At 42.7% G+C, this 144,179-nt stretch overlaps 2 protein-coding genes and 1 pseudogene across 6 annotated transcripts; all 3 read left to right on the forward strand.

The window, feature by feature from the left end:
- The first annotated feature begins 720 nt into the window (after positions 1–720).
- Positions 721–27,744, forward strand: LOC147899863 (uncharacterized). 3 transcript variants are annotated; one of them, XM_087377227.1, is made up of 8 exons: positions 721–1,707; positions 6,702–6,836; positions 7,137–7,248; positions 7,481–7,542; positions 24,244–24,474; positions 24,693–24,738; positions 25,024–26,504; positions 26,805–27,744. In XM_087377227.1, exons 1-8 carry the CDS (start codon positions 1,675–1,677, stop codon positions 27,282–27,284), a joined length of 2,580 nt encoding a protein of 859 aa, XP_087233353.1. In that variant the 5' UTR covers positions 721–1,674; the 3' UTR covers positions 27,285–27,744. The 3 variants fall into 3 exon arrangements, with proteins under 3 accessions (XP_087233353.1, XP_087233352.1, XP_087233354.1); XM_087377226.1 differs by having other exon boundaries at positions 24,693–26,504; XM_087377228.1 differs by lacking the exons at positions 721–1,707; positions 7,481–7,542 and having other exon boundaries at positions 6,716–6,836; positions 24,693–26,504.
- A 20,453-nt stretch (positions 27,745–48,197) lies between these two features.
- Positions 48,198–108,119, forward strand: LOC147899864 (delta-1-pyrroline-5-carboxylate synthase 1-like). 2 transcript variants are annotated; one of them, XM_087377487.1, is made up of 21 exons: positions 48,198–48,275; positions 48,394–48,456; positions 48,535–48,609; positions 48,711–48,814; positions 48,954–49,056; positions 81,082–81,243; positions 81,343–81,620; positions 82,878–83,028; positions 83,156–83,320; positions 83,455–83,532; positions 87,350–87,439; positions 88,148–88,234; positions 88,312–88,398; positions 88,476–88,572; positions 88,813–88,916; positions 89,166–89,241; positions 89,336–89,486; positions 89,589–89,657; positions 106,009–106,075; positions 107,425–107,495; positions 107,786–108,119. In XM_087377487.1, exons 2-21 carry the CDS (start codon positions 48,406–48,408, stop codon positions 107,955–107,957), a joined length of 2,238 nt encoding a protein of 745 aa, XP_087233613.1. In that variant the 5' UTR covers positions 48,198–48,275; positions 48,394–48,405; the 3' UTR covers positions 107,958–108,119. The 2 variants fall into 2 exon arrangements, with proteins under 2 accessions (XP_087233613.1, XP_087233614.1); XM_087377488.1 differs by having other exon boundaries at positions 48,538–48,609.
- Positions 108,120–127,230: 19,111 nt separating this feature from the next.
- On the forward strand, positions 127,231–129,652 carry LOC147899865 (long-chain-alcohol oxidase FAO4A pseudogene; annotated as a pseudogene). The gene is made up of 3 exons (XR_015541318.1): positions 127,231–127,431; positions 127,506–127,954; positions 128,011–129,652. The product of XR_015541318.1 is annotated as a long-chain-alcohol oxidase FAO4A pseudogene (transcript).
- Positions 129,653–144,179: the final 14,527 nt, after the last annotated feature.

The raw sequence follows: 144,179 nt of genomic DNA on the forward strand, positions 1-144,179 counted from the left end.
CTCCTTTTTTGCACACCATCTCGATTGAATGAAACTCTTTTTGGATTTCCGGAAGGCCTTATGAATGATTGAATATCATCCACCTTGGCACATAAAGGAAGCAATGGCGAGCTGGATGGTTTGAAGACTCCCGTTTGGGGAGGAGATTTGTGAGAGAGAGAGAGAGTCACAACTACAAGAGTTCCCACGAGGGGGTTGGAGCTTGGAAAGTGAGGGGGGGAGCATGTGGCTGAGGTTTGTTGAAACGCAAGGGTCCAAGCGATTCGCAGGGGTCCACTCCAGATAGCGTCCACGCGTCACCACGCACGTGTCAGCGGCCGGCAGCTTATCCGTAAAGGCAAAAAGCGAAAAAGCGAAGCCCATTCAGCCGTCGATCTGAAACGGACGGCCCAGATCTGATGGTTGCAGCTCCTGGCTCCGGTTGCTTCCCAGCGCCCAGATATTTTTTTAAATATTTAATGAAATATCCGTGGCGTTCTATCGAATTGAGGCCTCAGAAAAGCCTGGCTGAAAAAAATTCGCAGAAAATGGGAAAATAGGACTCAGGAGGGGGCGCCACGCGGGAAGCCAGGGGGAAAGAGCAGAGCCACAAAAAAAAAAGCGTTTTTCGGTTATTGAGAAAAGAGGTGATATTCTCTCTCTAGTATCTCTCTAGGACTCGCGCTTTCTCTCTCTTTCTGGATGAGCATCGCTCTGCCTGTTGAAGCTCAATCTCTCTCTTTTTCTCTCTCCATCTCCTCCTATTTCTGCCTTCCTCTCTAAAGTAATTCCCTTCCTCCCCCCCCCTCCTCCCCTGCAGCCCATCTGCCCTCCTCCACTCCTCTCTCCCTGTAGATGAGTTTCTCCCTTGGTTCTCCTCCCCTTCAAAATCAAAGGCTCTCTCTCTCTCTCTCTCTCATACTCCCCTGCCTAGCCCCCCTGGCTTCCTCAACATGTTCTGTCTACCACCCATCTCCTCACAAATGCTTTCAAGCAGGGTCTCTGCTTTCCTCCTAGTCTCTTGCGCCCAACTCAACATCCCTCAACGCGGATCTTCCATCCAGTCTGCTGTTGCTCGCTCCTAGAGAACACTCCGGCGGCAGATCGTGAAATTCAGCTTTTGCTCCTCCGATAGATACCTTTCCGGTGGTGTATGTTTGTGGAGAAATCGCCCGCTTTGAACCATTCCCTCCCTAGGCTGCCCAATCACCGACACGTTTGCATCTTTTTCTATGTCCTCGGACATAGCCACACCTGTGCTACGAGTGCAAAAAGCCTTTTTTTCACCTGGGCCGACAGAAATAACGACTTTTTTCTTAGGCTCATCAGAAGCCTTGATTCCTTTCGGTGCGCCTTATCAGGATCTGTCTCGCAATTTCATTCGCATTTGATGGTTTGATTAAAAGCAGATTCATTGGTATCTCTGCTGCACATTGTTCTTGTCGCTCTTCATTCCTTCGTCAACTGGGACACTTACAACGCAGAAGTGCTTGGCAAGGCACTATTTTCATGAGGAAAAAAGGCAATCAGTGCTCGTAAGCCGGACAAGGTTTCGAGGGAAGGTCGGGGAAGACAATACTGAACATGGATAGCCATTCAGCAAGGCTTTAGACGCTCCGTGAAAGAGCTTGGAAAGTTCATAGCTGAGCAGGGACCGAGTAAATTGAGGGCAACTTTTCATGCGCCCAGAGAAGCATGAGTGCGGCTCCGGAAGTAGTTGGTCCGCAGGTATGATAAAACTCTGTGTTATTAAAAGGTTCAAAGGTTCGTTTCATTTCCTGCTACATACCTTTTTAACCAGTAGTTGCCGAAAAGTATGCGTTGTGGACCAGAATGGTCATCGTAGGCAGGTTCTGAGTAGCGTTTCCTTAGCTTTCCATAGGGCCCCTTGAGTGGTTCCTGAAACTCACCCTACTTTGTCCTGAGCTTTCCATAAGGCTGTATCCTCTAGTATCTAAGAGACCTACAAACGTCTCTTAACGCCCTTTGAGTGGTTCCTGAAACTCACCCTACTTTGTAGCAATCTTTAAGGTCGAGCTGGAGGGGACATAAAAGAGATTCGCAAAAGAGGTCGCAGTGTTATTTGACAAGCATCTCCATACGAATGTGTGATACAGATGTCTATACTCTTGTGTGTTACGCTTTGGGCCAAAGTCACCTATGGGATTAAACGAATACAGCACGCACTTAATTCTTCCATCGCTCTTTCGGTGTTCTAACGTTGTCACGATTGTAGTTACTAGCAGTAAATTCTTAATATCGATTATAGGATATAGCATGAGGAAGAGGAACCTTGAAATGCTTTTCCACTAGGCTGGAAGGACCAGGTTATAGAACCTCACCATATAACATCACGGTGAATAAAACCGGAAGAGAAATAGAAGCAAACTATTCTGGCCTCACCTCACGATCAAGATTCTACACTAGCTTTACCTCCTTTTCTGGTTGCATAGAGGATGGGCTGGGGATGACACAAAGATTTACTCGGACTTTAGAGTTGATCTAGCCAACTTGTGATGGGGCTTCACCTTGGCAATTGCCGCAGTTATTACTATTGATGGTAGTGATTGATCGATGAAGGTGCAAAAAGAACTAGCGGAAGAATGCTGGAGCCACAATGTTGGAATGGAAGAATGAATGAGCGGAGCGCTAAACACTGGAGCTGATGATTTGTCAGACCGTATCACTCTCTGCACTAATTGACAGTAGTCTCCTCAAGGCTCAAGCTGCAATCCACATTACGTTAAGGTAAGCTGAAGGTATCTGAGGGAGTTAGAGATGGCTGAAGACGGAGGTATCTGACGAGTTAGAGATGGCTGAAGACGAAGGTGTGTAGGGAGGAAGTGGTGCAAAGGCCCAATTCAGGCTTTGATACTAACGTAATGTAGGAAATTGGGATAGAATAGCAGAAGGGCGTGAGAAGAGAGACAGAGAGAGAGAGAGAGAGAGAGAGAGAGAGAGAGAGAGAGGGGGGGGGGGGGGGTGGGAGAGGGGGGTGGGGTGGGGTGCAGGGGAGTAGGTTGAGGGAGAGAGATTGGTGTAAGGAGTGGGAGTGCACAGAGTTGAAGGAAGCAGGACTTGCAAATACCTTAGGAGATGTCAACCAACCCCCTCACACGTTAGGGACACTTGGTAACATCCCTGCCCCTAAGGATCTCCAAGAGGACTAGGAGAGAGGCAATGCATCACGGCATGCTCACAACAAGGATTGTCTGCAACAGACCAGGGCAAGCCAAGGGCAATTCCCTGTCACAACCGGAAATAAGGAAACTAAGCCTATCTGCCATCAAGCAAGAAGAAGCTCAAATCAGTTTCAAACATCTGAAATTCTCGTTTACACATGCCCTTGTGTTGGTATGTCCTGACTTTTCATGGTCATTCATCAGGGAGGCAGACGCCAGTGGCAAAGGATTGGGGGATGTTTTAACGCAAGAGCACGTGCTGATAACTTTGGAAAGTAGAAGTTTTAACGACAAAGAGTTCACTTACCATGTTTATGATCTAGAGATATTGGTAATCCTACATGTCTTAAAAAAGTGGCATCACTACGTGTATGGGAGCAAGATCGAAGTCAAGACGAAGCCCCCCAAATAGGGCGCTGGCTTCAATGCAGTCATATTACTGACTTTGAATATAGGAAGGGCAAACGGATGCCTTGTCTAGAGTGTGGGCTTGCACATTGTCTGTTATGTCCACAATCTACCAAGATTGGGTACATGGCATTTGCATATGAAGATGGCAGCCATATTTTCAGACTTGCAAGAGCCACCATGTCAGAATGATCCTAAATTTAAATTGCATAACGGCTTATTGTGGTTCTGGTACAAAATATATTGGTTCCAATTCGCAATATAGGATGTTGGTGTAAGGAGAGATGCATTCTTATACTATGGCACGACATATGGTTGTCACACAGCCCTCTGACAAATAAAGCTGAGTTTCTTTTGGGAGGGTCTTTGGAGTGAGCTGGTGAAATATGTTAATGAATGCTTGCCATGCCAGCAAAATATGCTGACAGCAAACTTCCAGCTGGTTTACTGCGGCTATTGCTCATTCCAACATTAACCCGGTGTACATGTACTAAATTGGTTGGGATGCCAGTGCTCATGTATAGATGAGTCTTGTATGGATGTGTGTGGCTTTGCTAAGGACTAGTACTATCTTGGAATAAATTTTGTATTGAATGTTGTTCTAAGATTGTACAAGTTTGCGTTCTCTCTGAACACACTCGCGTCCTCTCCCTCTCCTCCCCCGCAACAGCTTTTGTTACACTGAGCATGGGAGAGAGGAGAATGCAAATTTTTCGATTGTTCAGTGGAAGATGCTATGCTTGATTATGGAGTTGAGGTCCAGCCCAAAACTCCAATCAACTAGGCTATCTATGTTGAACTGGAGGGCTTAAACTATTAGTAAAGGGCCTAGAACTGAGTCATTACTTGGATGGGCCAGCAGTAATGTGTGTAGAGGACTGAAATGTAAAGAATAGGGGAGCTGAGCGGCCCTCCACCTCTCTTTTAAGTGCAGTACCTTGTTTTTAAGCTCACTTGGGAAAGTCCCATGAGGGACCAAAGTCTAACCCAAAACTCCAATCAACTGGGGATATCTATGTTGAAATAGTGGGGTTTAAACTATTAGTTAAGGGCCTAGAACCGAGCCATTACTTGGATGGACCAGCACTTAGAGAAATGTGTTAAGAGGACTCAAGTGTGAACTATAGGGGAGCCTAGCGGCCCTCCTCTCTCTTTAAATTGCAGTACCTTGTCTTTAAGCTCACTTGGGAAAGTCTCATAAGTTCAAGGTTTGTTAAAGTACTAGGGTTTGTAGTCTCACAAAGAGTGACCATTCAAGGTCACATCAGTCTAGTCCCAGATGGGACTCGCATACTCATTGCTGGCTGCATTAGCTTATGAAACAGGAGGCTTTCTGCCTCAACACCTTAGAAATGTGTACGTGTTTTAGCATTCAGAAATACTTGTGTAACCTTGCCCTTTAGATGTAGCTAGGCTAGGTAGTGGACCAAAGCGCTCTAATATAGGTACATATATGAGGTCACAAATTTCCAAGAAAGAGAGCTGATTCAAAGGCCGAGTAGGATTTTTGGGACCAATGTTTTTCGTTTACGAAGGTTGATGGAGGAGATGGGGACCATATTATCCATAGAAGAAGCATGGGCCCAGAGATCTACTTTGGAGAACTCTAGAGTCTAAATTGATGCTCAACTAAAATTCTCTCCTGCCAAAGAAGGGAAGTGAGGTGGGCTGGCCAAACTTCTGTAAACTGTTTCTCTGGCTCAAGCTTTTGTAGACATCGTCCTTCTTGAGCTAAAAGGGGCCTTGGAAAATGTCGCAAACTCCCTTGCAAGAGTTTTTGTAATCACATGAAAAGTACAGCAGGAAACTAATTTTAGCTTTCAGTCAGGTTCTCAAAATCCTCCATTCAGTTAGCTCATATGTTCCCTCTTACTTTTTGGGTGCACCAGTAACCTGCCCTTCTTTAGCAAACCTTTTCATCATTCAATGTGCTCCTACAATCTCATCGGTGGATTTTTTATTTTCCTCAGAAACTTTACATCCACCATCTAGTACCCTTACATAACATCACTCGTGCCACAAACTGATTAATGTATAGGCATTCACTAACGTAAACAAAATATGACACCCTCCTTCACCTCAATCATGCTCCAAGACTGGGCCGGCCGGCTATTATACGAACTCTTCGTTCCACCTACTCGTATAGAGTCACAATAGCCCAAAACGCAATTATGAGATACACCCATATCCTGTAACTTCTGAAACAAGAGGGATCTAATCATGGACTCGAAAGGATTCTTGAAGTCCACATCACAAGAATATGCTACCGTCTAGACTCCTCATTTGCATGAAGTGTAAAGATTTGATCCAATCATGAGTAGTTCTCTTTTTTGTTACTAATGCGTAGACTCCTCATTCGCACTAAGTGTAAAGATGTGATCCAATCATGAGCAGTTCTTATTTTTGTTACGAATGCCTAGACTTCTCATTTACATGAAATGTAAAGATGTGATCCAACCATGAGTAGTCCTCTTTGAAACGTGCCTCCCCTTTGGCTCATAGGAAAAGTGCTTTGGTGTTGTATTAGAAACGGCCCCACAAATTATTCATAGAGCTTGGCCATAACAGTACCTGTCATGATAGTGAATCCAATGGATCATCTGAGTCATGAATGTGTTGGATGTGGGAAACATATATGTGTGATTTATTTAATTGGATCTAGCATCAGAATTTTGATCAGCTGAGTTTACATGTATTGCATTGATAAATTTGCTGTTTGCAGCTTCACAATTAGTTTCTAAAGATTTACATAAAGTACATGTCATTAGCTTAATGATGTCGAGATACTCCCCAATATTCTTCCAGACATTCTTCAAGAGATTGTTTACATCAGATTTATTTGTTGGTTTTACTGTAGTTGCATGAGTTAATCCGAGAATTAGTAAGGCACAAAAGTTCATGCTGTCTCCTATGGTCGCTATGTAATGGTCGTTTTTTTGGTCCTTTGTTTAACACATATAGTGAGAAGTCTAGATTCCTGCCACAAGTAGAGCTGCAAAGTTTAATGTCTTGTTCTTTAGCATTGATCTGGTTCTGGTGGATTGTTTTAAATTTGCTTAGTACACAGCCTTAAGATTTTGAAAAGTATCACCATGCTTGTTTAAAATTTCGAATCATGCATGATCTGTGCAGACTGGTGCTGAGTATACTGGATGTTGGCAAGGTATTCCACTTGACAGACCAAAATTTGGAAAGGCGTTTGAGTCTCCACCTGCCAGGCTTATGAGTGGGGACGTTTCATCATCTAGTGATGAGTTGAACATGAAAGTGAGTGCCTAATCTGTAAATCCCATACACTTGAAAAGCACACTCTTTGGTTTAGCAAATAGAGTCGTAGAAAATTTGTCAGTTTGCCTTTCGTGGAAGTTGTGTGTGTAACGCCCTGGGTTCTTACTTGCTTGGCTAAATAGAGGTACCGTCCACTGTTTAAAATGATGTTATACACTTTTAAGTAGCAGCTGGTCATGGTTATTGATTTCAAGATGGGACAGGATTTTCTTTCAGAGGATATGTTTCTTTTTCAGTGATAATCAAATTTAATCCTCACATACACTGGCAAATGCACAGGTGAGAAAGCCGTACACAATAACAAAACAGAGAGAAAGATGGACAGAAGATGAGCATCAAAAGTTTCTAGAAGCCTTGAAACTATATGGGCGAGGTTGGCGTCATATTGAAGGTATAGCTTATGGAGCATATCATAGGTGAAGTTGAATATAGATTTTAAAACTGGCATACTATGCTACATTTTGGATTTGAAGGTGAGTGTTTTGAAATGGATCCAAGATCTGACGATCATGGCAGCTTAAATGATTCTGGTTGCTTGATTTTTCCTTGCTTAAAAGCTAAAGAGGTCTTGAAGAAAGATGTGTAGGAGCCTAAAGCTTATTCTTATAGTATGGGGTTTGCAGAACATATTGGCACCAAGACTGCTGTTCAGATTCGAAGCCATGCTCAAAAGTTCTTCTCTAAGGTCCCGATCTTTTCCAAATTCCCCCAGCACTTGAGCTTGTCTCAGTGCAATTGGTCTCCAAGTTGAATTACTAATTAACCCTTAATGATGTGAGCTTACATTTTAGTGAAAGATCACACACGTGATCCTGCATACATGTGATTCTTGGGGAGCACTCGTGACGTCATCTTTCTTCCATTCCCTAGTTCGAACATTCAGATTGGAGGAGGGATTATAAGTATATACCCCTTGGTTGCTATGGAAGGGCTCAAATTTTGGCTCCATGTTTAAGATGCAACTTAGCAGAAGAAGGGCTCGATGTTTGCCACGATTCCGAAGTATAAAGTCTGTTTTCCTCAATTATTTTGCGTGTCACCTTCCTTCAGGCCTGTTATTGCGTCACAGTTTGGGAATGGGAAAGGAAAAACTATGGCAAATAATATTGTGAATGTTACCTTCTTTGGCTGTCTTTTTATCACAATTTGGGCGTGGGCAGAAGAGCAAGACAGGCGGTAGTCGCCTTGATATAATGGTGCCCATTTCCTTTTGTATTTGTTAAATTTGAAAACTAACTTTCTTATAGTTTCATCACTGTTTTTTCTTTTTAAGTGTTTGTAAAGAACTTTCATATATTTATGAAGCTAAGAGGGATATTGTAGGCATTGGATGTAGAATTCTCCAAAGGTACTTCAAGTGTTAAAATGGTGAGCGGAAGATATATTGAAATGCTTCTAATATCAATAAGATGCTTCTGGAAAACAACATATTGAAGAGACTAATAAGCTTTAAAGAGTATCTGCAAAATACAACCTTGAATACAGTAGCTCTAAGACCGTGGAGCAAAGCAGTTTATCACAAGAACTTAAATGTGGTTGCTTGAATTAGAGCTACAACTTGAACAACGCCAGTTCAGCTAGAATTCTAGTGCCAAGGGCGCCGGTCGAACTCGTAGGCACAATATGCTTAGCATCTCCGCAAATTTCTTTTGCTACTCATTCGCATTTTGTTAGCCAGGTTCATTTATTCTTTATTTGATGATCATAACTATGATCTATTGGAGAATTATTTGCATTTTTTTTCCTTTTAGTCTGGCATCACTATCATAATTTTCTATGCTTCTAGCCCGAGAGAAATATATTTTGAATATGATTCCCAAGCATTCCTTCTTCACTTTTGATAGTTCAATGCAGAAGAGATGGCAGAGAGAGACGATGTGAGTGTCAATGCTGTACTGAGGGATTGGGAACAGCCACTTGTTAAAATTTCAAAGAGAATTATTGAAGTGGATTGTTGGTCTCTCCTATGTTAATAAAGTGGGTCCAGTTTTCTTCCAGTCAAGTCAGAAGACTTTGAACACGCTTCATAAAAATGTGTGTGTGTGTGTGTGTGTGTGTGTGTGTGTGAGAGAGAGAGAGAGAGAGAGAGAGATTCTGACCAAAAAATGTTTAAGAGACTAAATAGACACAAATACATCTTTGGGAGGACAGTCTTCAACTCAAGCCTCTTGTTATACAGGAAGCATGTAGAGAGGAGGTTATTAGAGCCTAGGCCCTAGATAGAAGTGGTATTTACTTCACTCGATGTATCCAGAATGGTATTGTCCTTGGAATGAGTGATTACTTTCCTATTGATTCAAACAAGTAAAACTTATGCCTGACCTCTGAGTGTGTGAGAGAGAATTAATTCAAGAATAGAAAGCCAAAGGCATAGCCTACCTTCATAGAAAGGAGCATTGCTGCAAATAGAGAAAAATGTTGTCTGTGCATGAAAAGGACAAACATGAACCATTAAAAATTGTATTGTGGCGGACCTTCAAGTAAATAATATTTGTAACTGGAGCATATGATAGAAAATTGATAGATATACAAAGCCTAGCTTCAAAGCAAGTATTGCATTACAAACGATGAGCAAATGCTTTAAATGTTTGTAACAGCAAGTATAGCTGGTAGAAATTCTGAGCGAATGCTTTAAAATTTGAGTGTGTTTAAAGAGTAACTCAACCTTTGACATGGTCTCTGGGAGCACCTTTACAAACGCTGTAACATATGAAAGCAGTTTTGCATGCACATATGCGAGCGTACACACACGTGTGCCATAGTTACCAGGGAAGGGGAACGTTCCGGAAATTCGGGTGTCGGATAGGGTACGTTCCGGGAAGGGGGAATGGGGGAACGGGAACTGGAACGCCACGCCATACACGACACGTCATCATATGGATTAAAACTATGTTAGAAAATGAAAGAAACTAACATTTTACAGCTTGAAACTTTATATACAAGCTCTAAAACACCCATTTGAAACTTTCAAAGAGCCCAAAAAAAAATTTTGACGTTCTGGGGACGTTCCGGTTCCAACCTGCTACCTGGAACGGCGTTCAGACGTTCCGGATGTCGGAACACCGTTCCCTAGTAACTATGTGCGTGTGCCCAAGAGGTGGGCACACGCACACGTGTGTGCACACACTCGTATACTTTTGGCAAAGAAAATACATACACAAATATATAAATACGAACACACACACACCCACACATGTACGCACACGCACGTGCGAGCTCACACACACACATGTACATATATATACATGTGTGTGTGTGTGTGTGTTGTTCCACTTTGGACAGCTATGAATGCACAATTTTCTGAATGAACTTTCTCTTTTACCCCCCAAAAAAAAAGTGTGTGTGTGTGTGTGTGTGTGTGTGTGAGAGAGAGAGAGAGAGAGAGAGAGAGAGAGAGGAGGAAAGAAACAAAAAGAAAGAAGTATTAATGTCCACGAGAGGCCTCGCGGGCCTATGGGACAAAGTGCACAAAAAGAAGACTCATACAAGCCTCAATGGGCTGGAGCAAAGGGCTCGCTAGGGCCCTTGCTGAGTACTAATCTATTCTGATCTATTGAGCTCAAGAGCTTATATTCTAGTTAAAGTAAAATAATGATCATTATATACATCTAAGTATGCTATTAACAAGGCCGTCTGCTCTATTCCAATTATCCAAAAGATAGAACTCTTAAGAGGGCTTGACATAGAATTGAAAAGATATAAGGGCCATCCAATTCTTGATATAATCTTTATTCAGATAGAAACATGTACAACATACTATTTGAGCTATCCTATGGGGCTATATGTATAACTAATGGAAGCCCAGATGTACCTTAGATGCCTACTGATTCACCTCAGATTTATGCAGAAAATGAGCAGCCCTCTGTTGTACAAAATCAGTTAATGATTCACTGTGGACAATCATCGGTTCATCCGCAACTTATTATGTATCAACGCCGTATTTTACAGAGAGAAAGTGGTGCAGCAAGTATGCCACTGCCAAGGTGGGCTGAGGGCACAATACAGGATGCACAAAACCAGCCTTTTTTGGGCAGGACAAGGGCAAGACACAAGGCTAGCTAGCACTGAGGCCCAATTTTGCTTTGATGGGCACTGTTATGGGTGCACTCATTGAGCCTCAGTCATTTCAGGATGCAAAGTTGAAAGAACAATCCGTTAGGGCAATACGCCATGCAAGTGGAGCTGAGATCCATTCAGAAAAATGCCACATCGCCAATCGGTCCTTGTTAATCCTTAGGCCCTTGGAAAAATATTGTTGGCACAAAATGGGTCTACAAGGTAAAGTATCATTGGCATACTATGGGTGATCAGTTTATGTCTAGACCACCATTTTTAATGGAGATCTCAAGGAAGAAGTCTATGTGCATCAATCTCAGGTTTGTGAATAGGAGCTCGAGGTGTGCAAGCTTTGAAGGTGTAAGCAAACACCTCAGGACTCAGAGAGTTTCAATTTCTCTGATTACTTCAATGATGACAATACATATGACACTGAGGATTCCTATGTCCCTATCTTTTGATTCTGCTGCTACTGTTTTTGTTTTACTTTAGAAATGTTTTGATGAAACTCTCCCCATGGGGGCTGGTTGTTCTTTACCAAAGAACATGTAAATATTTAAGATGATGATGATGATATTCTAATATAACACAAACTTTTTCTGCCCAAAAAAGAAATCCATTTGAGGAAGGCATGGTATCTTCTATCTCATTAGTTTTTGTCGAAGGGTTTAACAATTCCCACACTGAACCAAATCTTATATTTGCATGACAAATTAGTTTTGGTCATCCCAATACTTTATTGTTGATGATATCATATACTTTCTAGGAATGGTGATCAGAAAATTTGGGAATTGAAAGGCATGCTGTCTTCCACATTTGGTATGATGGATTTTAAGCCTTTTGCACTGTTATTTGAGTGTAGAGTTTTGGTAGACAACAAAATATGCTAGGAGGATTATGCAAACTTCAAGATGGAGAATTTTAAGCTAGTAGCTACATCTTTGGAGGAGGGACTGAAACTCAATAAGCATGATCAAGCTGAAAAGTTTGATACAGGCAGTTTGGCTAGGGGATCAGAGATTAAAACAATGTCAAGGGTAGTTATAAATGACATTGTTATTTATTTGTACTCCCATAGGTTGCTATATCCTTATGGATGAATTTATGCGACCGGACTATTCTAGGCTCATAGGTACTATTGAGGCGTCTAGAGTACTTTAGCACATACCATTGAGGGGCGATTTGTAGGAATATTACAATGATATGGTTATGTACGCTAGCTAGGTTAGTCTAGTCATGATCAGTTTGGGTTTCATATATTATCCATTGCTTTGTATTTTTTAGTTATTGTTGAATGAACTAGTTGTGCTCCTCTTATTTGTGTGATCACAGTTCGGTCTCTCTCGTCATTTGGCTTCCAACTTAAGAATCTAGTAGTCGATGTCTTCTAGAGATTTATCCATTATCATCAAAAGGGGCCACTTTGTCGTTTATAAGTCTATACTTGAACTTTTAAAATGTCAATGTTGAGGTCCCTCACACAAAGATGGATCCAAACTGCTTTGCTCACTTAGAGCTCTCTCAAAAAAAGATTTTGATGGCCAAGGATGGATTTATAAGATGAAAGCACCACCATTGCGGCTGACATTATAGGATCAGATTAAGGCTATTGTCGAGAACCCTCATTTATGTCTGTGTTTGGACAATGTGCTTTTGAAGCATCATGATATCCACCTACCTCCAACCAGGCTGCTGTTAGGTATATTGACTTGAATGCTGTACAAAGAATGTTGCTCCTAGCCAACTATTGACTTGAATCGAGAACTTTGTTAAGCATCCTCAATTGAAGGGTGCAGGCGTCCACTCCTCGACCCTAAACATGGTGAAGAGAAAATGATGGTGACAGAGTATATGTGGTCAACCAATTAGCGGCCTCCACTGATCAAAGAATGATAAACGTGGCATCTAGTAGGAGAAGGTAGGTGGAGGCAAGCCTGAGGTAACTCCATGGGCCTATGCACCATTACTTCTCTAAATTTGGATGGATTGTAGAGTGATTAGAGGGGAAGGAGATGGAAATACAGCAAAGTGGATGGATTGTAGAGTAATTAGAGGGGAAGGAGATGGAAATACAGCAAAGGAGGAGAATCTAGCCAAGGAGTCAGAATCAAAAGGGAAGGACAAAAGGAGACGCTTGAAGTAGCTGCTTCAAGGGGTAGGAGGGGGGAGATAGAGAAGAAATCTTGGAGGGAGGGTTACTATAAGGAGAGGGGTCCTAAGGCACTAGCAAAAAGTTCAGCCACCCCCATCATCTTGAATTTGTGCTCTAGCCATGTCTCCAAGATGATTAGTTAAAGGGATGAAGATCTATAACCACTAGTTGACCGTCGGGACTCCATCTTTTATAATAAATTCACATGGAAGTCCTGGAAATTATGAAGGGATGAAGATCTATAACCACTAGTTGACCATCAGGACTTCATATTTCATAATAAGCTCTTATGGAAGTTCTGGAAATTATCAAGTCAAGGCATCATGCTGATATACTTTTTGTTTTGTGGTCATTTGGAATATTTGTGCTTCCCTTTGGAGTCTTCATTTTACATTAGATCTTTGGAACTTGTTCGTACATCTAATTACTCTTCCTATTTTATAGGGTCTCTTCTGCACAAATAGAGGTGTGTTATTTCCCTCCTCTTTCCAATAAAGTTGACCTTTACACATTAATATGCTGTCTATCATAGCTGGATTTTTGTGTTAACAAGCCAAAGATCGAAGGGCGAATGACAGGCCGAAGACCAAAGGGTGAATGACAAGCTAAAGACCAAAGGACGAATTTGAAATGTCAAAGATACAGGGAAGAGCCAAAAAGTGATTTTTGGGTGCAAATGAGTGTAAATGGCTGCACGTGTGGGTGGGAGTTGGTGGGGTGATGCCAAGCATAGTTACGGCAGCATGGGAAGCATGGGAGTCGGTGGTGGAGTGAGTTAATGTGGGAGGTGGTGGCATGGAAAGCATGGGTAGTGGCATGAAAATGTATAAAATGGTGTGGCCGTCATCTTAATTATTTCTCTCTTCTCGCTTGGAATAGATTGGACTGATTCATAGAATGTGATGTCTGCATTCCCCTTTAGCCTGGTTGAGTCTGTCGCTTGTCTCTCCTCTCTTGCCTTTTTGTATAGCAATGCCTATCCATGTTTATAAGATTTTGGCCTTCAACGTTTTGTTTTGAAGGTCTTGTTCTTATTTTCCTACAAGTTTGTTTTTTAAAACCACATCCACATCCTCTTCTACTCCCTATATGCTATTTGAAGGAAACATGGTTAGAGAGAGAGAGAGAGAGAGAGAGAGAGGCTAGGGTGAGAGGAAATGATACTCAAATGAAGACATAATGAAAGGCTTTCATTCATTCATCAAGGATGAAATGACAAGTGAAGTACAAGCCTTTATAGACTAGGCACACACACTCTAGTACCGAGTGCATATGGGATAACTCGCATGGTGACATGTGGCACTCTCACGTGAACCACTACTATATCTCCTAGTACAACATATCACACACACTCTCTGGCTAGGATTTCTCCAACCCCACCCTTCAGAGCAAAGAGTGTGAGACCCAATACGTAAGGAGTAGACAGATCCCCCCTCCACCGCAATACTGCAAAGAGCAAGTCCAACTAGCCAACACCTCCCATGTCATAGTGACATCCCTATCAGCTTGCGACCGACAAGGGTAGACCATTACTACTTGTCACCCCCCTTACTTTGAATTGGGTGGTTAAGAGAGTCAAACCAAAGTAGAAAACCATACAATCATTTTTGGGGGACAACCCAAGGCAGAGTACCCTTATTGACTCCAAATACATTCATTTTAGAGGGACTACTCAAGGCTAAGAACCTTTATTGACTCAACGCAAAAAGACACACAGCATATAGGGCCTAGAAAGCCCAAGGATTCCAATCACAATGCTCCTCAAGAGAGAGGCCATGAACCTCAGTTGTGGCTGCATGTAACCCCTCAGGGGGCTCTTCAAGTTCGGCCTGGTCTTCAGCAATAAGATTGGCATGGTGTTTCTCTTGTTGCTTTTCTCTTACAAAACCTGCAAATAATGTTCTTATTGGTCTTCCATTTGCTTGTGGAAGCAAATGCATGATCACCAGCAAAGGCAAGAATGGCTTCTTTATTATGACAGTCCTTCTTAATGAGTAGAGCCACCATATCATCAAACGTGGTAGTGGCAAGGCGTAGAACTTCAAGATTTGCTCAAAAAGAGGTGTCCCGGCATACTCTTCATAAGGACAGCATTTTCTCCTCATCATCAGGTGCGCTTTTCAAGCTTGAGAGTTGTTGAATGACCACTCAACTCTTTAATCTCTTCCATTTTCAAATCATAGAACTTGAGCTTCAAAAAGACTTGAGAGTTGGAGATTTTGTTACCAAATTAGCTCTCAAGGCGATTCTAAATGTCCTTGGCAGTTGACTTCAAGTCCACATGATGAATGAGAAGTCGGCCAAGCAAAGACCAATGAGAGCAATGGCTCTTGCATTCTGTTGCTTCCATAACTTGCGTTGTTGCTGATCAAGTGTATCAACGTTTGGGAGAGACTAAAATGAAATCGGTTCGACTTCACAAGCAATTGTAGCTTGAATGAAGAGATTTGGGACTACTTTTTTATTAGCCTTCTTCTTTAGTGCTAGCCTTTGTCATGACTGAGTTTGTCCTTCACCTCGAGTGCCAACAGAAACTCAATACAAAGGCTTTGTAGGGATGGATGCTCAAGTATGTGTGGGTGTGTGGTTTTGTATGTGTGAGAGCATATTTTATACCATGGTCTACACCCACCACTGTTGGGCATTGATGACGTCAGTTGGGATGTCATAGTAGCTAGTCCCTGCTATGCGTGATGGAGTTAATGGTTTTCAACTTTATGAGTGACTATCATGAGATTGAAACTACATTATGTTGTGTTTTTAGAGGATGAGTTTGGGAATGTTCCTGGATTCATCTAGGTATATATAAGTGTATCGACGCAACCATCCTCAACAACGTCCCAAACTCCTTCACACATAAGGTGCAGCTGCATCTTGGTTTGCCATGGAAAGCCTAAGCCCTAAATTCAGTGATGAAAGGCTATGCAGGAGCAGCTCATAAACCCTAAATTCGGCAATGAAAGGCTGCACAGAGACCTCGGGTAACCACACCTGCACTCGAGCCTTGAAGACTGTGCCGACCAGCAGGTAATGAGGTTGTCAAGGGCGCCTAGAGCTCCAAAAGATCTCAAATGGAGGTGGCTATGAAGGCAGGCTGTGAAGAGGCACTAAGCTGATGCAAATGGCTGAAAGGAGGCGGCTAGAGGCGAAATGAACAGGCTGAGAAAAGACAGCATAGGAGGCATTTGAGCAGAGTTAGGGTTAGGGCTTGAAGAGGGTGATGACATGGCAGGGAAAATTAGGGCAGGGCTGACCTGCTCTGATACCTTGAAGGAAACATGGTGAGAGAGAGAGAGAGAGAAAGAAAGAAAGAAAGAAAGTGTATTATTGTCCACTAAAGGCCAAAATGGGCCCATGGGACATCAAGAACTCTGCATACAAGATAGCACAAAATCAACGTGCCACAAAGAAGAGGCATCGTCGAATATCATCTAAGTGCTACGCAATACAATGCAAGTGAAAGTACATAATGTCAAATCTGAGCCTAAATACAAAGTAAACTAGATGCAAGAAAACCGCCCCTGGGTGCAAAATGGGGGGATGAGTACAATATGCCAATGCAAAGATACAAGTCCAGGTGTCACGGAGTCTGAGAACCAAAATAATACTGGAAATCCTGTCCATCGACTCTGCCTCCTGCTATGAGAGTACAAATCTGAGCAAAGGTGAGGTGAGCGGCTGGTGGGGCGAGATCCCCATGAGTAAGTCTCCTCCGAAAAGCTGCCATCATCCTGGATCGTCTGGAGATGAAGCGGCGAGTACGTCCCCTATGTAACAAGATCCTGCGGCGTCTACAAACCATCTCATATGTACATCCACACGGTGGAGGCATGTGTCCTGTGTGAGCTCTAACCTCCTCATGCTCCTCCTGGTCTCTGTCTTCTGGTATAGCGTGTGCCTGAGCTCTATCAGGCTGGGCTCTATCACGCTCCGGTCTGTGCTGATGGTCTCTGAGGTAGTCTCGTCGAAGCATAGTGGCCTCCCTGACATAAAGAGCTAGGAAATGCTGATCCTCGTAGTCCATCACTCGTGAGAGAGGTCCAAAGCCATCCGTGAAGAGACAGTGGAATCTACCTCTGAGCTCATAATATAGCGGGCATCTGCAAATGAAGTGCTCCTCTGACTCCACCTCTCCCATGGTGCAACAAGGGCAGATCCTGGTCTCTCGGCCTGGTCGCCGTCCATCCTCCATGCGTCGCATCCTACCAGCCTCTATCTCGAGCTGATGCGAAGAGACTCTAAGCTGGCCAAGGGCAATCCTCAGTGAGTGGGACATGTGGATACCTGTATAGCCTGGTGGAATGACAAACCCATCCTCTGAGATCCGAAGGAAGTGGTCACGATATGTGGCCATCTTCGTCGGAAGCTGCGTGGGATAAATCCAAGTGCGATACGTATGAAGCTGCAGCAAGTCTGCTCTCGTGACCTGGCTAAGCTCGTGGCGAGTCAACTCGAGATGAGGGGCATCCATGCTGTATCGGAAGGGAGGCAGTCTATCCATGTCTAGTCCAAGAGATGTGAGCCACCTAGTGAGTCTGAAGTACCAGCAGTATCGGGCCCCAGATCGTGCCAACTCCATAGAAAATGCAAGTGCTAACCATGGCAACCGAGCTTTGCCTGCTGCTGAGTCTCCAAACTCCCTAACCCTGTGCAAATACATGACCGACTGAAACGCTGCATCCAATGCAAGGGGAGTAGCTCCAAACTCTGCTAGCATGATCTCGTGCGGAACTGTAGCCTTGGCCCTAATGAGCCGAGAGAACATGATGGTCTGTAACCTCTCTACTCGTCTCCAATCTGCAGCGCCGAGGTCTCCTGCCCAGAAAGGACCTGCATACATCGCAGCTGGTCTCACCAATGTATCAAAAAGCAAGGATTTCGTATCAGGATGCTGAAAGTGGGACTGAAAACACTGACGCTCAAGATGAGCCAACGAAGCATACCCTTTACTAATCCTATCTCGTGCTGCATATGTCATGGTGAAGACCGGTCCCCTGAAAACTGCCCCCAAATAAGTGTACTCTCTAACAAGCTCAATGGGCTGTCCGTCATAAGTGAAGCAAAACTCATCCATGCTGTAAATACGATCAGAGGTGTTGAAAACCATAACCTTGGTCTTGCCAAGGTTTACGGTCAACCCTCTGTCCTGGCAAAACCTGTGGAGTGCCTCAATATGTGCCTGGAGGCCCTGAGCAGTAGAGGAAATGAGAACCACATCGTCCGCATACAGGAGGATAGGAATGGAGGATCCTGAGAGAGTAGAGCCCACACCGCCTGTCATCTGTACAAACATCTCTAGCTCATCAATATATAATCCAAAGAGAGTAGGAGAGAGCGGGCAACCTTGCTTCACCCCAATCGTGCTGCATACCTCCTCTGAGAGCCCCTCACGTGTCCGAACCCGACCAGTGACCCTCTCATACAAAGCCATGATAGCCCACTGTATCTCTCCACTGAAGCCCATCTGAAGAATCCTCTGAAACAATCTGAATCGCGAAACTGTGTCAAATGCCTTCCTGAAGTCCACGAAGCAACAATAAAGCTGTTGCCTTCGTGACTTCGCCTCCTCTACCAGTGCCCTGAGTGTGAGGATGTGGCCAAGTGTCGAATGATCCCTGCGAAATCCAGCCTGCCCTCTGGCTCTGAGTCCTGTCGTCTCGGCATGGTCATTTATACGGCTTTCTAGAACTAATGCATAGATCTTGGCCATAACGTGGCCAATCATGATGGTCCTGTAATGCGACGGCTCCATAGGGTCTCCCGACTTGTGGATAGGTACTATGGTATTGCCTAACCAGGACTGTGGTAGGCCTGTACAAACAGACTCATTGAAGAGACAGGAAAGAACAAAATCTAAGGCATCAATCCCATGGATTACATACTCCGCTTGCAATCCATCATGATCCTTAGCTCTCCCGTTCTTCAATCGGTGGACTGCTGCACGGACACTCTCTGGTGTGAAGAGACTAGATGAAGCTGACCTAGGGGTATGGGATAAATCGATGGCTGGCTGATCTGGAACATCGTATAGAGCTGAAGTATATGCAGACCAGACACGTGGATCTGTGAGGGGGCTCTGAGACTTCAAGCGGAGGAATTTTCTCCAGAATTCCTTGGAGTCACAGCTGAAAAGCAAGCTTCTCAACTCCTCCTCATTCCAGGCTAGAAATTGGCGTTTCTTGCGCCTAACCAACCGCTTGTAGTCTCTCTTGGTTTCGGCAAGGAGGGGAGACTTCTCCTTGGTCTCAAGGTGAAGTTTCCTGCGGAGTTCCTTACACTCCTCGTCAGGCTAGGGTGAGAGGAAATGATACTCAAATGAAGACATAATGAAAGGCTTTTGTTCATTCATCAAGTGTGAAGTGACAAGTGAAGTACAAGCCTTTATAGACTAGGCGCACATACTCTAGTACCAAATGAATATGGGATAACTCCCATGGTCACACGTCACACTCACACATGAACCACTACTAGATCTCCTAGTACAACACATCACATACACTCTTTGGCTATGATTTCTCCAACACTATTCCTATGTAGTATCCAACTCTTGTGCAATATTATTGTTCTACAATCTTGTCAATCCATTTCTCACAGTAGTATCGTGGTCTCCTCCTTCAAATAAGGTTTCAACTTTCTAATCCTACCTATCCCCTGGAAAACCATATTGCAAAGGTGAGGCTGAATGCGTGGAAGATCAAATGGAGGACCTTGCCTCTTGTTCATGAGTCCTTGTACTTGTCTAGTTTTATCAGGTTCTACATCTTATTTCAATCTGTATATGGCCCTGAGAATACATGGAATTGGCTCCTTTTTTGTCTAAAGGGACAGTTGGTACTTACTTTTCATTGAGGCTTATTGTCTGTTCTAGCAATGGTGTTAGATCTTGTCTAGAATTGCTTTGAGTCTCATGCTAGCTTCTCTATCCAGTCTTGCTCTTCACCATGACACATTTTTTCTTTAGTAAGCAATGCCATTTTCTCTTGCAGCATTTGTTTTAGCGTGTGGATTAGTAAGCTCTATAACATTTTTATCAATAGCCTTGTATTTGGAGTCAAACCGTCTTTTGTAAGGCGTCGTCATATTTCCTTCATGGCCTAAGCCCATTTTGAAGAATTTGACCCCCGTTTGCTTTTTATGATCCATTTGGTGTGCTTAGTGCATCATAGCTTCCTGAACTTGAGTGTCATCCTTCCATTTTAAGTTGCTTCTAACTTGCTCTTTGATAGGTACATGTTCCCCTTCCTTTCAAAAGAATTGCTTGAGACGAACACATAGCAATTACACTCTTCACTTGTTAGTTTTACACATGTATTAATCCATAGCTTTTTATTTATCTATTTTGTTTGCAATTAGCATTTTAATGTCACCATGTAGCACTCACACACAGAGGGAGGGAGGGACGGAGGGAGGATACCACTATGTGGCCTATGCCCTTCAGATGGAAGTCGCTTTGCGGGTGGTATTGGCTCAAGCAAAGGATGTTTGTGTCCAAAGCCCTGCTCAACCAGGAAACTGGCCTTAGATGATGGGGTGTACATGATCCTTGTAATACAGGCATAATATACGCATTTCTTGCTGTGGGTTATCCCTCCTATGACTCTGTAGACTTAAGATGCAAGCATGTTCTATAGAGTCTCTATCAAAATGTGTCCTCAGAATAGCCTTGGCTTTGTCGGATATCTGATGTCCTCCATCTAGAACCTTGCTATTGAGTGTCCTTTTACTTGTCTTCTTTATATATATATATATATATAGAGAGAGAGAGAGTGAGAGAGAGAGAGAGAGAGAGAGAGAGAGAAGGCTTTAGTGGCACCCTTTTTTTAAAACCTACCACATGTTGAGAAGGAGATCTTTATTATGCTCTAATAAGTCTGTTGCTTGGTCATATTACATGGCTGCATATGGCGTAGAATGATTTGGAATAGGGTTTTGGACTGGTTTGATGTATAGATGTTTTTTCTAAATCTTTAACTCCAACGTATAGACATAATGTAGATCCATCCCCTGAAGACAAATTCAACAGGCAGAAAATGCAGAAATATTCATGCACAAGAGAATAACACAAGGTTCACAGAGGTACACAGAGGATGAATAATGCTTTGTATGCTGTGTCAGTGAGCTATCCTTGAATATTCTAATCTATAAGGCCAAGTGCCAATTCATTGTTATCAGAGAGGATAAGTCTATAGACTCTATGCTCACTTAATGATTTCCTTTTACATAATTCTTAAAGTTGTGACAATATATCTCCTGGCCATTGTGTGGCTGTTCGTAATTGGAATAGTATTTTTAACTCTTCATACTAACAATTTTGGTGGTTTTCAAATGTCTATGTGCATGTAACATCTGGATATATCATACTTTAGTAGCAAACAGAGTCTACAAATTTATTTGTCTTTGCAATAATCGGTTGAGTGGAAGATTTGTTTTTGTGACTTTTCAAAATGTGGAACGATTCTCAATTGTTATGTTTCTCAAAAACTCCGATCATCCAGTTTATGTGATTCAAGGATTATAGTGTTTTCTTCAATAGTTTGGTATCGATAGCGCATCCAGGATGATAATGTATAGAATATCAGTGAAGTGCTTCCTGAAAGGGATGCTGAATTTCTTTTATGCCAATCATCTCAATTCATGTGGTTTACAATTGATGGTAGGATAGTGATCAATTCTGCTATGCTAATTGCTTGTTTTTACACGGTAAAGGATCCCGAGTGTGGAACTTCCCTGAATTTATTTCAAAGGAGAGAGAATTTGAAACGAGAACAGTCAACATGAGGAAAACTAAACATTCAATGTGGAGGATCTATAACCATTTACATATTGTACATCATGTATCCAAGCCTATATTGTACCCCAGACTGTTTTTTCCTACCCTTTCAAGTCTATTTTGTCCATAGTTGGAGAGGATTGGAATATACCATTACCTCTCCTGCCTACTGTGTATATGTACATGAATGAAATACTACTTTCGTAACTCAATGCACATAAAGAAGATTTTGGCTTTGAAATTTTGAAGTGCATGTAACATACAGACTTGATCTACACTATGCACTGCTAAAGACATTGTTTTAGTTGCTATCCAATGAAAAGTATGCTGATTAGCTAAAGCGAGAGTTTTGGTCTTGTAGTTTTATATGTAAGAAACTGTTTCTGGACAGTCAAATTTATAACATCACTTGAATTTTTAAATGCTATGAGATCTGTCTGTTGAAATATAAACCCGAGACATCCACCCTTTTTAATGTTAATTCATGAAAAAGGATATGTTTGAATTCATTATAGGCTGTTCTCATACTTTTCAGAGGACAAAAGGCAAAAAGACACTCTATTTATCTCCTTCTGATCTGTGCATATCTTTTGGAACTTGAATGGGTGTCTTCTGAATATTTCTCTTTGGAGAACATGGCACTGCAATGTTTATCTCTTATTATTTATGAAAATAACCAGTACTCTAGGGCGGGCTGGGGAAGGGGGCGACCCCATCTCTCTCTCTCTCTCTCTCTCTCTCTCTCTCTGTCTCTCTCTCTCTTCTCTGTCTGCAGTTTTCAGTAGTTCCCATGATGTAAGTGAATACCCAAGAGATTCCAGAATCTTTCGAAGCCCAGATGGCAGCTTATGCTTGAGTACTGATCACAATATAAGTATAGCTTTTCTTAGTAAGTTATTTGATTGCTTATTTACTCATAATTTTGTTTAAATTCACTTACAAACACCACGCCCTTCTTTCCTTTGTTCTTTCGCTTATTTCCTTAAAATTCTCTCTCTCTCTCTCTCTCTCTCTCTCTCTCTCTCCCCCTCTCTCTCTCTCTCTCTCTCTCTCTCTATATATATATATATATATAAAATCATTGAGCGTCGAAATTTAGCTTGTTTATATTATGGGCAATGAGATAGATGGTCTGTCTCCTTATATGTCCTCTTCTTGTATTGTATACCCTCAGAACATTTTCTTGTTGAGCAAGTACTGGGACAAGTTGATCAGGCAGAATCATTAGTGTTTCAGTCAAGGTTCAGTTATTATATTTGCTAGTGTCTTCAAAGAGCTATAGATTTCTTTTGGCGTCTATTTTAGACTATAATCAAAGAATTCTAATGTGGCAAAACATAGTGAAGTATTTATGAGAAACTTCTTTCAGAGTACAAAGGTAATGATCTCGCGTTTATGAATTCACATGTTGATCCCTTTATCATGTTTGACGGAGTTATTGAGTATACTATACTGTGGTTTTCCTCCATCGGCTGAATCCGTTTGATGCAAAATGAACGTCGAAGCAACAATGTGCAAGAAAAGAACAAAACATTAAAAGAGGTGGTAATTTCAAAGGAGGATAGGTAATTATTTGCATATGTTTTGTACCGTGGAATGGTTTATGCTATCATTTCAAAGGCTCCAATTTGCGTCCTAATAGTACATGAAAAAAGTATCAGTTATGCTGTATACACACCAAACAACTTTGTTATTTTTCAAGTTTAAGACGTGCTACACACTTCTAAATATGATATGTTACAGGCATTATGGATTGGTAAGCAACACGTTTGTTGTTTTTACAATCATGACAGAGAGAAATAACGAAATCTTTGAGAGGATACTTTGGCTTTTTGAAATTTTTATATTGGACAAATTCTGGATTTTTCCTTTCAAATTTGAAAATACAACATAGGTGGATTATTGGCATTAAGCACAAGCAAGTGAATCTGACTAGTAATAGGAAAAGCTGTGCCTTGCGGAAGGTTCAGTGGATTTGGACATGAGGATGCAGGCCTTTTTCGCAGATTGGTAAATACAATATAATAACATATGATTCATCTTATGGCAACTTGCTTTCCAAGTCTTGATGTCACTCGCAAGTTCATGTACTTCAAGGAAATTCAAATTTTCATCAAGTATAATTGACGAATCCTTATCTTGATGGGCTTGTCTCATGATAAACATATATTTTGGAAGAAAAGACTCATCTTGAACCATGGTGATTACAAGAAAATTCAATTCAGGGACATGTTTTGTAATCTTGAATTTTCTTTGAACTTCATGATTTTTGTGCAAACAATTTCTTGTTCATGGTAGTAGCAATAGTTGATAATTCATCTGCTTCTGCTATTCTCCAGTACAGCTTTATAAGGTAGGTGCTCGCTCTATCAGGTACCATGAGTTATTTTTACTTCTTGTGGTTGCAGCTGGAAAGAGAGGCTTCACATGGATCTCCAGCTGGGAAGGTACAAGATATTGAGATCCCGCCACCACGGCCTAAAAGAAAGCCCAGTCATCCCTATCCACGGAAAGCTGGTGTTAATACCTCAAACAGCCCATCTTCCATGGATGAAGAGAGTTTATCATCACCACCAACATATCCAGGGCACCCTTCTATGGCAGGTCGTTCTGTGCGAGAAAACATACAAAGCTGTCAGGTATTCACTGCTGAATCTGTTTCCAGCTTCTGTAGAGCAATGTAGACTCCTAGGTTTTGAAGCTTAGGAGGACTTGTTGTAGTTTAGAGTATCGTACATGTTGCCTAGGTATCTGAAGATTTGATACCTTTTTATAAAATCAAATAGCACATCTGTTGTTGCGCATAATGATTCTGTTTATAATAATTGATATGCCTACTACCTGTTTTGGTGTAAAGGCAAAAGCATTCACACCTTACGTCAGCAAAGGAAGACGTGCCTCAGGTGAATCCATCTTGCATGACAATTCACTTGGATTGCCTCATCTTTTTGGTCTAGAAGGAGGTTTAAAACTGTTCGGTAAAACAGTTGTAGCTCCTAGGTCTTGCAAAGTAGATGCACAAAATGAATCAAGTGAGATGCTGATCAAGGAGGAGGTTCATGGTGGTTCGTTCTTAAAAAATGGACTGCAAAATAAGAACAGCGATGGGAAACATAAAGAGGGCTTTTCTGCATATGACAACGTTAAAATGAAGCTCGAATTAAATTCAGGTATTACTGTACCTGCAGACAATATTGCCCTCCGTTCGGGGATCAGCACTTTTGAAGGTACAGATGAATCAAACATACAAGTTCGAGCCACAGAAGACGAAACAAGGGTTGAAAGGCAGCTCCAAGGAGAATCTGACCCCACTTCAGAACATTTTTCTAGGAGGCAAAGTTCGCTGGACGAATCTGACGTGCAAAATCTTTCTCTAGGGGAAGGGGATGTTCCTGAGCAAACCACAAATACACTGGGTTCCTCACAGAATCTGTCAAGTGGCAATTGTTTACATCATACTAATCCAGCAGTTACAAACATGGGCATGCAGTTTTCTGCATCTGCAGCATCTGCAGGCCCTCAAATTAATGCAACACCCCTGTGGATGGATAGCCTTTTCCGTTACTATGGCAGTTTACCAGTCCTGCCCCATACAGCAAATGTCCCTACAGATGGGTTCTTGGCCAGTCCTACGATATCCTGGCACTTTTTACATGCAGCCATGGCCCATCCTGCAGCTATGGCAGCGGCAGGATGGACAGGATTAGTAACAGCAGGTGCTCAGTCAACAACTGGACCAGCACAAATTTTTAATGTTAATGATGGCCACAGAGTGCCAACATTTTTGGATGATTTAAGTGCTAGAGCATTCACAGCTGCAGCTGCATCATGGTGGGCTCTGAATGGAATAATACCCCCTGGATTCACTGGTGGTCCATCAACAACAAGGTCTGGCTGTACAGATAAACCAGGCCATGTTGTTAATATGAATGTAGCAGCTTCAGGTCTAACATCAACGACACTTGTACAAAATACTGGGAACATCAAGGATACTGTAAAGCAAGCTCAAGAACAGATCCCATATTCAGAAACGGATGATGAAGAAGTGGCATCTCAGAACTTTTCAGAGCCAGAAAATGTTGATGATGAGGAACACATAGCCAGAAATAAGCCAAGCAAAGGGCATTGCACAGGAGATGGTAGAGATTCTTCTTCATCTTTGGCTCCAGCTCCCATGGAAACCTCCACAGAGGACAAGGCTTCCTCACCAGGTTGCAAGAGTTCAGGTGAGCTAGATATCTCAGTCGGAGTTACAAGGCCAGTTATCTGGTCTGAAGAGATCGAAAAAGAGAGGATCATAATAAATAAGGTGCAGCAAAGTCTTTGCAGCTCAGCGGATGATATTGATGGAGTGAACAGAATATCATGGACAGGCTCCTCTAGTGGTTCCAATACACCAATATTCACACATCACATCTGTGAGTCTGAAACTCCAAATTCTTCAGGCAGTGATGCCAAGGGGAAGGACAATGCCGACAAAAAGAATGAGACCTGTGATGGCATTTGTGAGCTCACTCATCAGGAAAAACTAGTGAAGCTGAGATTCAAGCATGTGGAAAAAGGAAAAAGGCAGCAGTATAAGGATTTTAGGGCTGGAGATGATGATGTGAGGAAGCGGTTCAAACATTGTGCTCATGATATGGATCTGCGGAAAGAGGTTTCCCAAGAGGTACGTTTAAAAGCTTATTTTGTTCAAAATTATAGCTCCCTGAAGTCTCTTTTGATACCCGATGTGGCAAAGTGGGGGTGGCGATGAGTGTAAATGTAAAAAAGCTGGATCATTTTTAGCAATGATTCTGGTGTGCAAATAAGCAATTAAAGGACAAAGAGACCATGGATTTGGGGCAGGGGGAGGGAAGCTCAGAGAGAGAGAGAGAGAGAGAGGTTTTATATTTTTAAAACTAAAGATTTGTTTTATTAGAATAGTTTGTCAAAGCACCTAATTGTTCTTACCACTTAATTGTTCCAGGGTCGAAAGGCTTTTCAAGCTCTATTCAATTTTAAAACGTTGCCTCAAGCATTTCCATCTGTAGACACTTTGGAGGATGTTAAAATACGCCCAAGCAATGTGGAGCAAAATTTATCAATTCCATCGTCTTGTACTGAGGGCACAGCAGTTTATGATGTTGAGCGTGTGAGCTGCCTTCTGATTCACAATGAAAGTGATGGTGGCAGATGTATTGAAGGTTGCAGATCTCCATCCAAAGCAGTCAATGGTGAAGAAAATAAATCGAAAACTGCAAAAGCCTATGTCAGTGAAAAGCTGTTGGTCACTGCAAGCAGCATCGGTCTTGCTGAGACTGAAACAGTTTTCCGATTGTTGTCAACTTCTGAGGAGGTCCCGGTCAACAAATTCAGCATTAGTTCAAGAACTGGCCGATCTGGTTTTGTTCCTTATCAGAAACGGACCAACACCCAAACCGCTATAGGCATCTCTGACAGCAAATAACAAATTTCATTGGACATCAAGGATGCACATTCTGGAAGCTACATTAAAGAAAGAGATCTTGAATGGATACTCTTTCAGGAATATGGATGGAGGCGAGCATGGTGGCATCCATGGAAATCTTTGGGCAGGCGTCTTCCAACTTTTGGAATAATATTAATCCATGGAGTCTATTGACCCAGTTTTCAGAATGCAGGTCCTTGGACTGGCATTCTAACTCGTACAAATGGCATTAAACTCACTCTATCTAACGCTCTATTGGTGCCAAGCAGTGTGTGCTGATTTAAGCACATCCTGGTTCCAGCTGAGGCTCACACTCCACCCATGCTATACCGTTTGTTGTATCGGAATGCCAATTGTGGCTTCCTAATCTTGCGGTCCAATTGACATTTCCAAGGTGAAGATAATTTTCCATATAAGGTAAGGTCTGCAAGATTACTTTGTTCAATTATATTGCTCTGTGTCCATGATATCTCCATTTTACCTGTGTAATAATCAAGGTACCTAAACACCATGATATCACCCATTTTATCTTTGGAAGCAAATACAACTTGTGCACTTGACAGTAATAGCTTTGTGACAGAGAATTTGCAGGTGTCACATAATGAAGCCCCTCATAGACGTTCAATACATCATTTTATATAGGTACACAATAAATGATTCTCATATGAGACATACAGCCATGTCCACAATCAAATGTACAAGCCTCTTAAGGCACTTTAAAAGTATATCTTCTGAAACCTTAGGCTCAACCACTGTGAAAATAAGAGCGCACCACAGCTAACCAAATTGTAATGGCATTAGAGTAAATGAATTAAGCAAGGTGAGTTATGTGGAAGGTCAAGTTTTCATGCTTGTGATGGTGCTTGTCACTTCTTTATGCCCTGCTATCCTTTGATTAGGGCTTGAAATATAACCAAATCAAATCGCTCTCATGCACAGATTTTCTTACATTCTCCATTTGTTTCTCCCAAGGTGGCCTTTTATAGCCCTGCTATGCTGGGTGTTGAGTTGAGCTGGGTTGAAAATACGCATGTCTGACCCAAATGATACGCAATCCACATTAAGCTTTATCTACACAAGGATATTACTCTTATTAAGGACTACACAGTTTTCATACCCATCGGACACAAACACATATGATAGAAGCACACCGATGCCTATTTTTAGCAATCAACTACAATGCATGGTAGGGACTATGGAAATACCCATGCCAAACCATGCAAACAATACTGGATCCACATCAAACTTTGCAAGCACTAGGCTCTTACTCTCATTAAGTCTTGTACATGAATTGTGCAAAAATACATGCCCAACCATCTAAATGACATTTGATACACATAAAATTTGCTAACACAATGGTAATTGTTTCAATAAATCCTACACAAAGTATTATACCCATCAGACAAGACACACACACATCCTAGAAGCACATCAATGCATATTTTCAACACTCATGCATACTACATGGTAATAATTGTGAAAATATGTATGCCCAACCATGCAAATGGTACTTTGACCACATCGAAATTTGCAAGCACAAGGTTCTTACTCTCATTAAAGCCTGTGTAGAATAACATATCCATTGGACATATACAGATGCTAGAATCACACCGATGCATATTTCTACCATGCATGTGCAATGCATGGTTAGAAATGTGTAAATACACATGGCTAAGCATGTAAATGATATCCGATCCACATCAAGTTTTGTAAGAACAAGGCTCTTACTTTCATTAAGTGCAATGCACAGTACCATACCCCTTGGACTTACACACATATGCTAGAATCACATCAATGCATATCTTTAACATATGTAACACTCATGGAAGATGCATGGCAAGAAATGTGAAAATATTCATGTCCAATCATGCAAATAATACTCGATCCACAGAGAAATTTACAAGCACAAGGTTCTTAATCTAGTTAAGGATTGTGTCCATACCCATGAGATAGAAAAGCATATGCTGGAAGATCAGCATTGCATAGTTTGGTCCGAGTAGACACTTGTAGTTATTCCTCCTAAAGGTACCACGTCCCCTCCCTCCCACACACACAAAAAAAAAAGCTATATGCATAATATCAATAATTATGCATAGTGGGGCCATAGTAACTCCACTGTTTAGTAGATATGGCAAACATTTTTTTGGTTGTCAATGAGCCTATTTTGACCAATGAAATTGTGGTGGATTAAGTCTTCGGTATATCAAATGAATAACACAAGATCGCTATTTTCCTTCAACAATAGTATCTAGCTTTCCATTATACATAGACCTCACTATCCTCCAATTTCCTTGGGTATCATACACCATAAATTTATGGTGGATTGAGTCCAAATTTTTAAACAATTTCATTGAGAGTCTTCCCAAAAAACACCTATGATTCAATCTCCTCCTTGAACTCGCATGCGGAATGCATTAGTAACTCCCGTACACTACAAACGCAAAGTCCAACATTTGGCAACAAACCCAAGACTCGTCAATCAAATCAACAAGAGTCTTAAATACTCTTGCCACATACCTCGAGATATAAACTTGTGCCACCATTGTAGTCTGCCCATGCATCCTTTAAGCCAAGTCTTTTCCAAGATGCATTCTATCCATAAGATCAAGCCATGATCGTCTCCCCTTGGTTGACATTCATAACATAAGATGGTCAAGAGTCATCCAAATTCGGACTAGGAATAAACATCCTTGGAAAATATCATGCAAATATGGGCCACAGGACAAACATAATGGGGTGTCCACTCCTTAAACCATAGCCACCCCCATGCATTAAGGAGACACTCCCCTCTAGGAAGAAGGCACGCCCACCACACCGATGTGTTATAAAATGAAATCCCACCAGAGGGTATCCCATAGTGGAAGATTGATAGATGGCCCCACGTAGAAATATCTCACTATGGAATCAAGCCTCATTAACATGTGTGTACTTCACAACCATTCATGTGTGTGCAAGCTAGCACATAGACTGTGCTCAAAGACAATTATAGTATTTTCGTCCGTCCAAAATCCTAGACAAGATACAATACCAAAAGGTTCTCCTACTATATGCCTGGCACCTCTAGATCTATGAGCCTATGTGCTCCACTGACCATGTGTACACTCTCTGTCCAAAGGATGTCTTCCAGCTTAATGTCTGGATACCAGCCTAGGTGGGCAGCACCTTGAGCTAAGTTTTCAGCCCTTTGTAGGTCTCCTTCACCTCATGTTTGCAAGCCCGAGGATGTTCCTCCTATTGCTCCTTCCTACTCTTGGAATACTACACCAAGTGATGAGTGAATGAAGCCCAAAGGCCTCCCTTTTATAAGGTTATTTTCCCCTACCATAAAACTAACAAGAGTAGGCCCTATAGCTGACTTAAATAGTTGACTAAACCTCTCCAGCCTATAAAACCCCCTCTGGGGGCTCATTTGTAGGCCTTTTTCTAGCCCTGCTTGGTCACGTTGTTGGCTACCACCATTGGCCTAAGTAGGCCTACCCATGTATAGCCTCATTTCCAAGCTCCTTAGGATCCCAATAAGCTTGTTGATCTATGCATTTCTGCCCTGTCCATATGTGGATGGCATCTAGATGCTCCTTTGTTAGTTCTGCCGTCCATGATGGATCTTCTCTGCCAGGTACTTTCTCTATGAGGTGTTGCCCATGTGGCAGCCACCTCTCTTTGTTTTTTCCTCTGGGTGTGTTGCCCACATGGCATCCAATCAGATGCCCATGTGGCAACCCTAACCCTAGGTCCACCTCCCCTGCGCTCTCTTCATTTGGGGGCCTACAAATGGGAGGTGACCACTGTATTTCCAAAATGATGACCCCTGCCACAATTAGATCATGCAAGAAATCCATCTCTTTCAAGCATGATTGCAGATGCCATTTTTTGTTGAGAGCTTATATGTATGTCCGGTGGTGTGTATCACATATATGGAGATGTATCTTATAGACTGAAATGATGAGATTTTCCACGGTGCTACTTATGTCAGGGATGACTCTGACAGGAGCACCGCCTTTGCTCCATGGCTATCGGCCACCATAAAAAATGGAATTTTCTACAACTTGCAAAGGGGTGCATATCCCAACAAGTTATGCACTCACATATTGGCTTGGTCCAAAGCAAAACATATGACAATCCTATTGCTCTCGTGGTGGTGATTATTTTCTTACACTAAGACGCATTCTTAACATTGCCACAAAGGTTGCAACGGGATACTTTCCAATACCATAGATAGGTCGGGCATATGTCTGTCAGAGATTGCATTCTGTTAGACCTGTTGCCTATCGGATACTATCAAAGTTATGGGGGCTTTTGCTTTCTTATTTTTCTTTTCTTACCCCTCTAAATATTATCTAATCTCTATTCCTTTATATTCTTTTAATCTCAATTTTCTTTAATCTCCTTGTTTTATCTCCTTTTAATTCTATCTTTTTCTCTTTTTTTTTAAAATGATCTTTGATCTTGTTTTCTTTTTCATGCCGTCTTTTATAAGGGGGGGGGATTTCTTCAAAAAACTAAGAGGGAACTAAGTATTATTAAGACTAAGACTAAGACTAAGTAGTAGTAGTAACATGGCTCTCGAAAGTTGGCCGAACCTTATCAGATTTATGGGCACATGATCTGATAGTATTCCGACAGGTAAGTGCACGTCTGCCAGATCCCATCGAAAATCCTAACGGATTCACAGGCACATGTCGCTCAAGAAATCTGATAAGGTATGACCATAATCTACAAAACCATAATTTACATGAAAGAAAACAAAACCTTGTAGTATATAGTACACACACACTTACAATTTGAATGGCCCCACTTATACAACAAATCTAATGATCTTTGGGGAATTGAACCCCAACACAATGGTGTCTACCATGAGGCCTTGCCTACTTAAGCTACAAACAAGCAAACAAGCAGATATGCAAACCACATGTAAACATGCAAACACTCTGCTTAGGTAGGCCACACACACAACAAAGGACCACACACATGACCATGCAAATTTTTTTTTTTTTTTAAGAAAACATACCACAACTAAATGCAAAAAACATATGCTCAAGCAAACAACACAAGCAATCGACATGTAAAGCAGACAAATACTAACCTCGATCAATCAAAGACGTCATCGTAATTCCAACCTATATGATGATGATACATACATTTTCAAGTCAATAAACTTTAGTCATCATCAGTCATAACATCATCACCCACATCCTCTTCTTCTTGCCCCTCACTATCGACTGCAACATCGACGCCTACTACCACCCTTGAAGCCCTAGAGATGAAATCTCTGAATAGAGCTCCTCGCATTCGAGTTCCTGCATCGATATGCATTCCACGTACCTACTGTTCACCCTCCCTATCATTTGGATATGGGTCTACACAATCTATTGTATCAACCTCCCCACGCTTGGTTACAAAGTTATGTGACATAACACACAACACGCTATTGCAATGCGAGGTGCTAAACACATGTGGGCATTAACCTCCCTATGAATACGCCACCTATTTTTCAACATGTCAAATCCATTCTCTATGACAACTCTACCCTTGCTAACATGTCGATCAAACAATACCTTCTCCTCATGGTATAACCCACCTCTCGCCCTAAAAGCCTATAGCACAAATGCTTCTGCCTCTTATAGGCAGAATCTACTACAATGTAAGGTTGAATAATTTCACCTTGCATTTGGAGCATTGGCTCTTTCAACAACTCTTTTCTAACCAACTTATCATACACAGTTGACCCTTTGAAATGTGTTGAATCATGTACACCACCACTAGGGGCATTGCATACAACACTCCAAAAGGTTTTCTGTGACTCGACTATGCCCTATAGCAACATACTCGAAAAACCATGCCTATTCACATAGTTTTGAAGGATTTGGATATCTAAGAGAATCCCTTAGTATATGAAGGGCTAATTGATTCCTTGCTCTAAATTCTACAAGTTCATGAAAGAGAAAATGTATGATGAAATGGTTAAATTTCAGAATGGAAACATAAACAAAGAGGTCAATCAGTTGAAGAATAGCATGAGAGAGCTGTCGTAGAAGATGCTAGCAATGGAAAAAAAATGGAAGGCAGGTACCCAAGGTTAGCAACATGGACCATAAAATGTTAAATTGCATGATTTGCATGAACCATAAAATGTTGAATTGCATAATTTGCATGATGCATGAATTAGGCTATGCAAACCTTAAGAAAACCCTATGCAAAACCTTATTGAAACATGAAAACCTTATTGCATGGAAACCTTATGAAAATGTATGCATGGAGACCTTATGAAAACCTACGCAAGGTTTCAACATCATGGAAACCTTAAGAAAACCTACACGAAACCTATGCATCACTAAGAATTGCAAACTTACCAGGAGTGTAAGACAAGCAAGCTATAGCAAATGAACAGCAATGGATCTTCATGCACACGATGGAGCAATTGAACAACTGCTGGAGCGATGGACGTAAGATGAGCAAGGTGGAGCGATGGACGTAATACGAGTAATTGGAGCAATGGACGTTACAAAGACGCGTAGTGGAGCAATGGAGGTAATATGAGCAGCTGTTAGCAGTGGAGCGATGGAGGTAATACGAGCAGCTATGGAGAGGAACCTCCTCTAGCCTCCGTTTATAAGGAGGTGGAGGCCTCCTCGTAGTGCGGGATGGGAGTCGAGTGCAGGCATGTGATTGGTTATCGGCTCCTGGAATCCCCTTGCCTGCCTGTGTAGTCAGATAGGCACAGGCAGGCAACATTAGACCTTTTGACTTCCATCCGATGGAAAACGTCAACATAAAACAGTCGGAACGCCCTACAATCGGAGGAAAAAGAGCACATGTGCCCAAAGTGAGAGATGACGCGAGGCATGTTAGATTGTGTGCAAGTCAAAACTCGTCCCTTGTGCTTCTTTACTAAAGAGCAAAAATGATGCGCTCATTGGCCATGCTTTAATTTTGGGCATTCAAACACCATGGCAATTGAGCATGCTCAATAAGGGGGGTAACAATGGCATGTTGGCCATGGATGCAACATTTGAAATGAACAACTACAACGTATGTTTTTTTTTTGGAATCTCTTACTTCATGTAAGCTCTTGCAAGCTAAAATTTGGGAAGTGTGATGGATAATATGCCCTTAATGTCCATCTTTATGTTAGTTCACAAAAAGATGGACTGATATATATGTCCAAAAATGGGAAATTAATGATATGTCTGACATAACAAGTCTACATGTGTCCATGTCCAAAAAGTCTTAAATGTCACATTGTGAACTATCCACATGTATCACAAATAATAGAGGCTTCAAACATATATTGAGAATGTATTTTCTAGGAATTCTCTCTCCTTGAGCCCCAATGCTTCATCTGGCAGTTCGCCATGCATGGTTCTTTTTGAACCAAGTGTGATCACACGAGGGGTGGGTGTTGGAAATGTTGACTCTCCTGCTAGTGCTACACATCCCTAAATCAACCCCTCTTCAGTTTCATATGTTGGAGTGAGACCCATGTGCTTCTCTTTATCCCTGACACTTGCACTTGGCAGTGTGTCCTCCATCTACATAGTCTATTGAGTCCCTCTAATGTGATAGTGGGTGGTCAAGGACCCGATGGGATGGCCCGATCAAGCTCATGTTCTTTGAGGTTGGCTGTCTTTGAACTAGCACCGTATTTGAGGTGTTGATGCTATAACCTAGCCACGAAACTCTTCAGGCAACTCATCCATGAGGGGTGAACCTAGTGGTGGCAATTGAATTTCTCCTATCCCTCTAACATCCTTCTCAAGGGGCTATTGTCTGTCAAGTCAGCTACCATATCCATGGTTGGGGAGGACTAGTCACCTCTTGCATGTGCATAGCATTCGTTCTAATCAAATACATAGTAATTACTCTAATCCTAATTGCACCCTAAACCCAATAGCCAATCTATATCCAAAGTGGACAAAAAATAACACCTTTCCCTAGCCACAGAGGCCTCATCATGGAGGGTTTTCATCTCTTACCAGGCAACTAAGTCTAAAAGTGATGGGTTGTTGGGCTCTTTGCACGATGTCTTGCATATGCAAATAACTTATGAACTCAAGTGCCAAGTATTAGCAAAATCAAATAGACACCTTGCAAGGCACGAGGTGCATCTGATTTTGGAGGAAATCCTACAATAGCCAACTGATATTCATAATGCAAGGAGCACACCTCACCTTTCTCTTTCTAACTTATACCTTTCCTTGTAAATGTTGCAGTGCTATTCATATCATGTCCTGCACATCATAACCAGTTCTAAATTGAGCACATGGTGCATCCATGCCTAGATAGAGGAAATCCAAAATTCAAAATTCAAGATGCAAGAGGCACACCTCACCTTTTCCTTTCTTACTTATATCATTCCTTTCAAGGGTTGTAGTCCTCTTTGTATCATGCGTTGCACATCATAAAAAGTTTTTAAATTGAGGTAGCAAGACACATGGTGCTTCTCCCATGTGCAGATGAAGGAAATCCAAATTTCAAAATACAAGGTATAGGAAGCACACCTCACCTTTCCCTTTCTCACTTATACCTTTCCTTTCAGGTGTTGAATGCTCTTTGTATCATGTGCTACACATCATAACAAGTTTTGAATTGAGGTAGCAAGAGACCTGGTGCCATACCCAAATGGAGGAGGTCGACGACTCAAAATGCAAGATGTAGGAAGCGCACATCACCTTTCCCTTTCTCCTTTATTTTTGCCAAATAAATTTTAGTAAGTGTTTGGTAAGGCCTAATCCTCCACTTTTCTTCACATTTGCCTATCAAATTTTGGGTCCTTTTCTCCCATTGCCTTGCATTGGCCTCTGCATCATGGGGATTCTCCTTTTTAGATACATTTGAATAGTCGAGCAAATTTTACCCTTGATTTAGAGGCAAGAAAAATATATTGGATATTTGCAAAGTTTTCTAGTCGGTCTACTTTCGCTAGATTTTGAGGGGTAAATTTGTGCATTTGGCTTAGTGTTATACAGCCATTTTGGCATCACAAATGTAGGTACTTTGCTGTCATTTTTATCTTCGGTTTGGGCACAATCTCAACAACATTGATGAGTTGCTCTCTAAAGGCCTTGAATTTTGTGAGATATAGGCATCCATGCTACCCCTTATTCTATCTTAATATTGTCCAACTGCTTGTGTATAAAGGCAACCCTAGCCTCATTTCGAATCTGATAAAGATTGGCAAATGTATCCCATGCAGCCTTTGTTGTTTGTGCAAGACTAAATTTGGGGTATAATGAAGCTCTTACATCACACAAGGAAAGCAAGACATGTGCTTATGCATCCCTCTCATCCTAGTAGATTTGATCTTATGTGGGAGGTACTACGACAAAAGTGAAAGAGAACCCATATGTAGCAACAGTAGCATCACCCATGGAGGTAGGTGTAGTGGCAGTAGGTGCCTATGCTTAAGTGGCAGGTCTCCCTCTAATCTGCAACAATACGTTTTTCAAACACCCAAGAAGCACACCTCACCTTTCTCTTTGTTATGAGGCAAATTCCACAAATAAGAGGAAGGGGGTTGTTTGTATCAACAACGGATTTTCCTACAAATTTGAACAAGCAGCACATGTCACCTTTGCCTTTGCCCCAAGACAAATTCCTTGTAGGTGGAGAAATACTAGTAGCAAGTCACAATCGACATTAAGCGGGGTGCATCTTTCATCTTCTACACATGCAAACAATTTTTGAATTGAATTTGCAATCAATTACAAAATAATGACACACTCTAAACAAGATCGATAGCACCTCTTTCCCTCAGCTCCCTCTTATTCATTTGCAAAGGCAACCCATCAGCAACCAAGTGGTGAGTATTCCCGCCTGTCACCAAGTGAGAATGTTCAAATGGTGGAAGATAAGACCTTTCCTTGATCCTCATTCGAAATAGCACCTCACTTTCCCTTTCTCTTTACACCCCATACGAGATGGTATTGTGGTGTTAGACGATGACCCAAATAGGCTTGTTCCATATAGAACTTTGTTCATGCCAAGATATGTAGCAAGGAAACATCTCTGCTGAAAGCTCGCAAGTAGATGAGCGCATCTTGGTTCCATGTGAAACTACTTTGACCTTATGACTCCCTCACCATGTCATTTAGTAGATTTTGTTTATGAGACTCTGCAATTTGCACTTCATGTTTACGGGCTCCAAGAATCCATGCTCTGGCTACAATTATGAGAAAAACACACTTGTCTGCTCCCCAATTCATAGTCCAAAACTTTGATTTTTAGAGTCACATAATGACTCTTAAGGTAGCTCCAGCTTTGATAGATAGGTTGGGATATGCTGCTGCTCCATGTTTGGTTCACGAACGTGCCATAGAAATAGTCAAAAAAACTATTTTGGCTTCTATCAATGTTGCTACATCTTGCTTATGTGGATTGCAGGTGCTTATGAATGTGAGAGCTTGGAAATTTGAGCGAGCATTACTCACTGGTTTCTAAAAGTTCTACGTATGTGGCACCACGTAAAGAGTTCATAGGGGAGGTTTGAGGTCTCAAAAGGGCCTCATAAGGAATAGATTAAGGAAGAGATTAAGTTAAGCAAAAGTGACCTACTATGGTAACCCAAGGGTATAAGGGGCCCCTGGCATTTACTACGTTGACATGAGTCATCTTGGCCCTTGGATGGAGGATGGATCAAAGGCCTAGGATGCTTGGATGGGGCCAAGGTTGACTTTAGTGACCTCCAAATCTGACAAGGGGAAGCCTAATAAAGAGGGATAATGCACTTCATTGTAGGCCATTAGATCTATTCAAGATCTATGGTGGAGATGGAGATGCTTCATGAAGGGCTAGGATTGAGGCGCTCCATGGAGGGTGGGGATCATAAGATCAAGATGGATGGACCGGATTGAAGCACCATATTGGATGGCTTGGATTGAAGCGCCTCTTTCTCTCACCTCCTCCCTTGGATCCATTCTTGATCTATGGCCCATATTGAAGCACCTTTTACATCCATCCCCTCCCTTGGATCCATCTCTTGATCCATGACTTAGTTTGAAGTGCTTTTTTCTCTCATCCCCTCCCTTGGATCCACCGCTTGTTCTATGGCCTAGATTGAAGCACACTTTCCTCTCATCCCCTCCCTTGGATCTACCCCTTGATCTAATGGCTGGGAGTGATCTACCATGAATTTGAATGTGACCTTGGGATTGGAGAGTAAATAAATGTCTAGGAGTGAGGACCATGGGTGAGAGGTCTCCCCACCCATAAATGCACATGTCCTTTTGTACACCTCAATGTACCATTGTCCCACACCAAAGAGCACTCTCATTCGTACACCTCAAATCCCTCTCTAATCCCTTGAAATTAGGAGACACTAATTGGAGGCCCTAAATCTCTGCAAATGATATATTTGTTCTTAGCATTATATTTATGGGGTATTTCCTTTACATGATCATTATAATGAGGCTATTCCCTTTAGCATTTTCAATAATGGTTTCTTGTTGAAGTAGAAGGAAAACACAAGGAAGTCCTATCTAGATTCCATCTCTGAAAATTATTGACACTTAAGGTTATTCTATATGGAGGATTGCCCGGTACATTCTTTTACTATTATATTGCAAGCACTTTGACATTTTATGTGTGTCATATGAAATGGAAGGGATTCTAGAATTTCCTTGGGAATTAGACATTTATTTCTATTACTTTAAAACTTTTTTATGGACTAACTAAGAATCATTGGATTGTAAGAATAAGAGCCCTTATGGCACAGGATTTATCTAATATAGTTTGCTTTTTTATAAGGTCCCCATGATGAGAGATATGGAAGACATGTGTTACATATATAAGGCACCCAAAACATTTTTGGCTGACCCTCCTTACTACTTTTGGATTGTATATCAAGTGCATTTTTGATTGAATGGAAAATCTTATGGGTCTATTCTAGGATCATTGGATTGAATTAGTCCCTAATATATTGAGGGGATTCCTAAGTTTGTCATCTTGAGCTAAGTAATTGGATGAACCCTCAAGGGTTAATGTTATGTTTTTTTATTGATTGGACTCAATGATCAATGACAGAACAGTCAAGTGCTACTCTGACAACTCGCAACACATTCACAACACCCTTGAATACTTGGGAGAACAAATATTCATTAGTTAGATATAGATTATTACACGAGCACTCACTTGCATAGATATGGGTAGGCACGATAGGGTAACCAATTTGATTTGAACATGGGACCCTAGCTATGGGTACTAGCTATTCTATGAACCTTTAATTTAGCATAGAGATAGCCCCTACCTAGGCAATAGGGGGGCTGTGTTTGAAAAAAATCCATTAATTTGTCTACAAGAAAGTGAGAGGGGTGAAAAGGAAACAGTGATAATCTAAGGTACACAAAAAATTAATGCATCTTTTTAGATGGAGGTCCAAAGCTTGTTAAAAAGCATGAGGATTTGATCCCGATGTTGCCCCATTGGTCGACTTGCCCTGCATCTTCTCTCCTCTCCCTTACTGCCCACCATTCTTCTGCGACCCAATTCCTTCCCCACACTCCTGCATCTTTGATGATCTGGATTATGTAGAGTTGCGAATTTTGCCATGTGACATTCATTGATGATGCAACCAACAAAGTGTGGGCTTATGCTATAGCTTGAAAAAGCGATGTGTTCTAGGAATTTAAAAAATGGTTGGCTTTAGCTGAAAATTAGTCAGGTAGAATGCTTAAATGCCTATAGACTGATAATGGTGGAGAGTATATCTCTCATGACTTTCAATATTTCTGTGATACATGTGGGATCAAGAGGGAGCTCATGTCCCCTCATACTCCAGAGCAGAATCTAGTTACAGAAGAATAGATGAACCGCACCATTTAGGAAAGGTTGCAATGTATGCTTTCCAATGCAAGCCTTTCTGGTGGCTTTTGGGCTGAGGCAATGAAGACTGCAGTGCATGTGATCAATACATCACCTAGCAAGAGTTTGGATGGTGGTATTCCTAAAGAGGCATGGAGTGGCAAGAAGCCCTCTTACTCTCATTTACATATATTTGGGTGTGAGGCATATGCACATGTGCCAAAAGAGCTTTAGAAGAAGCTAGATCCTAAGGCTAGGAAATGCATCTTTCTGGGTTATGGTGAAAGTGGAGAGATGGGCTATCGTCTCTGGGATCCAAAAGCAAAGAAAATCATATGAAGCCATGATGTGATCTTCAATGAGAAGAAGATGCATAAGACACCCATGAGGGATGTGGAAATGAGGAGAATCACTTTCCAGAATGTGAATCCACCCGCATATGTTGATAGATAGCAAGCTGTCCATGCACTGAATGTGCAAGAAATGGTGCCACCAGGTACTCCTACATGTACACAATCAAGGGTAGATGATAAATCATCTATTGGTGACAATGATGAGCCAAATGTGGCTAATATGTAGGTAGGATAGCAAGCTAAAATGCCCTTGAGAAGAACATCTAGAGTGTGTAGACCGCCCGAGAGATTCGTTCCAGGGGTAGACTAAAGGGAGGTACTTGAGGACAAGTGCATAGAGCTTGTGAAGGTTCATACAGATGATAACCTTGCAGATATGCTGGACAAAGAGTCTACCTAGTCAGCGGTTTGAGTATTGTTGTGTATTGATGGGCGTTGGATAGTATTATCATTGGTTGTTCTTCCTGAAAGGCACATTGGCCTTTAAGTGGGAGGTTGTGGGAGTTAAAGGCCACTGTACCTTAACCCCGGTTATGTATAATACTCAAACACACACACACACACACACACACACACACACACACACACACACACATATGCATGATAAAGAAGATTAGGGTGTTCTGCACCCACCAAAATTTGTGTGACTCTCTCTTCTGGCTCTCCCTCTCTTTCTTTCACCTTCTTTCATTCCACTTCTGTTGTTGAGATCTCTCTACACTCAGCAGATGGAATGGGTACCCACTCGATGTCAAGAATGCATTTTCAATGGTTACCTAGACGAGGAAGTCTACATGCAACAACCAACAGGTTATGTTGAACTAGGAAAGGAGAATCAGGTTTGCCATCTCAAGAAAAGTCTATATGGCTTAAAGCAAGCACCCAAAAGTTGGTACAGTAGAATCAATAAGTATTTTGCTGATCTAGGATACATGAAATCCAATGTAGATCATACTCTCTACTACAACGTTCAAGGGGAAGACATTTCTATTGCACTTTTGTACGCAAATGATCTGATTGTGACCGGAAGCAAGGATAGCTTATGAAAAAGTTGAAACAAGACTTATTTGTAGAGTTCAACATGAAAGATCTTGGACTTATGCACTATTCTCTTGGAATTGAGTTCTGGAGAGATTTAGACAGCACCTTCATGAGTCAGCTCAAAAATGTTGACAATCTTCTGAAGAAGTTTCATATGGCCGATTGCAAGATTGCAACCACTCCCATGGAACAGACTTTGAAACTTACAAAAGATTTAGAAAAGCCTACATTCAATGACAGGTACTATAGCTAGCTCATCGGATCTCTTATATACCTAAGTATCACATGGCCATATATTTGTTATGTAGTAAGTTCACTAGCTAGCACAGTTTATGGCAAATCTAAAATAGTCTCACTGGAATGCAACTAAAAGAGTCTTGAGATACATCAGAGGTACAAAAAAATTTAGGATAGAATATAGAGGAAGTTATCCAAGGTTTCATGGATACTGTGACAATGACTATGCCGAAGATCATGAGACCCGGAGATCGACACATGGATATGCATTTTTCCTTGGTCAAGGTGCTATATCATGGTTGTCAAACAAACAACCAACTGTTTCTTTGTCTTTGTCTGAAGCAAAATATAGGGCACTCACTATAGGTGCATGTGAGGCTATATGGCTCAAAGGACTGTTGTCAGAAACAGATTACTTTGCCATGAATCAAAGCCAACAACAGTATATTGTGATAATCAATTGGCTCAAGCATTGGCCAAGAATCTAGTAAATTACTCCAGGACAAAGCTCATTGATGTCAGAGAGCACTTCATTAGAGAAAGAGTGTTACTTGGTGGCATCACACTGCATCGTTGTAATAGCAAAGAGAATGTTGTAGACATCTTTATCAAACCACTCGATATGAGAAATATCGACAAGCTCTTGGTTTAATGCAAAGGAAGGACATTCCTCTTGAAGGGGTGTGATGAAATGTAATGATCAGTCCTTCTTTGATTCCCTGGAATCATCAGATTCTTGAGGGAAGGCCTACTTCATGATGTTGATCTTGAGGGAAGCTGTTGAGAGATTGCACTCAACATCATGAGATTACATGTGCATAGCATTTTCACATATAGAGTGCTACAAAGGAAAGGGTTAGATGGGTTGCCCTAATCGTAACCCTAACCCTAAATGGGTTTGTATATATTCTACATTTTCAACTAAATCTATTTTACCTTTTGTCATTTGTGGTGTGCTTTCTAGCTATGCCCCCTCTCCTTATCTCCACTCTTCTCCTCTCCCCTCTTCATATTTTGTAAGAGGGTGTGAAGTTATTCATAGGGCAAAGAAAAATGACTAAGTCTTCATCGCGCTCAGCCAGTATCTTGAAACAAAATTTCCCTCAAATACCAGTGCACTACTGAGACTATTACTGGTATGCAATGAGTCATGCCAAAAATCCCCTCAACACTGATGCAAAACCTCCTTCCTTATGCTGCAAAGGAAATGCATGACCAAATAAAGCAAATGTGTAAAGAGCAGCAATAAACAAAGCTTGTCGACACCCTAAAGCTTGTCAACAAAGGGATAACAAAGCCTGCATAGACAATGATCCTCCAACCCATTGGGTCCTTTCCAGGCTCTCCAGGCCTGCATTATCACCATCGTACTAAGGAACGAGGGAAAATATAAGATGCGCTTCCATTGTAGTTCTCAATCACTGTTTTGCCAAATAGAGCAGCAATGTAGCGAGCAAAGTCTCCCCGTTGAGTAGGGCAATCACGTAGATATAAACAATGGATTTCATGCCAGGTAATTCACCTAGCCATGGAGAGAGATTTCGTGATAGAAGTAGGGAAGGTGTGGGAATGTTAGCCATAGTCATGATGCACTCCTATTAGCCCCAATTCAACCATTCTTCAACAGAGATGGAGAGGAAGAAAGCTAAGTGGACATCTTTGTGGTAGGAAGTACCATCTCTTAGGTGTATATGCAAAGGATGGAGTGTCAAAATCCAAAGAAAGCTCTCACATGTTGGAAGTCTTGTGCCATCAAGGTTCTTGCTTCCTAGCTCTTCCTTTGTGTAAAAGCTGCTCGTCTCGATAGTTATGTCTATAACAAATGTCTATTAGCACCAAACTTAGAAATTTAGTGATGAGTCGAATAGAGGGAAGGGAGGGATAGACCTCCTAATTTTCTTGCCAAGTGGTCCAACCGGTATGTTGCCCACTAGTGAATTAAGGCCCTGTAGCTAAATGTAATGGGAGCCATAATGAGTCTCAACGGTATTTAGAAGCCCACGACGAGCAAAATCGAGACTCTTCGACTACCAAAGATGATTGAGAGCTATTTTAGTATTGAGCCCATGTGAAGGAAGATGTAGAAGGCACTCATATCGTTTCTAGTTCTTGGAGATCATTACAGGGAGTTTTGGCCTCTACAAAGGGCTGGCTATGCAATGCACTCCATATCTTGACAAACATGCAAGCTGCTGGCCTTCATTTCGCTGGTGCCAACAAAACTTCCAATAGAGTGCTTTGAGCTGTGTGAAAACCTCCAAAAGTTTACAAGGATTCCAAAGTGCTTCAAAGAGTGGGATTGAGCTTTTGGCTATCAATCGTATTTCCACCTTGGGGTCAAAAAATCTATCTCATCTCCTAGTTCATCAATGCACCAGTCTCGGTCATGCAAAGTGTTGTACCACTAGTAGTTCATGCTTATAACATGCATACAAACAAGGGCCATGGTGGTTTAGCATTACTATCATTAATATTGGCTAGATATCACCTTCATAATAACACAAAATATAAAGTGATTGTCTGGCAGTTACGGTGGTCTGTAAAGTCCGCTCTCAAGCATGATGGGTATGACACATCTCTAGCCTCATACATCTCATACTTTGCTATTAGCTTTCCCTCAAATGCAAGTCGGTAATGAATGAACTCGCAAATGTATCCTATCTCAAGAACAGGCAAGGAGTTCCCACCGCACACAAAGTTATCTCTACTAGGAATGATGGCTTTAGCGTTTTGGCGGGGTGCATCCATAGCAGTGTGGAAGTTCACACCTCCCTTCAATGAACTAATGGAACATGTGTCATCTCTTAATTCAATCTTTATTATGGACTGCTTACTTGTTGCATTTTCCACAGTGCCAGTAAGACATTGAAAGCCTTGAATGCAACCCCCAATTTCTTTCTCCTCCTTTGCCTACCTATGTATCACTAAGTGCCCTGCTCTTTTCCTCTCAAGTCATCAACAAAAATTATATTATTGCATCGCAAGTGAACACACACAACAAAGAGCAACATGGAAAATAAATGCACACACAATGACATTTTCATCTATTATGTGCGTGAATTGAGATTATATTCCTACCCCTTCATCAATCAAGCTAAGGTGAGTAGATCATCCATAAGACAAGAAACAACTGATGCTACAAGATCAACATTAAGCAATCATAGTTCATCCCTTGCTTTATCTTTATGCAAGAAGCTGCAAGGCACCCTTGGAGTACACAACCAAATAGAATTGGTCTCAACTATGCTTTCCCCATGACCAACGAATTGGCACATCAAATAGTGTATCTATATTTATTGGGAAGAAGCTTACCATGTAAGTCCACTTCATTCAGCACATTTACAACACAATCACTACTATAAGTTGTATGCAATCCAAAGCATTGATGACCAACTTTTGATACTAACTCTGATGGGGCAAGCAACTACTCAAGAAATAAGTGGATGGTCATGCTGCAAGAGCAACCTACGTACTTGTAGCAATATGTGCAAAACCTAGCATTTGAGATGAAAATTCTTGCAAGCATTTTGTCACTAAGCTTCTAAAGCAAGAGATACAACCACAAGAGGAAACAATACTCCAAACTTACCTTCTACATAGGCTTCCTTCTCAGCAAGCTGGAGGGCTTTACCCAAGGATTTTTTTTTGACACCTTGCATATATGTCCCTGTTTTGGTACCTCACCTTCCTTTCACATGCGTTTCAAGGGTCCTACCCCACAGACGGCATGCAACTGCCTACATGTAGCTCTACTTTTGAACTTTCAATGATAACCTCTTCGCCCAGATCCTCACATGGGGCCTTAAGCTTGGGCTCACCCCTACTAAGTGATTGTTCTTTTTTCACAAGAATTGTAGGATCGAGTATTGGTTCTACAAAAAGAATGCCAGCAACAAAGGGAGGTGTGACAATCCATAGATGAACCCAAAACCTATGTAGCAATCTGAAAGTAAGTTAAGAAGAAATCCCTCTTATTGAAGCCTATGGTTCACAACTAAGCATGTTTCAGTTTTGTTTATTCACAACATAGGAAGGTATTGTAGCCTTGTTAGGCATTGATGTATTCACAAATGGAAGAGTACATTCTCTATATTAAGTCAATGTGGGTGGTGGCACCAAACTGATACCAAAAGGTTCTCCAAAGCAAACTGATGTAAAGAGAGAATAGGGCCTCCCAACATAGCAAGGTACTGCAGGCATGCTAGGAATTTGATGTGTTCACAGATTGAAGAGTTCATTATGGAAGGTATTGTTCAAACTTAACCACATCTACTTGTGATACACGGCTACCAGTATTTTTGGAATGTCAAAATGGTGAAACTTCTCATTGCTCTCTTAAAGGGGCATTGGAGTGCTCAGAGTATGATTTTAAAAGATGGATGGTTGCTTGCTTAAATGTTGAAGAAAAACTAGAAAACAGAGACTCAATTGTATAGGATTAAGGGGCGAAGATGGGCTCTAGGCCATCTTTCATTTATGAAGGAGATATAAAACCAAAGAGATAAGGGTTCTCAATTGCTCGTAATCTTCAAACCAAACTATGGTAATTTTTGACCACCAAACTGATTGTAGGATAAAGCTATGTGTCAGTATACAACTCAAACTGTATATTGAAAGACTAGTCTATGTACATAATCCAAAGGACACTATTCTCTACTTGCTAGGGCACCTTAGCGCACTCCGATCTTGAGGGAAGATGCTGCTCATTCAATGTTTCCAGACACTATATACAATGAATCCATGCTCTTTTCAACATGATTTAGTACTTCAACAAAGAGAGATACCTTATCGTCCCATTTCACTTGGAAAACAAGGCTAAGGCAAATCCATATATGCTGATAACAAACATTATGGCTGTAACTAGCTATATCCAATAGCTAGCTCTAGCTACCTATAGGTGAGCGTGACGCTTAACTAAGATCACATACTATAGTTGCCAGAAGGTGGACTTTCTAGGTGTGCAAAGAGGTTGGTAGTTCGCTGACTTTAGCAAGCTAGACGTTGATTGTTTAGTTGAGTGTGAAGTCATGATAGATTGTACAAGCGTAAAGGTGTCACTATGGTACTCCATAATTACATCTATCCTTTGTATAAACACAAAAGAATGAACCAAAAAAGTTTACACAACGTCTCTTCTCTAACTTGAATATACGACACTTTTCAAAGGGGAAGAGTGTCATCACGGTATTGCATGCCTATTAAAGTTTAGACAATAGGGTTGATCGCCTCTACTCAAACTTACATTTTCCAGTCATTTGCAGTCACTGGACCAAAAGCTTTACTCCACTCACCTCCCATAATTTGCTTGCCAGTTCCCCTTCACAAAACCATTGAATGTACAACACTTTCAAAAGGAGAAGACAGTCGTTACGGTATTGCAGGCCCATTTGAATGGACCTTACATGATAGAAATTCATCCGCAGGCCCATTAAATGTACAATACTATCCAAACCTCAAAGTTGGAAGTGGGTGCAACTAAAGGACAGTATGTATTATCAACCTTTGAAATCAAAAGACGCCTCGTTGTTGAAATAATCAAAGTCATCTACACAGGTATCTGCCAGTTCTGTCGATAACAACATGCCAAGGGCACCACCATGAGTATCCAAAATGAAACGAGTGACGCACCACGGTCATTGTCCACAACAAAATCAACGAAAGCTAACAAAAAGTGGAAAGAAGGAAGTTAAATCACATAGGCAAGCACAGAGTGCCACGTCTTTCGGTCTCCATCGTATCATCTGAAACCCCCATTGCCAACAACCTATAACAGACCTCAATGCAGAAGCTAGCAATGTCACCTCTCCTACCATCGCCTGATGAGTCCTTATATGATGCACTTCCATGACAACGCGGCGCCATACTAGAAAACCAGACCATGCCTTGCCAAAAGCACCTTGGCTCACACCATCCCTCCATCGCCTTCACTTCGCCTCCCCTATGCCATACCATACCATACATTTCCCCTCAAGGTACCCCTAGTGAATACCCAGTGGTCCGTGAATACCCAGTGGACCACTGCCTCATCGCATCCCTCTCCCTAGATGTACTCCTGATGAAGACTTAGTGGTCCATGTGCCAACCAATCAAGAAAAAGAACACAAGAAATCATGCGAAAATAAATTTTGATTTCATAACCCACCCTTTACTATATATATATAGCCTGGGGAGGCCGAAAATTCAAATGAAAAATTAAGAATTCCTAAATTTCCCCTTGAGGGCAGGCCAAAAATATCCTCGTGAGACACTAGTGCCTTGCAGCTTGGAAAGGTTGGACTTTTTTGGGAAAAAAGCAACATAGAGGGCTGGTTTCGAAGGCAGGCAGTGCTAAAAAGCCAACAGTCCAACGTTTAAATACTATATTTTGAACTTGTGTTTCGCTTGAACTCTATCTTCTTCTCTTGAAGCCCTACAGCCCAATCCCTGCTTTGCTGCAAATGTGTGCTTGCCTTTAAGTTCGGTTTTTTCTCTGCCCGCACTGTGTTTGTGTACTCAATGCTCATCTGCAGACGAGCCTTTTGAGGCAGAAAGCTGTCTGTCTCTGCAGGCCCCAAGTCATATCGAGGTTCTTCTTTTTCTCTTGTTGGAGCAGCTCTCTTTTTTCCACGACTGCAACCGTTGCTCTTAAGAGTGGTGTCACGGTTTCACCTCTTTGTAACTTCGTCAAAATTTGAGTTTCTCAGCTCAAAGATGCTATGGATCGCTCGAGGACTTTTGTGAAAGATGCGAAACGCGTTGTCATTAAGGTAATGATCTCTGGCATTCTCATTGCGTGTTGATCATAATTTTTGATGAGTGTTAATCTCGTAGCAGCACGCTTAGAGCAGGTCGGAACAGCTGTTGTGACACGAGCAGATGGGCGGCTTGCCGTGGGGCGAATCGGTTCTCTTTGCGAACAGGTGCGCTTGACTCCGCTGTTTGAAGTGGGAATTCTGAGTGACTCCGATACTTCAGCATTTTTGAGACGATGTTCTGATTTTCTACGAGGCTTGGAAAATAGGTGAAGGAACTGATAGCTGAAGGTATTGAGATAGTACTTGTGACGTCTGGAGCAGTCGGTGTGGGCCGACAAAAGCTGCGCTACCAGCGTCTCATGAATAGCAGGTATACGTTGGGCATGGTTGTTCCTTCGCTACATGGCTAATGGACAATTATGACCCACACTTTCTGTATATTCCTCTTAGCAGTTAGTTGGCTTTTTTTCTCCTACTCATCACTAACCTCTGCTGTGTTGGGTTGGCAGTTTTGTAGATCTACAAAAGCCTCAAGTTGAGCTTGATGGGAAGCCGTGCGCCGCGGTCGGACAGAGTGGTCTTATGGCTCTCTATGACAGCCTTTTAACTCAGGTTTAAAAAGCTGCTATGTATGAGTCTCCTATATCAGGAGTTAAAGTTGTTCTCTGAATGAGTGGTAAACTTATGGTGAAATTTGCTGTAAAATGAGGAGGATGGGGCAGCTTAGGAGAAGGAGAGACATTTAACGAGAGGCAGGAAAAAGGGGAGAGATGAGGAAAGGGAAGGTAGAGGAGAGAGAGAGAGAGAGAGAGAGAGAGAGAGAGAGAGCATGATAGCTGAATGTAGATTAGGATTGTAGGAGTCACATTAAATGGGAATCTACAATGGGAGTGAGGTGGGCTTATACAGTCGCCTCAACTATATCCCTTTTAACCGTTCTAGGCCCAAGCCCAAGTAGTCCTTATTGCCGCTATCCCTTCTAGGCCCAAGCCCAATAGTCTTTACTGCTACTTACCCAGTTTTGGCCCACATACTATCCCCACCCAAAATAATTTTGTCCTCAAAATTGCAAGTGGCGGTTTGACATAAAGCTTCCTTCCGGCCATGCATGCCACCTATCTCTTTGCCACATGTCACGATCTGTGACGTATTCTGTGGGAGAGGAGAGCACACACGAAGGGATAGGAGACACCAAAAGTGGTGGAGCAAAAGCTACTCCAGCTTATTCCTCTATCATATATATATGAGTATACATGGGCACTGTACAAGTGGGTGGGCACACTGCCCTTTACCCCAACAACCTCCCACTTAAAGGCAGTGTGCCTTTAAGGGAGTATAGTACACATATAATATAATCAGCCATAGGCTGAAAAACAAGATGACCACACCATCATCCTATGCCCATCGGTACTTTACAATGTGCAAAGTGCATAGAGGATAGGTTGCTAGCAGACATCAGGTTTGCAGGATAGAAAATGACAAGCTGTAGATGCCTGTCAACCAAGATCTCACGCCAGATCTCACTGGGAGAGTGAACTCTCACCACCACGTGCTCCTGTGCTAAGTCCATAGCACCCGAACTGTCACTGTGCAGAGAAAATGTCTCTGTACCACCTGTGACCATAAGCACATAACCTACAATAGACCTCTGCTGGTCTACCCAACCTGCATCACCTGCATGTTGCTCCTGGAAGCATAAGGACCTGATGTCCACAACCGCTTCCCTACTGCCAAAATCTACCATAATCATGCTACCAACTCCCACTGCAACGGAAGTGTAGCACCAATGGCAAACATGTGAGAACCAAGTCTCAACACAATCATGGATGCATGAAGTACTATGGCTGCCATATCAACCATAACTTGCTGCTCAACTAATCTGTGATCGTCAAACCTGCTGTGTTTCAAGTATGAAGCCAATACAGGCAATGGAGTACTCAGTAACTTCCCCCTCTCCATACTGAAACAACCAAGTATCTGACAAACATCATCAGGACCATGCAGCTCCCACTGCAAAGCATCCCTGTCCATAAGGAACCATATGGCAAGTAACCTCAGAAGGATAGCAACCTCCTGAATACTGAGACCATAACCTGTCTCACTGCGCATCACATCCAGAGCTCTCATAACGGTATCAAACCTATGAAGCCAAGCTCGAGGGGATTGCTTCTGGCCATGGAGGCACTTACGAAGTAAACATATCAATGATTCCTGCCCATGCGCAATATGACCCGAGTCAATAACTGCAGAAACCACATCTGTCCTAGCATAACCAGCCAATGGATCATACCGGGCATCATTAGCCAAGGTTTCCTCCTCACCATGCATAGCCTCGTCCTCATCTGCAAGAGGCACTCCGCATCCTGGAAGTAAACTGTAACTGTCCATAGAAGATGCATCAACAATCTCCATAGGAGTATAAACCTGTGGAATACTCGAGACATCTGATCGTCTCTGACCAAAATCAGGAAGTAATCGTGGCTGTCCCAACTTTATAACCTGCTCATCGTGGGAAAAACCTCCCACTCCAAGGGATATGGGCTGCCCCAGCAAAGAATTCCAAAGAGACATGATAACCTGCCTCAACCAACTGTCTAGTACTGATCTTGCTCATAGCAAGTCCTGGTATATGTCTAACCCTCTGTAGAACAAGAATAGAGCCACTAGGCATAACAAGGTGGATATCCCCATAACCATAGACATCCATAGAATGATCAATGCCCATCAAACCACTCTCCACAATGCATTCCTGATATGCACTGAACCATGACCTATGAGGGGTCATATGACATGAAGCACATGGATCTAACATCCAATCACCAAGAATGGGTACATTAGTGGCCAAGAAGAAGGTGTTAGACATAGACAAAAGAATGCCTTCATCACTGCTACTGTCAGTGGAAACCTTGGCATCGATGCCTTGAAGCTCAACATGCTTCTTCTCCTTCTTCCTGTCATTCTTAACCTTGCTCTTCTTCTTGTATTTTCTCAGCCATTTCCAGCAATACTTTTTCATGTGGCCATACTTTCCACAATAGAAACATCTAACACAAGTCCGAGAGCTAGACTTGCTCTTGGAATTCCCCCTTGAACATGACCTGTTTCTACCAATTGACCGACCTTTGAGTTTATACGAGTATAGAACTCATATGCATGGCAATCTACACCCTGTACACCATCCTGTACCTGCAAGTAGACTGACTTCGAGAGTGATGACTGAATGATAGAGCATGCTTGCTCATCCATGTCATCCCAATCACTCTGTTTAATGCTATTAGGCTTGACACCTTTGCATTGAATGGGCTTATGTTGCCTCTTCTGCACTAACACACCATAAATCTGCTCTTTCCAATACTGAAAGTTTGATCCATCCAACCTCTCAATATCAAAGAGGGCACTACCAGTTGTAGATGCCATATCTGTGGCACAATAGGTCACAACCAAAGAGCAGTATAGTGCAATAGGCAACCCAAATGACCAAAAAATATAGTGTTGTCCAGACCAATCAGGTCTCCAAATAAATTGGCTGATCCAATGCTCAAAAGCACTCAGCCATAAAGAGGCATAAACAAGAATATATGCAGCCCAGTAACCTGCCAATGCCTAGCAATCCAAATAAGAAATGCACTGAACCAAATGAGCAATGCCTGCTCAACCAATGGCAATAGGAGCCCAGCTCAACTATCCATAAACATCAGTGCAGCATCCACCAATGCAAATCCATAATGCATCGAAATGGCATTTACTGCATCACCAATGCATCACCTCAAGCGCGCAATTGTTTGGCAACAAAATCAAGCATTCACCACTTGCCAAATGTGCCAAAGTGACTTGCCAAAATGCCAATAATGCCCTTGGACTGAAGTGAGATCCCAATCACTTTATATAATTTACTGTGAGTTCCCAATTCACTGATTTGCAAGAGAAATCCCTACAACAATACCTCACAGCCACTTTGGGCAAAATAACACGCTGTCCCTGTTTTTGAACAGCGATATCTTTTCACTGAAAGAGCTTCCTGCACATTGGTCACAAATAGACAGCAGACTGCAACTTTTTGTGGTTTTGCAGAGGCTGTAACTCCTGCAACTTATACCGGATCAACTTGCTTCCAAAAGCAAAGTTGTAGTGTGTTCTGTGAACTACAACTTTCCAGTTCGGCACAAAGTGCAGTTCCGCACCAGGAAAGAGATATTCAGTCCTGAAAATGACTGTTTTGTCATAAAAACAGCAACAGCAGCTTCCTTGTATGTTTGCCGCCCTTTACAGCACTCATCTGCTCCAGCAAAAAACAGCCCCAAAAAATGGTCAAAATACATCCAGCAGATCACCCCGTATGTCAACTGCAACACTAGCAAAATGGCAAGTACAATGCCCAACCAAATCAATGTAAAGTGACTATCAATGTCCCTGAACTCAGCATCAAGACACCTCACAAATGTTACCAAGGCTGTATTTTCTGCTCAACCTTGAGACCTCTCACAGCATGTGAGGAATGATGCATCCAAAATGTGTCAATTGACAACCAAAATGGCATCCAAATGGCATGTACCACTATATCATTTGTGCATCCAAGTAAGCGACAATATCATGCATCCGTTGTACCCTTGTGACATCTGCAAAAAGAAAAATGGCATTGTACTTGTGCTGTCACTGTCTTTAAACAGAAATATCTTTTGATCCAAAAATTGGATCAACTTGCGTCCAACAGCAAAGTTGTAGTGTTTTGAAGGATCTACAACTCTCTAGTTGAACACAGCAGCAGATTCTGCACAGGTGAAAAGATATACAGTCTGCAAAATGGCTGTCTGCACACTGATCACGAACTGTCCCTATTTTGGACAGTAAATAACTCTGTACTGTAAACTCGGATGACAGTTGTCAACAGAGAAAACGTAGCCCTTCCAAAGTTCTCCGACTCCTCTGTTGGGCACCGAGCCTAAGTCCTTATGGATTTGCAAATACTTGCTGTCGAAAATGGCATTCTGCTCACTTTTACTGTCTGAAATACTGTCAGATTTCCAGACTAAAAACAAAGAACTCTCTCTTTTTCTCCAAAGTGGATGTTGTTGCTATCACTGGGCTGCTCTTCCTTTGCTCACGGGAAGGAGAAGGGTATGGAGAGAAAGAGACTCCTATCTACTCCATCTAGGAGCTCGCAGTGGCTCACGAGCCATCTGCAGCAGCTGCAGCTACGAAGAGCTTCCCTACAGCCCTCTCCAAACAACGCTCTCCAATGAAGGCTCAACCTCAACTCCAGCCTGCAGCACACCCCAACGTAGAAACCTCTGCATTGAGCAACTCCTACAACGCCAATCGCACGGCATCACACCTCTCCAGTCAACGTCCTAACAACAACGCATCGCTCAAAGCTCTAGCCGTAGCAGTAGTAGCAAGCCTAAATGACGCTCCTACGATCGGATCTGAGTCTCCAAACACTTCACAAGCAAGCCCAAGCCTACGGCCGTCAACGATCTCCAGCAAGTATCTACGAAGCAATGCCTCCATCAACGAGGCAATGAAGCTCCCAAATGATGTCTTCTCCAACCACTCCTACTCACGGCTCTACAACAGTGTCCTGCAACACACGCTCATGGGTGCCTCAACAGCCTGGGCTCCCTCGATGGCTCCATTGAACTCTCTCCTCAGGCTCTTCTCCTCGAGCTCTGATACCAGTTGTGGGAGAGGAGAGCACACACAAAGGGATAGGAGACACCAAAAGTGGTGGAGCAAAAGCTACTCCATCTTATTCCTCTATCATATATATATGAGTATACATGGGCACTGTACAAGTGGGTGGGCACACTGCCCTTTACCCCAACATATTCCTTTCTCTATACCTTAGACTTATGGATGGTTTGATGAATGGACACTTGTGGAAGGGTATGCCCTTTCGACGGGACACTTCTTATGAGGCACAACCCTTCACAAGAGACATTCTATTGAAGAGACACTACAATTGTAATGTACCCCCTCATCAAGGGTCACACCCTTCACAAGGGATACACACCTCTTCATGCACATACACTTTGGAGTACACCCTTTTCATGTGTGACTCTTCACTCTCTATATAAGAGAGGCCCAACTGTATGGATGGCACTACAGACACTCAAGCAATACAAATTTTCCTTGTTCTTAGCTATTTTAGTCTCCTTTTTGTTCCTTAGTACATTTCTAAATATAGTAAATCTAGGATTTCTTACAGTGGTATGAGAGCAAATTTCGCTCCTGTCCGTAGGAAATGCCTCCCACCTTCTAGTGCTTATCTGATACATCTCTTACCGCTAGAAGGACATCCATGCATGTTGTGCATGGAAGAGATGGAGAGAATGAGTGTGAAAATTTTTAGCGCCAATCCCACCTAAAGTCATCAGTGGCCTCTCTATCTCCCTCACATCACGAGTTGATGTGAATGGACACGAAAAAAATTGTGTCTTTTGATGTGCTTGGGCTATCCCAAAACCAAGGGACGCACCTTTTTCACCATCGGACGCACCTTTTGATGAAGAGTTTTTGACTCCTCACCCAAGGGATACACCCCATCGTGGAAAAAAGGACACATCTTTTCGTGTAGGGACACCCCTCTTTAAAATAGGGTCACAGTCCTTCATGAAATGGTACACCTATTCCAAGGGTCACACCCCTTAGAATAGGTACACCCTTTGGCACCAAGCACCAACCTACAAAAGGGTACCTAGAGGGCCTAAAAAGGGCAACCAGCCCTACACCCAAGGCCTAACCCTAGACTACCCTAGGTACAAGGCAACTCATGTTTTAATTTTTGGCAACCACCCAACCTAGGCAGCCAAAAACAAATGACAATTCCCGTTTGACGCTCGTATGGAAATTTGTCACGTAGGTTCGCCTCTATTTCCACGCCATATGCTGCTCTCCATCTGCCGATTTGCTGCCCTGGTTCCCAGCCAGTCTTTCCTGGCCCAGATCATCAGCCTGTTTCGAATAACTCAAGCAAACACTCACTACCACACCAGTTATGGCTATTGTTGACCCAAACCTTCCATTTGAGGTCATGACTGACGCTTCTGACATTGCTACAGGAGTAGTCTTGATGCAAGAAGGCATAGTCATTGCTTTTGACAGCCATAAACATTCTGATATCCAAACCCGATACCCGGTTTATGATAAGGAGTTTCTTGCCATTGTACATGCTTATCGCTCTTGGAAACATTATCTCATGGGAGCTGACTCGGTGGTCAAGACAGACCATCACTCTCTAAAGTATATCTTTACTCAGCTAGTCATGAACGCTCGATAAGCATGCTGGATTGAGTTTCTGGCCAACTTTCACATGACCGTTGAGTACATTCCAAGACTACGCAATGTAGTTGCAGATGCTCTCAGCAGGTTAACTCTAGCATCAGCTATGGTAATCTCTATGTTATCTGTGGATGTTCCGAATTCATTCAAAGGGAAGTATCTCAATGATAAAGACTTCAGCACAGAAGTACAAGTTCTTTCGAAAGATCAACCTTCGAGTTCCGAACACAACATTTTCACATTCTATTCTTACACAGACGACCTTCTGTATTATCAAGATCACGTTTGTGTACCACATGACAAGGATGTTCGATGTCTTTTGTTAAAAGAGCATGATGTAGTTCCTTATGCTGCCCATCCAGGCATCAACAAGACGTACATGTTACTCAGTGCAACATACTACTGGCCTCAGATGAAAAGCGACGTCATCAAAATGGTTACATCTTGCTTATCTTGTCAACAAATGAAAGCAAGCCGACAACTTCCAGCAAGACTTCTTCAGCCTCTTCCAATTCCAACTAAAAGGTGGGAAAGTATTTCCATGGATTATATTACAACAGTACCATGATCCTTCAGAGGTAACACTCAGATTATGGTAATTGTTAATCGATTGACACTTCCTATGAGGCACAACCCTTCACAAGAGGCATTCTATTGAAGAGACACTACCATTGTGATGTACCCTCTCATCAAGGGTCACACCCTTCACAAGGGGTACACACCTTTTCATGCACATACACTTTGGAGTACACACCTTTTCATGTGTGACTCTTGACTCTCTATATAAGAGAGGCCCAATTGTATGGATGACACTACAGACAGTGAAGCAATACAAATATTCCTTAGCACATTTCTAAATATAGTAAATCTAGGATTTCTTACACCACAAATGTTGTGGAAGCACTTGGTTAATGTGGGTAGCCATCCACCTTGTCAAGCTCATGGTCCCTAGATTCCAGAATCACATAGGGCTCAATTGTCCCCATGATTTTCATCTTGCACACCCCTCTATGCTGTTAGAAATCAGCCAATAGAGGGTACGCACAACGGAAGACTGATAGAATAGCCCAGGAGGTCACACAGTGTGGTGTGGGGTTTGGAATGACAAACTTCTTAAACTTATGTGCATAGAATAGATATGTAGACTCGTCAATAGACAATGAACCAGCCAAATAGAGAAACCACCAAAATAATATATTTCCGTCCAAAGCTATGGACACAATACAAAAGAGATAGATCTAGAGTCCCACCAATGGTGTGTTCCTTTGATCTACCACAAGGTACTCCTCCTATCTCCTGGCTATCTCTAGACTTGAGCGCGTGTGCTCCACCTTGAGCGCCTGTAGACTTTCCGTCCAGAATGATCTTCTCAACCTTGCTACCCTGTGTGTCAGCCTAGGTAGGCAGCCCTCTGTGAGCTAAGTCTGCAGCTCCTCAGCCCAGTTCACCTCCTGATCATAGGCCCAACTGGTGCTGCTCTCCTGAAGATCTGCTCCAGAAGATGAGAAATGAAGGCCTGGAGGCCCTCCTTTTATAACCCCCAAGGGCTGCTGCAAAAACCGACCAGTCTGGCCGACCAGACTGATCTATAAAATCCGACCAGGTTGGCTGGTCCAACCAGCCCTATAAATGGGCTTTTGCCAGGCCCTATTTGGGCTGTTGCTTCTGCCATTGTAGGAGCCTCTTGCAGGCCTTTTTGCCTGCCCTCTGCCCCTGCCTTTTGCAGCCCTCTGCAGGCTCTCTCTGGCCCACCATGCTGCGCCATATCCAGGGGCTGTTGTAGGTTGCTTTCCTGCCCACGTACCCCGCCACCTGGCTTGCCACACATGCGTCTATCTTCTGGGAATACTCTGCCATCTGGTGCTGCTCCAAATATGCCCTCTGCCCCTGCCTTTTGCAGCCCTCTGCAGGCTCTCTCTGGCCTGCCATGCTGCGCCATATCCAGGGCCTGTTGTAGGTTGCTTTCCTGCCCACGTACCCCGCCACTTGGCTTGCCACACCGCGTCTATCTTCTGGGAATACTCTGCCATCTGGTGCTGCGGCCAGGCCTGATCCAAGCCGAGCAGCCATAGCCGACTTTCCATCCATAAGCTCCATTTGTTGCAGCCCTCTCATGGCTCCTCCAAGTACCTCTCTTTTCTTCATTCTTTGATTCCTGCCCACATGGCAGACATTACCTTGTGGCCTGCCCATGTGTCAGTCTCTCAAGACCCAGGTTCACCCCCCCATGCTCTTTTCATATGGGGGCTTACAGATGGGGAGGTGGCCTGCATACTAAAATCTGCTTTCAAGACATTGTTGCGGATCTTATGAATCGGTTCTTTGAACTCAGAATATTGTCCATTTTGAGCTTCTTGTTGCGTTTAGGCACAATGACGATGGGTGAAACCCAATCAATGTGCTCTATCTCATAGATGAATGAGAAGGGAGTAGGGGGATGAGGATAGGAGACTAGGCGGGAGACCCTTCACTCCAAATTTGCATACGCGTGGAGATGGGGAGGGGAACGGTGACAAGGCGAAAACACAAAAGCCACTCAATCTAGAGGACTTCAACAAACGCAGCAACTGGAGCGGTTTGACAGTAGACAGCACCGCGGCCCAGAAGAAAGGGGCACTCTCACCGAGACATCTCGGTCCAATGCATACACGTCGATGACGATGCTCCAGTAACTCCCTGGTCGTAGTCCTCTGGAACACTTCGATGTCTAAATCTTTTCTTGGCTTTTCATCTAGTGGCTCTTGCTCCACCAGGCCTGGTTCCGCTTCCACACACCATCCTAGTACACAGGTCCATCTTTGGTGGCACCTCCCGGCACCACCACCACCTGCAGTCACATTCCTGCCTTTGAACTCGAGCAATCCAGCCATCACGATCTTTCAGTTGTTCCCCTCATAATGAGTGAACAACTTGGAGTCTTCCAAGCACCATGCTTTGAGGGTCTGTTTCAACCCGTCCTTCCTTTGGCAAGGTCCGTAACCAATGTTTATCTCCAGATAACTTGGACCACGAACTCTCACAGAGTTCTCAAGCAGGTACTCTTCTGGCTTCAGTACACCTTGTCCATCACCTTCCAGCAATCTATGTTCGAGATTTGAAGAAGCACCCACACTTCCCCTTTTGCCTTTGAAGAAGGCAAATTCCTTATTACCTGAGACAAATGAAGAGCAGAGTCTCTCCACGGCATGCTATAAAGGCTCAAATGAAGAACATCAAGTACATACTAGATCGTTGTACTGCCCGTGTGCGTGCTCTGAAAGCAAACCATGCACCTCAGCGAGGCACACACCAATAGCCTGTGTAATCCTGTACTATCCCCTTCTGAAGTACATCATCCATTGGAACATGAGACCCCAGCGCACTCCATGGAATCAACCCTCGTGTCAGTATCAACAGCCATGCATGTGGGAGATGCCAAGCACTCCATGCTGTCCTTTACCTTCACAAATGTCTCTGACTCCTCGCCGACCCACAACATCATCACTGTGGTTTCTAAGTCAACCTACCTGACCTCAGTAACACATGGAGATGTCACCAGGAACAACTCTTCAATTACCACATTGCTTTGGCCTTTGCTAGCAACGCCTTGTCGTCTTTGTTGTTGTTGTAGAGCTTCTCCCTAGCTTCTTCCTGTGGCAATAATGGACCCAACTCCTCAAACGTTAGAGGTTTGGTTCTCTGTCCTGCTGTCACAGTCGTTACAAAGCTTTTGAAACTCCGAGGTAGCCTCCTCAGTACCATCAAGGCCAAATGGCACGAGTCCATCTTCTGACCAATTGATGCTAGTCGATCCTGAACCACCTTGACCTTCGTCAAGTGGTTATTTACCGAATCTCCCTCATCCATATTAAGATTGTAGAGTTGATGCTACTGAAGTCTCAACCATTTGGATGTGAGGAAGCACAAATTCCGCCGTAGTTCCTATGATTATTGCCAGGGCATGGGTATCTTTGCCTTCCCAAGCTTCGAGCTCCTCTCCGTCTACTGCCATGAGTATATTCTCTTGTCTGTCCACCATGTTCTCCGGCTTCACCTCCACTCCCGTTGTCAATTTCCACAGCTTCCGAGCCACTAAATGACTCCAGATCTTCACCTTCCACATCGGGGAGTTTGTCCCATCCAGTTTCCTAGACTCTCCAAAGTTAGGGATGATGAAAGAAATAAATCTAGGGGAGGAGGAAGGGAGAGCAGGGGCTGAAGAGGTTGAAGAGGTCGACATCTCTGCTGCTAAACCACATAGCAAGTCAATCTTCAGCAGACCAGAACTTAGAACGCACTTGATTGAACCTGAGTCACCCTCCTCGCAAGGGCATAGTCCTCCAATCGTGGAAGTCGATTTCCAAGAGCTTTTGAATTAGGGTCATCCTTCAGCAAGGTCCCTACCTTCAGGCTCTCACACCTATGAGCCTCCTACTTGGGCTTTGATACCATGATAGAAATCACCCAACAGAGGGTACGCACAGCGGAAGACTGATATAATAGCCCAGGAGCTCACACAGTGTGGTGTAGGGTGTGGAATGACAAACTTCTTAAACTTATGTGCATAAAATAGATGTGTAGACTCATCAATAGACAATGAACCAACTAGATAGAAAAACCACTAAAATAATATATTTCCGTCCAAAGCTATGGACATAATACAAAAGAGATAGATCTAGAGTCCCACCAATGGTGTGGTCCTCTGATCCTACCACAAGGTACTACTCCTATCTGCTGGCTATCTCTAGACTTGAGCCCGTGTGCTCCACCTCGAGCGTCTGTAGACTTTCCATATAGAATGATCTTCTCAACCTTGATGCCTTGTGTGTCAACCTAGGTAGGCAGTCCTCTGTGAGCTAAGTCTACAGCTCCTCAGCCCAGTTCACCTGATCATAGGCCCAACTGGTGCGGCTTTGCTGCTCCTTCCTGCTCCCTGAACATCTGATCCAGAAGATGAGAAATGAGGGCCTGGAGGTGTTGAGAGTTCACGCTCAACATCATGTGATCATGTGTGCATAGCACCATCACGTGATCATATGTGCATAGCACTAACCTTATAGAGTGCTATAAAGGAAAGGGTTAGATCCCCTAACCCTAACCCTAAAAGGGTTTGTATATATTCTATTTTTTCAACTAATTCTAGTGTACAGTTAGTCATTTGTGGTGTGCTCTCTAGCTGTGCCCTCTCTCCTCATCTCCACTCTTCTCCTCTCCCCTCTTCATATTTTGTCATGGTATCAGAGCACCCTCGTCTTCCGCTGAGACATTGAGTTTCTTGAGAGTGTGAGAGAGATTGTGAGATTGAGAGTTCTCTTGAGTGATTGTGAGATCCTTCCCTTCACTTCCGTTGAGAGAAAATTCCGTCCATTTGGTGAGATATTTCCGTTCATCTCCTTCAAGAGTTTTTGAAAGTTTTTTGTTCTTCTGCGAGAGAATTCTATTCTTGAGAGATTGAGAGATCTACGGTGAGAGAGAGTGTTCTGCTTCCTTTGTACTTGGAGTAAGAAAGGAAAGATAGGGAGTCTTATCTCTGCAAAGAACAAGTAAAGCTTTAGTGAGATCTCTCTTCGAAGAGAGAAGAGAAAGAGTTCAACGAGCCAAATCTACACGGGACTGCAACGACAACCATGGGACTGCGTCGACCTCGATCGACCTTGGCAACTAGCAGCTCCTTCCACGCCCGCGACCTACAACGGGCTCTATTCTTCACCTCCTTCTTTCCTGGAGAAATGCATTCCGTCGCTCGAATTCATTTCTACTTTACCGTGAACCCCCACCACAGAACATGGCGATGCGTCCGACAGCAGAGAAGCTGCTTTCCAACAAATATATATAGGCAGCCTCCTCGCTTCGCACCTGGGCTCGCCGAATCTCGAGAGGCTTCAGCGCGCGGTACATGACAATGAGAGCTTAAAGCAAGCACATTTGGCTTCCTGAATCCTCCAGAGTGAGAATACGCGGAGATTTCAAGGCTATGAGTGCGAAGTCGACTCAGGAGCTTTTCGGACCTGCCTTTTGGAGGAAGAAGTCCGCAATGCTCGCGACTCTGCGAGCTGTTTGAAAGGTATGCTGGCGTTACAGGCAGAAGATCTTGTTCTTCTCAGTACTAGCGTACGCGCACGAGATCGCCAATCTGCGCACGACTCCTCATCTCCCTAACTCCACTCAGCATCGCCTACTCCGGGCGTCACATCGCTCGAGGCCGTCTTCCTCTCTCCATCCCTCAAACTGTCACATCCCAGTGAGCCTCGCGCGCCAGCAGACTCTCTGAGTCGGATGTCCCCCGCTGAGGGCACAATCTTCAACGCGATACTGCGCGACAATCTAAGCGAGCAGGCGCGAGAGGTGAAAAACACTGCGAACTTCAACGTCTCCAGCTCCGCACGATTCTGCAGCTAGATTGCGATCTCTTCAGCTCTCCAACGACCTCATCGACGGAATCCCGAAGATTTCGTCAGAATCTCCGAAAGATTCCGGTGGCTCTCCTTCCAACACGTGGCAGATAGGACCTAACCAGGCTAAGGTTCTGTCAACCCCTAGTTAGGTGGTTTGATCACAATTGTGCCACGTGGCAAGGTCATCTTATCTGCCACGTCAGCTGACATGTCACCCCTACCACGTCATCACTGCCACGTCAGCTGACACGTCACCCCTGCCACGTCAGCTGATCAAGTCATATCTCTTGATCCAGGAAGAATTTGAGGGTGCTCCAAAAAAGAAAGTCGCTCGATTTTTCGTGCTCTACGCGCTCGTTACATCACGCGTACATTTCGGCGCAAGTTACACTCACATTTGAGCCTCGCCGACAAAACCACTTCCTTCACGCACATTTGCCTCTACATCGACGCATCTGACCCAGCACTTAAAAAGAACAAAGGAAAAGGAATTATTTGCTGCTCTTTCATCGATCGGCGGTTGGTTTAGATCTAGATCAGAGTAGACTAGATCGCCATAGAGGGGACGCTTTGAATTCCCCAAGTTGCCAATCTAAGCCATGCCCGAAATTCCCGACTAGTACCTACTCGGAGTCAGTCCATACGCTCACATCCGATTTCACATCATTACATTACCTGAAACCTTACGTTCATCAATTCAGTGAGCAGACTTCAGAGTTCAGAGGCATTGCAGATTGATTCAGTGGGCAGATAGCACTTGATTTCACACACACATGCCACCATTGTAAAGCCTATTTGGCTATCTCACGGCATCGTGCACCACATTTTTTCAGCCTTGTAAAGCCTCTTGGCTATTCCCGGCATCATTGCCACAAGCCTTGTAACACAGGTCAGATCTTATTTACTGCAGTTCTATCTTCGCCGACGGTACAGAAATTTCACTTGGCATCTTCAGTGTATTTGCAGTTGATTCATACAGAGTTTTTTCAGGACACTTTTGAGTACATTGTTTGCACCATGTCGACTAGCAACCTCAATCTGGAGGCATCTGCTAAGTTAGACAACTCCAATTACGGTACATGGAAATACCGAATGGAGACCATTCTTGTGCTTCAGGACAAATGGGAGTATGTTGATGGATCCATACCTAGACCATTGGCCGATCCAGCCACTAGTAGCTCTACTCCATCTGTTGTCACAGCACCAGCAACGGGATCTACATCGGGATCTACATCTACACAAACAGTTTCCGCACCAGTAGCAGATCCTGCCATTGCCCGAGCTCAAGCAGAATGGGATAAGAAAGATAAGTATGCCTATCACGTGATCAAGCAGAATGTGCAAGATGTCATGCTAGGACAGCTCAACACAGTCAAGACATCAAAAGAAGCATGGGATATGTTCGCAGCTCTCTACGAGTCCAAGAACACATCCAGGATTCTCACCTTGAGAAACCAGATCAACCAGAGTTTCCGCAATAGCAATGAAACCGGTCATGCTTATGTACTCCGCATCAAAGACTACAACAATCAACTTGCAGCAGCAGGAGAGACTATGAATCCCGCAGAAATGGTTCAAGTAATCCTGAATGGACTAGGAGAAGGATATGAGAATCTAGTCCAGAGTATTGCCATCCAACGGCAAATTCCAACACTGGAAGAACTTCAGTCAGTTCTACTTGGTGAAGAACTCAGGACTCAGGCCATTCAAGCACGTAAAGGTCATTCTAATGATCAAGCATTCACAGCTTCAGACAGAAGCAGAAGCAAAGGCAGAAACAGAGGTAGATCATATCAGAAAAGTGGTCATCATCATCAATAAAATCAAAGTCAAAATCAGCATCAGCATCAGCAGCATCCTCAGCAACATCAAAATCAGCAAAGAGGAAATCATTCCAACCGAGGAAGATTCCAAGGACGAGGGAATGCATCCACCAATGTGTCAAACATTCAATGCAACTATTGTCACAAGTTTGGACACTATGAAAGAGATTGCCGCAAAAAGCAGTATGACCAAGGCGGTCAATCCAGCAGTAATCGAGGGAATTCCCGAGGAAGAGGAAATCATAGTGGTGGACATTCTAGTCACAGTCATTTTGCAAATGAACATGGAAATATGTTTCTTGCAAGTGAGGAATTGCATCAGACTGATACAATGCACCTAGACACTGATTTCAATCCCAAAGAGAATTTCAGCTATCAAGTCGACCAAGTGGAACAGGATCCTTGGTACATCGACAGCGGTGCATCATCTCATATGACAAATCATCAGGAATGGTTCACAGAAATGAAGCCATTAGAAGGTCAAAAGAATGTCATCTACACAGCAGACAATACACCGAATCCGGTTCAAGGGACAGGTGTTATCCCTATAACAATTTCACTAGTACAAAAGGATTAGTCAAAGATGTGCTCTATGTTCCGAAGCTCAGCAAGAACCTTTTGTCAGTAGGTCAAATGACGGAACACAACTACAAAGTCATCTTCGACGGTGATGAATGCACTATCAGAGACAAATCCAAAAGAGGTCAGCTAGTAGCAAAAGGTGTCAAGGAAGGACGCTTATACAGGATGCTAGCTATAGTACCAGATAAGCATGCCATGTCAGCTCACATGCAACAGATGCCACTATCCGCAAAATGGCACAAGAGATATGGTCATGTCAACTTCAAGTACTTGTTAGATCTAAGGAATCAAAATATGGCAATTGGGATTCCGAAGCTACAGTTTCTTGGAAAAGTTTGTAAAGCATGCTGCTTCGGCAAACGAAAGCGAACCAACTTTGTCAGAAGTACCTCTCGTGCACGAGGTATTCTTGATTTAATTCATACAGATGTATGGGGTTATGCCTAGACCCGCAGCATCAATGGTTCACTTTATTACTTGACCTTCATCGACGACTACAGCAGATATTGTTGGGTCTACTTTCTGAAAGAGAAATCTGAAGTGTTTGCCAGATTTCAAGAATTCAAAGCCATGGTAGAAAACCAGACAGGCAGAAAGATCAAGGTCATGAGATCAGACAGAGGAGGTGAATACATGTCTTCAGCCTTCATGAACTTTTGCAAAACTCACGGCATTCGAAGACAATTCACATGTGCAGATACTCCTCAGCAAAATGCAATAGCTGAAAGGAAGAATGGGACTTTAGTAGACAGTGCTAGAGCAATGCTTAGTGAAAAGCATCTTCCGAATCAGTATTGGGCAGAAGCAATAGCTACAGCTAACTACTTGCTTAATCGGCTTCCTACCGAACCGATACAAGGTATGACTCCTTATGAAGCATTCACTGGACACAAGCCAGGCATTGGGCATCTCCGCATATTTGGTTGCATAGCATATGCCCACATACATGATGATCATCGCAGGAAATTGGATGCGAAGTCACGCAAATGCATCATGGTTGGCTACAGTGAAGAAAGCAAAGCATACAAATTGTATGATCCCATCAACCGCAAAGTCATTATCTCCAGAGATGTAATCTTCGATGAGGAATCTGAATGGAAAACCTCACCTACACAGGAGATAGAAGCATCGACTTCACAGTCATCTACAGAACAGGTTGATGAAGAAGAGCAAGAATTGCCAACAACACCCCAATCAGCGTCACAGCAGCTCAGACGGTCTACTAGGGAAAGTAGACCACCAGCCAGATTGACATATGCTCAGAAAGGCAAAGCAATTCAGGTGGAAACCACCAACTATGCTCTTATGACTACCATCATGGCTACAGAAGAGCCAGTGTACTTCGAAGACGCAGTAGATAAGCCAGAATGGCAAACTGCAATGAATGAAGAAATGGATGCTTTGTATAAAAATAACACTTGGGTATTATGCGACCTTCCACCAGGAAAGAAGGCCATAGCCAACAAATGGGTATACAAAGTAAAGTACAATCCAAGTGGCAGTATTCAGAGATACAAAGCCAGATTAGTTGCAAAAGGATTTGCACAACAATATGGCCAAGATTATGATGAGACTTATGCTCCAGTAGCAAAGATGGATTCCATACGGTTCTTGATATCACTAGCGACACTCAGTAAATGGAATGTGTATCAGCTCGATGTCAAGAATGCATTTCTCAATGGTTATCTAGACGAGGATGTCTACATGCAACAACCAGCCGGTTATGTTGAACCAGGAAAAGAGAACAAGGTTTGCCATCTCAAGAAAAGTCTCTATGGCTTAAAGCAAGCACCCAGAAGTTGGTACAGCAGAATTGACAAGTATTTTGCTGATCTGGGATACATGAAGTCCAATGCAGATCATACTCTCTACTACAAAGTTCAAGGGGAAGATATTACTATTGCACTTTTGTACGTAGATGATTTGATTGTGACAGGAAGCAAGGATAGCTTCATCAGAAAACTAAAACAAGACTTATCTGCAGAGTTCGACATGAAAGATCTTGGACTTATGCACTATTGTCTTGGAATTGAGTTCTGGAGAGATTCAGATAGCACATTCATGAGTCAGCTCAAATATGTTGACAGTCTCCTGAAGAAGTTTCGTATGGCAGATTGCAAGATTGCAGCCACTAACATGGAACAGAGTTTGAAACTTACTAAAGATTCAGAAAAGCCTACAGTCAATGACAGATACTACAGGCAACTCATTGGATCTCTTATATATCTGACAATCACACAGCCAGATATTTATTATGCAGTAAGCTCACTAGCACAGTTTATGGCAAATCCAAAACAGTCTCAGTGGAATGCAGCCAAAAGAGTCTTGAGATACATCAGAGGTACAAGACAATTTGGGATAGAATACAGAGGAAGTCATCCACGGTTGCATGGATACTGTGACAGTGACTATGCTGGAGATCATGAGACCAGGAGATCGACACAGGGATATGCATTTTTCCTTGGTCAAGGTGCTATATCATGGTTGTCAAACAAACAGCCAACTGTTTCTTTGTCTTCGACTGAAGCAGAATATAGAGCACTCACTACAGGTGCATGTGAGGCTATATGGCTCAGAAGACTATTGTCAGAAACAGATTACTTTGATGAGTCAAAGCCAACAATAATATACTGTGATAATCAATCGGCTCAAGCATTGGCCAAAAATCCAGTATATCACTCCAGAACAAAGCACATTGATGTCAGAGAGCACTTCATCAGAGAAAGAGTGTTACTTGGTGACATCACACTGCAGCATTGTGATAGCAAAGACAATGTTGCAGACATCTTTACCAAACCACTCGGTAAAGAGCTATTCGAGAAACACCGACTAGCTCTTGGTTTGATGCAGAGGAAGGACATTCCCATTAAAGGGGTGTGATGGAATGTAATGCTCAGTCCTTCTTCGATTCCCCAGAATCATCATCTTGAGGGAAGGCCTACTTCATGATGTTGATCTTGAGGGAAGGTGTTGAGAGTTCACGCTCAACATCATGTGATCATGTGTGCATAGCACCATCACGTGATCATATGTGCATAGCACTAACCTTATAGAGTGCTATAAAGGAAAGGGTTAGATCCCCTAACCCTAACCCTAAAAGGGTTTGTATATATTCTATTTTTTCAACTAATTCTAGTGTACAGTTAGTCATTTGTGGTGTGCTCTCTAGCTGTGCCCTCTCTCCTCATCTCCACTCTTCTCCTCTCCCCTCTTCATATTTTGTCAGGAGGCCCTCCTTTTATAGGCCCCAAGGGCTGCTGCAAAGACCGACCAGACTGGTCTGTAAAATCCGACCAGGTTGGCTGGTCCAACCAGCACTATAAAAGGGCTTTTGCCAGGCCCTTTTTGGGCTGTTACTTCTGCCATTGTAGGAGCCTCTTGCAGGCCCTTTTGCCTGCCATCTGCCCCTGCCTTTTGCAGCCCTCTGCAGGCTCTCTCTGGCCCGCCATGCTGCGCCATATCCAAGGCCTATTGTAGGTTGCTTTCTTGCCCACGTACCCCGCCACCCACATGCGCCTATCTTCTGGGAATACCCTGCCATCTGGTGCTGCTCCAAATATGCTTCTGCCAGGCCTGATCCAATCTGAGCAGCCATAGCCGACTTTCCGTCCATAAGCTCCATTTGTTGTAGCCCTTCCATGGCTCCTCCAGGTACCTCTCTTTTCTTCATTCTTTGATTCCTGCCCACATGGCAGACATTACCCTGCCCATGTGTCTCTCAAGACCCAGTCCCCCCCCCCCCCCCCCCCCCAATGCTCTCCTCTTACGGGGGCTTACAGAGGGGAGGTGACCTTTCTAACATATGCTTTGCTGTCCACTTCTCTCGACATTGGAAGCATTGATTGCTTTCCCATGTATCACACATGGCAGCTTCAATAAGCTGTCTTTGAATTGCATCTTTAATTTTGGTGTCCTTCCCAAATATGAGGAACTGAAGATCATTTTCATGATAGCAGCGGTATTTGGGCTTAAGTAACTCTATAACTTTCTCCACTCTCCTAACATTCCAAGGATCTTGAGTGTACATGAAGTCGCCCTCATCATATGTGAAGCAATCTGAGCCATTCCTCCCATTTATTATGCTCCTTGGTCTTCTTTTTGAACCTGCAGATTGTGAACTTTTCTTGCAGATGTCTTCGAGAGATAACGCTTCTCGTGAAACAAGGTGTGTCCGACCTCCGAACAATCAAATAATCTAAGGAAGACAAAGCAGCCCAAAGTAGCAAATAATCACGCATTGTTTAAATTCATTTTGGTAGACCGAAGGGTAGAAAGGGCCAATGTTGGATCCTTTGTAATGAATTGGAAAAAGGCACAAATCTAGTAGTACCCTAGTGAGAATTAGAGGGGGTTGTGGAGGTACTACCTTGTAGCTAATTTTTGTGGAGGTATTGTAGTCCAACCCACTACTTTGTAGATACTTTTTTATGTGACGTCTAATTACATGTCCGCTCCTCTTACTTCCACATTCTTACAAGTTACACCTTCCCCCCCCCCCGGGCTCCCCCTCTCTCTCTCTCTCTCTCTCTCTCTCTCTCTCTCTTGTAGTACCCTAGTGATAACTACAGGGGACTGTATAAGTCCAACCCCTACTAAGTGGGTACTTTTTGATGTGACATCTAATCTTTCCCTTCTACTCTCTCTCTCTCTCTCTCTCTCTCTCTCTCTCTCGCTCGTTGACCAAGCCACAGAGGTGCAGGTGTCTGTCTCTTCTCTTCTTCACTCCGAGTTGGGCTGAACTCTTGGCCCAGCTCGGGGGTAGCCTTAACAGAGGGGTGTCTAGTTTATTGTAGGCCACTATGGAGCTCCTGAAAATGAAGACATGTGCTACTTTGACCCCAGCCAACAAGTTCTCTTACTCAGCCATTGCAGCTGCCCCGACACCAGCCATATCAAAGATAGAAGACTATTTTAGACCCGTAGGAGCAGATTTATTATCTCTAGCATGCTTAAGCTTCGAATTGCAGCTATGGAAAGGAGAGTTAATGACATGGAAGGCAATGGAAAGCAGGAAGTCATCAAAGAGGTATTGCACAACCCCACCAACACCACAACTTGCTTTTGGGGTTTAGGAAATTGTCACCACCCAAGTGAGGTTCATGAATCAAGAGCTGATTGCTCATGTCATCAGCAAGGTGCACAACGCTGACAAGTGAAAGAATAGGAAGCTAGAAACTGATCCTATACGTGGGGGGATTGCCGGATGAATGTCTTGGTGAAGGGGGATACTTAAAACATAAAATCAATTGCCTCAAGGAGAAAATATCACAAGTTACATGGTATCATGTTGTATGGTACGTTTGTACACTTGGAGATCTCGAAGTAGTTAAACAAGTTGCCGCACATGCACTTTCGGACAAAGGCAAGCAGCTTGTACTCTAGCATGAGGGTTATTTGAACAGCCAAGATGCGTTCTCAGCACCATGTGGATGTTTTATGATATGCTTGACATATTTCTGGATTTTAGTCTTTCAAGCCGTTTTAGTTTGAGCAGTTTGTTTCCCAGTATGGGGATTGCCTTGGCATGGAGGATGTTTTCTCTACACCTCCGAGCATGGCCCTATTTCCCAGGTACCCAACAATATCGGGCAGCTGAATGCCTTATGCAAAGCCTTGTAGGCATCCTGATGTGAAGCAGGAGGGAAGGCTAATGCTGTAGCATAAAAATCAGACATTAAATAGCTTACCAGAGCCATCATGAACTGCAAGACGAGGACAAATTTATGCGAAGTGTGTCGAGAAATGGACTCCCAAGCATAGGGAGATATGAATGCTTGGACAACTAAACTTAGTACGATCATAGAGCTTTCTGGTGATGAGGAGTTGGTGGATGCTTGTGAGATCGTTGATGTAACTCATTAGGAGATAGGTGGAAGCACACGAGTGAGGACAAACTCTAGATGTCGGAGTCAAGAGTGGTTCTAAGTTTCCCTATGATCCAAGTGGTACTATTCGGCTTGGAGGGCATGCCCATTACATACACAAGGTTCGCAACGATCCGTGTCTTGCTCCTGGTGTTTCTCTTGTTGAGCATCATGTTGGTATGCCATTCCATGCACAGAATGATGTTGATGGAAATGCCTCTGTATATGAGAAGGAGCAGTAACTGGGATGCTCAGCCCTTTCTACTCGATCGATATTTTTTGATGCATTGATAGGTGCCAAGAGTGCCAAGACTCTTAGATTGAGGGGTGACATTCAGGGAAAGACTGTTCATATGCTTGTGGACAGCAAGAACGCACAGAGTTACATCAACAACATGACCCTGCAGAAGGCGGGGCTTGCTGCCACAGAGATTGACAATGGGTTGAGAGTTGATATTGCTAATGGACAGCATAGGGTTAGTAAGCTATGTTGCAATGATACATGGATCTGTCTCTCTCGTGATTATGATTTTACAGGAGATCTGTCTGATTGACATTGTTTTAGGATGTGATTTGGATGACATCCTTGGGAGAGTTTAGTGTGGATTATTTTTGTGGGAGAGCCCCAAAAATGCAGATGATTGCAGGCTGCAGCAATGCAGTTGGCCCGAGAGCTCAAGAAAGAAAGTGCTATTTCTGCATTGCATGTGTTAGTGCATCAAACGGGAAGCATTCCTCATGTGAAGGATGTGAAATGCAGCAGCTGTGCTCATATTTTCCTGATATATTTGCTGATTTTCCATGTCAGTTATCTCCCAAGAGAGATGTTGATTATGCCATAGTTTTGGAGCCTGGCAGTAAACACATCAACAAGGCTCCATACCATCTCGCTAAAGTTGAATAGGAGGAGGTAGTAGGAATGTGTGGGAGTTGCTTGAGAATCGTCTTGTTTCCAATAGCACTTCTCCCTTTGCCTCCCCAATGCTCCTTGTGAAGAAGAAAGATGGCTAATACTCCCTTTGCCTCCCCATTGCTCCTTGTGAAGAAGAAAGATTTAGATGAGGCTAAAATGAAATCGTTTAGACTTCACAAGAAATTGTAGCTTGAATGAAGAGATTTTGGACTACTTTTTGATTAGCCTTCTCCGTTAGTGCTAGCCTTCGTCATGGCTGAGTTTGCCCTTCACCTCTGGAGTGCTGATAGAAACTGTAGGCCATCTTCTGGTGGTTCTAGTGATGCCCTATAGGCCATGGTATGTGCCTTGTAGGCATAGATATAGGCACTAGTGCCTTTTAGGCCACATAGGACACTTAGTCCTAGGGTCTAGGTCTAGCTACAAGAACCATGTACTCTTTTTCTTTCACACTCTAGTTGATGTGACGATTGAATCTATCGACTCTTTGAACCTTGCACTTGCTCTTTCATCTAATGATCCTACAATGGTATCAGAGTTACGTTCGACTCCTATCTTGCCCCCGAATTTGCACCAGCTTCCTTCAGCCTATTTGCTCCTCCATCCGTACACTCCATACGATTGTACGGACGACAGTACTCACATCTTGCACATAGGACGTACCTCCGTACAGAAAGTTTCCATACCAGCTCTGTACTATGCTCCGTATTGTGTCGTACATCTTTTGTACAAGCGTACGGAAGGTCTTGTAATTGCTTCGTACTGCATCCCATACTTGCGTCGTCGTATAGCCACGTGGGAATGTACATGCATCCGTACCTGTTATTATGTACGCCAAGCTTTCGTACAGCACATGTACTTGCTCCGTACATTGTACTTGTGGCGCACATTGGACTCCGTATTGCGCCTAGTAATGTTCCGTACAATGGTACTTGTCCCGTACAAGAGCTATCCCTATAGTGGTACTTGTCCTGGGATTTTCGTACAGTCTTTGCACGTGTGAAGTCACATAGAGGACATTCTCAAAATTTGGGGCTTTTGAGGGCTTTTGCTGTCCTTACCTTCCTTTTACTGTTTGAAGTCTTATCAAGCTATGTCAACAATTTGGAAAGCCTACTTCTTGAGGTCTATATGTCGGGACAGTTGCACTTTTGCAGTCAATTTGTGGAAATTTGTGGACAGCAGGTCCTAATTTTGTAGTTGCAAGCCTTGAGGCTATTTTTTGGGATTTGATATGCGATTTCTTATTTGATTGCAATACATTGGGTCAGATTGGAGCACATTGAATCACTTTTGCAGGACATCGAGTTAGATTTTGAGAAATTGAGTCTTTTCTGCAGGACATTGAGTCAGATTCTCATACATTGGGTCACATTTGCAAAAATCTCAGCAAAATTTGGGGCTTTTCTGCATTTGCCCTCTTTTTGGCCTATTTGCTCTCATTAAATTTGGGGCTTTTGCCAGATTTGCTGTTTTTGTAGTGAACATTGCCTGGCACAGTCACATTTGGGTCAAATCTGCATTTGCCCTTTGATTTGGGTTGGAAATTTGCAGAATATTTATTTGCAGATATTTGCTGTCATTTTTGGACAGCCAGCTCTTTTGTAGTGATAGCCTTAAGGCTTTTGAAGTTGGATGGCACCAACTATCCGATGTGGTCTTGTCTCACGAAACATATTCTTGTTGCATAGCATTTGTGGAATATTGTTTCTGGGGTTGATTTGAGGCCAGGCAATTCTACAGTGGTTGCCTCTACTGCTGATCCCTCTGCAGGGGATACTCCTCTTGATGCCTTATCTTCTAGCACTCTTGCTATTGCTCCCCCAACTCAAGAACAATCAAGATGGATGGATGCATATCTGACAGGTAAAGGATCTCATGGAACAACTTGCCAATATTGATGAGGTGGTTCCAAATTCTCAGCTTGTCAGTACCACATTGAATGGATTGCGAGATACGTATCAAGGGTTTGCTACAATCCTTCGGTTAGTGGCCATGGGTAATCCAGACCACTACTCTTTTGATTAGCTTGTGCACTTTGCTTTTGCAGGAAGAGCAAAGTCGTGCTAATAGACAAGCCATTATTCCTGATCATGCATTTGCTTCACAACAGACAGGAAGAGGCAAGGCTTCCAAGCCTATGGGCAAGCCTAAATCTGCGCATAGCAGCTGCAATTCCTCCCATGCATCTAAAAATATAGCAGATAAGTCAAAGAAGAAAAGATGCAAGCGTGGACATGACATTTCAAAATGCAGAAAGCGCATTGCTTCGGAGAAAAAGAAAGCAGGATTGACAGTTAATGCCTCACATGCAATTGAATCCCACGAGCCAGCAGATGCTTCACATGCACATGCTCTCCAGGATGATTGGGTATGGGCTGTCCATTGCTCATTTGATCCCTCCAAAGTTGATGCACTCTTTACTCCTAATGATGCTCAGTCTTGGTATTTTGATAGTGGTGCTTCCAAGCACATCACATCTTGCAGACAGTTGTTTCATTCTTTAGCTGATGCACCTCGAGGGGGGACTGTCACATATGCTAATAATGCTTCCTATGCTGTAAAAGGAATTGGAGATGTGCAGCTCACATCCATTTCAAGCCATCCTGTCACTTTAACAAATGTTCTCTTTGTGCCTGGAATTGAAGTCAACTTGAGTTCAATTTCAGCAATTGCCACTTCAGGTTTCAGAGTGATTTTTGATTGCTACAGATGCCTAGTTTATGATCTTCATGATGACAATGCCATAGTTCTCACCGGCACTTTGCAAAAGGGGCTTTATCACCTTGATCATCACTCAGCTGCACTTCCTATTGAAGCATTTGCTATTTCAGATTCACAGCTTGCTGAAACTCATCTTTGGCATGAGAGAATAGGTCATCTCAATTATAGAGCTCTTGCAAAGCTACATTCACAGTAGATGGCTAATGATGTATCTCCAAGTCACACAGTTTCCAAACATGTGTGTGAGGGTTGTCTTTTGGGTAAGATGCATTGGTTTTCCTTTTCAAAAGATTCAAGAATTGTCCAAAACTCTCACAAAGGAAATTGCAGCTAGTGCACAGTGATGTCTTTGGCCCATGACAAATGCCATTGGGGGGTATAACTATTCCATGACTCTCATTGATGATTTCACAAGATATTGCTAGGTATATTCTTTAAAAGCCAAATGTGAAGTGTTCTCATGCTTTCAGAGGTGGCTGAATATGGTTGAGAATGAATCAGGATGCAAGCTTGTCACCCTCAACACAGATAGGGGGGGAGAGTATGTTTGATGCATTTTTGTCTTCACGGGGCATTGTTCACTCATGCACTACTCCTTACACTCCTCAGCATAATCCTGTTCTTGAAAGAAAAAATAGGTCTACTATGGAGATGGCTAGATGCATGCTTAAGGCAAGTCTTTGCCCAATAAAATTTGGCTTGATGCAGTGATGTGTGCCAACTATGTGCTGAATAGATCACCTACAAGGGCATTGAAGATTGTTACACCTTATGAAGCATGGAAAGGCAGGAAGCCTTCACTTTCACACGTGAGAGTTTTTGGGTCTCTTGCATATGTTCATGTACCATCTCAGCTGAGACCTAAGCTTGATGATAAGGCAATCAAATGCATATTTATTGGTTACAGTCAGGAGAGCAGAGGGTATCGGTTATACCAACCAAATACTGGGAAGATTATTGTCAGTAGAGATGTCATCTTTGCTGAATATTCGGCTTCTCCTCTTGTGGACTGCAAAGCTAAGCCAGAAGTTGACATGTTTGATGCCTTTGAATCTTGGTTACCTCTGCCATCCTCAGAAGAGGACTTTGACCAGCAACATGAGCCTCCTGCAGGCCCTTCAACAAACAATGATCAGCCAGTACCCCATGCTGATTTGCAGATCTCTCTTCCAACACAAAATGATCCCACTATTCATGATGCAGTGATTGAAGAAAGAGTTGTCAATAGACAGCAAAGGCAAGCTCCCCGATGGCTTCTTGATACATTGAGGGACAGCAAACAAGATCAGCCTTTTGCTGCCCAGACAAGGTCAGGGAATAGACAAATGCATGGTCACTTTCTTGAGGTTGCACTCCTTGCTACAGCTCGCAATGAAGAGCCTCTATGCCATAAAGATGCTTTTGACAGCAAAGAGTGGATGGATGCAATGAGAGCTGAGTTACAATCCATTGTGAAAAATGACACATGGGAATTAGTAGATTTGCCTCTTGGCAAGCATGCCATTGGTACTCGATGGGTTTACAAAGGAATCTGATGGTAGTATAGATCGACACAAAGCTCGTCTTGTTGCAAAAGGTAATGCCTAACAACAAGGCATTGACTTTGAGGAGACATTTGCTCCCACATCCAGAATTACTACCATTAGATGTGTCATTGCCATTGCAGCCCATCATCATTGGCAAGTGCACCAACTTGACATCAAGACTGCTTTTCTTCATGGGGATCTGCAGGAAGAAGTCTATGTCACACAAACTTTGAGGTTGTTAATTTTGAAAACAAGGTATGCCGGCTTAGAAAAGCCCTTTATGGTTTGAAGCAGGCACCTAGGGCATGGTATGCCAAAATTCATGCACACTTACTATTCCTTGGTTTTCAGAATAGCCCCACAGAACCCACTCTTTATGTCTGTGGGAGTGGATCTGATTTTTTAGTGCTGATTTTATATGTGGATGATATGCTCGTCACGGGCCAAGATTCTTAGCATATTGCAGCTTTCAAGGCTGATTTGCAGCAGATTTTTGAAATGTCAGACATGGGACCATTCAGTTTGCTCATGTTGAGGGGGGTATCATGATGTCACAGTCCAAGTATATTGGACAGCTCCTTGATCGTTTTCAGTTCGAGGATTGCAAGCCAATCTCTACTCCAGTGGACCCTGGCTTCAAATTCTCAGCTCATGATGGGAGCCCATGTGATATCACTCTCTATCAGCAGGCTGTTGGATGCCTTATTTATTTGTCACACCAGACCTGACTTACAGTATGCAGTATCTCAACTGAGTAGATTTATGCACATGCCCATTTCACAGCATTGGCAGGCAGTGAAGAGAGTTTTCAGATATCTCAAAGGCACTCAGAATTTAGCCCTCTTCTATGGTGATCATGGTTCACTTACCATGCATGCTTACACGGATAGTGACTGGGCAGGTTGTTCCGACACCAGAGTGTCACATACCGGCAATTTTTTTTTGCTTGGCAATTCATGTATCTCTTGGCTTAGCAAGAAGCAACCAACAGTTGCCACATCTAGCTGTGAGGCTGAGTACAGGGCAGCTTTCACGGCTACAGTAGAGTGTGTTTGGCTTTGACAGTTACTTATAGATCTTGGTATTCGCCAGACATCTTCCACTTTGGTCTACATTGACAGCCAGAGTGCTTTGGCCATTGCACGTAACCCAGTGTTTCATGCGCGTACCAAGCATATTGAAGTTCACTATCATTATGTTTGGGAGCGGTTGTCAGCAGGAGACATAGAGTTGTCCTATCTTCCCACAGAGGACAACATAGTAGATCTGTTTGCAAAGGCACTTCCTCGTCCCAAGTTCGAAGTCTTCTGCCAGGATTTACACTTGGTTCTCTTTGTTACATGATCTGACATACCTTGTACATTCATAGGTGGCTATATCCTTTTGGATGAACATGTGCCACCATGACCAGAAAAATACCAGGTATTCTGAGACGTTTCCATAATACTTTAGCCCATCCCATGGAGGGGGTTGTAGGCTATCTTCTGGTGGTTCTAGTGATGCCCTATAGGCCATGGTATGTGCCTTGTAGGCATAGATATAGGCACTTATAGTTTTAGTGCTTTTTAGGCCACATAGGATAGTTAGTCCTATGTGACACCTAGGACACTTAGTCCTAGGGTCTAGGTCTAGCTACAAGAACCATGTACTCTTTTTCTTTCACACTCTAGTTGACGTGACGATTGAATCTGTCGACTCTTTGAACCTTGCACTTGCTCTTTCATCTAACAATCCTATAGAAACTCAGTACGAAGACTTTGTATAAATGGATGCTCAAGTATGTGTGGGTGTGTGGATTTGTATGTGTGAGATAATATTTTTATACTATGGTCTACATCCACTGTTGGGCGTTGAATTAAATATGCATTGCGGAGTAATCCTAATCCCTTGTTGGTGTCCCCACGATGCACATTAAGCAATGCAAAAACAAAGGAAAAGAAACGTGCTCTGGTTGACTAAAATCAACTTTTTAGACTGGAGTCAATTATAAAAAGATATCTCTTTATTTCGTGGGATAAGTACAATTTCGTGACAGTTCCCCTCGTTTCACTCCCACACCTCCTTACCTCGTTAGATCAGGCGCTAGATTCGTGAGCAACTCACTTAGTTGGTGTATTTTCCATGTGTGTAGTCTCCATCTTTAGGAGAGCTTGTCAACGGTGATTAGTATTTTCACACTACAGCATTTAGTGTATGCATATTTGATTCCACTCACAGGGCAAGCCACTTTCAAAGTGGGCAAGGCAGCTCTTTGGCGAGAAGAATTCGGCTCCAATGATAGGGGAGTCATCTATAGATGGGTTTTGAAGGTAAAAAAGGATTGAGGAGCATATGAGGGCATCCAAACACAAGTCAATATGGCCTTGATGGCTGAGATTATGAAGGTTTAAGGAGTTCTACAAGTTTGGATGAGGCTATAGCAAATCTGAATTAGAAAGCTACCATGCAAGATGGGTATGATAGTATCATAAAAAACAAGGCTTGGGACTTGGTTGATAGTCCCATGAAGAGGAAAGTCATAGGCACCAATTGGGTATGGAATACCAAGTACAAGAATGATGAATCCTTGGAAAGTACAAAGGTTGACTTGTTGCACAAGGCTACTTATAGGCCGAAGACTTTGATTTTAAGGAAGCAAGGATGACTACTATTCGGATAGTACTAAGCCTTGGCTGCTCATAAGAACTGGTTGGTCTTTGAGATGGATGTGAAATCAGTGTTCTTGAATGGACACCGGAAGGAGGAGATATGTTTGTCTCAGCCGCCAGGTTTTGAGGTGTCTGCTTCAGAGAACAAGGTTTGCAAACTTTAAAAAGCATTGTATGGGCTGAAAGAAGCTTCGAGGGCATTTTTCAAATCTATTGGTTTCTCAAAAAGTGCTTTTACAGGAGATCACGAGCAAAGAGTGCAGCATACGATGGAGTTCCTAGGTCTAAGTATAAGATGCGAGATTTGGGACTTATGCATTGTTCTTGGGCTTTTTTTGTTTGCCAGGCAAGATTTTCATCTCTCAACAGAGGTATGGTCAAGAGATCTTGAAGGCATTCGGGGTGATCGTGCAAGAAAGTGGTTTCTCCTTTGGAGGTGATTGCAAAGCTTTCAGTTCATGATGCATCAGCACTCGTCGATATTAGTTAGTACAAGAAGCTTGTGCGGAGTCTCATTTTTCTATGCAACACTAGGCCGGATATCAGCTATGCAGTTGGAGTTCTCAGTGGGTTCTCAAATCAGCCTCTAGAAAACCATTGGAAAGCAAGGATGTGGTTTGAAGGTACGTTGGAGTACGGCATTACCTACATTTCGGGCAAGACCTTAGTGGGACACCGTGACTTAGATTGGGCAAGAGATTGTGACTCTAGAAAATCAATTTTTGGATATTGTTTCTCATTCGGCTAGGAGTGTTCTCTTGGATTAGCAAGGAACAACTAACGATGGCATTATCTTTGAAAGAAACTGAGTACAAGGCAACATGCTTTGTTGCTTGTGAAGCAGTTTGGCTAATTGGGACATAGGGGAGTTTGAATTAGCAAAATGACAACCTTGAAGTGCGACAATCAGAGTTACATGGCCATCGCTAAGAACCCTGTGCTCCATACCCTCAGAAATGAGATGTAGCATCCTCATGTGCTGCAGCTCATTGAGGATGTTCGAGTATTGCTCCATGCAAGACAATTGTGCAGACATCTTTAGCAAGGCTCTTGGGAGTGAGCAGCTAGCTCAACATCTTCATCAACTCGACATTCTGTCGAGCAAGTAGTTTATCTTCAGGTGAACATTGAGAGGGGGTGTTAGACTAAGCTCGAATGTCCGCCTCTCATGCAAGTTACCCACTAGTATTTTGAGCGCCGAATATTTGAAGGCCCCCATATGAGGAGAAGCCATACTAGGCACTGCAGCTAGCTCGGCATCTTCATCAACTGGGCATTGGGATGAGCAAGTAGTTTATCTTTAGGTGAACATTGAGAGGGGGGGTGTTAGACTTAGCTCAAATGTCCGCCTCTAATGTAAGTTACCCACTAGTATTTTGAGTGCCTAATATTAAAGGCCCCCATATGAGGAGAAGCCATATTGGGCACTGGATCTTGGGAGAGTCCCTAGTCTAGATATTGGAAGAAGCCTTAGTTTGTAGACTAGATGGTTATGAGACGGCCTATGTGTAGTCGAGTGAGATAAGCTTGATACTAGCCTCAAGCGGGGGTTGAGGGGGGGGGGGGGGGGGGGGCATTAGAAGCAAGGGTCTAAGGGGTGGCAGCGCGCTGGGGGTGAAGGAGAGTGGAAGGTGTGTTGCAGACTGAGTTCCCTAGAGGCTGGACAGCGGGGGTTCAAGGGCATGTGGTGGCCCCCGGCTTGATGATACGATTTTTATACGATCTATAGTCAGCTCAACAATATGAAATTTAAAGGATTTGTATGGGCTAGTCTATCAACTCGCATGGTGCACTGTATAATAATCGCCCCTCTTTATCCAATCTTTAGTGCTCATAGTCATCCGTTCAATGTTTGTCCAGATCACCATTTAAGCTCTCACGTGAGAGCGTACTATCCGATCTTTAGTGCTTATAGTCCTCTATCCAATGTCTGTCCAGATCGCCATCTGGGAAGTGTCGTTGAAGACTGCATCTTTGCTGAGGACATGTACAATTTACTCTTCGTGGACAAGCCAACTGAGGTAGAGTGGAAGGAGACTAGAGGTTTGGCAATGGTGGGAAGCTTGAGAAATACAGGTGCTAAGAGCATGGCTCCGATATCAATGTAATGAAGAGGACAGGGCAGATTAGGAGGAGGAGATAGATTTAACAAGAGGCAGGAAACAGATTGAGAAAGGGGAGGTAGAGGAGAGAGGAAGAGACGAGAGAGAGAGAGAGAAAGAGATAAAGTGTGCACGGGTGGAGAGGAAGCACGAGAACGGAGTGTAGATTCGGATTGTATAAGTCAACATCAAAAGATAATCTGCAATGGGACTGAGGTGGGCTTATATAGTCCCCTCAACTGTATCCCTTTAAATCCTTCAAGGTCCAAACAATCCCTAGCCCAAGTAATCCTAAGCTCCACTAACTTGGCTTAGTTTTGGCCTTCATTACATCTGCATAGGTATGCCAGCTTTTATGAAAACAATATATGTATTCTCACAACCTGCACTACATACCAGGCAGATGATCTAGTTGCAGGAGAAATATCAAGAACACAAAAACACACATACTTTAATCTGGCTTAGATTCAAGTATGTGTGTTTTTGTCTTCTTGATAGGTTGGGATTTTGATTGTTTCTATCTGGCTTATCACGTATACTGGTTGCAAGTTTGGTTATAAAGGATTTCCCAAAATGGTGTGGTATGGTAGCTAAGTAAGGAAACATCAGGCATGATAATAGAAGAAAGGATTGTGCAAGACTCTGGCCAGGAAGAGGACATGGAATCTTTCTCTTGGATTCCTGGACAATGCTCTAGCTTCTTTTTCTGTTAGAAGTAGCATGGTGATATTTTGCTGCATTCTTCATAGAATACTCGTAATAGGATTTTAACCATGTAAATGGAGATACTTTGTTTGTTTCAGCTGGATGTGCAATCATCACAACTACTTGTGACTGATCGTGACTTTGCAAACTCGGATTTTAGAAGGCAACTGTCTAAGACTGTGGATACCTTGCTAGCACTGCGAGTGATACCCATTTTTAATGAGAATGATGCAATCAGTACCCGAAAGGCCCCATATGAGGTCCTGTAATGCAGCCTTGGTCTACTTTGATAATCGTATGCATCAATGCAAGCCTTCCATACTCCAAAGTCTCTAAACTTTTGAAAGCATTTCTTGCAGGATTCAACTGGCATATTCTGGGACAACGATAGCTTGGCTGGTCTTTTGGCAGTGGAGCTTAAAGCTGACCTCCTTATTCTTTTGAGTGATGTTGAAGGGCTTTACAGTGGGCCACCAAGTGATGCAAATTCAAAGCTTATTCATACATATCTAAGGGATAAACATGTTGACACCATAACCTTTGGAGATAAGTCACGGGTTGGCCGAGGGGGAATGACGGCAAAAGTGTTTGCTGCATGGACTGCTGCAAGTGCTGGAGTTCCTGTTGTTATAACCAGGTAATATAAGGAAGAGGCTTAATTCTCTATGGTGTGACTGGTTGTATGAACCCCTGAAATAGTCTCATGAATAAATAATAGGCGAATCCATGAATGCCTCAACATAAGCGTAGCTTGCTTATTAACTAATTTGTTTTTAACTCGTTATCTTTCCAGAAATAATTTTACCTGTTTGTAGTTTTGGAAAATTTTGCGGGTTTTGTTTTGTTTTTTGAGTTTCCTTTTCTTGTGCTCTTTCTCTTTCTCTCGCTCACTCTGCTTTTCTTGTTTCTTTTCTTGGTTTTTCTGATAACCTCTCAATTTGTAAGATCAGAAGTTTTCTACTCTTACAAAGGTGTATAAACAAATACGTGCGTGTCATATCACACCATAGTTGTTTTAACAGGGAGTAGATTAATACCACAAATCGGAGAAGGAACAGGGTATATTGCATTACATGCCACATCACACATGCTAGCAACAAAGGAACATGGGGTGAGAGCCAACAAGCCTGTTTCTTTTCCTGTTTGTCGCTGGGGATGTGCTTATGAATCAAATCAAATTTGGGGGATCTCTGTTGACCCGAATGGCTTGGGAGAGCTCCTTCATATCCTAGGCGAACAAGCGGGAGTTTGATTGAGTAGCCATTGGTAAGCCAGGTTATACCAATTGTCTCATATCATAAGCCCACTTCCACCCTCTCAACATCCTACTGTCCTCTCCCCTCAGTGCAGCTTTAAGCAAATGAATTCTCTACCAATGATATGTATGCACAGTTGCATTTTCAAGTGCTAGATAGTGACTTAGCAAGAATTCTTCCCTTTTGTTTGTCCATAGATGAAACTTTGCAAGTTGCAGTAAGAAGTTTTCCTTTTGTTTGTCCATAGATGAAACTTTGCAAGTTGCAGTAAGAAGTTTTCCAGCTATTTGATAGGATAAGTTATATGGTGTTGACGCGTAAGGCCTAAAATTGGACATGTAGGAAGTTTTCCATTTACATTGGTTTTGAAAAGTTTAAAATAGTTATCTTTCTGTTTTCCCCTCATTTTTCCATTTTTGGATTTGATGTTGATGCTTGTTATTCCTTTTGATGAATAAATATTTGTTGCTCAGACTTGAAGCCTTGGAAGTGTTATGTCCAATAAGAATTTGTGGTTGTGTGCGCTATGGACCACTTGCCCAGTTGTTAATGTAACACGCTTGGAAGAATCTCTTTACAAGTAGATGGACATCCACACTTCAGAGGTATAGCTGATTGAGAATATTGCACTCTGGAAGTGGGTTTACTGCAGATGGTGTATTGAGGGTGATGAATGCTGAGCGTATAGGAACCTTGTTTCACAAGGATGCTCATTTGTGGGTTTCAAAGAAAGATGCAAGTGCTCGTCAAATGGCTGTTGCTGCAAGGGATGCTAGTCGTCGGCTACAAGTGACATTCTATTCAACCCTTATTGAGAAATTGTTTAAAGATGAGTTTTTATATAGTCTAAAAAATGCGCAAAACCATAGATGAATGTCAATCTTTAATGTTGATGTTAATCCTCATATGATAACAGGGACTTTCTTCTTTGGAGCGAAGAAGCATATTATTAAATATTGCTGATGCGTTAGAGGCCAAAGAAGAATTGATAAGGAATGAAAATAGCATGGATGTGCAAGCAGCACAAGAAGCAGGAATAGCAGAGTCTTTAATTGCAAGGCTCACCATAAAACCTGGAAAGGTAATGAAGTTATACCTTAGGCACCTTTTGCCCACAATTCTATGTGAAGACTTCAAGATACAATGGCCAAAGTTATAGAAACCAATTTATTGATAGAAGAGGTTTGCTTACAGATTTTAAACTGGATGGTTCAGGTGACAAGTTTGGCAAAGTCAATAAGAATTTTGGCAGACATGGAAGAACCAATTGGAAAAGTTCTCAAAAGAACCCAGGTCTGTTGTTAAAATTGTATTCTTATTTGGAATGAGTTTAGGTAATGTAAGTATGATTTCTCACAGTTTCCCTGCAATCCTTTTGTTAATTGCAGACTTGAGGTAAAGGCCAATTAGCTGCAAATACATGTGCTCTTTCAGCACAAAAGTATGTCGTTGACTTTATCTGAGAATGACGATAGTGCAAGCTGTGGCACAGCCCAACTGTCTTTCCATCCATTTATTATGCCAAATTAGTGAACCAGTGGGCTCATGCTTAGTCAGATTTTGGCCTAAAGAACTGTGATTTATCCTGAAAGAGATTACTTGGCGTATGAACTTTAACCGGAACCAATAGACCAATAATATCGTGCTTGGCCAGATTTTGCTCTTCAGAATTGGATTGATCCTTGCTTGGCCAATCAGACTTATAATTGATTCCATTTGATGAAATCAACCTGCTGTTTCAGCTTGGCATTCGCAAGTTACAAGGCTACAGGCAGTACACACTTATTTGTGAGCCTTCAGCTCTCGTACAAGCTCCACAGCCCTGAGATCCTCAGTTCTGGCCTTGCTCTAGCCTCAGTCCCTTGGCCATCAGTTCAGCCTGATATGAAGGTGTCCACACAGCACAACAGTCGGAGGTTTGGACCAGCAAACGGAGAGAGGTTCGGACACTGTTTCCTCAGCTTTCTCAGCTCTCTTTTACAGTTTACACAGCTTACTCCTATAAAAGGGCACCTTGGCTGCCCTGTTTTCTCATTCAGTGCTCCAGCCTTCAGCTCTCCTACAAGCTCCACAGCCCTGAGATCCTCAGTTCTGGCCCTGCTCTAGCCTCAGTCCCTTGGCCATCAGTTCAGCCTGATATGAAGGTGTCCACACAGCACAACAGTCGGAGGTTTGGACCAGCAAACGGAGAGAGGTTTGGACACTGCTTCCTCAGCTTTCTCAGCTCTCTTTTACAGTTTACATAGTGCACTCTCAACTCTATATTTCAGTCATCTCTCAGTTCTCTCATAGGGTCTATCACTTCTAGTTTTCACTCTCTCACTCACGCAGCAACCCTACATTTCGGTAGACAGCACAAGCCTCTCCCTGGCCTTGCTGAAGCGTCCTACATCATCAGTGTGGACAGCATCAAGGTCTCGGTACTGGTTGGCGTTGCCTCTCAGGTCTTTGGGTCTGCTATACATGTGCACAGTGAGCTCTTCAAAAGTGCGTTCCGTGCTCTCTTGAAGAGTGTTCTTTGTATTTCTCAGCTCTCCAAGTATAAAGCAAGTTCTCCCCTGATTGGGGGAGGGGGCCCTCAGTGGATACAAGGACCTAATCGGTTGTCGACTCTACTCTCTCTACCCTCATCTCCTTTCTCTCTCTATGGTAAACAACGCTCATTCCTCGCTAAAGGTTTAAAGAAGGTCTTGCTGTGAATTACACGATCAGATTACCGTTGCATGATACACGAAAGCATCTAAGCAGTGAGCGAATTATCAAGGCTTGTATTATCAAGGTGTACATTTGCAACTTCGTTGGCAAGTGAATGATGGTTTGATGCAAGTATTGCTTGCATTCGTAGTATTAGCATTATGGGAGGGACAAAACTACCTCCTGTCAAGCTATCACCTTGCATTGGAGTATTGGTAACATTGCCTTAGGATGTTGGAAGATTCATGTTGCCGAGTTTCCTTTTTGATAATTGATATTGAGTTTTTTAAGATTAGTCTTGCAAAAGGAGGGAGAATGGAAACGAAGAAGGTATATAAATGAGATTACAGCTCATCTAGGGATGGAAAGAAGCTAGAGTGACAATTTTTTGAGTAGAGGTAAGCAGCGGCCATCAAAATCATTCCTATATTAAAACCCTAGTACTTTTGGTGAGTGTTTGATTGCCTTACAACCCATGTTATCCGAAAGATGGGTTGCCTTGCAACTTATCTTTTCCCAAAAGCGGATACTAATTTGACTTTGGAAATATTTTCTTGCCCTACAAGTCATTAGTGAAAAGAATATGTTGGACCTCCCAAAAATAGCCCATGCGTAAGAAAAGTCGCATGTAGGAGAGATTTGCTCCTTGAGCGGTGTGTATGCCACCAACAAGCTTCCAAACCTTTTTCCCACAAGCTTTACCTTCACTTTTGTAGCTTTCCAGTGCACAAGTGTGGTTCTATATTGAAAATTTTAATTCTATGGCCGCTTTTGCTTACATAGAGAAATCAGAATCACCATGCACTCCCGAATCTTGTAAATCACAATCATACTCATTTGAGCTGCAACTACAATTCTAGATCATCCAATCTAGTATCACAAATATGTTCACCGCCTCAAGTTATGAATCATGAGAAGGCTCCAAGTCATGTATTTGCTCAAGAGCAGCATTTCATGTTTTTCGGCAACAATCAAGAGTGCACACAATCTCTTGGGCTCCAAATCTCTGTTTGCCTTTGTTGGAAGATTTGGAGAAGGCGTGAAATAGTAGAAAACTATTTGTGCAAAGCAATAAACAAAATCTGAAAACTTGACTTGAAAATGAAACCTTTTTCCTCTTGGTTTATTTCAAAGGGTGGCAGGTGTCCATCCTTGTAAAAACCCTTGGTATAATACATTGGGTAAGATGTGATGCATTGGCTAGATAATAGTATAATGGTCTAGGGGTCGGGCTCATGTCTTAGCATAGATTCAAAATATGCCGAGTTGCCTCAGAGCTGAAGGTCTAGGGTTCCCTACACAAAACTGCATACAGCAGGAGGCCACGGTGTCTCACACCATTGTGACACCTTGAGAGTGTTGTGATGTTGCTTAGCTCCATGGGCTGAGTTGGAATCTAGCCAAATAACAGGGCAAGCCTCGTATATAGCATCATCACTTGGATTATATCTAGTTCCCCTTAGACACTAGTCTTCATGGTCCTTAGCCTCGAGGGTCATTTATCGAGCTAATACCTACCATACCTAGATGAAATTGCCACTTAGGATAGGTACAAAATTGCTGGATTGTAATACTTCCTCGCACATTACCAAGTTTCACGTGATTGATTGCATGTAAAGGTTTCTTGTTGACAAGGGTAATTGCAAATTGCTATGGAGGAAGATGTTTAAATTGGAGGCAGTGCTAGAGCCGCTTATTCCTTCATTGGGGAATCCCCCCAAAAATAAAGGCAATTGGACAAAGTTCAATTTAAAGCCGAGGCTCCGTAAGGACAAGAACTTGTTATACCTTCATGCCATGTCTCTTGTGGGGGCTTAATGGGCCCTCAAGTTCTATTCATTTCAAATTAGCGGTTTATGCTGCATAAATTTCTTAAATGGAGATTGTTTCCAAAAGAAGCAGCTTCTACTTTGCTGTTCAAATGTGCACAGTATGCCTTCCATGCACAGGAGTTCTTTTGGATACAGATGGTAGGGAGAGTCAATAAATACTTTTTCTCTACACTTGGCCCCAGACATAGTAAAGAGAGTGTCAGGCAGCTTATTGACTCTAACGGCGTTTTGCAGTCCCATCTGGAAACCGTCATGCATTTAGCGACAGATTTTTATACCCAGCTGTGGGGCTGAGTCTAATGAGTGTGTAAATGTGTATTGAGAAGCTTGCTGTGAATTGGACTTACAGAGACTCGTAGCATACATTCATTTTTATTCCATGGAAAGGGACTAGTCTACTTCTAAAGCTGATTTCCAAACCTGTAGTTTGCATGCCTTATCATGACATTTGTTAGCAAAGGCACATGCTGTTTTTATTGGCGTTCCGAATGTTTTCTCCTCAAATTTGACTAATACAAGTCTACAGGATTTATGGTTGTTAATGTGATAATATTATTCATTTGTTTCTTATTGTCCTTTTTCAGATTGCAGGTCGTCTTATTTTGGACAAGACGACTTGCCCATTGGGGGTTCTTCTTATTGTGTTTGAGTCCCGACCTGATGCTCTAGTCCAGGTAAAATCGTAGTTCTTCAAATCTCTTTCACGAAATCAATCCATTTTATTGAGTGTTGCCTTGGAATTTTTTCTACCCTTTCAATGGATATGATTGCACCAACCGCCTTATAAAAAACCGTATAGGTTACAACCAGTAAATGTGAGAAAAAATTTGCAGTTCCTAGCTGATTCTGTACTATACACTAATTTAGGCAGGTATAGTTCTCTCCTTGCAACGTTCAAAAACTTTGGAGATGCTTGCCTGTTTCATATGAAAGCGCTCAATCTGACATGTGTCGGAGCTTGGAAGTGAACCACTGCTGAAGAAACCGAGGTCAGAAATACTAGCATTGCAGAAATGACCACCTGCTATGTGTATGCTCAAACGCAAAGTGCAAGTCATCTGCTGTATGTGTAGACAGTGCAAAAGTAGGCTGCAGTGCCTGTACACAATGTATGACAGAGTGTAAATCGAGTTGCTCTGTAGATATGCAGTAGCTGCTGTATCCTATGACTTATAATGTTTTCCAGATCGTGTTTATGAACTAATCATCCATTTCTGGCATCCGCCAATCAAATTCTAGCATTCGAAATGACTTAAGTCTTGAAAGCTCCAGGGTGGTTAAATTGTTCTCTAACCATTCTTGTGTAAGGACATTCCACTAACTATCCATTTGATTTACTCTTTGGCTGGGTCTGATAAAGTGCTGCCTCAATTATCTTTTAGATTGCAGCTTTGGCTATTCGAAGTGGCAACGGTCTTTTGTTAAAAGGTGGGAAAGAGGCAGCTCGGTCAAATGCAATATTACACAAGGTAAAGATGCGGTACAGCCACATTTTTGTGTTTGGAAAAGTTGAAAGCTGTCTGAGATTGATAGGATGATACTGCAGGTTATCACTGAAGCGATTCCTAATTCTGTTGGAAAAGATATTATTGGTCTTGTAACTTCACGGGATGAGATTCCTGACCTTCTGAAGGTAAAAATATGCTTGCTATGAAAGTTTATTCGGAAATTACATCATAGTCCGATTTTAATTTTCTGTAGTCTATGCAGTTGGACGATGTAATAGATTTGGTAATTCCTCGAGGGAGTAACAAACTTGTGTCTCAGATCAAAGAATCCACAAAGATACCTGTTCTTGGTCATGCAGGTTGGTTTTGTTTCAGAAAGGGCCTCAAAGCATGTCCAGACAAGCTTTACCTGAAATTATATTGTGAAATGATGAGATATGGAGCAGAACTCACGTTAATTGTCACACATTTGGCCTTTAGATAAAGACTGCACAGCCCCTTGATTCCACTATTTTCTTCTCTTTTGTAAGACCTTCTATGCTTTTTCATGTGTAAAATAATTTAGCTTCACCTTTGACATAAAAATGGGGTTGGTGTAGATGGTGTCTGCCATGTTTTTGTAGACAAGTTGGCAGATATGGAGAGAGCCCAGAGGATCGTCTTAGATGCGAAGGTTGATTACCCGGCTGCTTGTAATGCAATGGTGAGCGCGAAGTTGGCATCTTTGATCAACTTGTTGAGGCGACAATGCTGCATGACGAGTTTTCACTCTTAAAAAGAAAAAATATAGGGGTCTTATTGGTCATGTCTTCTATGTTATCTGGTCTTCAACGATGCATCGGAGCATTACTTTGCTTGCCCATCTATTCAGTTGCTTTCCTTTATTTTTTAAAGAAGCATTTGCTGTGTTTTTTCTTGTGAGTGATGCTGGGATTTTTCTACCTATCTATAGGAGACTTTACTCGTGCATGAAGCTTGGGTTCAGTCTGCAGCACTCCAAGAACTTATCTTTGCATTACAATCCAAAGGTTTGGTGGAAAATACCTTGGTACATGTTTTACAAAGTACATCTATAGTAGCCTGTTGATCCTTTCTAAAGTGACAAGGTTTTGGGTGCTGCAGGTGTTACTTTATGGGGTGGTGAAAGAGCTTCAGAGATTTTGAGGCTCCCCAAAGCTGTAAATTTGCACCATGAATATAGTGCATTGGCATGCACCATTGAGTTTGTGAAGGATGTGCATGGGGCCATAGATCATATTCACCAGTATGGGAGGTATTTTAGAAGCACACTTACCACTTCCTGGCATCACTGTTGCTTTGAATAACTGCTCCATATAATTCAATAACATTCTTAATAGCATGGTTGATGTTGCAGTGCTCATACGGATTGCATTGTCACAGAGGACCTTGATACCGCAGAGGTTTTTCTATGTGAATTAGACAGGTACCAGCTTGTCCTTTGTTTGAAATTAGGATGTCGGGTCAGGTTGGCTGGTATGTGATGGAAAGATTTTTGAGATTGAAAGAATGTACAATTTCAATACTAATGGAACATTCTGTGTTGAGTACATCTCATTAATAGATAGCTCAATTATGGCTTTCTGTACTGTTGAGTTGTGCTATGAATTCACAAGATCATTTTGTTTCGAAACTTGCTGTTGCCGTTGGATAAATCTTCAATAATACAAGATGTCGGATGGCCATATGTACAATATTGTCTTGGAATACTGTTCGGATGTCATAAAAATCTCAATTTTTAGCCTGAGAATTCAATCATGTTAGTTGATATGGATTCTCAAATTGAGTGTTACATTGTATTTGTGTGCTTGCTGTTCTGTCCTTGATGCGGTTCTAGTCCATATTATTTTGCAATGAGAAGCATATCTTAAGGACTCAGAGAATCTACAATGATGGCACAATAAAGGCAGAAAGTGATGGCACAACTAGCCAATGCTGAGCTGCTTCTTGAAGCCTGTCTCAAGGCCTAGCTTTTATGCTTTGTACATACATGGGTTCATGTAGCTTATACAAACCTTTCTTCGACAATGTTGTAGTGACAAATTACTAAAAGCATATCCTTGATACTTTCTGTATAGAAGAGAACTGGTAGATAGATATGTAGCAGGTAGCTAAACTCGTAGGAGTAGGTCAAGGTCATGTTAGCTTAAGAATCACAAACTTGAGATGAATCACTCAATTAAGCTCCATGGTTGTTACGGCAGGTTCCAGCTTTGTATCTTGTCAGATAGTAGGAGTGAATATTGGGGCTGGGATCCAATACTGGGTGCCAACATTTCGCAGAGCTCGTCTTGCTGGTTTCCAGAAATACTGCGAATGAGTCTGCCAAAGGCAGAGCAGTATCAGTAGTGGCTCTGCAACTACCCTAGCCTACTGTCCACAATAACGGATTCTATGAAGGATGGAAAAGTAATGCTCTCAGTACTGACACTTTTCAGATGTCATGAACCCTACATTGCGCCCCCCCCCCCCCCGGTGAAACCACCAACAACACCCAACCACCCTGCTGCCCACCCGCGCATGTTGCCTAACTGGTGAAATAACTTGAGCTAGATAAGAAGGACAAAACATATAATTTGATTAAATAAGCTACAAAGGCATCTTCATGGGCAAAGTTGCAACGAAGGGGAAGGGGCAGATTTGGTGAAAGGGGATAGAATTGGCAGAGGGAAGAGAGAGGAAGAGGGCGGGAGAGAGAGAGAGAGAGAGAGAGAAGGATGAGGGTAAGAGAGAGATAGAGAGAGGTTGGGAGAGAGGGTGAAGGCAGCACGTAGGAGGAAGGAGGTGGGAGATAGGATTAGATGTCCATCAAAAATTGTACAATGAATGGTGGATGGGGACTTACATAGTCCCTCCACTTTTCCCACTAACTCTAGTTAAAGGGCTACTAAATACACCTCTTCCTCCTTCATTACAGCCATCCCCTCCCATAGAATTTTGCCCTTAAAATTTACATACTGGCTGTTGCAAAAAGGTGCAGCAAACAGTAGCTAATGATCAGCACGGTAGGAGATAGGGGTAGTCCTGGACAATGCTCTCTGGCTGCTAAGAGTTCTTATCCTCAAGGAGTCCCTTCCACTTGATGAGATACTCGATGTAGACCCTGTTTCGGAGTACGTGATCTCTGAAACCCATGATGCACTCCGGAACATAGAGGATGTGGCCATCCTCATCCATAGGTGGCAACTCAGGAAGAACATGGACATGCTGTACCACATGTGGTTTCAGCAAAGACACATGGAAAACATCATGGATCTTGGAGTTGATGAGATACTCGATGTAGACCCTATTTCGGAGTACGTGATCTCCGAAACCGGTGATGCACTCCGGAACATAGAGGATGTAGCCCTCCTCATCCATAGGTGGCAACTCAGGAAGAACATGGACATGCTGTACCACATGTGGTTTCAGCAAAGACACATGGAAAACATCATGGATCTTGGAGGTATTGGATAGCTCCAACTGATATGCTACCTCTACAACCTTACCACATATGATTGCTGCAACATGTGAAGGAGATGGCACTCCACATTGCAAATAAGATATCCAACTATGCAAAGCATAGCGGATGATCTTGTAAGGACCGTAATACCTATGAGCAAGCTTTGTGTTGGTATTACCTTCCAGTGAGGCATAACGGTTCTTATGGAGACACAAATGCACATAATCTTCCTCTTTGAAAGACAAGTATCTCTTGCATTCGTCCGCATATTTCTTTTGCTTGGCTTGGGCATCCTGGATATTCTTTTTAGCCAACTGCAGAAGGGCATCCATCCTCTCCAAGTCATTCCGTGCTTGCTGATTTTTCACAGCCATGTCAGCCATCAAAGAATGCATCCCGACCTTGCATCCGTACATTCAAACGGGCTCATGCCAATCGACAGATGCTTGGTACTGTTGTAGCAAAATTCAGCAAGTGCCAACCATTTATCCAAGACTTTTGGGTATCATGACAAAAGTGCCTCAAATATTCCTCCACCCATTTGTTCACCCTTTCCGAGTGTCCATCAATCTTAGGATGGTATGCAATGGTAGATGTGAGGAAAGTACCCACTGCTGTAAATAACTCCTGCCAAAAGTGACCCATAAATTTGCATCTCTGCTACTAACAATTTCGTGAGAAAAACATGATGCTAAAGACATGCTCAACGAATTGCCAAGCAACCTGTGATGCTGAATATTGGGTCTTAGTGGGTATGAAATGGGCCTGTTTGGTCATTCTATCCACCACAAAAATCCATTGTTATGTGCGTCCATTTGTCCTCTGGAGTGGGTAAGGGCTGCAAGAGACTTGCGGGTAATTTGTTGTCCTTTATTTTGTTGGCAAGGCGAGCATTTAGTCACGTATTTAAGTATCATCTCGCCACATGCCTTTCCAAGTAAGCTTTGCTTGATTCTTTCATATGTTTTAGTGACACCCGAATGTCCAGCCATGGGAGAGGAGTGCATTTCTTGCAAGACCAACTGTCTATATTTTGAGTCTGGCACTAAATAAATCATGTCTTGGCACCACAACCACCCATTATGCAATTTGAATTCCGGATGACCTTGACTAGAAGGCTTTTGCAAATCTAAAAATATGGGAGTTGCCTTAGAATTCTGCATATACTCTTCCTGAATGCTATGAATCCACTTGTGATATATGGTAGAGATAGCAGACAAATTGCAAGCCCACATCCTGGACAAGACATCTGCAACCACATTTTCCTTCCCTTTCTCTACTCAATGTCAAAATCATAGGATTGGAATGCAGCCAACCATCTCGGTTGGGTGAGGAAGAATCTGAGTGTCCTGTGATCTGTTTTCACCTTAAATTTACTCCTGTATAGATAATGGTGCCATTTCTTAAATGCATGCAAGATAGCCAATATCTCTTGATCATAAACATGGTAATTGATTCTTTGGCATCAAACTTCTTGCTTTCAAAGGCTATTACCCCGTGCTCCTGCCTCAGAACAGCCCCCAATCCTTTGCCACTGGGATCTACCTCCACAATGAAAGGACGTGAAAAATCAGGGCATACTAAGACACTAGACATGTGCATGAGTGAGAGCAAATGTCAGGTCTTCAAAACTGCGTTGTGCTTCCTTTGACCACAGAAAAGCATCCTTCTTCAAGAGGTTAGTAAGAGGAGCTGCCCTCTTGGCAAACTTGCGAATAAAGCACCTGTAGAAGGAAGAAAGACCTAAAAATCCTCTCAATTGGGTGGGGTTTTGTTGTTGTGGCCAATCTTTGATGCATTTCACCTTTGTGCGATCCACCCGAATGCCATGTCTACTCACTTTATCACTCAAGCATTGGAAAGTATGGCTTGGTATGCAAAAAGACATTCATAGGTTTGTGATAGAATGCCAAGGTAAAGTATGATAGACAGAAAACACTCGGACTTTGATACCTCTTCTTGTGTCTTAGGCACCATGAGAAAGCATAGCTATGGATTTCACATGTTTGTGACAGAATGCCGTACTTGTCAGAAGGTAAAGTCGGACTTTTGATATCTCTTCTCGTGTGTTAGGCACCATGGTAAAGTATGATATACAGAAAACACTCAGACTTTTGATGCCTCTTCTCGTGTCTTAGGCACCATGGGAAAGCATAGCTATGGATTTCATCTTTGATCTTCCTAGTTTAAAGTAGGGGAATGATAGTATATGGATTATTATTGACGGATCTTGCAAACATGCACACTTCATATCTTTAAGAAAAGCTATTAAAGTATCCCCCCAAGGGCAGCTCTGAGACACAAAAGGGGCAAAGGTTAGGAAGGGGTAGGAATAGGGTAAGTGAGGACGTTGGCCTAAGATTGGAATAGATAAACCAAGGGCATGAGAACTACTTCCTCGTACATAAGTCTACGCCATAGGCAGTTTTGAGTCGAGCCCCCGGTAATGGAGTCCAACAAAGTAAGAGTTAGGGTGTGGGGTTTTTATGGTAGTAGGCAATGACAAAGATGAGGGTGATGGTGTGAAACACCGCTAAGTCAATGACCACTCGGAGTATCTTTAGCAGAACCACGTGGTGGTGGATCACGTGGAAGGAGTATTTTTGGCACAAATCTTGCAGTATCATGGAATGCTCATAGTAAGTGTCCAATATCTCAAGAAGACCAGCTTATTATGGAGAGCTTTGTTTGATAATATGGAGACAAAGCTAGAATTTTCATCTTCTTTTCACCCTTAGACTAATGGCTCGACTGAATTTGCTAATTCCAGAGTATTAGATCTTCTGAAATGCTTGTCAAATTAGAATGGGAGAAGTATCTTCCATTAGTGGAGTTTGCCTACAATACCACCACTCATAGATGTACAAGATAAGTACCTTTTGAAGCGGTTTATGGAATTGCCACCTATTCTAAGAACTAAAGATGAGATATTTGCAGCTGACTAACTTGGATACAGCTTTTGTGTGAGTACGGACAACAATTGAGAGATCCAGAGAAAAATATACAAGGGCTGCGGATAAGCATAGAAGAGAATTGAATCTCCAAATAGGAGATTGGGTGCTACTCAAGTTTGAGAAAGCAACATCAGAAAGATGAAGGTCCAATGCCTTTCACTAGGTCTTATGGACCTTTTCGGATCATCGAGCCAATCAATATATTTAAAGTTGCCTGAGCATTGGAAGATTCACAATGCTTTTCATGTACACTTAAAGAAGTACCAAGGACTTGAGTCTATAGAACCAATTTTGGAAGAGCCACCGGATGATGTTGGAGTTTCTCCAACCCGAGCAAACTGTGTAGGGGCCCGAGGCAAGGTCAATGTAGGTACCTTGTAGAGTGCAAGAATTACCTGGCATTCAATGCCAAATATGTGGATGAAGATATTTTCTCATAGTATCCACATATTTTGCAATTAATAGAGAGGCTTTCTAGTTGGAGACAATTGATTAAAGACAAGGGGATGTCGCAGTACTGTATTTATCCCAAGAAATAAAGAGAAATAAAATTTGACTCTAGTCTAAGAAAGTTGACTTTGGTCAACTAGAGAGAGTTTCTATTTTTCCCTTTGCTTTTATTTACGTGCATGGTGGGAACGCCCATAGAGGACTAGGATTAGTCGAGAGCATTAATAATGCATGTATTGGCTAACTATTTTAATGGATAAGTATGTTGGTATTGTTTCATTTGTGAGAGGCGTTTAGAGATGGTGAAAAGCTACTAAAAGTGGGCGACCAGCTTCAAAGAAGAACTGAGAGGGGAAAAGCAGCTCCTTTGGATTGGGCGCCCAACTTTTAGAAAAAGCGATGGCTTTTTGGAAAAGTCATCTTTTTGGCTAAAGTCATCACTAACTTTATTTCTCAAGCTCTCAAACTGATTCGAGCTCTATATATCTCATGTTCCCTTGCGAGCGTGCTTTGTATCAAGTTTTCCTTGATAATAATATAAATCTTTAAGGGAGGTGTCCAGCCCTCATTTCTGGGCCCTAGCATGGGCAAGCTCCCTCTTCCCCTTGGTCATCCCCCTGTTCCATCCTCAACTGTTAGCTCAATAGGTCTATGAGTTGTTGAGGCATGTTGTATTGTTGAGTTGCTGATAGGTCTATGAGTTTTCTGGGGGTTGAGTCTCATTAGATGCCCATTGGGGGATGAAATTTTTTTCTCAGAGTATCCATAGATTTTGCAATTAAATAAAGAGGCTTTTTAGTAGGGGGCAATTCATTAGAAGTCTACTGGATATACAATTGTATTTGTCCCAAGAAATGAAGAGAAACATTTTTATTTTGACTCTGGTCAAAAAGAGTTTTTTTTTTTTTTTTTTGGAGGGCAAAGAAAGGAACCTTCTATCAATGCTTGAAAAACTTCATTTGAAACAGCAGCCCGGAACTTGCTGAGTATGGAAAAAACCAATAAAGGCTGAAAGAAGAAAACCAGCCTACACTGCCTAGTGAATCTCTGGTACCATCAACCTGAAACATGCATTTCCACCAATAGATGATCCATCATCTACCCTTGATTGTATACCTGTGGGAGTACTTGGTGGTAACCACGGGCCTATGGGCAAGCCTTCGTGGGTGGCCAGCCATAAAAAGTAGTAGATCTTCCTCGGCCGCAAATTGGACCATAGGCGCGTCCAAAACTTAGAACGGACCTCTTGGGGCACCCTCTGGGCCATCCAATGCCTCTCCCTCGAAAGGGGTCCATGTTGAAAAGTCCATATGAAGCCTCTTGCCAATCGGAGTGGTATAGGAAAAGACAGACACAATCCTGAAAGGCCAAAATCACTCTCCCGGATCCCACTGGCAAGGGCCTACCTTCCCGAAGCCAAAGACGCCATCTAGGGGCATCTTGCTCTAGGATGTTGGGAGGATCAATGTGCCACTCCTTCCCCAATCGGCCCACAACTTTGATCAGTTGCCAAGGAATCCCATCCAAACTCCCGTCCATCTCTAGGTCTCTCTCAGTGAGTGCCTGAAGCAAGCCTCTAGGACTTACACGGAAGAAACCATGCTGCTTGTTGCCTCGTTGAATCATCGTCCTCAAAGGGATCCCAATCCAAGAAAATAGACCCAACCAATTGCTGTCCATCCATATGCAGAGTCCAAGACTTAGGGATGACCAGTTGCCCTGCCCCTGGCATTTGGGCTATGGCTTCAAGCGTCGCCTCTGCCTCCATGGGTAATTTGCTCCATCTGTCAAAGGAGCAGGCCAGGCCACTATCCCACTGTGCCCATCCAATGTGAGTCTGCTGTCCTAGCATACACCCATCGTGATCCTTGATCTCCGGGTGCCAAATGAGAGGCCGACGCTCGAACTCCTCTTTGCAACTGGGCTTAGCACGGATGAGACCCTCTACTAATCTCTGCCATACCCTATGGAGGCTCCTCATAATGGGAGAACCCTTCCTCGTAAGGGGGCTTATGAGAAGATCCATTTGTGTGAATGCTGCCATTGCCCCCCGGGTGTTCCTGAGAAGCCCTTGCTGTAAGAGGAGCTTCTAGGGTTCTGTACTAGGGGTGAGGCCACGCACCGCCAACTTGGCCAAGAGGGCTCTGCTCTGCATCTCCAGATCAATGATACCTAAGCCTCCCAATGCCTACGGCATAATCATCGTTTACCAAGCGACCTGGGCTTTGGTGCTCGTGCCGTTCGAACCTACCCAGAGGAAATTCCGAACCAAGCGTTGAAGTTGTCCAATACATCCTCTTAGAGAGCACCAGTAGGAGCATAGTTGCCAGTCGAAACGGAAACACAAGAAACGGAAACGGGAAAAATGGGAGAAACAGAGTTTTCGGCCCCCGTCAAAACGGAAATGGGAGAACTGGCAATATGGTACAATTTATGTATAAAATCTATTTTTCATATGAAACGAAAACAGAAGAAATGAAAACGGAAAAAATGGGAGAAACAGAGTTTTCGGCCTCGTCAAAACGAAAATGGGAGAACCGGCAATATGGTACAATTTATGTATAAAAGTTTATTTTTCATACATAATACAATTATCAATACAGTGCAAATTATACATAGTACAATTATCTATACTAGAAGCATCATGCATGCTTCTATGATTGTAATTTCCTATGATGATTGATCTATGTAGTATCATCTATTATCCATGAATGATGCTTCAATAATGAACATGTGTCATGAAGTTCTAACTTCTAACAAGTTTGAAGTTACAACAATCTGAATTTTGAGATGGAGTATAGAGAGGCGAGAGAGAGGATGGAGAGGTAGAAGGAAGATGGGGAGGTGAAAGAGGATGGAGAGGTAGAAGGAGTCGGAGGAGGATGAGAGGTAGGAGGAGGATGGAGAGGTAAGAGAGGAGGTATTGGAGGGATGGAGAGCTGAGAGCAGGCTAAAGATGGAGAGCAATTGCCAGCCTAAAGGATGGAGAGCAGTTGCTAGCTTGTAGGATGGAGAGGATGGAGAGCTGAGAGTAGGCTAAGGATGGAGAGCAATTGCCAACCTAAAGGATGGAGAGCGGTTGCTAGCCTGCAGGATTGAGAGGATGGAGAGCAGGCTGTAGCCTGTAGGTTAGAGAGCAACCTGCAGGATGGAGGGATGGAAAGGAGAGTAGGCCGCAGGTGCTAGGGCCTAGGTTTCAAAGATGGAGAGGCTAGAGAGTAGCAACACAGGAGGCGGCGAAAACGACGATAGGAGGCGGCGAATCGGCAAAAAATTGTTTAATCAAAAGAGAGCAAAAAATAATTTAATCAAAAGAGGGCTTCTACGTTTTTGTTTTTAGGCTAGAAATGGCCGTTTCTGGTAGGAGGCAATGTACCAGGCTGTGGCAAGGACTTGGTTTGCTACTAAGGCACGGGCCGCTAGGGAGAGTTTGGCCAAGCTCCAGTAGAGAAGCTTGCGTCGAACACTGAAGAACTAGGGCGATCTCCTGCTCTGTTGTAATATCAGTACCCACTTGGCACCCGAGGTATCTCGCTGTCTAGCCCCGTGGGACTTAGCGAAAGCCAAAGGCACTCCCCTACTCGAATCTCTCTTATCTCCTTATAGCATGTGAAGAAACTGATGGATTTTGACGAGTTGATCTGTGTACTGGAGGTTGCACAATAAGCCAGGGCTTCCCGTACTCTCTCCAAGCTCACTCTGATGCAATCTACATACAAGGCTGTGTCATTTGCAAACTCGGAATCCAAGAGCTCCTCCTCTTGTTTGATTGGGAGTCTCAACCCTGTGAGCCCCGCCAGCTGCGATCTCAAGTAGTAGCCCAATGCCTCCGCCACAAAAAGGAAGAGAAAGGGAGCTATGGGACAGCCTTGGCAGACCGAGCGCGAGAGAGAGAAGGCCTTGCTCGTGTGTCCATCTATAAGCATTTGACTAGAGCTGCCCGCATAGAGCGCATAGATTCTTCTAATCCATCTATTTGAGAAACCCAATCTCAGCATAGTGCCCTGTAGGAAAGATGACTCCACCCTGTCGTAAGCCTTCTCAAAATCCAAGAGAAGTGTAAACTACTGAGTGCTTTCTGACAACTTGGAGATAGGGAGTTACAAACTTCATAATTTTATAAGGTGCTCATGGATGCTTTTTGGAAGAGATTGCATGACAATGTGAGATCTGGCAAAGCTTGACAATTTGCTAAATATGTATAGCAATAAAGAGATATACACAATTTGAAATTTGCAAAACTTGCTGATAGTACACAAGTTGAGGGGCTTAGACGGGGCCTCCCCTATATCTAGGCTCAATTTATTTCTTGAAAAAGAGAGACAAGATCAAGGTGCAATGCACCTCCCAAACTTTGAACTCAGTTGATGAGGAACACTGTAGAAAGAGATTAACAGTAGAGAGAGTGACTCCATGGCTGAGACTAGAACGGCTTCAGCTCTCCTAGACATCCCAATCCTCAAGGAAGAAGCCTGCAACAATCAGCACTTCCATCCAACATTAGTTGCAAGACCAGTTATCTAGAAAGAGAGCAATACCAACATGAAAAAGTGTTGCAAATGAGACAAACTTGTAATTACAGACTCCCCTCATGACTTGACTCCTTTGGAGATGGTGTCTTTGATGCTTTTGGAGCTCCCTTGGATGGGAAGAGTGAGAAGAAGAGCCTGGAGTGAGAACAGCTCAGAAAAGAGGCCTGTAGGCTAGAGAGAGAAAATTTGAAAGGAGTGATGCTTTTAGAAAGAGAGTGTCATGGCTGCTCCCAGGCTAGCAGATGGGAAAGAGATGCTGTTGCTGTCTCAAAAGTGCAGAGAAGAGGCTGATTTCTGCAGAGGGAAAGAGCCTAAACTGTAGAAAGAGAATTTCTGCACAGTAGAGAGGGAAAGACTGGCAGAGGAGAGAGAAAGCCTGCAGAAAGAGAGGAGGGCTTCCCCCCCTCCCACCCCCTCATCAGACCTGCCTTGGCTCCCCTACTAGTAGGCAAGGGCACGACTGCATCCCCCTCTGCTTCCTCATCTCAGCGGCTTGTCTCTCTCCCTTCGGGGGATCTAGAGGGCAAGGGATCATCCTCAGATCCTAAACTTTAGCCTGGGCGCCCTCTCCTGAGAGACTTTTGGAGATTAGGGCCTCAGAATTACCTGGAGATACTGGACTCTTACCCCCTACCACTGGAGGTGACGCTCATGATCTTACATCCCCGAAAAGGGAGTTCAATAAGCAACTGGACTCCCAGACACATCCAATTTCACAATTCGAGTTCGCCTCCACATGGTTGGAGAAGTGGACCCCAGGGGTATTTGATGCTATGATGGGGCATCAGATCTCACGCGTGATGGACAAACGGATGGATCCACTGGGACTAGATCTTTGTCACGCCCATGGTGTTGAAGTAAACTTTCCGTTGGAATAACCAATTTATGGTTTGACAGTAGGGGTTATCAGATTGCCGTCGGAGGCAAGGATTGATCCGGCACACTACTAGCCACTCCAGAAGTGTGCTGAGATGTTCAGAGTGGACGTCTCCTTCATGTTACAGTGGGCACGGAAGATTGGCATAGAGCCGGTATCCACCTTGGTACGTCGTCGGACGGACATGGACTACTCGCCCTCCAAAGTCACAAGAGGCAATTTTCTAGAACATGCATCCACCCACAGGCAAGCTTTGTTTCTTACTTCCTCGTCCTCATGAGTTAAACCATAGTGAGTTGGAACGTGCACGGGCTCCACGACCGTGCACGTAATCAGCCGCAATACATGATTCTTCGGCACAAGTTGCAGTACATGATTCTTCGGCACAAGTTGCAGAGGGCAGTGGTATGGTGAGCAATGGACTTCCTTTTGATACACGAGCACATGTTCTCAGCAGCAGATATCCGACGGTGTCATCACCTTCTTCCCTAGAGAGGCTTTGAGGTGTGGTCTGTTGTCGTAGGACGGAGAGGAGGGGTCTACATCTCGGTCTTCCAGGCGTTGGCCTCGAAGGTATACAATCAAGGTGAGCTTATCCTGGGGTGAGCAAGTTGGATGGGAGTCAAGATGGGAGAGTCCAATGTGCAAACATCACTGTTTGGCTTTTTGGAGGAGGTTAACAAAGTGTTAGCCAGATGTTGACTCCTAGTTGTTGGAGGAGACTTTAACAACCTGGAGTTTGGGGAGGACAAGCAAGGGGGTGTCTCCTTTTTCGAGATGCTAGCAACAGAGCGCAGCACGTGAGAGTAGTTTTTCTTCACGATCAATGGCAGAGACCCATGGAGAGAGCCAAAGTTCAGCATGATCCCTGGCAGCCTTCTCTTCTCATTCGGCCAAAGGTGACATGATGGCATGCTCGAGAGGCTAGATTGCTTCTACGTCGGGGACCGGGCACTCCATAGAGGTGGCTCTACAAGGATTCTAGCAGGCACCACGATGCCAGACTACTCTCCAAGAGTATTACACCTAGAGCAGCCTTGCCATGGTCTTACCAAAAAGAGGTCCATATTCCAGAGGACTTGTTGAAGATTCGGTTGGTTATTGTAGAGATTTGGCTGTAGCCAGAGTTAGTACCCTGCGATGATTGGGCTTCGTGGGAGACAGATGGATTCAGAGGAGCAGTGAGGAGTTGCAGTCTCCCGCCCTTAGACGGAGGAGGGCTCTTTAGAAGCGTGAGCATGCATTGTGACGAGACCTCGCATCCATAGAGAGGCTCAGGGAACAAGACCCAAGATCCCAGTGGCTCAGTGATAGATTTGAGAGTGCGCGCCTTGAGCTCCAAGACAAGGAGGTTCGGTGGGCTGAGTTTTCCTACCACTCCACCCGGTCACGTTGGGTTCAATAGAGGGATAGGATGACAAAGCATCTTTTTCAGACCACTGAGCCTCAATCAACAGGCACACAACTACATCAATTACGGGATCTGCAGGGTATCTTGCATACTTATCCATTGGAGATTTTAGAGTTGACCACGGATTTCTACAGCCAGCTCTTTCAAGTGGAGAGGTTGACTCCAGCTTGCCTTGTGGCCCTTGAGTTAGTTTGGGACCATGTTCCAACAGTAGTCTTGAGGGAGTTGTGCAGGAGACTGGAGGAGCCTTTCACCGGATGAGGAGCTTTGGGAAGTCCTCAAGGCCCTTCTAATAACCCAGAAGTGTCCTGGTGAAGATGGTTTAACTCCGGCCTTCTTTCGTAACTTTTGGGAGATCATTGCCAGCCCTTTTAGCTTAACTTACCAGGAGATGTTTGACAAGGGTTCTCTTCCTCAGTCCCTGAGTAGGGGGTGTATTTGTTTGATCCCGAAAGGAGGAGATAGGTCAGACATCCGGTAGTGGAGACAGACATCCGGCAGTGGAGACTGATCACCCTGTTGGACACCGCATACAAGATTCTTGCTAAGGTCTTGAGTTTGTGGTTTGGCCTCACCTCACTGACATCATCCATGATACACAGACTGGCTTTGTATAGGAGCGTAGCATCCTGGACAACATTTTCACGTAATGGATTGGGCCAGGGAGGAGTCATAGCCTTTGGCCATCCTTCTTGTCACTCTGCTTCAACAACATGTATCCACTTGCTTGGTAGTTTTTCTTTTAGATTTAGATTTGATATGTTTTGCAAAAGAATAAAAATGTTTCTCCTACTGTTCAGTTAGGTACATGGGGGCAAGGTCTAGCATTTGAAGGTGGACCCCCTTTGTTGGGGTTACGGGCATTAGTGTCCCACAGAGTTATGACCTCCTTTAGGAGGGACATTGGAAATCACACTCCACCTGAGTACCCGATTCATAGGACCAATCAAATACACAGATTGTATACCGACCTAGCAACCATTTAGGAGAATGTCTCCGTGAGCGTGGAAGCATGTCAAAGAGACATGGATATACAAGATAAGATGACAAACTAATGAGCTCAGTTATGGCTCTTTTGTGACTTTAGAGTACGCCATTCGATAGTACAAACTGTTAGGAACCCAATCGTGGAATCAAAATTTGAGTTCTAACGACTGTATTTTTAGGGGTTTTTTGTGACGTGGCATGCTGACGTGGCATGCCAACATGGCATGATGAAGTGGCATGCTGACATGGCAGCCTTGACATGTGGCTATGCCACATGTCAACACATGGGACACATGGTAGACTGTGGGACAAGTGGAGAGCCATGCATGGACCATGGCATCACTTGTCACTGCAGCCTCATGCAAGTTGCCAAGTGTCCCTCCTCCAATCCTTGGCTGAGGGGGGCGGCTCAGTCTATAAAAGAGGGCCTTCCCCCTCCCATTCTTGCATAGAAAAACTCGTTTTTAGCCTGTTCCCCTCTCTCTCTTGATGCAGCAGCCCCTCCTCCACCCTTTGGGACCAGCCAACTCCTCTTTGGAGGCTGAAGAAGCTGCTATGGGGCGGGAGGCTGGGCTGGAGGGAGCGGGGAGGCAGGTGGAGGGTGGTGGTGGTGAGGATGACCATAGCAAGAGTGGTGAGGGGGGGAGGCGGGAGCTCGGGAGGAGGGGGAGGGCGTGGAGAGGGAGAGGGCTTTGGAGGGGGAGGGGAGCGGGAGGGAATAAGGGTAGTCATGAGCCGGCCCTGCTGATCAGGCACACCTAGGCTCTGGATTGCCTTCTCCTCAACTGCTGCTGGGCTACCCTTTGCAACGTTAGGAGCTCCTGAGGTACGCTGCTGATGCAAGGGTGACTGTGGTCGCTGATAGAGATTGACGCCGTTTCTAAACTAATCGAGAATTTTGGGGCATGGCTTCAGTTGGCTTGTTTGGAGTTGTCTCCTCTAAAGTAGCTAGTCCTATAACTAGTCTACATGTCGATTGAGATGAAAAGCAGCAAAATAAAATTTATCTTGATTTATTTTATGTGCTGGGTTTGGAGCGACTGCATTTGACCAGGAGGGGTTTCGATATGTGAAAATCACAATGTGAAATATTAGATCACAAGAGTGTATTTGCTTGAGCTGCCGAGCAATTTTTCTTTTTGGAGCTTCTACAAATGCCACTTGGATCAAAAGTTATGACTTCCCCAACAGGGCCCAAAAATGCACTGATGATGTGATAGAGTGTGATCACACATGCAAAGGGCACTATGGTGCCTGTGAAGAGGAATCTGTGCTTGGCTGACATTGTGTGGTGGCACTGCCACATGGACAGATGACATGATGGTTGGACCATGTTTGCTACCCTTTATCTAATGCCACCTTACAACCAAACACAAGGCCACTGCAGCCCACATGGCTGAAGCTCTGCCACCCCTATGTGCTGTTTAAGGTGTCTAGATTGCGGATCCAAGAATCTTGGTGTGTGCTATTTGCATTTTTTTTTTTGAAAGAGAGAATGACTACTTGTTTTAAATGGATCAATGGTGGAGGTTCTTATTTTTACATCCTCACTTCACCTATGTCTTGATGACTGCTCCATCCCATACTATTGCTGATGGGTATTCAAGCCTATTCGCATCAGCATCCCATTCCCACTTTATATTCTCCACCAACGCAGAGTCACCAGAAGGGATTGGGTTTTCTTGGTCCCATGCCTGTCTTTTGTCCACGTCATGGCTGCATCATCGGTGTGCCAGATGTATTGACTACACAATCAGATCAAACCACAACTGGAGGAGCAGTCTGAAGGATGTAAGTTGCATAACTAACATGGAGATCCGAAGGCGGAACCGCTACGATTGCTAACATGGCTTGACAGTTGAAGGTAGCCGATGCTGCTGGCTGAGTTGCTGCACTGGCTGGTGCTGGCTTCGGTCTCCTTTTGGAGGATCTTGTATTTCCATCTCAAAGACTGGTTTGTAACTGCCATACACAGACTCGTCTGTAACTGCCACTTTTAGAGACTGAATCAGTCTGTTCACAGATCTCACTGCTGCTGCTGCAGATCTGCCGCCAGTGTTTGCCTGCTTACATCATCAATGCTGAGCTTTTCCCCATGCCGATTGTGGATGCTAACTCGATTATCATCTTTATCATCATCTCGCCCTTGAAAAATACACTCCAAAAGAGAGAGAGATGCTCAAGAGAAAAGCCTACAATCAGGGTGGAATCCATGGATGGAAGAGAGAGCACTAAATTGGAAATGAGAGAGGCATGCACCAAAATCAAACTAATACTATACAGAGTATCTCAATCCAATATATGGGCAGTTTTTGGTTGAACAAGGCATCTATCCCCACCTTAAATGACCACTAGAATCATATGAACGATGCTGCATTCTGTGATTACATGGAGGGGATTCTCCAATTTATGGCCTCTGAAAATACAAACTACCACCTGGGGCCTGATTGAAGGGATCGCTCGATTGTTTCCTTGGGGAGAAAGAACATTAGCCAGGGATTAAACGACAAAAATCACCATCTAAATCTCAACATTTGCTACAGATCCTTGAACTGACACTCCCTTCAGGCTTGTCTTCACACAGGAAATACCGCACGTTTAAGCAAACGACGCCAAGAACTCTTTCCAAAACTGAAGGATAAACTCCCTGTTTGTGAACGTAACAATGTAGGGACAATGGAATAATTGGCCTCAGAGCTTGAAAACTGTGCGAGCCTGCTTGACAAGCGGATTGAAAGCCTGGCCATGTTGGCGGTCAGGGGTTACAATGCAAAGTACTTTGGAATGATATTCTTAATGTAAAGCAGATTACAAGTGGGTGTTTCAATTCTCAACCCCCCAATATGCCTTCTGAACTTGCTACCTCCAAACTCCAAGAAGTCTTGAAGACGAATATCATGGTAAAATTCTCAACCCGTTCTCACACAATTGACTACGGTGGTCCACAAAGCTTGGCAAGGCTTGCTTTATGATCCTTCTCCCTTTCCCTGATTATTGAGTGAGTGCATGCTTTGTAAGACTTCATAATTTTCCAAAAGTCAAGAGTTTTTAACCCAAGGTTGTTTTTCTGTTTTTATTAGAGTTGCAACATTTAACACCTTTTCAATTTCATGTTGCTTTGCAGTGCGGCAGTTTTTCATAATGCTAGCACGCGTTTTTGTGATGGGGCTCGCTTCGGACTTGGAGCTGAGGTGAGTATTATTTTTGAGATCATTTGAGAATCGTCGCACGTGAACTAATATGTATGTAACTATAGTCTCTCTGGTTTGTTTAAACATAAGATCAAATGCTCTGTGGGCAAATTAGAGATGCCTAGCACTATATCTCTAATGGAAACTGAAACTAAAAGACAAAAATACACTAAATGTGTGTCGGCCCCAAGGGAATTCTTTTTGGCATCAGCCATAAGTCAACTAAGCTTTGTGGGGGCTGAGCTAGATTTCCAGCAGAGTATCCTGGTGGCTCTAAAGCATGTTAGAAATCAATTGGTGGCGTTGTTTGCTTGGACGGGCCAGTGGACACTATGATGCTACTATGAGGATGCATTGAATGTGGCGAGGGCTCGAAAAAATTCATGTTCAGTCCTTAGTGAGTCCAGAGTCTTTGAAGAATGGGCTCAGACTCTTGCATCCTATGGTGTCCACTACACTTGGAAATATGAACCTTTTTAAGTGCGTGCTTGTCTCGCTGTGGGTTGCTCAAGTCTAATTCAAAGAGGGCTGCATTGCTAGTCCGGATATTCAATAATTTGACGAAACCTTGTGCAAATATGCAAATGGTACTTGTTGGCCTCGGATCTATCATCTTACATACTTGGGCTAAATGGTCCTTAAAAGTCGATGTGTTATTTGTGTGCGAGTAAGGGCCATCACATCCGTTTTTATCTTTTTCCAGGTCTCTTATGGTTGAAGCTTGAGTAAGATCAAGCAATCTCTCAAGATTTGCTATATGGCTCCTTAAATTAATAGGTGTTAGAGCTAATCCCCGTGGGCAAACACAATGATCGTTTCAATGAACGATTGTGAGGTTTACTTCGATTCAAAGCCAATAGGTGTGGCACGATGGAAAGCTACTCCTCGTGGGCAACACATGGATTGTTCCAATGAATAAACTCTCCACGATAGTGAGGTGTACTTCAATTCAAAATCGACAGTTGTGGCACGATGTGACGATTGTCAAATTCGCATAGAGCTCTCATAAATTTCTCATCCAATCACATCCTAGAATTATCAATTGGTACCAAATTGAATGGAATGTATCATGACATTATAGCTTTGAATGCGTGTATCATGATGACATAGCTTGGCTATCATGTGCTGTCCATTGGCAACTTCGTTTCTTGATCGATAGTCAATTTAAGTGGCTGCAACTTTCACTAATGCAAGGTGTTCGTGTCCATGAAAATGAAGGTCCAACTAACATGTGATCAATTCCAGCATTAAGGCAAGAGGATGGGAAGAGAGGTGTGCGTAGGTGGTTTTGAGGGAGAGTATGTGGGTGCGTTTAGACATTTTTTGAATTGTATTGACATCATTTACAGGTGGGTATAAGTACAAGTAGGATTCATGCACGCGGACCTGTTGGAGTAGAAGGCCTTCTTACGTCTAAGTGGTAAGGTTTTTAGTAGTTTCATTTTCAAAAATATCTTTCATTCACGTGTCATCTTCTTCTCTATGATAGAGAGAAAAGTTGAAAGCTCAAGGATGAAAATGTTGCATGCACAAGCGTGATATGGTGCAAACTGGCATTGGACAATGAATAGAAAATGATTGTATTGATGGCTTTTGATGTGGATGGAAGGATGAGCAATTTGATATATAGTGCATAGGAGTAGTTGATTTATTTAAGATGTCCTAATTATTCTTAATCCTTGTAATTTTGTGTTCATACCAACTTTGCAGGTTATTAAGAGGAAATGGACAGATTGTGGCTGGAGACAGTGGTATAATTTATGAACATGTGGACCTATCGACCCAAGACAAATGGAGTCCCTCAAGCACTTCTGATAGAAATTGTAATGACACCATAGGTCCAGCCCCGAATACAAGTACTAGTGAAGGTGCATTGAGATGAACATATTTGTGTGAGATATTTCAACCCAATGTTTCTATAATGGTCTTGATAGAAAGGTTATCTAGGGGTTTGAAAAGCCCAAAATTAGATCCATCATGTTTTGAATTCATAATCTTTTGAAGGAATGACATTGGCTAGCTCTTATTGTTTTGAGTTACCCTATGTTCGAATCAACACCACCTAGATTCTATACCCTCCATTTGCATCGTGTGTCCCTTCGTAAACAAATTTAGAATTGAAGTTTTTTTGATCCAATGAAGTTTTGCCATCCTTTGGGTTCATTTTATACATAAGAGATGCCCTTTCATTCAGAAGACTAAAAATTAAAGGCACAAAACTACTATGGCAATTAAGAACTCCTCAACTAAGGAACTTGTCTATATATCCAAGCAAGTCCTACAAAGCTGAGTACAAAATTTGTCACCCCATGGTCGTGAATAGGTCATCAGATATTTCTATGGAAAGAGGGCTACATATAAAAGCAATTCTTTATGTCGCGTGCCTAAAATCTCGAGGAGATGCTTTGTAACCGTTGCTTTGTCAAGTATGCATTCCTCTCTTGTCAAGGCATCTAGGGTATACAGGTTAGATGGCTTAAGATCATGGGCAATGAATGTCCAAATACTTTACCTCCCAACTTTTTGGAGTATCTTTCTCTTCAAATGTATAGGGCAATAAGGTTTTCTAGATGAGTAAGAAAGGGTTATTGCTTGTTCGAAATATATCTAGCTTTTTGGATCTGGTGGTGATATAAGGTGTGTATTGGTTGATCTTGGAGGAATGCCAAGATGCATGTGCGTGCCAAAACCATTCATTGAAAGTGTGGGATAGCCTTGAGGCATAAACTTGACTATGCACGGATATCTAACAATGATCATCTATCTAGTCAAGGTCCCTAGAGAATGAGGTCCCTAGAGAATGATAATTTCAAGAAACAAGTTTGTAAGATCTCTTGCAACATCATTTCAACAAATCACACTTTGAATCTTAATAATTATTATAAACGGTGCAATTTTAGGAAATAAGTAGCTACAAAATGATAAAAATAAGTGTTTAACAAATCAACATTGACAAATTAAGAAAATGAAGTCATTGCTCCTATCAAGATCTTTGAGATCCATATTTGACTGCTTCAAAATGAGCTCCTAGCACCGGGATGCAGGGTTACTGCGTGAGTGAGAGAGTGAAAGCTAGGAGTAAAATATTCTAAAGAGAGTTGAGAGATGACTGAAATATAGAGTTGAGAAGTGAGCTGTGTGCATCTACAATCTTCTTCACCTTCATGTGGTAGTCATTGATGCTCATATTTTCTCTTTGCACATTATGCAACTCTTTAAGGTTAACTAAAGACAATCATTATGCAACGCATAAAAGCTCATTTTTTAAATTATAAAAAGTTATATTTAAAGCATGCCTTTATGTTACTTTGTATTTTTGCATAGCTAAAGGTAGCTTTGTATTACATGATATCTTTACATTATCACATAGTCCTCATATTACATAGTTGTGCAAAGTTGCCTCGAAAGTCGCCATGCCACTCTCTGGCAGATCCAAAATAGGGTCAAAATAGTAAATTGTAATGTCAATCTCACACATACGACTTTCATTGGCTCATCATCCACAATTTCCAATGGCTTCTCCCATTCTATAAGTCAGATATGTAGCCTCGTCGTTGGAAATCCCCATGTATCATGTAGATCTTTGTATACTATACTCACATTCCTTCCCTACATACTATGGTTGGAGTTGGTTAAATGTTTAGTGTTGTATGAGCACTATGATGTTTTTAGAACCATCCTTGTTACTCAGCTTGACCAACATGTTAACTGCTTCGTTAGGTTGGTTTATTGTTCTTGTTTCTACACATGATTTGAAATTTTCTTAGTGTTAAACAATTATTAAGAATTGTTAGCATGGCTACATTGATACAATACTTGACCAAGCTTGCTAGTGTTCTCTCTCCATTTGAGCTTTGGGAATAGTTGGATTCATTTATGCAAGGTTAGTTGGTGGTTTTATTATAGTATTCGAACTCCCTTGTACAAGTACCTAAGCTTCAACTTCTAGTTTCTCTTTAGCTTGATAGCATACGTTCTCTTGCTCACCCCCAATTCTTAAGGATCTTGAATTTCTGTTTGCAATCTAAAATCTCCACTTCCAATTGATCAAAACATGTTGTAGATATGATGGGTTGAGTTACATTGGGTTACGCTCTTATGCCTGTGGCCTCTTTGGTGTTGGATCAAAATTTGTGTATGTAAGGGGATTTTGAGCTTTCCTTCCATCTATGCCCTTGTAATCACATGCACTAAGAAAAGCGATTATGTTGGGTGCCACACTGTGTCTCTCTACTTTGATAATTACCAAAGGCATATCTTTCTGATCATCCACTCGGAGTTGAGGCTTAGTTCATCGCAGACAATCCATGATTTATGCAAGCATGTTACATTCCACAGACTTCAGACAATGGTTGAAATGTGTTTGGATGGTATTACACTCCATAGCCTTGGGACATGAAAAGGTACTAGCCTCGCCGTTGGAAATCCCCATGTATCATGTAGATATTTGTATACTATACTCACATTTCTTCCCCACATACTATGGTTGGAGTTGGTTAAATGTTTAGTGTTGTATAAGCACTATGATGTTTTTAGGACCATCCTTGTTACTCCGCTTGACCAACATGTTAACTGCTTCATTAGGTTGGTTTATTGTTCTTGTTTCTACACATGATTTGAAATTTTCTTAGTGTTAAACAATTACTAAGAATTGTTAGCATGGCTACATTGATACAATACTTGACCAAGCTTGCTAGTGTTATCTCTCGATTTGAGCTTTGGGAATAGTTGGATTCATTTATGCAAGGTTAGTTGGTGGTTTTATTATAGTATTCGAACTCCCTTGTACAAGTACCTAAGCTTCAACTTCTAGTTTCTCTTTAGCTTGATAGCATACGTTCTCTTGCTCACCCCCAATTCTTAAGGATCTTGAATTTCTTTTTGCAATCTAAAATCTCCACTTCCAATTGATAAAAACATGTTGTAGATATGATGGGTTGAGTTACATTGGGTCACGCTCTTATGCCTGTGGCCTCTTTGGTGTTGGATCAAAATTTGTGTATGTAAGGGGATTTTGAGCTTTCCTTCCATCTATGCCCTTGTAATCACATGCACTAAGAAAAGCAATTATGTTGGGTGCCACACTGTGTCTCTCTACTTTGATAATTACCAAAGGGATATCTTTCTGATCATCCACTCGGAGTCGAGGCTTAGTTCATTGCAGACAATCCATGATTTATGCAAGCATGTTACATTCCATAGTCTTCAAACAATGGTTGAAATGTGTTTGGATGGTATTACACTCCATAGTCTTGGGACAATGGTTGAAATGTGTGTATGTGTGTGTGTGTGTGAGAGAGAAAGAGAGAGAGAGAGAGAGAGAGAGAGAGAGAGAGAGAGAGAGAGAGAGAGAGAGAGAGAGAGAGAGAAGGGGGCAGGGGAGGGAGAGGATGAGGAGGGGGCGGGGGAGGGAGAGGATGAGAGAGAGGAAAGAGCAAAGGAGTGCAATTGGCATATTCCCTCCACACACTTGAAAATACTTGCCAAAAGTCGTCCTTAGTAGCAGTTATTGAAATGTGGCTTGATTCCAAACAAGATTTAAAGGTTGTCCATATGATTGCAAAATCTTTTGCAAGAGGACCTTCTTGGCCATATATTTTTTCTTGCCAAGGTGGCAGGAATTTGCAAGTTGGAGCAAGGGCAAGTGTCATTAGGTCTCCCAATTCCACTGAAATCCCATTGTAAATAGTGATCATTGCATGCCTGAGATTGAATCTTTTGTGGCATCTTGCATGCCCCATAAAGGTTGTACATCTTTTCCATTTAGTGGAGGTGGTAATCCTAGTATGATTTTACATTTCATAGGATTCAAGAAAATCCCATACTTTTGCAATTTTTAATAGTTGGTTCTAAGAATTCAAAAAGTTTCTTTCTATTTGAGTATATACAAAGGTCATTTGGGAATACTTGCAAGAATTAACTGCACAGTAAGGTCCTAAATGTAGTGTTACATCACCCTTAGAAAAGTGGTTGGTGCATTCGTAACCAAAGGGAACTATTTTGCAAGCTAATACTCCCCATCGAATTACAAAGGTGGTCTTTAGGTGCTATTTGTCTTGCTTGTAGTTATTAAATTCATCTAATAAAAATTTTATAGCACTATTTTCATCATCAATAGGGATAACAGCTTTGGAATTTGATAGCATCCTCATTCTTTAAGTGCACACATATCTGAAGCTTCCTATTCTACTATGTCATAACAAATTGAGGGTTCAATATATTTTCTAGTTCTTGATAAACCAAAGCGCCATAGTGTAATTTTCAAATGCATTAACACCCCTTTGGGTAAGTAAAGAATGATTTAGAGGAAAAATCATAGTTTTTTTTGGGCGGAAATAAAAAAATTTATATGTCATCAAGGATATATAGGACAAAAATAAAAATAAGTGGATGGAGTATAGCAAGTACAAAAAGTATATTTAAATCATCACATCCCTCTCTTAAGTAATAGATGGATCTTAGAAAATTATTAAACTAATGTCAAAAGTAGCTAGATATTGAATCATCACATCCCGCTCTTAAATAATAGATGGTTCTATAAATTATTAAGCTAATGTTAGAAGTAGCTAAAATCTTCAAAGGAAAGTGGCTTAGTGAAGATATCTACAACTTGTCCTTGTGTAATGTCTATCTAAACATTGAGATATCTCTCTTTGATGAGATGCTCTTGGAGCTCCATGTGCATTATTTCGGTATTTAAAAATGGCTCTTTGATAGATATATTCATTTATGCATATTTGTATGCCAAGAACATATGGAGATCTCCCATGTTTGTATGTTGAATTTTAACTTTTGGAATGAGCGAGCCATTAGAGCCTTTAATGGTAAGATTGTAAATTACTACTAATTCTTCTATAATGTAGAGATCATTAACTCTGTTTTTATGCAATGAAATGTCCTTTAGGTAATCTTTGATGCAACTAGGTGATTCCGTGTGATGACACATCCTTTTTTTCCCCCCTACGTTGAGTTCTTTTGTAAAATCTTCCATCCAATCTTTGGATATGGGTTATTTTTTGGCTTTTTCCATACTTTGGCCTTACTTTGGCTAACGCATTTCAGTTTAAGGTCCATTGAGTGGTCAACCCTTGGATTGACTGGCACTTTATGGTCATGTTCATGCATTCATTTTGATTCGTAGACTTAGCCATGTTTCAATAGCAAAATATTTATGGGACATGGAGAGGTCACTGTTATTGTGAGGTGCTATTTTGACTCTATTTTATGCTTTGATCATCATTCTATATTGGCATTTGTTGTATGTGGAGCTTAATCTTTTTTAAGAGATTGTTTTTGGCTATGCTTTGGACTGAGGCATGTTTATACCCATCCCATGAAGGGGGGGCATTGCTCCCCCTAGTACTATTGTCGGGGAGTTCCAATACATGAAAATTGGTGCATGAGTTGCTCATGAATTGTGTGGTAAAAATTGTGAAATGGGGGTGTGGCTCACATAGTAGGAGAGCGATGGATATACTGCTTATATCTTGTATCTTCTCACGTGCTGGATAAGAAAAATATAAGATTGGTTGTTTCTCTGCGGACGTAGCCCACATTGGGTGAAGCACGTATATCTGCATCTCTTTGTCTCTTCCATTCTGTGCACTTTCTATATTGTGTATTTTATACACTCCGCTTCTCGCATTGTTGCTCTGTTATCGTGTTGCATCTAACAATTGGTATCAGAGTATTTGTTTGAGCAACACCCGTTTGACTCAGTTAGAACAAGGTTCCTGGTAATAAAACGAGCAATGATGGAAGAAGGCAGGTTCAAAATTAAGAAATTCAATGGCAAGAACTACCAACATTGGAAGATGCAGATTGAGGATTATGTATATTAGAAGGGCCTTTTTGGGCCATTAGGCTGGATTGCAAAGAAGCCTGCGAGTATGTCAGTAAAAGACTGGGAGCTTCTTGACAGAAAGGCCTTAGGAATGATACGACTGAGTTTGGCAACATCAGTGGCTTTCAACATTCTTGAACATAAGACAACAAAGGACTTGATGAGTATGATGGATACATTGTATGAAAAACCATCGGCTTCTAACAAGGTATTTCTCATGAATCGTCTATTCAATATGAATATGTTAGAAGGTGGGTCTATAGCTAATCATATGAATCAGTTTAATATGTATACAAGCCAATTGAGGTCTATGGGAGTAAAATTTGATGATGAGATTTGAGCTCTCCTAATTTTGCGCTCATTGCAAAAAAGTTGGGATAGCTTGGTCATGGCTATGAGTAACTCTATTTTTGGTTCAAACACTTTAAAGTTTGATGATGGTGGTGGTGTTCTCCTTAGCGAGGAAATGCAATAAAAAAGCACAAGTGAAACATCAGATAATGCTTTGAATCTTGAGAATAGGGGAAGACAAAGGGAGAGATGAAAGAGCCCAGGACATCACAACAAGTCAAGAAGAAGCAAATCCAAACCCAAAGGGAACCTAGAGTGCTAGCATTGTGGGAAGAAAGGACACCTAAAGAAAGATTGTTGGTTGTAAAAGAAAGAGAAAGGAGATAGACAATAAGAGAATATGCAGGAAGCACATGTAGCAGGTATTGTGTTGCAAGATTCCTTAATTCTTCCATTTGACACTATCACTGATGCATGGGTCATGAACTTAGGGGCTTCATTACGTGTTACATGACGTCATAAGAAATATTTTCAAGACTATCTTATAAGAAATATTTTCAAGACTATCTTCAAGGTGATTTTGAAGAAGTTCATTTAGGTGATGATGAAGCATTGAAGGTTATTGGGAAAGGAAAAGGTGTTGATAAAATTATAGGATGGAAACCAATGGTTGCTGAAGGAGGTAAGGCATGTTCCTGATTTAAGAAGAAACTTAATTTCAGTAGGACAATTGGATGATGAAGGCTACACAACCAAATTTGCAGGAAATTTGTGGAAGGTCACTAAAGTGTCAATTGTGATAGCAAAAGGACCCAGGGTAGGTACATTATATTTATGTTTTGGTAATGCTTACTCCTCTATTACTCTAACTTCTATAGGAGTAGATACAACTTTGTGGCATCATAGGCTTGGACACGAGTGAGAAGGGGATGCCGATTCTTTACTCAAGAAAGTTGTTGCTAGGTTTGAAGCAGGTTGATTTGGAGTTTTGTGAGGAATGTGTTTATAGAAAACAAAAGAGAGTCATATTTCTTAGAGTTTGGAAAGAAAAGAAGAGTGAAGAGTGAAGAGTTACAGCTTGTGCATACAGATGTATGGGGTCATGCTGATGTATCATCTCTTAATGATTCGCACTATTATGTCACTTTTATTGACGATGGAACTAGAAAAAATTGGGTTTTGTACATTAAGAGAAAATCTGATGTCTTTGATACTTTTAAGAAATGGAAAGCTTTGGCTGAGAATGAGGCAAAAAGGAAGTTGAAGGGGGTTGAGGGCTCTCAAATCTAATTATGGAGGCAAATACTCTTGCAAAGAGTTTGATAGTTATACTTCATACAATGGAATTTGTAGAGAAAAGACAACTCCAATAATGCCACAAGAAAATCCTATGTCAGAGAGAATGAACACAATAATCATGGAGCATGCAAGGAGCATGAGACTACATGCACGGTTGCCCTTGCAGCTTTGGGTTGAAGTAGTGAGTACAATTGTCTACTTCAAGTTCCTTAGATGGTGGCATTTCAGAAGAGGCATGGACAGTTAAAAAGGTTAACTATTTTTTTCTGAAGGTTTTTGGTTGTGAAGAATTTGTGCATGTTGATAAGGAATTGAGAACAAACATCCCTTAGAAGAACATCCACATATTTGCCTACAAAACAAAAGGATGGTATGAAATCATACACACATGCATGTAATCATACCATGCACAAATTTCTATAACATTTACAGAGTTGTATCACATGAATATGAGGGCAAATCAAATATCACTTGTGCAAACTCTTTGATTGGAGTATGTTGTGGAAAATTAAGCCACTCTTACCCCTAATTTTATACAAAGTCTTTGAGGATTCTCCTTTGTGCTTGATTAATGACACTTGTTCTTTGGTGGCTCAAGCTATGATAATGGACATCAAGAGATGTAGGACTTGAGTGGTTCTTCTTCCCCATTCATGCATTATGAGCTCCTTTTGCAATTCCTTATAATACCGCTTAAGTATTATCTCATGTGTACTTTAGGTGAAGCTCCCCTTCCTGCATTCCTTGTATGTTCCTATAGGTGTAGATCTCTACCTAGGTTTTCTTTTAGTATCAGGGACTAACATTTCTACAAAGTATTTTTGATGTAGATCCATGGTTCTCCCTCTACTTCTCACCCAAAATTGTGATCGGCTAGTGGGACTATTGGAATGGAGTTGGAATGATGATCTCTAGGGAAGTTCCCGCTACTCTTCATTGCTTCACAATGATCTGCAGTAGGTAAAGCACCCAAAGAGTAAGTGGAATCTCTAGTTGGAATCCTTATGTAAGGATCAAGTGCCCTTGGATCATCCAATTGGATCCTGGAACTGGCCATGGCAAATCAGTTCACCCAACAAGGTGCATCTTCCTAGATCATACAACTTGACAAACCCTTGATAGAATGTTGATTAATAGCCCATATAGCTGACCTATTCAAGGCCTATAAATGGCACTTTGAAAACTCCTCTTGCTAGGCCTCTGTATTATTGTACCATTACCTATTATTGTAAAACTCATCATACTACTATAGATCTATACTTGTTGCTGGCCCCAATGGGGCATCCTTTGCTTTAGCCCATGTGTCCTCACCAAGGGTATTTTTCAAGCCTTTGGCATGGGCTAGAGTGGACCTTGATGTGGCCCCAAACTATATAAAAAAAGGAATCATTTTTGTTGCCCATGTGGTAGTCATCTTGCTACCTACATGGGTAGCAATTGCTGACATGGGAACCTCCTCAGTATTTGCTCTTTTTGATCCATGTAACCACATTAATATGTAGTTGTTAATCACATGATCTCTCCTCATTTGGGTTCTTACACTTGGGTTATTGAATACTCCCTCTCAATGACACACGATGGCCTTGTCAAAGAACTAATCCATTAGTTGCCTTGTAGAAGCTCTCAAGAACAAGTGAAGGACGTCTTTTTTAATTTAAGATCCATATCTATGTGAGCCCCTTCACCTTTGCAAGTGGTATTGTGCTAATCATTAGATCCCATTGTGCTCCACTCGTTGATGTGTCTCATGAACATTGTCATACCTAGGACTGTAAGCTTTATTGGAATGAGAAATGGTGTCATCACTAAGAGTAGTTTGTCTCTTACTAATTATTATGCCAAGAACCAGCACAATGGTCTCTCCAAGCCAACCTTGAATTTTAATGATTTGCATGACATGTTGCCTAGTGATGATGACAGGTGGCAAAGCCACATCAAAAGGCTGTGCAATGATAGGTGGTTAGGCCAGAGTCTACTACTCGAAGTAGTGCAGAGATGCACGATGTAGTGCAGACATGTGTTGAGATCTGCAATGTTCAGAATAAATAGATTGTGGCTCATTATTATGCTAGTGTGGCATCATGAGGTCGAGAAAATTTTTGGCGAGAGCACGGGTCCAAGCAAAATTCAAAATTTCATCTAGGAGCGCATCGTGCTACGGCCCCAAAATGGCCTGGAAAATAGTTAAGCGATTGGCTACACCCAAGCAAACGTTGACCCTTGTTACCTTGTGTGGCCCTTGGTCTCAATATGTTAATTTTCCTTTGTGAAACTAGACATTGTATAGCAAGATAGATTTCCTTCATTAATTTCCTTATCATTGAGGTTCTTGTCGAACCACCCAAACTATTAAAACTCCTATTAGCATGCAAGTCTGCAATGAGGAGTCCAATTGGGTTATGATGACCCAAATCACGAAGATCTATTGGAGCAAGAAAGTCTAAATCTAGAAGTCTAGTCAAGGTAAGAACCCGGTAAGAAAGACATGAATCAAAGAGTCTAGCTATCTACAACAAGATGATATAAGTCACATAGTTTAGTTAGAGCTCGAAGGCCTAAAGCAAGGAGTTCATCACCAATTGCACAAAGGACCAAAACAAGGAGTCCATCATTGACTAGTCCTAGTGCAACTGTTACATATCAACACTCAGGCCACTCAACATGATCAATCTAAATCCAATAGACATGATACCAAATCTAGCAACCATGAAAGTTAAGGAAACCCAATCTATCAATGTGAAGCTCTAGGAATTTCAAGGTGTCAATGATGAAGTACCATATAGCCATTCACAGTGTTTTCTTTAGTTATGCCATATAAATGGTGCCATGAGTAAGGAGGAGTACATGAGTTACTTCCCTTGCACTTTGACCAAGGTAGTACAACCTTGGCTCAATCGATTCCCAATTGGTTACTTTGTGGATTGGCAATAGATGTCTAGGAAATTTAGATAGGAGATCAATGAGGAGAATATCTGCACCAAGCTTATTAAGTGACTTGAAGCAAAAGGAGAATGAGTGTATTTAGGATTTCTTACTGAGAATGCAAGCTCTCCTCAATCAATTGAGTACACCATTGGATGACAAGTCACTCCATGCTTGGTTGCTTATAGGTAGCACGAAAATAGACCTATGGTCTTGTGAGATTATCAATATGACTGAATCAAGCAATAGCACTGGAGAAGAGAGGATCTTCCAAGAAGAAGATGAAGAAAAATTTTGATGGGAGAGGTGAGGAGGATGCCTCATCTACGCTATTTATTGGTTTGTTTGCATTTCCTCTAGCAATGTTTTTTAATCTTTCTTGAAGTATTTGGTAGTAGGGGTAATCTAGAAACAGATTGCTTGGGGCTTTTGGCACTAGGATTATAGGAAATTTTGGAGGAAAGGTGCATCAAAAGGTCTTTTGGAGGATTGGAGTGCATACATACCTCTACCTTTGCATGTTTGATCCCCCATTGATGTTTGCCTACGCTTATTGCAAAAGTGCTCCTTTTTCTATAGGGAAACGGGCTAGTCTAGTGTGTAGGAGGTCAAATATCTGTACTAGAGAAAGGGATTGAAAATCTCGTCTTAGCTCACCAAACATCTTCCGAACCCCTATCACATTCATCACTAGTGGAAGGCATTGTTTCTCAATATCATGCTCTAGTCAAAGTTGGTGTTTTTTATCTTTTGGTTGCATAACTTGGAGTTTGGTTGCCTTAACATTGACCGTTTTTCATAGACCTAATTTGATTGTCCTAGTTGTGAATAGTTATCTAAGGATTAGTGGAAAATCCCTTCCTCCCTCATCACCCCCAACATTCACCCTCTCACACCCCACAATACCATTTTAGCTTTAAAAAGGAAAAGAAGGACAAGAGAAGAAGAGAAACAATGTAAGCAATGTAAGCTTGCTTCTTATACCTTTGGTGGAGGGTGTCGTAAGCAACACTCCTATGCATCAAGAGCCTGAATTTAGGGGCGAGAGAATAATAGTGGCTCGTAAGCGTAAAAGCATCAATCAGGTGACAACAGAGGAGGAAAATGACACTCATAGGCTAGAATTTATGGCAACAAATGAACCTTGCAAGAAAGGAGCAAGACAACTCAACTTTGAAAGTGTAGCAAAACAAGTGGAAATCGAGCCCACGATGGTCGATACATCTCTGGAAAAGGTGGTGGAGACTGAAGTTTAATTGTATTTTTCTAGATATATCTCCATGCAACCACAATGGTGGGTCATTGGAGCTATTTTAGCACTATTTTGGTCCTAAACCAAGGAATTGTAGTCCTACTTTACTAGTATTGTAATCCTTGTTGCAGTAAACATAAATGAGAGCAAAAGTATTTCGAGCCACCACGGAGTGACTAGAAGTCTGGTGGTGCCATCCAGATAATCAATTATGATTCATTGAGTGAAAATTGAGCAAAATAGATTACAATGTAAATCTACATCCAATAATAGGTTATATAAAAATAAACAACTTACACTGAGCAAAAATTAAACAGAGGATCTTACATTTATAAAAAGTTGGCAATTGCTGAGAGCCTTAAAGGCCAAAAGATTACATCTAGTGACCATAACCATTCAAAATATAAAAGTTAACAACAATGCATATTGAGAGTCTCAAATTGAACAAAAAGGGATTACATAAATGTAATAAAAACTCAACAATTGATGAGAGCCTTAGAGACCAAGACATTACATCTAGTGAGCCAAAAGATTACATCTAGAGCCATTGCTAAGTGGTTATGAGCCTCATTGAGCAAGAGGAAATTTGTTCAACTCAGTATTGCCGCCAGCCTAGCTTGTTGCATTAAAGTTTTTTAGAGAGCCAATGGAGGAGATGATGGAGAGGCCGAAGGCCATGCACATTGCGAGGACTCAGATTATAGCCCCCCGACAAGCCGAGAGTACTTTGTTGTGAAAATCCTGAGGACTTCGTTAACCCATACAACACAACCATAAAGAGGCCAAAGGTGAGCATGTCATCTAAGGTGGTGACATGCAGATATGGGGGGAATCGATCGTGGGAACAAAGGGTGTCCCCACTAGTGCCATCATATATGAGAAGGCAGATAACATTGGGATCATAGTGCATCGAGGAGGGGTGGTAGTAGGCATGGTGAAGATGAGTGGGTGAGCAATAAATGAGCAGGGGAGCATATGAGTCATGAGAGTTGGAGGAGGGAGCGTGGAGCAAAGTAGAGCAAGGGCAAAAAAGAGCTGGAGGAGGATGTATGGAGCAAAGTAGCAGAGTAGGGGCGGATGAGAGCAATGTAGTAAAATGCCAAATGCCATGGATCTTATATATTTTAAAGTTCGAGCCACCGTGGTGGCTGGAGCTTGGGGTTCCATCCATATTAATTGCAGCCCACAGCGGTGGAATCTTAGGCGCCACCCCAGACAGGTTGGTAATCATGAAGCAGACGCCCGGTGGTAAGCATGCCACTATGTTGGCTGGTAATTAACTGCTAGCCTAGTGGAATCCTAGCCGCCACGATAGGCATTGCTGATGAGATCCACCACCATCGGGCAGTAATTACCACCACAAAAGTAAATCATGAATCTTAATCACCTCTAATCACTCATTACCATGCACTCTAGTACTCTACTGAGCATGCAAGCCTAATGACTGGTAATTTACTACAGTTGTAGTAATCATGCATGCAAGCCCGATGGTGGTAACTGCGGGCGATTGTGGTAGTCGGTAATTAACTGCCAGCTCGGTGGCATCTTAGACACCACAGACATGATTGAAGAGAGCCACCACCACCGAGCATTAATTTCCATAAAAGTAAATCATGAAGCCTAATCACCTCTAATCACTCATTACGATGCACTCTAGTACTCTACCAAGAGCATGCAAGCCCAACGATTGGTAATTTACTGCCCTCATAGTAATCATGCATGCAAGCCCGGTGGTGGTAACTAGAAGGTGAGTAATTGGCAGCCACTGCGGTGGCTGGTAATTAACTGCCAGTCCTAATAAAGTCTTAGCTGCCACCACAAACGTGGCTGGTAATCTTAGACACCACCACCTCTAATCACTCATTATGCAAGGTAGTACTGTTGCCTTAAATTAATCAAAATTGGGGCCAACCACTATCGTGGCTCTCACCTTGATAGTGTAGTCAGGCTACAAACTTAAGCCTCCGTTATTCCATTCCCTTAACTATTTCATCTTCTATCCCTCTCAACTGTTTCTTTCTCCCTTGCACTCGGACTGAAAAACTCAAGCCTCCACTATTTCATTTCCTTCACTATTTCATTTACTATCCCTCTCGACCGTTTCTATCTCCCTTGCACTCTTCCTGCATCTTCTATCCCCTCTCATAATGGACCCTGCATAGTTCGAGAGCTCCTCATACAATCTTTCATGCACCTTTAAAGTAGGCCCGACCCATGTTGATGTTTTTGAGCAATTTAAGTAGCTTCAATAGATGTTGAGGGATTCAGATGAAGCTGTTGCATAGAGCGAGCAAAGAATGGAGGAGATGAGGGAGAACATCCGCAGCCTTAGGATGAGGGAGGAAGGAATCAAGAAACTCCATCATATACTACAAAGCAAGATTGTGGTATTGATAGCTGCAATAGTTAAATCGGATGCCTATCCTGCTATGCAATAGGGTCCGAAATGCATGGTCTGCCATACCCCCATCATAGATGACTGCATGATTCGATGGCCTACGTGCTACCACACTGTACACATTTTTTGCTTTGGGGTGTTTGTGCATGTAGAGAATGCCATTTGCCATTACCTAGGGCATGGACAGATCAAATGTGCCTGCCCGCTACAGCTATCTATGATGAGAAAGTAGATGACGTTGTCATTTGGGAAAAAAATGCAAAAGACAAGGAGCTCAAATTGAAGAAGGCCAAGCGCTGACTGCGAGGAAAAGAGCCTGAAAGGAGGAAGCAAACCCCTTCAAGAAAGGAGCAAGAAGGGTTGAGCTTGCAACCAAGAAGCTCAAATCAAGGAAAGAGGAAGCGACATGAAGGGAGGGGCTAGGACCCTGAAGGAAGGAACCATCCCCCTTTGGGAAAGGAGCAAGGAGGGCTAAGCCTGTAATTAGGGAGCAAAAAAGGTGACCTGCTCAAAGCAATGTGGAACCAGCCCCATGAAAGAAAGGAGTCCTTGAGATGTATTATGGAGGAAAGGAGTCTTTGAGATGTACTCTATGTAATTTGTGTGTAATCCATTAAATTATTAATCTTCTCCAGAGTTTACTTGGGCAATGTATTTGTTTGAGGATAACACTAGTGGTGGTTTGCTTCTATTACTTATGACGATATTAACTTAACTGCCACTAGCGTGGTGGTTGGTTGCACACTAGGAATGTAACTGCCACCAATGCAATGGTTTGCTTCTATTATTATTATTACAAGACAAGATGCCATTTCCAATGTATTATTGCTTCATTTGTTTAAGAATTGTGGATTAGTTATGGAATTTCATATTTCTCAATGTAAGTGTAGTTATTAAGATATATATATATATATATATATATATACATATAATAATATATGTATATGTATATATATGCAATAGTATAATATTTCCAAAGTGGCTGAAGTGATGTTTTCTTAGTTACGTGACTAGATAGTGTCCTTTGACAGGCCAAAGACCATAATGTGAGATGAAAGATTTTGATTAAACAACTAATGGGAGACGAAAGATCTCGATTAGACAACTAACGTGAGATAAAAGATTTTGATTAAATAGTTGAATGATGAGGTGGACATGTCAGTTGTATGAAAGAAGAATGAGAATGTCAGGTTCAATGAACTCTCTTCCTATTTAAGTGTACTAGTGCAGACACAACTAAGAGCCCATTATGAAATCTAGCCCCAAAATGCTATACATTGATCCACCTACTGTGAGCCTACTGTAAATCTATGGCATACCCAAAAGATTTTGAAATGCTCATGTTCTATCTGAGAAAAATGTTGGATGACCTCCTCGTAGAAACATACCCGGAGAAGAGGGAGGAAAATAGCTAAAAGGAGGACATGCTTCGCAATTGGGTGTACTAAGTTAGAGTTGGCAAAGGTAGTGAATATTAATTTCCCTGGTTATCGTGTATGTTTATTTTGGTAGGACATGATGGTAGTGCGATGTTGTATAGAGCACCAATGCCAGGATGAAGAGGACCACGAGCGAAAGGAGGAGTTACTATGGGCGTACAAGTCAACAGAGGCAAGCAAGCAGTTGGTGGTCCATGTGTGTAATGAGGTCTGCAATAGTTCATCAGATTGGCCTAAAGAGCTGGGAGACGCTTGCTATAGAGAGGTTAATACAAGATAGTAGGGAGTTTGGAATTTCCTTGAGCCGCAAAATACCATTGTATTTTTGAAAAAGTAAAAATCTTATACGCATTTCTTGGACTTGTGGACTTTCTCGGACTGCCATCATCCATGATCTATGGTGCTCGTAATGTCTGATTTTGTATTGACCTACTTCCATATTAATACTTAAATGTTTTAAGTAGCTCGGTGGTTGAGATTTGACTATAAAAGATAATTAGTATAAAGGGGACTGCTTTAGTATAGCACTGTGCAATGAATTTTAGGATAGCATGGTGGTAGTGCAGAATAAGTGGTCACCAACACGGTGGTTGGTTGCACTATGATATTAACAGCCACCAACATGATGGTTTGCTTCTATTATTACAAGATGAATGGATTTGTGGATGTGTGATGATTCATTATGGGATTTAATAAAACCAATGCGGTGGTTGTTTGGGATATACTAAAAACAAGAATTGGTTTAACGTTTGGGAGGGGTTTGGGATTTACGAAAATAATTTAATAAAACCAGTGCGGTGGTTCTTTGGGATGTACTAAAAACAAGTTATGGAATTAAATAAAAGTAGCCTGGTGGTTGTTTGGGATATACTAAAAACAAGCATGGGATTTATCGTTTGGGATTTTAAAAAACAAGTGCAGCGGGTAGCTTGGGATTTACTAAAAGAAGCATAGCCTCAAATACATTTTCCATTTTCCAGGATAAGTGGAATATTGTTTCCTTGCAATGAGACAAAATTTTCTTAGTACTCTCTCAGTTGTCCTCATCCACCACAGGACAATCACATTTAGTCCAAGCCTAGTTTAAGAAATGAAACAAGTAAACTATCGCAAAGCTCAATCACAAACAATCGGGCTGGTTTATGCACTATTGACATGTGTTGTAGCAAGCATGTGTATGATGTGCTTCTCAAACACCTTGTGTCTCATCCACTTTTTACAGATGTCCTTTCTATTTGGAGAAACTCTCATATTTTCGTGCCAAAATGTCGTCACTGTAAATGACTTACATACTTGGGTTGTCTCTCCTTTTCTTGGGCATGCTATCGGGTTTAATGTTGTGTATTATGAAATGCAATGACCTTTGGCATGCTTATGATCCATATAGCAAGCAAGTGCATGGAAAACGAAACATTTTAAAATTGTAAATAGTGTTGGATTTATTAAAAGATCTTTACACATGCACAAATTGCACATTTTCAACTTCTTCAATTTTAGGGTGAATCTAGATACCAATACCAACAACTATCAATGATTTAAGACCAGTTTTTTGGATTCCAAATTTTCAATCCGTTTTGGTTTTCAACAAATAAAAAAAAAGTCATGGAGCGTGCCCTCAAATGGGTATGCATCACTTTAGCACAACATTGGAGACCCATTAATCCATGCCTAATGTTCTCACTTAGGTGTGTCCTTGGGTTGAGGAGAAGCTCACGCAGTGTACTTTTGAATGATTACTTGGTTGCATGTATGTACATAACAAAATTTTGAGGTTATTGAATAAATTGCTATATCCTAGAGTCTTCAGGATGCATGCTTCACATGTAGCATAGCACTTGTAATGCTTTAATGGGGTCTCGTTCGAGATCCTTATTCCATAATTTTTTGGTCTCATGTTCAAGTTTGGACTGTATACTACAACTTGAAGACAAAGTTTGCCGAATTTCGTTAAGCAATGCATAAGTTATGGGTCATGCAAGATAGCTATATACGGAAAAGTCCCTGATATAAGTTTACTCATCTATGTCAATAAGCTCAATAAGGAAATAGTGAATGACACGACGTCTTACATTTATGAGTAAAGTTTATAAGTTAGAGTTACTATATATGTTAATGTCTTCATACATACATGCTAATTATCTGCATGTACACACACACACACAAGTGCATGCAGATATGATTCCCTCTTTGATCACACACACGGGCACGCGCGCACACGTGCAGAGAGAGAGAGATGGAAGGAAGGCCATGGCCTGTCGTAGACGGGTCAAGCTACTCGCTCATGATGGTGCCGAGGGTGAATTGATGGCCTCGCTACTTCATTCGTATCTTTGCCAGCTGTCCACTTCTTTCTTTAGTTTGTTTGTGCTATGACCAATAGAGCCTGGTTGTCGTGCACGGTAAGCTACAACTTGGCTATATCCACAATCAGGAAATTTTGTTCGGACCGATTTGTCCAGTAGTGTTGACTTGGTGATATCTGTTACCCAGCCTACAAATTACAATCAGAAGAGAGTCTCGACATATTTTTTGGAGGTTGCAAACGACCCATCACTCATTTCTTCGAGATTTATGTTGGAGGGCAACAGGGCATAGCAAAAACAGAGCAACAGCGGTGCAAAAGTGAGTAACCAAGTAATATAAAGAAGAACAGAGCGTAACATTGTGTTTGGTTATCGCACTGCACTATTGAGTTATCGCACTGCACTATTGAGCACATTGATTGGCTTGGTTGGCTGCTCGTTAGCCTACAAGTTACTTTTGTTGCATACAGTGTCTTGGACTATTACAAGTTACTTTTGTAGCATACAGATTTCTGGGTTCCAGAACGATCAATGGTGCGGCGTTCTCGTGTAGCTTACATCGACCTTTCGCAATCATGAAGACACTGGCAATCATCGTGCCACGAAGTTTCCGGCACAAGATGAGAGGGATTTCGCTTTTGGAGAGTCTGGGGAGGCGAGCGAAATCCAGATCCCGCCTGATAGCATCGCACCACCCTCGTTGCGTTAGTTTGGTACTCCGGATGGAAGGTTTGAACGGCCAGAGTCCAGACGATCGCTCCTTCTCTGCTTCTTCAATGCTTTTGACCTCTCCTTGCCTTCTACTGTGAAGGATTGATTCGTATGCTTGATTCATTGGAGATGCTCATTCTGCTTAGTTTTCCTGCCTTTTGCCTTGCGCCTTCGGCAAGACATGACCTCTTTACACCTAATTGAACGCCTTGGAGGAGCGCTATGAACGTCTTGAAGGAGGGTAAGATTTCACGTTGTAGTTAGTGTTCACTCATGTATTCTGCGAAAAAGCCAGTTGGAGTGTGAAGCGTTTTAATTTTTCAAGCTGGGAACTCATTTATTAGAGTGTGGGAAGCCATATTTGGAGGAGAGAAAGCCAGTGTTGGATCTTCAAAGCAAGCGTTTTAACTGGGAACTGATTTATTAGAGTGTGGGAAGCCATATTTCGAGAAGAGAAAGCAAGCGTTAGATTTCACCATAGCTTTTCACATGGAGAGGTCACGATCCCTCTGCAGTAAAAAGTTTGTCAACACAAGAGCAGCATCAACGAAAATATAATGGACATACACTACTAGTTCGTTCTTTCTGAGAAAACAATGAATAACGTGTCACAAAGAGAAGGAATGAGAGCGAGAAACTTTTCCAAAAATAACGATGGAAACTTCTAGGTTAGCTTGAGGAGCGTTGCTCGTCGACAATGGAAAATTGTCTGGGAGACGGAAAACCTTCCGTTGCTAGTGAGTTCTCCGCTACCCAGATGCAAGTTCTGTCTACCATATGTGATACATTAGTTCCTTCTTTGTCTCCATCTCCGGCCCACGTTGCAGCGGGTGCTTCTCCAGAGGAAATTTCAGCATTCTATGGCTTATCTGCGTCCGATTGCGGCCTTCCAGAACAGGTAACTTCACCTGCAAAACTTTTTCGGTTTTGTATCTTTCTGTCTTTGACACGAGTTTCTCATCCCGACTGCAGGTGGCAGCCATGATGACGCAATTTCTTCGGCCTGCAATTGTGCCACCGATTCGCTTAATCTTATGGCTGCTATCCACACGTCTTGGAACCCTCCTCCTCGGCGGGCGTTCTAGCTTGACGAGGAAATTCCCCTTTATTCATAGTTTCCTGTGCCTGCCGCTGCACAATCGCGAAGAGATATTGTATGGATGGTCAACGGGGTCTTCAATATTCCAGGGCTTTTTCAAGGTTTTTAAGAGTTACGTCCTTCGAGTGTTTTACACAAAGGTGCTTCCATTCTCTTTTCTAGCAGCGAATAGCACGGATCTTATTCTTCCGGAAACAGAGAGGTTGACGGAGCTTGGATTTGGAACTTGTAGGTCGATGAAGACGGACGAAATCCAGTTTGGAACGCGATCGATTATTGTGGACCAGATCCGAGGTGTAAGTCTAGTACTGCGACCATTGATGTGCAGGACCGCGACCAAGAGCTCGAAAGCAGGATCGTGAACATGAATCACCCAAGGGAAAAAGTTTTACAGGGATTGATCCAATTGGGCGTGGGCGTTTCATCGGTGTATGGATCTTCCGATTATGGCGTGGAGGACATTCAGATCCAAACGGACGCCGTGATCATTGGATCGGGGTCAGGAGGAGCGGTGGTTGCGGCGAAGCTGGCGGAAGCGGGGCACAGAGTGGTGATCGTGGAGAAGGGCGAGTACGTAGGTCGGAAGGAGTTGAGCTTGTTGGAAGGGCGATCGGCGGAGGCGATGTACGAAGGGGGAGCGATGGTGGCGACGGAAGACGGAGGGATTGGGGTGATGGCCGGGTCGACGGTGGGAGGGGGATCGACGATCAACTGGGCGGCATCGTTGAAGACGCCGGAGCATGTGTTGACGGAATGGGCGGAGGAGAAGAAGCTGGAATTGTTCAGGAGCAGGAGCTACGGAGACGCCATGGCGACGGTGTGGCGGAGGCTGGGCGTGCAGGAAGCTGTGCTTGGCGAGAACTTCCCTAACGCCGTATTACGACAGGGGTGCCGCAATTTGAACCTGCACGTCTCCAACGTCCCCCGTAACGCTGCCGCCGACCACGCCTGCGGCTGGTGCGGCTTCGGCTGCAAGCGCGGTATTAAGCAGTCCGCCAATCTCACGTGGCTCGCTGACGCGGCTGCCAACGGGGCGGTGTTGCTCTCGCGTTGCGAGGCCCAGAGAGTGTTGTTGCGCCAGCAGGGCAGCGGGCATGCTAAGGGGACCCGAGCACGTGGGGTTGTGGCGTCCACGTCGAGCGGCTGCGTGGTAGTTCACGCCAAGGTGGTGGTAGCGGCGGGCGGCGCACTTTGGACGCCGGCGCTGCTCCGTCGCAGCGGCCTACGAAACGCTCACATTGGGCATAACTTGCGCCTCCACCCGGTGATGAGCGTGTGGGGGTACTTCCCGCCGGCACAGCTGCCAGCCGGACGATCTTACGAGGGTGGCATTATGACGGCGTTCTCCACTGCAGCGGCCAACTGGGAGTCCTCTGGCAACGGCGCCCTCCTCATGGTGCCCTCCCTCCACCCCGCCGCCTTTGCCACCTTCATGCCTTGGACCAATGGCCGCGACGCCAAGGATCGTATGTGCAAGTTCGCTCGCACCGCCCACATCATCGTGCTCACCCGCGATACTAGTAGCGGTAGCATCAGCCAAGACAAGGATGGTCGTCTCTGCATCCAATATACTCTTTCCGACTTCGACAGAGAAAGCTGCCTTGCCGCTGCCGAGCTTGGCCTGCGCATCCTTGTCGCTGCCGGAGCCATTGAGGTAGGCACGCACAACGCCAATGGCCAAACCTTCCGTCTTCCTTCTCCTACCACTACGTCTTCATCACCCTCCTCTTGTCCGCCTGGGCTGGACGATTTCGTGCGCGGCATCCGATCCTCGTCCCTCCGTCGCCTCAACACCCCGTTGGCCTCCGCCCACCAAATGGGCTCCTCCCGCATGGGCACCCACCCCTCTAACTCCGCTCTCGACCCCTGCTGCGAAACTTGGGAAGCCCAAGGCCTCTTCGTCGCTGACTCCAGTGTCTTCCCCTCCGCATCGGGTGTCAACCCCATGATCACGGTCCAATCGATTGCCCTTTGCACCGCCCACTCTGTGCTGGAATACCTTGAGAGAATGGAAGCTTGACCTACCTATTCCACAGTCCCTTGCTTGCACACCTAAAAGGCACTTCCTTCGGCTTTTTATGCAGAATAAGTAGATGACATTTGTTTTCTACCTAAGCTTTTTGGGCTTGATGTTCCTTATCTTCCTGCGATGCACATTTGCAACACGGTTGACATGCCTAGTTTTGTTGGGTTGTTGAATTGAGACACGAGATTGTCTCATCCTTCATTGCGGGAGTGATGTCCCAAAGACTCCTAGATGGATGTGAAAACATGAGAAAAGTGACGATGGCTAAAGTTTAAAGAACACACACACTCACGTGCACGCACGCACAAAGAGCAGTCCGATTATGTTCTTGTACACACACACAATGGAGTGTTCAGTATGTGGTTACGTCCTTACCATTAATAATTTAATTACTCACTAATGAAGAGTAGAGAATAAAAACTAAAGTTTTACAATTAGTAAACTAATATGCTTTGCAGAAGATGTGATGGAGACTCATTCATACTATCCTTACAATCCATTCATCTTGGATACCAATACTAGGCTGATAGCCAAGGTCAATTTTAAAATTGATGTGACGTCTCCTTCTTCTAAGGGATACCCTTATAAGTTGTGATGGTGGATAATATGCAAGTTTTGTTTTAAAGCGGTGGTATGCACAAAGTGGTGTCATTGGAATGACTTGTAGATGAGAAGTTCAAAAGGATAGCAACTATATGCATTGCTGACCAAAGGGATGGACAATTTTTACAAGAGAACCAAAGGAAACAAGCACAACACAAGAGGCACTGACACAATGACCAAGCTATACAGAGGCAAAGTGGGAAGAGGGATAAGTTGCATATTCAATTCAGCCACAACAATGATGCCAGACACATACAAAATAGAGAATTCCTTGTGTAAGATAGCAAGGATTTAGTGAGTTTTTAAAGTTAATAACACAAAGATAAATGGAAAAACCAATGGTGAGCCACTAGAGACAAACCATAGAAACAAGCTATACGGTGATGACCGCTTCTATGTAGCACATGTAAGCTTAAAAAATCACAGAATGTTGCATGAGATCTACTTGGGGTTTATATTTGGCCTCACGTTAGTTAAATCCTCAATCAAATTAGAGACCATGGTATGCTTCGTGAGACCCTGAACCCTTCTGTACTTCATTTTGACCTTAGTCTTCCAAGAACTTGGATAGTACCATTCCATTCTAACACCTTACATTGGGGTAATTGAGATGCATGAGAAGAAGTTGCCTCTTGAGACCCCAATATCTTAGGCACACGTTTTCATAACGTTAGCTTCTTGGCCAATTTTGTTGGGGATTTACTTGGTGAATGCAATTCCTCAATGTGGCTTGATTCTTCATCCTCATTGGAATTATTGACTTTACTACTCAATTATTCCTACTAATTGGAGGAGCTATCCTCTACTTGTCCATTCTGAGCCTTGGAGTTGGTAACTGCTCTTACCAAAGGAGATGAATAATTTATTTGTTATGCTCTATGTGATGGACTCCTTTTCAAGTGGAATCTTTCTGAGTGCAAACTCAGGAAAGCCTTGTATGGCTCAAAGGATGGGAGAGAGCAAGATGATGAGATTGGGGAGGGGGGGGAGATAACGTGAGGGCATGGGGGGGCACAACGAGGGGTGTGTGGGTTCATATTGAAGAAGGAGGGAGTTTGGGGATGGATTGACTATAGCTTGGTTGGTTGACTCATTCAGAGCGATCGATGCCCATGCTCATTCCCATCATCTCCTCTTTATCTACTCCCTTATCCCTTATTGAGCCCCTAGTTTACTCTAGCCCTCTATCCCCTCACCTTTCTATGTAGTCCCCTTATCCCCATCCATATCCATTCCAACCCCCTTTCTACCATGCTATCTCTATCCAGCCCTTATTGTTTTCTATCCGCTATCCCCTCTCATATCTCGGGCCATTTTCACCTTTCTTTAATCAACCCTCTCTATCCCCCCTAGTCAACCAATGCCCTATTTTTTTCTATCTGTTATCCCCTCTCATATCTCCCCACCCTATTGTTTTCTATTCGCTATCCCTTCTCTATCTCCCCACTTTCACCTTCCTTTAATCAACCCTCTCTATCCCCCTAATCAACCAACACCCTATGCACCCAATATACCCTCTCCACCCTCCTAGTCAACCAATATACCATGTGCACCCAACTATCCCTCTCCATCATGATTCACCATTGCATCATGGTTTTCCTTGATGTGTTTTGGTAGGTAACACTAGATGGGTAGGGGTTTTGGGTTGGATGGGAAAGATGCTGGAGAGGATGGGATAGGGGAAGAAGATAGGGAGAAAGAAAGGGAATAGGGGATGATATGAATAGATAGAGGGAGAAATGGGATGGGAAAAAATAATATGGGAGGAGGGGAACTCTATAGAGAGGATGAGAAAGGATAGGAAAAATATGCTCCCATCCTCTATCGTCCATCCTCTTTTCAACACACCTCCTTCCCAACCCTCACATCCCATCTTGGTTGTCTAAGAATTGGAGTAGCCATTGCTCGGTTTTTCATATCATTGAAAAATATGGAAAACTTGGCATTCCACTCAAACTTAGCATCCTTTTTTGTCAATTCATAGAAGGGCACCACAATCTTAGCAAAGTCCTTGACGAACCTATGATAGAAGCTGATAAACCCCACAAAAGAATGTAATCAAGTTAAATTCTGGGGGTAATCATCCAAGTAAATTGCAATGAATTCAGTGAGGTAATCTTTGAAGGTTTCCACCATAAACTTCTAAAAAGTGGATCGAGCATTCCTCAATCCAAATGGCATCATTTTGGTAGCATAAGGACGGATCCCATTCTATAATAAAAGAAGTCTTTGATTGATCTTTAGGAGCCATGGTAATATGTTATACCTACTATAGCCATCCATATATGAGTACATCTCATGGCCTACAACCTGATCTAAAATTCCATCAGTAAAAGGTATGGGAAATGGATCTAGAACTGTCTGAGCATTTAATTTTTGATAATTCACATAGACTCAGAGTTTGCCATTTTTCTTAGGTGCAACTACAATAGGAAAAATCCAATTAATTCGATGTATGGCATATATAAATCTAGCTTGTAAGAGTTGATCCAACTCAGCCTTGACTTGCTTGGCATAGTTGGGATTCATCCTATACCTTTGTTGTCGAATTGGCTTAGCATCTGGGACTAAAGGTATCTTGTGATGACACAGTTCAGGACGAACTCCTCTTAGATCTCTGTAACTCCATGCAAACACATCCTTGTACCTGACAAATAGATCCGTTGTCAATCCGAGTTGCTCGGTAGATAGGTTGGCACTTATGACTACCATGGCTAGGTGCTCTTGTGTTCCTAGATTCAACTCTTGTGTAGGTTTAGGAAGTAGGTTCTGGAAGTAATTGTTCACTTCTGAGACACGTGATTGTTACTGGTTCTTCAGCAATTCTCTCATTCTCCCTCAATGTCCTCTGTAAAATTTCTCGAAAAAGATCCTTCTATTTAGCAATGTGTTCATCACGCAATTTTTGCTTGATGTCAGCAACTAATTGAAACATGTCTATCTCAGCCATAGGCAGGATATGCAACTCCATTAACCGAGATTCAACATATTGCAAAAATGGATCTTTAACTTCTAGATTCTTGGGACAACGACAAATCAAAACCTTCCGAGGGTTGGTCAGTACACACATCTTGACCTTTTGTCTTAATGGTCATCTTCTCCTTTGTACCCCAATCATGGACTACTTTTGCAATTTTCATCCAAGCTCTCCCCAAGAGAATTGGGTGGGCATGCTGCTCCACAGCGATCACAATAAAATTAACTGTATAATAAATGCCACCTATCGAGATGACCACATCTTGTAGCATACCCTTAGGATCAACTGGTCGTTGATCTGCCATATGTACTCAGAATGGCAATGTTTTAGATGACTTGAACTTCAATCTTTGGGCAATTTCTTTAGAAATGATGTTCACTCTTGATCCTCCATCCACTATTACACCTGGTATAGTCTACTTCTTAATCTTGATAGTGATGACTAGAACTTCTTTGTCCATCATTGGTGTATCAATCGCAAGCATGGTGGCTAAGGTTTGCACTTCCTTGGGTTGCTCGGTGGATTCCTTGATCTACTGAACAAAGAAGTTGTGATAGTACTGAGCTCTTTGCATCAACTCGGTAAAAGTTATATTGACTTGCATATTCTTGAACATTTCCCATGCTCGGGCTAGAAATGTGCAAGTTTCTTGTGGCATAATGGATTCTACTTCTTTAGAACCAAATCTCGAGGATTTTCCTTGCTTGGTAATAGAGTGCGGGAACTGATCGGGCGAACTGATCGGGCATTATGACTACTAGCACTTTCCCTTTCAACCCTCTTGCAATCTTTGCTCTACCAACTCCTTCTATGCCTTCTAATTGATGTCCTTACCCGAAGTGTCAATGTCTTTGAGTGTTGTCACTACCCCTTTTGATCGAGTAATTACTTGAACATCAACTGTTTCTGGCAATTTAGCTACAACTGCTTGGCATTCTGGATCCATGTCTTTCCTTTCCATGTTATTATTTGATAATTTTAAGTGTTTCGCCAAGATTGGACAATCAAGACACAAATGATTTTCTCCACAATAGAAACCCTTAATTTTAGATGAATTGCTCTTCTCTTTACCATTACCTTTGTCCTTCTACTCAAGACGTAGAGGTTTGCTGCTCGGTTATCAAATGTGACCTAGTTTGCTAACAATTGTCTATTTTTGCCATTAAACCAACAGTCTAAGTCATCATGGCCAAACTTGGTATAGGTATTGCAATACTTAGTCTTGCATTCCTCTTCCACATGTCCACCTCTAGAACACTTGTCACATGAGTTCTCATTGCTACATGGTTTACTTTGGATGCCTTATTCTTTTAAATCTTTCTTCAGCTCGATCTTTAGCTTATCCTTCTTCACTGGAGTCTCCTCAATGTCACTCTCAGCATCATTCTTCTTCACTTTGTTTTTAAAACTTTTGCTTTTTTCTAAAGCTTTAGCAGGTCATCTTAGGTTCTGGTTGGATTGACTATCTCTAACTTACGCAAATCAACCTGGGTACAACTTGTGATCAACCAGGCTTGCATAGACTTGTCGTCCAGAATTGTACTCAATTGATTAATAAGAGCTCTCATCCTAAGCACAAAGTCTTGGATGGACTTGCCTTTATTCTACTTTAGCTCACTCAACTTTAATCTCACGTCTTCTTCATTAATTTCCTTTCAGAACTTGCTCAAAAAGGCTTCTGACATGGAAACTGATTGAACCACGTTTGAGCGTCCTTGATTAAGGTACATGGAAAATAGTCCATTTACTCTTCATTTGTGGTTGCGCCATTGATATGACAGACACATAGGAAACTCTGTAAGTGACTGTAAGGATCATCATCTATGCCTTTAAAATTTTGGAACTTTATCTTGATATTGGAGCTAGACTTGGACTTCTCCACCCCAAAACCGGAGTATGCAGGTCTACTGCTCGAAAGAACTAACTAACTTGCTCCCCACACATCATCTTCCTGATTGTGAGGGCATTGTAGACCCTTGACTGAGTTGGTACTATCCTCAACATTCAAGGGTGCAACCAGACGTTTACCTGTCGGTCAAGTAGGCTCTCTATATGTTGTGAGAGGAACTTGAGAAAACGACCTTAGTTGCTCTTTATTGGCCTTTGATTGGTGGTGGTGTCTCTCTCCATCAAAAGCACACTTGTCTTCATGAGATGATAGAATCTTTGTCCATCTGCTGTAGCTGACCTTCTAGCTTCATACCTTTCTAGACGTACTTTTTTAGGTACAATAGCTAAGTAACATTGAAGATGTTCTTGTTGCTCTCTGAGTTGGTCTTCGCATTCATTTTGTTGTTCCATCGATGAGATGGCCATCCGTTTAGAATCCAAACTCTCTATGGATGAGTGCTTGGATTCCATTTGCCATGATAGGCATTCACTCACCAATCTCCTAGGATGCCTTGCCCTGACACCATTGTTTTGACCTTTCGGCTCTGCATAGTAGTCAACATCCACCCTTGGGGTAGCGTAGCTGAGTCTCTCTTCTTGTGCTCATCACTCCTGTTGGATAGTTGCCCCTGCTAGCCTCCTTTGGGCATTGAACTCTAGTTCCAAGACCACTCCGCCTCACATAGTTAGGTGTATTCACTGCCTCTAGTTTAGATATTCTTCATGTCTAGCCATGTATCTTCTTCTTCTTGCCGAGAATATGTTAGCCCCATTGCTTATTCAAAAAGTAATCACAGAATAATTTGAGTACTTTTTGTGTTCCACACCCCAGTATTCAAGGACTCTATCAGTTCTTGCCACTCGCTTGGAGTTACTTGAATAACCTTCCTATAGTATCCCATGATTCCCAGCACAACTTCTTTGCTTCATCAAGGGTAATCATGAACTCTCTCCTTTTCCCTACTGACACTAAGCTTACCAACTCGATTCTCTAAATGTCCTACCCTGATAGCTGGCCAACTTGCAATTCACTTGACCTTCCCCAACAGGATCACCAAAATGTTGATGCTTGTGTTCACTCACCCTGCTAACTCAAAACACACAGGTTAGTTCCTAACCTAGTGCGGTGCCTCATCTTGCATTCCTAAGGTAGTGGTGCTCGGGTGCAAACACATGTCAACAATTAACACTCGGAGGTTGGGGTTAGCTAATGGGAAAGAACCGTGTGATGATGGGAGAATACCGAGTTATTATTCACACTTAACACTAGAATTGCTTATTCATTCAATCAAAATCATCGTGTACAACCAAGCCACCTTAGCTTGTGCAATGAACACTCCCTAACCTATCAACTCAGGTCAGAGGAAGAGAACTCAACACATTGCTCTCGTTCTTTCCCTGCCTGTTACAACTTCTACCTAAGAACTGCCTTCCATTTTAGCATGCGCTTGGTGCACTCATTGCTACTCACCTATAGGTCAATACCTAGAATCATCAGCACCCACCTATACTACAAAATGGTGCTCGACCACTGCTTCTGCTATCCGTGCTTGATACTCGATGACTGCATACTAGTTGGCCTATCAACACAAACATGGTTCAACAAATTTTCAATTGGGTGTTTCCTTGATTGGTATGCTATGGCTGAAACATTCCCACATTGGTTCAGACAGGAAATTAGTGAAGAATATGTTCACACCAAGCTAAGTGAGTTGGAACAAAATAAGGGTGAGTCTGTCCAAGACTTGTACTTTGGATATCACCAGTTGACTACAATGCCAGATGAGAAGTCCATGATATCTTGGTTGATTATGGGATGCACTCATGTGGACTTGGAAATAGTGAATCCGACTAAGACATATGAGGAGGCTTGATGAAGATGTAGCTCTAGAAAAGAGTGAAGGCCTTAAGGGCAAGACAAAGAAGAAAGATGTCGATAGTGACACTAAAGAAATTCCAGCCGTAGAAAGAGAAGCTCAAGTTTGAGCTAAAAAAGGCATTGAAGGAATTGGGAATTGGAGGGAAGTCAGGAAATAATGAAAAATGGTGCAATAAGTGCTCTAGGAGTGGACACTTGGAAGAAGAGTGCAAAAGCAAGTATTGCAACACTTGCACTTGCCACTAACTTGGATTGTTGGTTCAGTGGCAAAAATTACCAAGTATCTCCCAACTAGGTGATAACTGATACTTGGCCTACCAATGGCAAACCACCACATCTCGAGTAGAATAAGGTCAAAGGTAAAAATGATTACAAGAAGAACACAAACCCTTGAAAGATCCGATGTTTTTGTTTGGAGAAAATCACCTGCATTCTGACTATCCAATTTGGGATGAACATCTAAAGTTCCTTAAAACTAATATGGAATGAAAGGAAGTGGATCCAGAGTGCCAAGCAGTTGTAGCCAAGCTACCAGACACAGTGGAAGCCTCGGGGGTTGCACTACAAAAAGGAATCTTATGTATCACGTGCATTCAAGGGTTATTTAAAAAACCCCTCAACTAAAATTCCCCCCCTATAAAAACACCCCTCTTTACTTATGAACTAAGTAATTTTTTTCTAAGATTGAATTAAAAAACCCATCTTGTTATTGTAATCCTCTTAAAATTTTTCAAAAACATGAATTTAAATACCTCTCCTTTTGAATGTTCATGGTACACTAAAATTTTATGAGGTTCACTCGGAGGTGGAAGCCTAAGTGGTCACTCGGTTAAAGGGTCCAGCTATAACCTCTACAAACAGTGGTGTATCTCACAAAGATGTTAAGTGGAAGGCACAAAAGAAGATAGCTACTAAAATTGCCAGGGAATCGAAGGGAAAGGCACTGGTGCCTTCCAAGCAGTTTAGACCACTCTCCTCTAAACTAAGTGAGTCCTCGCAATCTAGAGACCAAAGTGTGGAATAGGAGCCGAGTACTCCATCAAATTCTAGTGCAGAGCTAACCCGAGCATGAGAAATATTCAAGAGTATCTACCTTACATTTGCTAAACTGATGTGGATAACCCCATATTGCCATGAATTCTTTGCCCAACAAATCAAGGAATTTGAAGAGCGACCAAAGGAGGTTGATTCTTTGGCAACTATTTATTTCATACGTACACTTGTGGTGGATGAAGAAGTACCAGTTATCACTATTAAAGTCAAGAAGTAGACTATTCCTGATGTGATTGTAGATGGTGGTTTAGGAGTGAACATTATTTTTGAAGATATTTTAAAGCGGTTAAAATATAAGACATTCAAGCGATCTCCATTCTGAGTACGAATGGAAGATCTTTAAGATTAGCCTTGGATAACATTGTCCATCACCAAGGATCTCCCTTACAATACGGAGATATGCCACCCAAGGGCAAGACCCTAGGAATCCTCCATCTTCTTCGAGACCCAATACCAATGTTGGTGACAATCTTTTAAGAGCCACATCTTTGGATGATTCCCAAGGTCCCAGTGCTTTTTTTAAGGTAACATGGCTCATTGGCATTCATTGCATAACTTGTTGCAAAAACAAGACCATGCAAGTCTAAGGCTACCACCTCGCTACCATTTGGTGCCTCCATCTGCTTTGCAACTGCAGTGTGATGCCCACTCCATTAGGTTCCTTATACTACTAACCGCCTCTAGCTCCTTTTTCTAGCTACGTCCTTGCACCATCTACTAGATTAACAAACTAGATTCAATCAGCTACTAGATCTAATGCCACACCCAACTTTGTCACAAGGCTTGATTCCATGTGGAGTCACCCATTTACAATTCCACCCCTCCCTGCTCCACACACCCATCCTCACAAACATGCGATCTCATTCCTTACTTCTCATTAAATTTAACCCTTCACCCTTTTTGTATCCCCACCCTTGCTAAACACCTCTCCCTATCTCATCTTTTCTTGACCCTTTCCAATCCTCCTTCCCATCCCATCTCCATCTCCATCCCATCCTCCCACTCTCCCTATGATCCAATTGTTTCCTTCCCTCTATCCTTTGCTTTCCTTTCCCTTGCCCTCCCTATCTCCTCCATCTCCCCTTTTCTATCTCCACCCTCACTTTACTCCTGCCCCTTCCCATTAGGGAAGGGGGGGGGGGTAGGGGAGGAGTCTCTCTCCAATGTTATCAGTTTCTTGCACTTCATATTCTCTTACTGGCCTTGGCATTGCTATGGGGATACTACCATTAATTGGTGTAGTTCTTGAAGTACTCTAGCACTTCATGAAGATCAACCTATGATGGTGTTGAACTAGCCGTGCATGGGCTATGGGCACTGGGTGTTATAGAATTATTAACCAATTTTTGAGGCTCTTATGGTCTTTGTTTTTTTAAAGTCTCATGATCAAGCTTCATTCGCACATGTGGCTTAAACTTTTGAAACTTCTTATGTTGGGAACTATGGGGTTACTGTTCCACTAGCAAAGTATTCCCAAGTAATGGTTCATTTGCTATGCATACTCCTTCAAGTCCATCAAGGGTCCACCATTTAAGAGGAGGTGGCTCAGATTTTGGCGGAGCTGGCTTGGTAAGATACAACTCGATGATCCTAGTTTAGACTCATTTGAACTCATTGAAGTGGTTGGCCTTGGCTTTGCGGGGAGACGTCCTTCTTCATCTTTCTTGTGGGATCTTTTGCTATTATTCAGCTTTGGGAAGTTCGACTGCCATTAGCACATGGAGAATGGCTAAATCATTGTCAAAGCCATGGTCTTTAAATTGAGCATTTTCAGCCCCTGTTTCAAGGTCCTAAGGAAAATATGTTCCTTATAAAAATGGGTATCTTCTTTAGGGTCACTATTCCATTCAAGGTCAACCATAAAGAATGGCACCTTCTTCATGTGCGAGTGGAGGATTTACATGCATGACCTTAGCATCAATTTGCAAGAAGATGGGCTTCCCACACTTGCATGTAGCCTAGTTGGCAATGTGCCAACTCCGTCCAACCATAAGGCCACACATGGCCCCCATCTAGTGTCCAAACTAGGACCTACCGGATAACCAAGCTACTCAAATGCCTTCTCCTCATATGGGGGGCTTACAAGTAGAGTTAGCTGGTTCCCGCATAGTTACATGAGAGTGGAGCATTGATATCTAACAAAGGATTCATGCCGTCCATTGCGAGACAAAGATGTAAGTTGCATGGCATATGAGGAAGTCTAGGCCATAGTGGATGGTGGAGTAGGTGTGAATGTCCTATCCAAGGAGCTCTATGATGAATGGGGTCTCCCCTCAATGAAAAAGGATAATTTCAACATATTCCTTATAGATGATTGATGTGCAAAACCCTTGGGAATAGTGAATGGAGTGTCAACAAAAGTCGTGGGAGTCCGTTTTTCTCTTCAATTTACAATCTTTGAGTTCCCCAAGAAATCTTATCAAATTTTTCTTGGACATCCTTGGTTGCATGAAGCATTAGTCCTCCATGATTGGGGAACTAATACACTAACAATCCAAAATCATGACATTGTAGTAAGAGTCAATGTGGGGACAGGAGCAATAAAATCCATTGTGCCTAGAACATTGGATGGAACCTCCTCAACGACAATCTCAAGCAAATCACCACCCTTGCAACAAGATGCATTAGCAGGAGGAGATACACAAAGCAACATCAACATTGGATATAAGCATTAGCGACCATTAACAACTACCATACACTAGATATGAATCAAAGGCACAAAGATGTTGTGTATGTCACCCCTCTCACACATCCACCCAGGAATATCTTTTATGTCTTCCATAGGTGGAGGGGGATTTGCTAGTTGAATCCATCCTTTGAAACTCTCCCAAAGATTGGGACAATTTTGTAAGAGGATTCCGATGGGAATGGACACTGGGCAACTAAGAATGCTAGAGTACAAGACCCTCAAGTTGGTGTGGCAGTACATTATGTTGTGGATTTTGTTTTTAGGGGGAGCTGATGGAGAGGAGGTCTTATCGGAGAGCAAGAAAGAAAGGGAAAACATCGAAATTGTGGGTGCTAACTCACCCAGATCAAGGTAAGCTCTTATTATGTATGTATAGTACAAAGGGGTATAGACTAGGTCATTGGCCTTTACCCCAACAACCTCCCACTTAAAGGCCAATGTGCCTTTAAGGGAGAATATGGGCATCCTAATGTCATCCGACACCCATCAATACTCTGCAATGTGCAAACCGCTCTGAGGAAAGACTCTTTGTAAGAAGATCTGCAGGGTTCTCATCTGTGTGAATCTTGACAAGCTGGATGCACTTGTCCTCAATCACCTCTCTGATGAAGTAATACTTCACATCAATATGCTTTGTCTTTGCATGGAAGACAGGATTCCGTGCTAGCTGGATGGCACTCTGACTATCATAGTGTAAAACTAGAACCTCTCCTGTAATGCTCAAGTCTCCCACTAGACGAGTAAGCCATACTTGAGTGTCTCTTCCCTCTTTCCATTGTTTTCTCTTCCAAAGTGCCCAAAAGTGTTGTCTATTCAGCCACTCATTATGCATACATGGTTTATCTATTTCCCAAGTCACAAAGGGAGCTCTTCTTTTCCTCCTAGGCAACCTCTATGGGACTTGGATCATTGATAAAGTCTAGTCATGGAGGTAGTATTCTCCCAAGTCGGCACCAGTAGGAGTAGGTGTTTTTCATGACAGTTTGACCCCTTGTCAGTATTTTGCTCATAACTTTTTGCTCGATGGTTCGATTTGAATGAAACTTATATTAGCATGAAGATCTCTTCAAGAAGCATTATCTTGAGTCTTCAATTATTATATTAGATGTTAAACCAAAAATCTATGACTCTCTATGTGTGACTGTTTCTTTTTAAGATAGTTTTTACCCCCATCAGGTAAATAGCCCATATCTTTTTGACCGCTTCTGTGTTTCTTATGAAACTTATATAAGAGTGTAACCCATTTCAAGGTGCATTTGGATATGTGTTTGAATACTTTATATCATGTATTTGCTGAAATTTATGGGTCTTTGTGTCTTATGATAGTTTGGAGCGTGTTTTGAGCTAAGTGTAAAGGTGTCTATGAAGGAGGTGCAATGTTTCCTCGGAACCTACCCATCCGACCCAATCAGCCCCTTCAAACTCCTTGATATATATCAGTTCATGTCGTGTTAAGCTGCAAGTTCTTCTTTCAACAACGTATCGCTCTTCTCTTTGGCATAGACTGGCTTGCTCAGATTATGGCTTTCGCTGATCCTTTCCTTCTCCCTATGCTTGAGTACAACATCACTTGGGATGTTACCATTTTCATTCTCATCTAAGGGAGGAAAGTATGGTGTGGTCTTTGTAAGAAAATAATACATCTATGCTCAAAAGATAATAGGATCTCGTACGCAAGAGAGAAAATAAGATAGTATGGAGAATCAAAAATTTGATTATTGTAGAACTGATACAATAGATGGCGCTGCCTCTGAACCATGCACTCCTGTGAAAGAAGCTTCGATGGTGTGCTGGAAACAATAGAAGACGGAGGCTGGATGCTAAGGAATCATGGTTGCTATAGCCAGTGATGAAATGGGCTTCAGGAGCTTGCTCTTATATAGCCACTAGTCGTAGTCGGTTAGGCTCAATTGGGTGACTGACCCAATCCACTCAAAACAGTCAACTGGGGGTCTATCTCAAAATAGGCCACCGACCATACGATAGAACCGGTGCAAAAAATAGAGTAACTAACCTACGGACTCCGGTCAGCCCAGAGTCATTCGGGTTCATCTGAGGCTCCAAATGGGTCCCACAACTCGAGAGTGGGCTACCTTGGGAAATGCTCCATCTACCCTCAGTGCGGTTAGTCAAGGGATGCCTTCTCGCACTTGCATGTAGCCTAGTTGGCAGTGTGCCAACTCTATCTGAAGCCGTCCAGCCATCAGGCCACACATGGCCCCCATCTAGTGTCCAAACCAGGACCTACCGGATAACCGAGCTACTCAAATGCCTTCTCCTCATATGGGGGGCTTACAAGTAGAGTTAGCTGGTTCCCACGTAGTTAGACAAGAGTGGAGCATTGATATCTAATACTCCCCCTCAATGTCCACCTGCAAGTGAACTTACTTTTTTTTCTGTCCAATGCCAAGTCGTCGATCAAGATGCCTCTCTAGTAAGTCTCTTCCAAGAGCCTTCGTGAAGATGTCCGCAACATTCTCTGTAGTCGGACAGTACACCAAGTCAACCTCTCCATCCATGATGAGCTCGCTTGCAAAGTGATATTGAATCTCAATGTGTTTTGTGCGAGCATGGAACATCGGGTTCTTTGCAATCGCCATGCAACTCTGATTGTCACATGATAACTACTAGGCTTGTTCTGCACTGCACCCATGTCCCCCAAAATCCTCCTCAACCACACTGCCTCGCAAGAAGCAAAGCATGCAGATTTGTACTCGGCCTCGGTAGAAGAAAGAGCAACTATGGGTTGCTTCTTGCTGACCCATGACACAACTCCAGATCCAAGTGAGAACTAGTACCCTGTCACTGATCTCCTGCTGTCCACGTCTCCTACCCAATCCAAGTCACAGAATCCGGTCAAGATCTTGCCCTTGGTATAGGTGATGCCATAATCAAGTGTGCCTTTGGTGTATTTCAGCACCCGCATCCCTGCCCTCAATGTTCTCCCGTGGCATATTGGAAAACCTACTTAGTACACCAGTCGCAAAACTGATGTCCGACCGTGTGTTGCATAGGTAAATCAAGCTGCCCATAAGCCTTCTGTACTTCGCTTCATCCACCAGTGGTGATGAATCCTCGTTTGAGAGCTTCGCGTCAACCTCCATAGGGGTACCAACTGTCTTGCACTTAGCCATGCCAAATGCCTTTAGTATCTCTCCAGCATACTTCAACTGTGAAATAAAGATCTGTTTTGGCTCCTGCCAAACTTCAATCCCCAAACAAAAATGCATCAGTCCGAGGTCTGTCATTTCAAACTCTCTTCCTAACAAATGCTTCGTCTACGAGATCTTCTCTTCATGGTTCCCTATTATGACAAGGTCATCCACATAAAGGACCACGATCATACACCTACCTCCTTCTCTGAAGATATACAAATTTGCATCAGATGGGCTCCCCTTGAAGCCATTTTGCAGAAAATAGGCATCAATTC

Source organism: Dipteris shenzhenensis, chromosome 7 (genome assembly GCF_047967505.1).
Source record: "Dipteris shenzhenensis isolate YYH24624 ecotype China chromosome 7, Dip_SZ_1.0, whole genome shotgun sequence".
Taxonomy (NCBI): Eukaryota; Viridiplantae; Streptophyta; class Polypodiopsida; order Gleicheniales; family Dipteridaceae; genus Dipteris; species Dipteris shenzhenensis.

What these genes read in the sequence shown, in the direction of transcription:
- LOC147899863 (XM_087377226.1), top strand. Translation starts at nt 1,675, where the DNA reads ATGAGTGCGGCTCCGGAAGTAGTTGGTCCGCAG. An exon ending in GTGATGAGTTGAACATGAAA is followed by an intron (nt 6,837 to 7,136) that starts GTGAGTGCCTAA and finishes GCAAATGCACAG; the next exon opens with GTGAGAAAGCCGTACACAAT. An exon ending in CTCAAAAGTTCTTCTCTAAG is followed by an intron (nt 7,543 to 24,243) that starts GTCCCGATCTTT and finishes TTGTGGTTGCAG; the next exon opens with CTGGAAAGAGAGGCTTCACA.
- LOC147899864 (XM_087377487.1), top strand. Translation starts at nt 48,406, where the DNA reads ATGGATCGCTCGAGGACTTTTGTGAAAGATGCGAAACGCGTTGTCATT. An exon ending in GTTCCTGTTGTTATAACCAG is followed by an intron (nt 81,621 to 82,877) that starts GTAATATAAGGA and finishes GCACTCTGGAAG; the next exon opens with TGGGTTTACTGCAGATGGTG. An exon ending in ATGCTAGTCGTCGGCTACAA is followed by an intron (nt 83,029 to 83,155) that starts GTGACATTCTAT and finishes ATATGATAACAG; the next exon opens with GGACTTTCTTCTTTGGAGCG.